The sequence below is a fragment of the Macrotis lagotis genome, chromosome 5 (genome assembly GCF_037893015.1).
Source record: "Macrotis lagotis isolate mMagLag1 chromosome 5, bilby.v1.9.chrom.fasta, whole genome shotgun sequence".
NCBI lineage: Eukaryota > Metazoa > Chordata > Mammalia > Peramelemorphia > Peramelidae > Macrotis > Macrotis lagotis.
Window position 1 is genome coordinate 118,862,049 of NC_133662.1, and position 144,179 is coordinate 119,006,227.

General features: G+C 33.6%; 1 pseudogene; it reads right to left on the minus strand.

Annotated features, from left to right (window-relative positions):
• Window positions 1-43,293: 43,293 nt before the first annotated feature.
• Window positions 43,294-108,233, minus strand: LOC141489357 (epsin-1 pseudogene; annotated as a pseudogene).
• Window positions 108,234-144,179: the final 35,946 nt, after the last annotated feature.

Here is a 144,179-nt window from a genome sequence, read left to right on the forward strand (position 1 = left end):
GAAAGGCACCGATCATAGTGCTGGATACATTACCTGACTTCAAAATGCTTATATTTTAGCAGACGTAGGGAGGAAATTCCTCAAAAGTTTTTAAAAGGGAGTAGAAAAGGTAAAAAAAAAAAACATGGAAGATACTTAAAAAAGGTCAAGGAGAAGAAATAAATTGTGCATCAATGGTTGGTGCAAGATTGAAGAGAGCAGGATGGTTTGCATGGGTGCTTTCTTAAAAGGCAGCTAGTTAGTACAGTGGATAGAGCACTGGTCCTGGAGTCAGGAAGACCTGAGTTCAAATCCAGCCTCAGACACTTAATAATCACGTAGTTGTGTGACCTTGGGCAAGTCACTCAACCCTATTGCCTTCAATAAGTAATTTTTTTTAAAAAAAGAGAAATGAGGACACAGATGTTTGCAGTCAGTAGAAGTGGAGCTATTGCCAATGTGATAAGAAGGTCAAAGGGGCAATCATAGAAGCATTCTTTATAAATGCTCTGCTTCAAAAAAGACTCTTTTCTAGATTTTTTGACATTCTGTGAATGCCAGAGAAGCACTGCAGGAATTATCAAATAAATTGACAAGAAAAAGCAATATTCTGTTTTTAAATGGAATTAAGATGGATATCCGTATGTATTATATATTTCTATAACTAATAATTTTCTTTTTCACCACATACACTTCAAAGTAATGCTCAAAAGAGTGCAAAAGATAAAAGGTACCAAATGCATTAATATTTTTGAATTTATCATTATATGTATTTTTTCAGAGGAAATAAAAGATTATTAGTACTTTATAGTTATACTAGTATGTGTAAAGAAATTATATTTTTGAAGGAAGCTAAATTTTGCTAAAGAAAATAAGTTCAATTTCTATGAACTGTTTAGGGTAGTTCTTTTAGTACATATCTTTAATTCTGTTTCCTCTCTATTTCAAATGATATCTGTTCTATGTAATATTTACAGCATTTATTGATCATTTTTATTTGCTTGGCCATCCAGGATATTCATCTATGAAACAGTTACTGAATTAGAATTGTTTTAGGAACATCAAATAGCCTTATCCTTATTTCTATGAATAGATACTTATTGAATGTCTATGGAAATGTTATTCTGTTAACTTAAGGGAATTAAATAACAAGGTTTAAATGTTTAGATGGTTACATTAAAAAAAATCTGATACAAACCTTTTTTTTTAAAAAAAAATTATCAATTCTTTCAGTTGAAGGGAGGAAAAGACTCCCAAACATCAAGGCAACTAATTTGGGAATATTAATTAAAGGAGCTTTTATTATCAATTAAATGAGCAACTCCTATAAAAGAAGATCTTAAATTAACTTTGCAATAAGCAGACTAAGTCCTGGTAGAACAGAGTTAAATTAAGATTCCATTAATGAATAGTTCTTTTAATTCTTAATTGAGCCAAGGAAGATATTTGTTGTCTGAAAAATAGTTTTTTTTTCCCTCAACTTTTTCCTACTCTCTGGATTGTTCTCAAAAGGTACATTCTTAGCTAAACAAGACTTGATGTTAGGCATTTAAGAAAAAAAATTGTGTATGAGCTTATTTGATTCTTATTTTTGAACTTGTTTTATGACTTACAATTTAAAAGTAGTATTTTCCTAGTCAGTATTTCATAAGCATCACAAAAACAAACAAACAAAAAGTACATCAAAACCTATACACAGAATAATGGTTTTATAAATAAAAAATGAAAATAACAAGTTTTAGGCTCTACTTAGTATGTCTCCAGGTGATCGAAAATCTGATTTTTCCTTCCCAATTTAAAATTAAATCTCCAACCTTCTGTCAAACTGAACTTAATCTTTAGAGTGCCGTTCAGAGCTGCAGGATAGTCTTTGTAAATGAATTTCCTTGTTACATGATAAAAATTACACTGCAATTCTGAAACCTAATTTGGGATCTATGTACTTTCAGCTTCATAAATCATCAGTGTAGCCTTCAACAAAACTGCTCTCACCACCTCTCATAGATTGTAATATAGTGTATAACTGTATAAAATAAAGAAACAATAACAGTTTTAAAATCCAAATTTAGGGCACTACTTATAGGAGAAGGAGATCTATCCTGTCAGGATAATACTCTGATATAAAATGTGAAATTCTGATAGAGTGACTAATAGTTTGTGCATTTTTGAAACATATGGGAAAGATTGCAAAGAAAGAGATGCTATAACCAGGGTCTGTGTGTTTGTGTGTGTGTGTGTGTGTGTGTGTGTGTGTGTGTGTGTGTGTGTGTAATTTCTCTTTTAGTCTTTAGGAACTTTATATTTTTAACTAATTGTTTTAAATCCAATTCCTTCATAGTTTCTTTCAGTTATTCTATAGTTTTAGATTTTTATGGTTAACACATCTCTTAATTAATGAATTATTTTATTTTGTAAAGTACAGAAGCTTGTATATATATATATATGTACATATATATATATATATATATATACATGTATGTATGTTATTTATGTGCGTGTAGAGTTGCCAGGATCTGAAATTTTTCTATATATACAAGTTGGTTGATACTGAGAAGTTAAGGGACCTGCCTAGAATTGTAGAAGCAATATATCAAAATAGTAGCATACAAATTCATGTCTCCATAGTTTATAGATTATCATTTTATCCACCAGACACTTCATAAGATTGTTGTGGGGATCAAATGTACAACTCTTTGCAAAAGTAAAAATTCTATATACATTCTATAGTTGTAGTTGCTATTTATTTTTCATTATTTTCATTGAAAGACTTCCCTCACAGGAAACTCAAATTCTGGAACAACAATAATAAAAATATTGTCTTAATGAGGCTCAATTCTTTCTTTCTTTCTTTCTTTCTTTCTTTCTTTCTTTCTTTCTTTCTTTCTTTCTTTCTTTCTTTCTTTAAAATCAATAGTGTTAAGAGACTTGCGCAAAGTCACACAGCTAGGCAATTATTAAGTATTTGAGGCCATATTTGAACTCATGTCTTCCTGACTCCAGGGCTGATGCTCTATCCACCATGCCACCTAGCTGCCCCCAGGCTCACTTCTTAATATTGTTTATATTTGAAAATCTAAAGCTACCTATGTCTATATGAAAGTATATGAAATTAATTCTATGTCTTCATGGTCTTAAATGTACAGACAAACTAGCTAGACATCAACTATAAGATGCTAAGATGTCAAGCATTATGAATTCATAAAGTTTGTATAAAAGTTAGCAGTTATAGGTGGTTGAACATGGAAAGTCAGGATGAGAATTTGAATCTCTGCTCTGCTACTTACTAATTAGATAACCTTATGTAAGTCAATTAACCTATACATTTCTTGACTTGCAAAATTTAATTTGTTAAATTTCCTTATTTGTCAGACTAGGTTACTTTTAAGATTATTCCTAGCTCTAAATTTATGATTTTATAAGTTACATAAGCAGAGAAAATCCACATATAAATAAATAGAATATTTAAATAAAGATGTCTTCTTTTTATTTGTGAATATGATGGTTACTGTACATGCCAATATCCTTTTTGTAAGGAATCATCATATGTGTATATTCACTTAAACATTAACAAGTTTGGAACCATATCTAAGAGATAGGATGATGTAGTAGACAGAGGGACTTGGAGTCAAGAACAGATAGATTTGAATTCCACATCAAATATCTCATATCAGAATTACCTTAGACAAAATATGATCTCTTTAAGGTTTTAATTTTCTCATCTGTAGGTTGTGTATATTACTTACTTTTCAGGAGTGAATGAACATCAAGTAAGTATAAGAACATAAAGCCTAGGAAATGTTAGTTTATAGTCATTGGAGCAGGCTAGATTATTCATGCAAATACACTTTATGAAAAAGGAGAAGGGTAGGAAGAGCCAATATTCCTGAAGAAAATCCTTCAGAAGCTGCCATCTCTGATTTACAGGTTTGGTTCATTTTTCAAACTTGCAGAATCCACCACTGTTAGGGCTTTTCTATTATATGATTCCATGAATAAATGGATAGACCAAGGTGGAAGATTGTACATTATTCAAGACATGAATCTGTGAATTGTATTCCTATGATGATATTACCTCATGTCATAATGCCTTAGAATTCACAAACCTCTTTCAGCTTAAAAAATATGAGGTACTTCATAAAATTACTACTATCTCATTTTAGAGAAAAAGGTCAAAGAGAAGTGACTTGCCAAAAGTCACATAGCTCAGATCAGAATTAGGGCTTGAACATATCAAAGAATTCCATGTCACTTTCATATGTTAAGAATAATGGGGGGTTATTACTGGTGATGATAAAAGAGGTCAGAAGGTCAGCATAAACCTAAAGTTGATTCAGAGGAAAAATTTTTCCTGTAACACTAGGATCAGCTGCCTTTACAAGAAATGCAGTGGTAGGACATTTTTTATTATCTTAATAATGGGGTTTAATATCTCCCTCAAGAACTTTGTTTATAATTGATTAAACCAATCATTATCATGTCATTAAAAAATTAAGTACAGAATTTGGGAGTGTTCTAGGGCTGGATAAAATTGTCATAGTGTTTTCTTCAACAATGACCATTTGGAAACCATCATAATCAGAGGATATCTACATATCTATATCTATATATATGCATCTTTGTCTCTCTATATAATTAATAAGTATGTATGTATACATATATATATATATACTATATATATATATATATATATATATATACATATATATATACATATACATTATTTATGTATAACCCTGGTAAATTCCTAAATATTTTCTAATTGATTAATTGAAATGAAAATTTGTTTTCCTTTTTTTACATTTCATTTGATTTCAGCATTCATTTTAGTAAGAGGTAGTTGAGTTTCTGGGCTCTTTGGGCCTTCTCATGTTGCCAACTATTTTATCTTAGATAAACATTTTAGGAAGTGAAGATACCCTATGTTAATGGTATTGTTTGTTCACTACTTATTTTTTAGCAAAATAATGGCTTATTCAAACATATAAAACTGAAATTCATAAAAATACATATAGTCCAATGCCTCATGTTAATCCTTTCTTCTAATTCATCATTTTCTTTCATTTTTCATATGGACAGTCAATAATCAGATTGCACAAAGATAGCTGATTCTGAAATGATGGCTCCAATGAAATGAAAATCAAAAATCAAATTAAGTAGAAATTATTTCTCTCATGTTTAGTTTTTAATTTTTTCAGTTGATAATTGGCTTTCTAATGTGAATTTGTAAGCTTCAGTGAGATTTAGCAAATATATCACACATGTTTCCTTTGAAATATTATCTATTGTCATTTTATATATATATATATATATATATATATATATATATATATATATATATATATAGTCTGTTTCCTAGAAATATAACAAATATATTTTTTATGGGAAACTTTCTTTAATTCTGTGCCTTAACATTGTACTCAAAAGGACAGCTAGTGGTCCAGTGGACCAGCCCTGGAGTCTGTAGGACCTGAGTTTAAATCTTACTCTAGATATGCAATAATTAGCTATTTGTGTGACCATGGGCATGTCACTTAACCCCATTGCCTTGCAAAACCTCCCCCCCCAAAAAAAATGGTTATAGGCAAATAAGATGTTGCTAAACTAAATAACAACTAATTTTTGATTCACAATATGATGTATTTTGAAATTTTGATTTTATCATATGAATTAAATTATTAAAAGAATAAAAATAATGCTTTTATGCTCTGTGTCTGAACTGTCCAGTGTATTTACTCTGGATTTTTAAAACTGTCATTCTCTGTGTTAGTATTTCATCCCTTTTTAAGGATTTTAAGCTTTTAGAAATAAAGGAAGACTAATCTTTTACCTTTGTCTTTCTTCAGCAACTATAAGGAATAGCAATGCCTATTCACATGAATGATAAATAAATATTTATTTATATTACATTTCAATTTGCCTACTTTTGGTGCTAGAATTTAGCATCTTTTTTAGTATTCAATCTTAATTGTGATATTTTATAGAGGAGAATCATGATAAGAATTTATTAAAAATGTATGAATGAATTTTCTTTTAGGTAATGGCTAGCTAAATTGGGAGAACAACAAGCCCATTGGTAGCTTCTGGCTATGTTGGAAATAAAGTGCTTTATTTATTGACAAATTAGTGGCTGTTCTCATTTGATAGCACATTAAAAATAAATTGCTTTTGGGAATTGTGTTATGTTATTTACCATTCTTTTCAGGTATAAACAGCCCTTAATGAGAACTAAACCCCATTAAATGAGTTTTATTACTTAATGTAGATATATAAGCCATCATTTTATAAATATTCAATGGCTAAATAGCTTATTTATATTAGCTTTTATATTCAATTAACTACTCACCATCCTAAGATCCAATGCTATTCAAGAGACCCTGTATAAAAATACCAAAGAATATGATAAAAGTAAAATCTATGATAATAATATATTGTCTATTACACCATATCTACATTTCCAAAAATTCCCAGAAATAGAAAATTTAAGTAGAATTGTAAAATATATGGACTGAGAGACAACCTGGGTGTCAGGAATAGTTCATTTCAAGTCCTGTTTCTTACATATTTGACCATGAGCAAATTGCTCAGTGGCTCCAGGCAACTTATACTTTCAATTATAGTTAAATTGTTGATTTGCATCAAAGATGAAATTTTTGTTCTGGGTGTTTAATACACTAAGAAAATCACAAATCTTAGCTGGGAAAGCTAAAAATGATGGAATAGAAACTCCCCCCAAAAAAACAGCTGTTTTCTTATGATATTTTTTCACACAATGAACAAACCACAAACTGAACTCTTTCCTTTTTTTTTGTTGTATGCCACTAAGGTGGCCATTATAACATTTTAGATTTTATAGATTTCTGTTGCTAGGATTTGGAGAAGATTGAATATTCTATTTTTATAATAAGAATTAAAATGATAGAAATTAAAAGAAAGAATTGAAAAAAGAAGGAATGATGAAAAGAAGGAAGGAAAGAAGGGATGAAGGAACCTGTATCTTACCTTCATTATCATTTTGACATTAGAGAAATATTAAATTATTAATTAAAATATTACTTGTATAAATGACCCTAAGTAACATGATTTTCATTACTTCAGGAAAAACGTAGTAAATTTCCTAGAAACGACTACTTAACAACTTGATCAGAGAGATAGAATAAAGGCTTATTAAATGTTCAGCAACATACTACCAGGGATTGCTAATAAGCTGGATAGCAGAATCATAATCCAAACTAATCATGAAAATTGGAATGATAAATCAAATGTAACATGATAAAATGTGATAGGAATAATATTTAATTATAGTGTTAAAGAATACTAGAGTTTAAAGGGATCTTACTTGTGGTTAAAAAAATCAAACATTAATGTACTTGATGATTCTTTGCATTTCATGTGAATATATGAAAAGAAGGATCCCATTACATTGATCATGTCAGAATGCATCTGCAGTACTGTGTTTCAATCAAGGTTCTACAATGCAAAAATTATCATTGATAAACTCTACATTGACAAGAATAGTAAAAATATTTAATATGAAAAATGGAAAAAATAGTTTTGTTTGAAAGATATAAGATTCAGATGTATGCTATTTTCATATTTATTTGAAGGGCTTCCATATTCTACGAGATTAGTACTAAGAGCAATGGGTAGAATTTACAAATGGGAACATGATTTTGAATTTCTATTTTCTGAAAAGGTCTTCACTATAATGATTTATGAACTATATTGTAAAATACAGTATATGTTTCTAACAATTCAAGCTGTCCAAAATGTAATCAGCTGCTTTAGCAGGTAATGAATTCCCTGTAATTCAGATAATTTAGAAAGAGTTTAGAGTTCCTGCTATGGATGTGGTAAAAGTAGCACCTAAATGGTATCAAGGATTGGACAAAGCAGTTTTCAAAGACCTCTTCTAATTCTAAGATTCTGTGATTCCTTTAATGTGGTTCTTTGATGTAACAGATAATTTTGATTTTTAAGAAGATGATTGGTTGGGAAAATAATTCTTTATTAATTGGAAGACCTGTTGAGAGAATACTCTGTAGTCTCCAATGGATTGATGGAGAATCTGTAAATACATTAATTTCTTTAATGTGAAAATTTTCCAGATTAATTATTTTATCAATTAGTACCCAACAGAGAACTTAATTGCCTCCAGAATATGCAACCACATTCAAAGAAAACAAATGAAGCAAGGTTATCTCAGGATCTTTATAGGAAATTTCTTACATTGAAGATAGCAAAGAAAGACTGATATTGCATACCACGTAAAGCAACTGCAGTTACTAATAGGTACATGATGTGTCTCTCCCAACTAACAATGTTCTTTGCTCCCAGCTACAAATCCGTTTTTGTGTGTGTGTGTGTGTGTGTGTGCGTGTGTGTGTGTGTATTGGGATGACACTGTGTAACTTTTGAATATTTCCTCCTGTTCCACTTAGCAATGAAAATCCAGGAACAATAAATGAATGAATGAGTGAGTGAATGAGCTGATTCACTGTTGAGTAGCACAGTCATGGAAAAGTGATGATGCATCAGAGTAGTTCCTGTATTATTTTTTATTCCTCAGTTTATAACTGAGAACAATTTAGAATAACAAAAACACCTAATAATCCATGAAAGCAAACTGCTAGGGCTACTGTTATTTGATTACAGGCATTTTTGTCTATGAGATGTTTTATTCTGGGTAATAAGGATTTCTCTTGCTTCCTCTCTCATTGTAAATCCAGATGTGGCACTATTCCAACAGAGTTTAAAAGCCCTTTCTAACTATTGGCAGGAGACTGTTGATTTGCTTTGATTTTTATTCATGGTTAATTTCCCCCCTTATTCTTTTATCTTTTATACCTTATTCTCCATGGAAGAACAGAGATGTTAAATCCAACACCTGATCTTGATCACTATCTTATGTTTTGGTATGTCTCAAAATTTCATTTAATTTTAATGGGGAATTGTTTATGATTAGGTGGTTTATATTTGGGGTAGATTGAAGGCTATAATTAGAAGGAGAGAGATTTATCTCCCTGCAGCAGGTTCCTTCCTTCCTCTGAGCAAAGCCCAAGAGTTGGGAAATAGCAGATGTAATTGCCTTTCTCCAAGCTGGCAAAGATGTACCTGGTTTGATTGAGTATAGGTAAATGGTGCCAAGGAACAACAGTTGGCTCAGGCTTGGCTGGAAGAAGCAAACTTGGAGATTTTTATCTTCTCCAGTTACGTCTACATCTGGTTTAGAAAACATTTTGTCTTTCACATCTGTTCCTTCATATCCTGCTTGGTTTTCTATAAATCTCAATTTTGACTCAATTTGTGTGATTTAATAATTATTTAAAGGATCATAGTCTCAATATTGATAGGTTTCTTACAAATCATCTTGTCAAACCTTCTTTTTTTAAGCATCATGAAACTGAAGTTCAGAGAGTTTAAATAACTTGTATGAAATAATAAAAAGAGCTATTAAGGGTCATTTAGTATAAATCCTTCATATTATATAGGAGAAAACTGAGTTCCATAGATGGCTTGTCCAAGTCACATGGAAAATCTGGGATTTGAACCTAGGTTCTTTGACTCTAGTTAGTGGTATCTGGATACCAACATAAGGCATATCTTTAAGAATGATGATATGTTAATAGGGATAAGAGTAATATACAGTTTTGGTGGGAAATGGAAGAATTTGATGAGGGATATAGCAAAGTAATGGCAGATAGCTAGAAATGCTTGACTTGGAGTCTTTCTAATATATTAAAAATCCATTAAGAGAAATTTGCGTTTTTCTTCCTTTTATCTTATATCATATCAAAATCCTAGAAAGCTGCCAACCAAGAAAATAGGGTAGGCACGCATTTCCTTTATAATCCCTTCAATGTTTTCTACTACTTGTCTGAGAGATGACAACTGAATCTTTGTGCTTTATGTCAGTTATGAAAAAATTTCTGAGTTTTACACTTTCAGAAATTTTTTTATCATTTCTACATCAAGATTTCCTGTCAAAATTTCTCCACTTCTTGAAACTCTCCATGACCATCCACAAACCAACCTGACCCTTCCATATTTAGTCTGATAGAATTGGAATTGAATATGAATTGCATCACTTTGATCTAATAATAAACTTTCTCAGTGTTCTTACAATGATGGAACCACTAGTTTTTTTGCAATGTTTTCTAGCAATTTTCATAAAGATCTAAGAAATACTTATTTGGCAATGCAATCTCTATTGAAATAAATTAAGGAACAATAGCACACTAAATGCATTAACTTTCTTTTTTTAGTTTTGGATTAGATGACATTTTTTCCAACCTTTATTCGCATTCATATATATATATTTTTAAGTTACAAAATTTACTTACACCCTCCCTTCCAATGCCCCTCCCCTCCTTGGCAAACATTCAGGTAAACATTGTACATTCATATTTTTGATAAACATATTTACAGATTAGTCATTTTTAGTGTTAGGATTTAAGTGAAAGAGATACACAAGAAATACTTTTTATAAAATGTTCATCAGTTCTGAAGGGTTGTTTTTGTTTTCTGGGGTTTTTTTTTTGTTTGTTTTTCTTCCTTTGGATGGCGATAACTTTGTCCATAGTCAGTCTAATCAGGTTGTCCTAGCTCTCTGAGAGGAGAGAGCTCAGCTCAGCTGAGAAGATCTGCTTCCATCAAGGTTGATCATCCCACAATGTAGTTGCTAAGGTGTACATTGTTCTCTTCGTTCTGCCCCCCTCACTCAGCATCAGATTCTGTAACTCATTCCATGGTTCTCTAGAGTCCATCTATTTATGGTTTCTCATAGAACATAAATATTTCATAATATCATATACCATGACTTGGTTAGCTAGCTATTCACCAAATGATGGTCATCACCTCAATTTCCAATTCTTTGCCACTACAATAAGAGCTGCTATGAATATTTTGGAGCATGTGGGACTTTTCCTATTTTTTTAGGATTTCTTCTTGATATAGGCCTAGAATTGGAATTGCTGGGGTCAAAGGGAATGAGAAATTTTTAATTTCTCTTTGGGCATAGTTCCATACAACTCTCCAGAATGATTGGTTCAGTTCACAACTCCACCAGCAATGCATTCATATGCTTCCACAACCTTTCAAACATTGATCATTTGACCTTTTTCTCATCCTAGCCAATTTGATAGGTATGAGGTGAAACTTCAAAGTTATTTTAATTTGCATCTCTCTAATCAATAATGATTTGGAGCATTTTTCCCTATGATTATATATAGCTTTAATTTCTTCATTTGAAAAGTATCTGTTCATATCCTTTGACAATTTGTCAATTGGGGAATGACTTGTGACCTTCTAAATTCAATACAATTCTCCATGTATTTTAGAAATGAGACCTTTAATAGAACTCCTAGTTATGAAGATTGTTTTCCAGCTTTCCACTTTTCTTCTAATTTTGGCACCCTTGATTTTATTAGTGCAAAACCTTTTTAATTTCATATAGTCAAAATCATTCATTTTGCAGTTTTTAATGTACTATAATTCTTGTTTGACCATAAATTTGTCCTCTTTCCATAGAGCTGATAGAGTAGTTTTTGTTTTATTAATTTATCTATATTGTCACCATTTATGTCTAAATTCTGTACCCATTTTTACCCTATTTTTGTATAGTGGGTGAGATTCAGGTCTATGCCTAGTTTTTGCCATACTGTTTTCCAGTTTTCCCAACAATTTTTGTCATATAGTGAATTCTTATACCAGAAACAGATGTCTTTGTTTTTGTCAAACAGTAGATTGCCGTAGTCATTTACTGAAGTTTCTTTTGAACCTATCCTAATCCAATGTTCCATTACTCTATTTCTTAACCAGTATCAGGCAGTTTTGATGATTGATGCTTATAGTATAGTTTTAGATTTGGTAGAGCTAGGCCAACTTCCTTTACATTTTTTTTTCATCAGTTCCCTTGCTATTCTTGACCTTTTGTAGTTCCAGATGAGTTTTGTTACTATTTTTTCTAGCTGGGTAAAATAGTTATTTGGTAGTTTGAGTGATATGGCACTGAATAAGTAATTTAATTTGGGTAGAACTGATATTTTAACTATATTCATGTGACCTAACCATGAGCAATTGACATTTTGCCAATTCTTTAGATTTGACTTTATTTTGGGGAGAAGTGCTTTATAATTGTGTCCATACAGTTTCTGCGTCTGTCTTGGGAGGTAGATTCCCAAATATTTAATGTTGTCTATAGTTACTTTAAATGGAATTTATCTTTTTATTTCTTGCTCTTGGATTTTGTTATTCACATATAGAAATGTTAGTGATTTAGATGGGTTTATTTATCCTGCTGCTTTGTTGAATTTGTTAATTGTGTCATGGAATTTTTTTAGAAGATTTTCATAGTTCCTCTAAATAGACCATCATAACATCTGCAAAGAAAGCTTTGTTTCCTCCTTTCCAATTCTGATTCACTCATTTTTTTTCTTCTCTTACCGCTAATGCTAGCATTTCTAATACTACATTGAATAGTAATGGTAATGATGAGCATCTTTATTTCACCCCTGATTTTGTTGGAAATGCTCCCAGTATATTCCCATTTTATATAAAATTGTTGATAATTTTAGATAGACACTACATATGATGTTAAGGAAAATTCCATTTGTTCTTAAAATTTCTAGTGTTTTAAATCAGAATAGATGTTATATTTTACCAAAGGTAAATCACAATTTCTGCTGATTTTGTTATTGATATATTCAATTATGTTGAGTGTTTTTCTAATATTCAACCACTCCTACCTACCTGCTATAAATGCTACCTGATCATAGTGAATTATCCTAGTAATAACATGCTGTAGTCTCATTGCTAAAATTTTATTTAAGATTCTTGCATCAATATTCATTAGGAAGATTGGTCTACAATTTTCTTTTTCTGTTTTTATTCCTCCTGGTTCATGTATCAGGACCATGTTGGTGTCATGAAAGGAATTTGGCAGAACTCCTTCTTATTGTATTTTTAAGAATAAGTTATGTAGAATAGGAATTAATTGTTCTTTACTTCTTTGGTAGAATTCACTTGCAAATCCATCCTGGACCTGGAGACTTTTTCATTTCAATTTCTTTTTCTGAGATGGGGCTATTTAAGTATCTTTCCCTGTTCTGTTAATCTGAGCAGTTTGTATTGTAAATATTCATCCATTTTACTCAGGTTATCAAATTTATTGTCATACAATTCAGCAAAGCTCTGAATTTTCTCTTTAATTTCCTCCTCATTGTTGGTTAGTTCACCCCTTTTGTTTATTGATATTGGTAATTTGGGTATCTTCTTTCTTTTTTTTAAATCATATTTACCAAAGGATTTTCTAGTTTATTGTCTTTTTCATAAAACCAATTCTTAGTATTATTTATGAGATCAATGGTTTTCTTGCTTACATTTTTATTAATCTCTTCCTTGATTTTCAGAATACCTAAGTTGGTATTTAATTGGGGATATTTAATTTGTTCTTTTTCTAGCTGTTTAGGTGCATATCCAATTTCTTGAACTCCTTTTTCTCTATTTTTTGTCATATAAAGTTTCCCCTTAAAATTGCCTTGATTGACTCACCTGAATTTGGTATTATGATTCATTATTATCATTTTATTGGATATAATTATTGATTTTTATATTATTTGCTATATGATTGACCCATTATTTAAGATTAGGTTACCCAATTTCCAATTAGTTTTTGATTTATTTGTCAATGACTGTTTATTACATGTAGTTTTTATTACATCGTGGTCTGAGAAGTGCGTATTTATTACTTCTGCCTTTCTGCATTTGATCATAAGGTTTTTGTGCCATAAAATAATTAGCTTTCACCATAGCTTTATTAAGATATACAAAACAAAAGGACATATAGACCCAGAACAAATTGGAAACTGAATAACCTCTTTTTAAAAAATGAGTGGACCAAAAAACAAATTATAGAAAGAATTAACCATTTTATCCTAGATAATGATAATAATGAAACAACATACCAAAACCTATGGGATTCATTCAAAGCAAATCTCAGGGGATATATTATAGCTCTAAATGCTTATATGAATAAATTGGAGAAAGAGGAAATCAATGAACTAAACATGCAACTAAAAAATTAGAGAAAGAGCAAAATTCCCCAATTAAATACCAAATTAGAAATTCTAAAAATTAAAGGAGAAATTAATACAATTGAAAGCAAAAAAGCTATTTAATTAATAAATAAAACCAAAAGTTGGTATTATGAAAAAACCAATAAAATTGATAAAACTCTGGTCAATTTGATTAAAAAAAGAAAGAAGAAAACTAAATTGCTAGTATCATAAATGAAAAAGGTGAACTCACCACCAATGAGGAGGAAATTAAAGTAATAATTCAAAATTATTTTGCCCAATAAATTTGATAATCTATTTGAAATGGACAAATATTTACAAAATATAAGTTGCCTAGGTTAAATGAAGAAGAGGTTAAATGACTAGACAACCCTATCTCAGAAAAATAAATTCAGGAAGCCATTATTGAACTCCCTAAAAAAGAAATCTCCAGGGCCTGATGGATTCACAAGTGAATTCTACCAAACATTTAAGGAACAATTGGTTCCAATCCTATATAAATCCTTTGGAAAAATAGGAAAAGATGGAACTCTGCCTAATTCTTTCTATGAAACAAATATGGTACTGTTACCTAAACCAGCAAGAGTTAGAGAAAGAGAATTATAGACCTATCTCCCTGATGAATATAGATGCAAAAAATCTTAAATAAAATACTAGCAAAGCAATTACAACATGTTATAACTAGGATAATAAATTATGATCAAGTAGGATTTATTCCAGGAATGCAGGGATGGTTCAATATTAGGAAAATTGTTAGTATACTCAATTATATCAACAACAAACCTATCAGAAATCATACGATCATATAAATAGATGCTGAAAAAGCTTTTGAAAAAATACAGCATCCATTCCTATTAAAACACTAGAGATTGTAGGAATAAAAGGACAGTTCCTTAAAATAATTAGCAATATCTATCTGAAACCATCAACAAACATAATATTCAATGAGGAGAGGCTAGAGGCATTCCCAATAAGATCAGGGGTGAAACAAGGGTGTCCATTATCACCACTAATATTCAATATTGTATTAGAAATGTTAGCATCAGCAATTAGAGAAGAAAAATAAATTGAAGGAATTAGAATTGGGAAGGAAGAGACAAAATTCTCACTCTTTGCAGATGAAATGATGGTCTACCTAGAGAATCCCAAGAAATCATCTAAAAAACTACTGGAAACAATTAGCAATTTTAGCAAAGTTGCAGGTTATAAAATAAACTGTCATAAATCCTAGATTTTTCTATATATGTCTAGCAAGAAACAGCAGGAAGAGCTAGAAAGAGAAATCCCATTCAAAGTAACCTCAGACAATATAAAATATTTGGGAGTCTATTTGCCAAGACAGACTCAGAATCTTTTTGAAAACAATTATAAAACACTTCTGACACAAATTAAATTAGATTTAAATAACTTGGAAAATATCAACTGCTCATGGAAAGGTAGAACTAATATAATAAAAATGACAATTCTACCAAAACTAAACTGTTTATTGCCCTACCAATCAAAATTCCAAAAAAATTTACTTTAACAAGTGAGAAAAAATTGTAAGTAAATTCATATGGAGAAATAAAACGTCAAGAATAGCCAGGAGCTTAATGAAAAAAAAAAGTGCAAAAGAAGGTGGCTTAGCCCTACCTGATCTAAAATTATATTACAAAGCATCAGTCATCAAAACTGTTTATTATTGGCTAAGAAATAGAGTGGTGGACCAGTGGAATAGACTAGGTTTAAAAGCAGGAGATATTATAGTAATCTGCTGTTTGATAAACCCAAAGAGTCTGGCCATTGGGATAAAAACTCCCTCTTTGATAAAAATTACTGGGATAATTGGAAGTTGGAATGGAAGTAACTTAGATTAGCCCAACACCTCACACCCTTTACCAAGATAAGATCCAAATGGTTACAGGACATAGACATAAAAAAACAATACTATAAGCAAATTAGAATATCAAGGACTAGTCTACCTGTCAGATTTTTGGAAAAGGGAACCGTTTATGACTAAGGAAGAGCTGAAGAACACCAAAAAACAATTAGATCATTTAGATTACATTAAATTAAAAGGCTTTTGCACAGATAAAACCAATGTAACCAAGAGCAAAAGAAATATAGTAAATTGGGAAACAATCTTTACAACTAATGATTCTGACAAAGGACTCATTTCTAAAATATACAGTGAACTGAGTCATATTTTTAAAACAAAAATCCATTCCCCAATTGACAAATGGTCAAAGGATATGCAAAGGCAATTTAGAGATGAGGAGATCAAAGTAATCCACAGCCATATAAAAAATGCTCTAAATCATTAATTATTACAGAAATGCAAATTAAAGCTTATCTGAGGTACCACCTCACACCTCTCAGATTAGCCAGTATGACCAGGAAGGATAATGATTATTGTTGGAAGGGATGTGGGAAATCTGGGACACTATTACACTGTTGGTGGAGCTGTGAACTCATCCAACCCTTCTGGAGAGCTACTTGGAACTACTCCCAAAGGGCAACAAAAATGTGTATACTCTTTGACCCAGCAATACCACTACTGCGTTTATACCCTGAAGAGATGAGGAAAAAGGGTAAAAACATTACTTGTACAAAAATATTTATAGCAGCCCTGTTTGTGGTGGCAAAGAATTAGAAATCCAGTAAATGTCCTTCAATTGGGGAACGGCTTAGCAAACTATGGTTTATGTATGTCATGGAACACTGCTGTTCTATTAGAAACCATGAGGGATGGGATTTCAGGGAAACTTGGAGGGATTTGCATGAACTGATGCTGAGTGAGATGAGCAGAACCAGAAAAATACTGTACACCCTAACAGCAACATGGGAGTGATGTTCAACCTTGAAGGACTTGCTCATTCCATCAGTGCAACAATCGGGAACAATTTGGGGCTGTCTGCAAAGGAGAGTACCATCTGTATCCTGATAAGGAGCTGTGGAGTTTGAACAAAGTGCAAGGACTATTCCCTTTCATTTAGAAAAAACAGATATGTTATTGTCTGATCTTCTTACCTCTTAGACTTCTCTTCTCTTTAAGGATATAATTTCTCTCTCATCACACCCAATTTGGATCAAGGTACAACATGGAAACTGAGAGAGTGCTTTCTGTGTGGGGGGGAGGGAAGCAAGACTGGGGGAAAATTGTAAAAGTAGAATAATATCTTTCATAAAAATAAATTTAAAAAAGATATATAAAACAAAGCACCAAGTTTTCTCTGAAATTTTAAGATATAAAAGTTTGGGAGCCTATTTTCTTATATTTTTCCACTTTGGTGAATGAAGCTTTTAATTTGATATATTTCAGAATTTCAGGCATAAAAATAAGCTTACCCTGAAAATGCAAATTTAAGGAACTGCTAAATTGTATTTAAATTACGTTGTATTTACAAACTCCACCTACTTTCCTACAATACTTTCCTTTCTCACCTCTACTTCCTGATTCCCTTGTCTTTTTCAAGATTCAAATCTGTCTTTTGAAAGAAGCTTTTGTTGATACCCCATGAACATGAATTGTTAACCCCTTCCCTCTGAGATTCCCTCTGTATATAAATACATATGTATATATAAACAGACTTACAAGCAAGCATGCATGCATACATGCATAAAATGATCATTATCAAGATACATAGATGTATATACACATAGATAAATTCTGTACATGATAGGTTTTATGTTGTTTTATTATTAGAATATGAATTTTTGAGCTAAGGTTTTTCTTTTAACCTTTGTATCCTCAGTACTTGGCATAGCAAGTGACACACAGTAACTACTTCATAAAGGCTTACTAAGTTACTTACTATTTAAATTGTACTTAAAGTACTTATATTTAATATATTGAGAATGTTTTACCAGTCACAAAATACTTAACATATATATATTCATATTTGACTATCATAATCATTCTGTGGTATAGTATCAATATTATTAATTAAAATAAATATTGAAGTTTTATAGATTTGAAAGTGGAGGATTAGAGAAGTGAAGGAAGCTCACATGGCCAGGAAGTGAAAGAAGTTCACTGATACTACCTATACTCCAGTTGAGGCTCTCATCAGCTCATGCCTTTATTTTTGTAATAACTTGCTGGAGGGTCTGTTTGCCTGAAGTCTTGCCCAGTTCTAATCCATCCTCTTTACAGGCACTGAAGATTTCCTAAACTATAGACATGATTATGGAAGCCTCCCCCCCCCCCCCATCACACACAAACCCAATAAATTCCTGTTGCCTTCAGGAGCAAATACAAAATATTCTGGCATTCACAGTCCTTCATATACTATCATATACCTTTCTTTCCAGTTTTTTCACACCTTACTCTATGCCACATACTCTTTGATTAAATGACAATAGCTACCTGACTATTCTAAGAGCAAAACACTCCATCTCTCAGGTCCTGACATTTTCTCTGTCAGGAAACATTATCTTTTCTCTTCTTCCTCTATTCTGATCTCTTACCTCCCTGGTTTCCTTTTTGTTCCAATCACAATCCTTCCTTTTAAAGGGGGCTTTACCTAGTTCTTCTTTGATTCTTCCATCTGTTTATTATTTCCTATTACATATATGTAAATATGCTTATGTAATATATGAATATATGTAATATGTATATATATATATTAAGTCCCCAATAATTTATTGAATAAATTTTGCTTTTCTTGTTCTATTATTTTCTTCTGTTATTTTTTCATTGCTCATTTAAAAAAAAAATCTCATTGCTCCTTGCTATTCTTTGAAGTTCTACATTCACTTGGGTATGTCTTTCCCTTTACCCTTTCCCATTCTCTTTCCTTCTTTTTTTTCAGGCATTTGAAAAGTCATTTTGCTTTCTTACTCTTCTTTGTCTTTGTTTTTTTGTTGATGGCCCCTGGGACATATTGCAAATCTCTATCCACAGATGTTCAGTCATGCTATACCAAATCAAATCCCATAAATTTATTCGTCACTTTAACTCCACATTCATAAGAGATATTACTTAGTTTATACCTCTACAGCCTTATAATTTCCCCAATTTTATTCAATTTAAATTTAAATTTTACAATTGGAAGTTCATGATCTGAGCACAAAGTTATTTCAAATTTATTTTAAAATCCCAGTTTAATATTCCAATAGTCTATGATGGAAGTTACATCTTATTTGGGTGTTATTTCTAGATTTTGTAGATTTTATGGAACTGATCAAATTTGACCTCTTTGGAGTCAGTAGTTATGTTCTAACAGTGAAGTTAAGAGTTTGCCTTGAATTTGACTAGATAGCATTTAGTCATTTTTAAGATTATACCCCAGGATTTTTTTTACACTTTTACACCTTTACTGATTATAAGAGCCACTCCATTATTTTCCAAAGGGATTTGGATTTTTTTTGTTAATTGAAGATTTTATTTATTTTGAGTTTTATAATTTTTACCCCAATCTAATTTCCCTCACCCCAAAACCCCCCACAGAAAACAAATTGTCGGTTGTAAAGGGTGAAAGTTAGGAATGCTGGCTATGAATTCTCTTGAGAAAACATGAGACCCAGATGTTTGCACAAGGTCAGAACACTCTGATAACAGCAACTATCTGAGTGTGCTCTGTACTCAGGGAGGAGCTCTGGTCTTTCTTTACTTAACCATTATCTTACTCCTTTGACATTGATAGAAAAGAGAACATCTAGTGTGAAAGAGGAAGCCTGGGAATGATGTTTGAGTTATACTGTTTTGCATACCCAAAAGAGGCCAATAAGGTTCAAGGAGTCGTCTCATGTGCATAAAAAAGGACTGTCTGCTTGCAAAGGCAGAGAGGTAATGGCCTATTAATAAAACTTGTTACTCCTCTCTCCTGGTTTGAACTCTCATTATTGAACATGCTGGTCATCTCTGGTGGCACCCCGAAGGTAAAAGTTTGGACCCATCTGCCCAAAAGGAAACATCAAAGGACTTTTCAAGTAGCAAACTGAACAGGGACAGGAATAGGGCAGGATAGGAACCGGGACCCTGTTGAAACAGAAAGACAGGAAGTAGTGAGAGCACCCCGAAAAAGGTCAGGAAGATTGGAAATTCATTAACCATAATTAAACCAGAAGAACACAACAATTATATAAAACTGTAAAAAAAAAAAAGCAAGGATTAACTATAAATCTTCCAGATTTAAAGTTTCATAGAAAGATTTCAGACTGTTTCATCATGGCTTTGAGATATGGAATTAACCCCTGAAAAATGGAAAATAGTAGGAGAGCAGATGACTAGCTACAAAAAAGAATGCCCTGATTATCTTAAAGAACTAGATTTGTTGATATTTAGTATAGTGAAAAATGCTTCTGGGGGAATGGAGCGAACTAAAAGACATTTCTCTATAGAAAGCCAAACAGACAATAAAACAGTACAAGATAAAAAGGAAATAGAAAAAAGAAATAAAGTTATACAGGAGGATGAAATTTGGCCTACCCCTCCCCCATCATCTCCTTCTTGTTCATTATATCCAGATCTTACTAGTTTAAGAGAGAATCTCCCCTCATGGCATTCCTGAGACAACAGGAATTTGCCATTGGCCTGTGTTTGTGGATATGTGTTGAGATTGTCAGTTTGGAAAATTCTGTTGCATTTGTGTGATCTGTGCACGTGCCTCATCTGTCTTTATGTGTTTAGATTTCTATTTACTTGTGTGTTCAGGTTCTTCTATTGATTTGCTAGATGGGGAGAAAAGTTCCCCTAAAACTGTCCTTGGGTTGCCTCATTTAAATTGCTGCTCTGTGTTATTTTGGGCAGCTAGGTTTTTAGGCATCTAATGCCCTCACTGGCTCTCCCCTTGAGCCTGCTTTCTGCCTGTGTTACAGTGAGTAATGTGATCCCTCCCTCATCACCCCTGTGTTGTCTCTTGAGCACTTCCAAGAGGGAATTTTTTATTTTTATTGAAAAAAAAAAAAAGAATGGATTTTGTTGTTAAATTAACTGAGGCCAAACTACTCACCCTATTATTTTACTATGATGAGAAGCCCCCCCCCCCCCAATTCCTTGTTTATTTTCCCTTCTCCTTCCTGTTCTCCTTGATTCTGTGCTGCCAGAGTGTTTCTCCCTCCCTCCCCCTTTCAGGAGGGAGAGCTACTTCAGGAAGAATTAGTAAAGTGTTAAAAGGGATGTTATTTTGATGTTAAAGAAACAGCAAGTATTACCAAATATGTTAAACAAAGAAATCATAGAAAGAAATGCTATTTTAACTTGAAAATAGGGAAAATAAATTTCAGAAAGATAAAGAGAGTCAGGTTAATCCTAAAGTGTATAATGTGGTTACCAAAATGCCCGTATAGAGAAAAAGAAATAATTAATCTTTTTTTCCAGAATGATATGGCATCATTAGAGCTTCAGGAGTTTATCAATATAGATTCAGATATTGTTAGTTATTACAGAAAATTATGGGACATGTAAGGGTTGAAGAACAGAAGACCAACCCTCCCCCCAGAAAGAATCTAGGATGGTCTCTCTCTATAAAAGCTATTCAGTTTACTCTATTTGAAGAAGTGGGGCAAGGAATATCCTAATCAGGCTAAGGGATTTTTGAATGATTGCCTTCTGCAAGATTTTAGCAGTTGTTATCAAGAAATGTTAAATATTAAAACCTTGGAATGAAAAATGCATTGTGAAAAGTGGAATCACATCTGTAGTAATAAAGCTGTATAAGCCATATGACTCTACTTTGGAATAGTATGAATTAAAGTCAAGAAGAGCTAATGAAAAGCAATGGTGGAAAATGTGAGTTGGATAGTTTGAGTAAGAGATTTTGAAAGTACTCGAAAGAAAATCCAGATTAGAGACCATTGTGGTTTCTTTTGTACCATTTCTTAAGTATGGAATGTGGTAAAAGTATGTAGACAGAAGGTTTGAGCCGGGTTGACTTTGTACACCAAAGATGGATTTTGGGAAGTTTGCAAAATGGTGTACAAATCATTATAAGAAAAGAGGCAAGTATAGAACTGTAAGTCTATAAGGAGATATGTGTTTATATGAGGTTGGGGTGATTTAAAATTGCATTAAATTGGTACTTTTTGCAATGTTTGGCAATGAATTGATTAGAAAAATAATAAACCCCATAAACTGAAAAGTTTGATATGAAAGCAATTGCTAGGTAAATGTTGATTTTATCATGTAATTATTGATCCTATATGCTTATCTAAAGATACATGTAAATTGAATTAAGGGATTTGTAAAGAATATGTTTGAGTTTGGATTCTGATGTTTTATGGCCCCTTCAGATATATGGGAGTCAGGACAGACTTGTGAGTAATGTGTTCTTAAGCTTTAGAATAACTAAACAAGGGGAATTTTACACTGATTGGGATGTAGTTCATGTCTTTGGGAAAAATATGGAATGAGTGAGTAATGATAAACAGTAAAGGTAAAACATGTAGAAAATCATCTTTATCACTGTTTTTCTGTGTCTGGGACACCAATTGAAATAAAAACTGACAATGGTCCTGCATATAGCTCTTCATCTTTTAAAACTTGTCTGGTGGAAATGGGCATTTCCCATGTCACTGGAATTCCTTACAATCCTACAGGTCAGGCTATAGTGGAACATGCCAACAGAACTATTAAGGTGATCCTCGCTAAACAAGAAAGAGGAAGAGGATGTCTATCACAAAGAAAACTAGACAAAGCAATATATACGTATAATTTTTTACAAATTTATAAATTGGACAATTTGTCTACAGCCATGAGACATTTTATACAAATTAAGAAACAATTGAAAAGAAAACACTTTAAAAATAATTCTGAAAAATAAATCTATGGTATTGGTAAAAGAGCTCGATGGCTCATGGTCTGGACCTTATAGCATATTAAAATGGGGACCAGGGTTTCTTTGTGTTTCCACAGATCATGGAGACAAATGGGGTCCTGCAAAAAGAACAAGAAATGTGGAAATTGAGGAAGAATTGACGAAAGAGAAGGCAAGGCAAGAGAGGAAGAAAGAATCATGCTCATGAAAGACAAAGATACTCATAAGAACATTTATTATGATGCACTTGTTAACTGGAGGAAAGGCTGATATGACTGACTGTTGCTGGGCTTTCATTCCATCTCCACCGTGGTTGAAAGCACTATACTGGACAGATACTATGTCAGAATTTATTTTACATGGAAATCTTTCTTACATGTACAATGAATGGGGTGTTGAAGAAATAACAAGTAGTGAATTCATACAGAACTTGCACAAAACAATGACTTTCATGGGATTAATTAAAGGATTTCCTTGTGCTTCCAGAAACAAATGGGAGGAATCTGGTTGGGCACTGAATGGAATAACACTAAAAGTATTGTACCTAATGAAAGATGGTGTACTCAGATTGTGGATGGAAGGATGTATTTGTGGGATATTGTTGTAAAAATAAATGAGACCTGATCAGATAGCAGACAGGTTAATTTCCTTCTTTCATTTACCCCATGATGTGCTATTGCATTTTATGTTACCTTATGTTTTGTTTGGAACTGGACTTTTATTGTTCTATATCTGTTTGCCATTGTTGATAAAGGCATTAATGTTTTTTTTTGTCAAAACTGTAATAACTGATCTATATGTCAATCCACCAAGGCAACTCTTTCCACGAGATCTGTGAGAACTTTGCGCTTAAACAAGAAAAGGGAAATGTAAAGGGTTAAAGTTAAGAATGCTGGCCATGAAGTTCTCTTGAGAAAACATGAGACCCAGATGTTTGCACAAGGTCAGAACACTCTGATAACAGCAAATATCTGAGTGTGTTCTGTACTCAGGGAGGAGCTCTGGTCCTTCTTTACTTAACCATTATCTTACTCCTTTGAAGTTGATAGAAAAGAGAACATCTAGTATGAAAGAGGAAGCCTGGGAAGGATGTTTGAGTTATACTGTTTTGCATACCTAAAAGAGGCCAATAAGGTTCAAGGAGTGGTCTCACGTGCATAAAAAAGGACTGTCTGCTTGCAAAGACAGAGAGGTAGTGGCCTATTAATAAAATTGTTACTCCTCTCTCCTGGTTTGAACTCTCATTATTGAACATGCTGGTTGTCTCTGGTGGCGCCCTGAAGACCTTGGAAAAAGGTTGCACCTAGCTCCCCAAAAGGAAAAGTCAAAGGACTTTTCAGTCAGTCTTTACATTGTGTCCATGTTGTACATTGATTCAAACTGAGTGTGATGAGAGAGAAATCATATCCTAAAGGAAGAAACTTAAAGCATAAGAGATAACAAGATCAGTCAACAAGATATCGGTTTTTTTCCTAAATTGAAGGGAGCAGTCCTTGAACTTTGTTCAAACTCCACTGTTCTTTATCTGGATACAGATGGTATTCTCCATTGCAAACAGCACAAAATTGTCCCTGATTTTTGCACTGATGGATCGAGTAAGTCCATCAAGACTAATCATCACTCCCATGTTGCTGTTAGGGTGTACAGTGTTTTTCTTGTTCTGCTCATCTCACTCAGTATCAGTTCATGCAAATCCCTCCAGGCTTCCTTGAATTCCCATCCCTCCTGGTTTCTAATAGAACAATAGTGTTCCATGAGATACATATACCACAGGGTTTTTTGGGGAGGGGGGTTATTTATTTTTATTAAAGCAATTATTTGAGTTTTTACAATTTTCCCCCAATCTTACTTCACTCCCCACACAGCCCCACATAAAGCACTCTGTCAGTCTTTAATTTGTTTCCATGTTGTACCTTGATCCAAATTGAGTGTGATGAGGGAGAAATCATATCCTTACAGATGAGACAAGAAGTCTAAGAGGTAAGAAGATCAGACAATAAGATATCTGTTTTTTTCTAAATTAAAGGGAATAGTCCTGGAACTTTATTCAAAATCTACATCTCCTTATCTGGATACAGATGGTACTCTCCTTTTCAGACACTGCAAAATTGTTCCCGATTGTTTCACTGATGGAATGAGCAAGTCCTTCAAGGTTGATCATCACTCCCATGTTGCTGTTAGGGTATACAATGTTTTTCTGGTTCTGCTCATATCACCCAGCGTCAGTTCATGAAAATCCCTCCAGGCTTCCCTGAAATCCCATCCCTCCTGGTTTCTAATAGAATAATAGTGTTCCTTGACATACATATATCACAATTTGCTAAGCCATTCCCTAACTGAAATACATTTACTTGATTTCCAATACTTTGACACCACAAATAGGGCTACTATAAATATTTTTGTACAAGTGATATTTTTACCAGTTTTCATCATCTCTTCAGGATATAGACCCAGTAGTGGTATTGCTGTGTCAAAGGGTATGCACATTTTTGTTGCTTTTTGGGAGTAGTTCCAAATAGCTCTCCAGAAAGGTTGGATGAGTTTACAGCTCCACCAACAGTGTAATAGTGTCCCAGATTTCCCACAAACCTCCCAACAATGATCATTATCCTTTCTGGTCATATTGGCCAATTTGAGGTGTGAGGTGGTACCTCAGAGAAGTTTAATTTGCATTTCTGTAATAATTAATAATTTAGAGCATTTTTTCATATAACTATTAATTGCTTTGATCTCCTCAACTGTAAATTGCCTTTGCATATCCTTTGACCATTTGTCAATTGAGGAATGTTTTTTTGTTTTAAAAACTATGACTCAGTTCTCTGTATGTTTTAAAAATAAGTCCTTTCTCAGAATCATTAGTTGAAAAGATTGTTTCCCAATTTATTACATTTCTTTTGATCTTGGTTACAGTGGTTTTATCTGTGTAAAAACTTTTTTAATTTAATGTAATCACAATCACATAATTGGTTTTTGGTGGTGTTCTGCAATTCTTCCTTAGTCATAAACTGCTTCCCTTTCCATGGATATGACAGGTAAACTAATCCTTGAACTTCTAATTTGCTTATAGTATTGTTTTTAATGTCTCAGTCCTGTAACCATTTGGATTTTATCTTGGAAAAGGATGTTAGGTGTTGGCCTAATCTAAGTTTCTTCCATACTAACTTACAATTATTCCAGCAGTTTTTATCAAAGAGGGAGTTTTTATCCCAATGGCCGGACTCTTTCGGTTTATTAAACAGCAGATTACTATAATCATCTCCTGCTTTTACAGCAAGTCTATTCCACTGGTCCACCACTCTATTTCATAGCCAAAACCAAATAATTTTGATGACTGACGCTTTATAATATAATTTTAGATCAGGTAGGGCTAAGCCACCTTCTTTTGCACTTTTTTCATTATGCTCCTGGCAATTCTTGACTTTTTATTTCTCCGTATGAATTTACTTACAATTTTTTCTAACTCGTTAAAGTAATTTTTTGGAATTTTGACTGGTAGGGCACTAAACAGACAGTTTAGTTTTGGTAGAATTGTCATTTTTATTATATTAGCTCTACCTATCCATGAGCAATTGATATTTGCCAAGTTATTTAAATCTAATTTAATTTGTGTGAGAAGTGTTTTATAATTGGTTTCAAAAAAGATTCTGAGTCTGTCTTGGCAAATAGACTCCCAAGTATTTTATACTGTTTGAGGTTACTTTGAATGGTATTTATCTTTCTAGCACTTCCTCCTGTATCTTGCTAGACACATATAGAAAACTGAGGATTTATGAGGGTTTATTTTATAACTTGCAACTTTGCTAACATTTCTAATTGTTTCCAGTAGTTTTTTGGATGATTTCTTGGGATTCACTAGGTAGGCCATAATGTCATCTGCAAAGAGTGGGAATTTTGTCTCTTCCTTCCAAATTCTGATTCCTTCAATTTCTTTTTCTTCTTTAATTGCTGAAGCTAATATTTCTAATACAATATTAAATAGTAGTTGTGATAATGGGCACCCTTGTTTCACCGTGATCTTATTGGGAATGCCTCTAGCCTCTCCCCATTGAATATAATGCTTGTTGATGGTTTCAGATAGATACTGCTAATTATCTTAAGGAACAGTCCATTTTTTCCTACACTCTCTAGTGTTTTTAGTAGGAATGGATGCTGTATTTTGTCAAAAGCTTTTTCAGCATCTATTGATATGATCATATAATTTCTGATGGTTTTGTTGCCGATATAATTGAGTACACTAACAGTTTTCCTAATATTGAACCAACCCTGCATTCCTGGAATAAATACTACTTGATCATACTGTATTATCCTAGTGATAACTTGTAATCCTTTTGCTAAGATTTTAAGATTTTTGCATCTATATTCATTAGGGAAATAGGTCTATAATTTTCTTTCTCTGTTTTAACTCTACCTGGTTTATGTGACAGCACCATATTCATTTCATAGAAACAGTTAGGCAGAGTTCCATCTTTCCCTGTTTTTCCAAAGAGTTCTTATGGAACTGGAACGAATTTTTCCTTAAATGTTTCTTAGAATTTGCTTGTGAATCCATCAGGCCCTGGATATCTTTTCTTAGGTTTTTCAATGATGGCTCGTTGAATTTGTTTTTCTGAGATAGGGTTGTTTAGGTATTTAATCTCTTCTGCGTTTAACCTGGGCAACTTATGTTTTTGTAAATATTCATCCATTTCATTTAGGTTATCAAATTTATTGGCATGGAGTTGGGCAAAATTATTTCAAATTATTACTTTAATTTCCTCCTCATTGGTGGTGTGCTCACCATTTTCATTTATGATAGTGGCAATTTGGTTTTCTTCTTTCTTTCTTTCAATCAAATTGACAAGAGGTTTAACAATTTTATTGGTTTTTCATAATACCAAATTTGGTTTTATTTATTAATTCAATATTTTTGCTTTTGGTTTTATTAATTTCTCCTTTAATTTTTAGAATTCATAATTTGTTATTTAATTGGGGAATTTTGATTTGTTCTTTCTATAATTTTTTTAGTTGCATATTTAGTTCATTGATTTCCTCTTTCTCCAATTTATTCATGTAATCTTTTAAAGCTATAATATATCCCCTGAGACTCACTTTGAATGAATCCCATAGGTTTTGGTATGTTGTTTCATTATTATCATTATCTAGGAAAAAAAGGTTAATTCTTTTTTATAATTTGTTTTTCGGTCCACTAGTCTTTTAAAATGAGGTTATTCAGTTTCTAATTTGTTCTGGGTCTATATCTCCTCGGTCCAATATTGAATATGACTTTTATTGCATTGTGATCTGAGGAAGATGTATTCACTATTTCTGCCTTTCTGCTGTTCATCATTAGGTTTTTATGTCCTAGTACATGGTCAATTTTTGTATAAGTTCCATGTAATACAGAGAAAAAGGTATATTCCTTTCTATCCCCATTCACTTTCCTCCATAAGTCTACTATATCTAAATTTTCCAATAATCTATTTACCTCCTTAACTTCTTTCTTGTTTATTTTATGATTCGATTTATCTAGATTTGAGAGTGGGAGGCTGAGGTCTCCCACTAGTAGGCTTTTGCTGTCTGTGTCTTCCTTTAGTTCTTTCAGTTTCTCCTCTAAGAAGTTGGATGCTGTCCCACTTGATGCATGTATATTTAGTATTGAAATAACTTTATTGTCTATGATACCTTTTAGGAGAATAAAGTTTCCTTCCTTATCACTTTTAATGTTATCTCTTTTTGCTGCTGCTTTGTCTGAGATAAGGATTGCTACCCTTGCTTTTTTAACTTCAGCTGAAGCAAAATATATTTTGCTCCAACCTTTTACCTTTAATCTATATGCATCTCTCTGTTTCAAATGAGTTTTTTGTAAGCAGCATATTGTACGATTCTGGTTTTTAATCCACTCTGCTCTTTTCTTACATTTTAAGGGAGAGTTCATTCCGCACATTAAAGTTATGATTACTAATTCTTTATTGCCCTCTGTGCTATCTTCCCTCTGTTTGTATTTTCCCCCTTCCCCCCTTTATTCATATTCCCTAGTATTTTGTTTCTGAATACCATGCCCTTCAGTGTGTTTGCCCTTCTATATCAGCCCCCTCACCTTTCCTTACCCTTTCCCTTTTTCCCTTTTCCCTTCCCTTCCTTTTGTTAGTTCCCCCTTTTCCCCCACTTCCCTTCCATTTCTCAATCCCCCCCTACCCTTTCCCCCTTTTAATCCTTGAAAGGTTTGATGTTTTATATGTTAACTGAATATGTGTAGGTTGACTTGAAGTCAAGTCTGATGAGACGTAGATTCAGGTATTTCTCATCTGCTCCCTTCTTCCCCCTCTATTACCTTAGGTATTTTGTACCTCTTAGTGAAATGAGATTTACCCCATTCAATCCCCTCCCTCCTCTCATCTCTTTCCTGCCCCCCTTTTTAAGGAAGGAGTGTTTTTTAGATCATTCTATCTGAGTCATAGAAAATTCTGAATGTCTGTTAACTTCTAGTTAAGTATGTTCTATCTAATAGAGTTAAAATTCTTGAGAGTTATTAGTGTCTTTCTCCCAAGTGGTGGTTTTTTTTTAGATTTTTGCAAGGGAACTGGGGTTAAGTGGCTTGCCCAAGGGCACACAGCTAGGCAATTATTAAGTGTCTGAGGCTGGATTTGAACCCAGGTACTCCTGACTCCAAGGCTGGTGCTTTATCTACTACATCACCTAGCTGCCCCTCCCAAGTGGTGTTAAAGCCAGTTACATCACATTAGATAGCAGTCTCATGGATAGATCATGAATGTCCATCATTCCTGGCTAGGTATATTTTCTTTGTAAGAGTTACAAATGAGAATCTTTTTCCCTGTGCTGGGATATAGCCCGTTTTAACTTACTGGATAGCAGTTATTTTCCTTTTACCGCCCCCCCCCTTTTTTTTACCTTTTCATGTGTCTCTTGAACCTCCTGTTTGATGTCCAAATTTTCCATTAAGCTCTGGTATTTTCATCAGGAATTTTTGGAATTCTAACATTTTGTTAAATGTCCACCTTTGTCCCTGGAAGAGAAGGCTCAGCTTTGCCAGATAGTAGATTCTTGGCTGAATTCCAAGCTCTCTCGCTCTTCCAAATATCTCATTCCAGGCCCTTCAATCCCTTATTGTTGATGCAGGCAGGTCCTGCATGATCCTTACTGTGGCTCCTTGATATTTAAATTGTTTCTTTCTGGCTGCTTGCAGTATTTTCTCTTTTATCTGATGGTTCTGGAATTTGGCCACAACATTTGTTGGTGTTTTCATTTTAGGATCTTTTTCTGGAGGGGATCGCTGTATTCTTTCAATAACTACTTTGGCCCCTGCTTCCATGATATCAGGGCAGTTTTCCATCACTAGATCCTGTAATATGAATTCCAGGCTATTTTTCTCTTCAATGTTTTCAGGAAGTGCTATAATTCTCCAGTTGCCCCTCCTCGATCTATTCTCGAAGTCAGTGGTTTTGTTGATGAGGTATTTTACATTTTCTTCTACTTTTTTATGTTTTTTGATTTTGTCTACCTGGCATTTGCTGTCTCATGGAGTCATTAGTTTCTGCAGACTCCATTCTTTTTTTTTAGGGAGGAATTTTCTTCATTAACGTTTTGCAACTCCTTTTCCAATTGGTCAATTCTACTTTTGAAAGAGCCTTCCATTTGACTAACTGAGGTTTTGAGAGAATTATTTTCTTTTTGACTTTACTCAATTGAGGATATGAGGGAATTATTCTCATTTTTTTTGTCCAATTGATGATGTGAGAGATGTATTCTCATTTTGCAATTGTCCAATTGATGATCTGAGGTTTCTATTTGTCCAATTAAGGATCTGAGAGATTTATCCTCCTTTTGTATTTGTCCAATTGTATTTTCAAAGGATTTGTTTTCTTGTTGCAAGGTATTAATTGTCTCTACCAAATTTTCCAGTTGATTTTTACCCTCCTTCCCTACTTCTTCAAGGAAGACTTTCTGTGCTGAAGACCAGATAATATTCTGCTCAGAGTTTCTAGGTCTTTCTGAGTTAGGGTCTTTCCCTTCCAAGAATTTTTCTATGGATCCACCTTACTGCTCATCTTTCTTCATTTTGCTAAGACCTTGAGTTGGCGAGGGGCTGGTTCACAGGGGCTTGGGATAGCTAAAGGCTTTACTCACTGAATGCAATTTCTCTGATTTGCCAGTAGGAGGTGCTTGCTGTTTTCTCTGGAGTGTCTGTGACCTTGATTGAGGCCTTCTCCCTTTGCTTGAAGGGAGGAGTTGGAGCTATTGAATTATTTTGCCTTGAATCAATGATGCTCTTTACCCATGCCTGAGGTCATTTCTCTCTGGATTGTCAGCTGGGTTTGTTCTTCTGGTCAAACACCTGGGCCTGAGGCAGAAGTAGTCTGCAATTCTTTGCCCCAGGAAGAGGCCTCAGCTTTAACAGAATGTGGACTCTTAGTTCCTCAGACCAGAGGAGCCCAGGGATGGTGTCCACAGCCCTCCTGCTCCAGAACTCTCCTGCCAGCCCTGTTGGCAAGCTCCAGAGGGATAGCCCCAGCATCAGTGCTTCCACTCCCTAGTTGACTCAAGCCCCTGCCATTTAGGCCCACCTCTGATCCAGCAGGTCCAGCTCTGTCGCTTGGGCCCTCAGACTCCAGGCTCCAATTCAGCTGCTAATCTGGCTGATCCGGGGCTTATCCTCCCTCTGAGCCCAGACTCACCCATCTGAATTAGTCCAATGCTGCTGCTGGAGACAATTCCTGAGGTAGATGTTCTTTCTCCTAGCTTTTCCTTCTGGGTTTTGCGGGTCAGATTTCCGTTAAGAGGTTTATTTCATGTGATAGATGGGGAAAGATCAGGAGACTTTAGAACTGTGCCTGTCTTCTCTCTGCCATCTTGGCTGGAAGATATATCATAGTTTTTTAAGCCATTTCCAATTCAAAGCCATTTACTTGATTTCTAATTCTTTACCACCACAAACAGGGCTGCTATGAATATTTTTGTACAAGTAAAGTTTTTACCCTTTTTCATCATCTCTTCAGGGTATAGACTCAGTAGTGTCATTGCTGGATCAAAGGGTATGCACATTTTTCTGGCCCTTTGGCCATAGTTCCAACTTTCTCTCCAGATAGGTTGGATAACTTCACAGCTCCAAAAACAGTCTAATAGTGTCCCAAATTTCCAACAAGCCTTCCAACAATGATCATTATCCTTTCTGGTGATATTGGCCTGTCTGAAACGTGTGAGGTTGGACCCCAGAGAAGCTTTAATTTGCATTTCTCCAATAATTAGTGATTTAGAGAAAATTTCCATATGGCTATGGATCACATTAATCTCTTCATCCTTAAATTGCCTTTGCATATCCTTTGACCATTTATTGATTGGAGAATTTCTTTTTTTTTTAAGAATGACTCAGTTCTCTGTATATTTTAGAAATGATTTGTCAGAATCATAAGTTGTAAAGATTGTTTCACAATTTACTACATTTCTTTTGATCTTGGTTACAGTGGTTTTATCTGTGCAAAAGCTTTTTAATTTAATGTAATTAAAATCATCTATTTTGTTTTTTCTTTAATAAGTAATGATTTAGAGCAATTTTTCATATGACTATGGATTGCTTTGATCTCCTCATCTTTAAATTATCTTTGCATATTCTTTGACCATTTATCAACTAGGGAAAGGCTATTTTTAAATATGACTCAGTTCACTGTTTTAGAAATGAGTCTTTTCTCAGAAACATTAGTTGTAATGATTGTTTCCCAGTTTACTACATATTTTTAATCTTGGTTATAATGTTTTTTTCCGTGCAAAAAATTTTAATTTAATTTAATTGAAATCATCTAGTTTGATTTTAATAATTTTCTCCATCTCTTCCTTACTCAAAAAATTCTCCCCTTTCCATAAATATGACAGGTAAACTAGTCCTTGATCTTCTAATTTGATTATAATATTGTTTTTTATGTCTAAATCCTGCATCCATTTGGATCTTATCTTGTGGTAGAGTATGAGATGTTGATCTAATCTAAGTTTCTTCCACAATATCTTCCAATTTTCACAGCAGTTTCTATCAAAGAGAGAGTATTTAATCCCAATAGCTTGACTCTTTGTTTTATGAAACAGCAGATTACTATAATCATTTCCTGCTATTGCACTTAGTCTATTCCACTGGTCCATCACTCTATTTCATAGCCAATATCAGACAGTTTTGATGACTGATGCTTTATAATATAATTTTATATTAGGTAGGCCTAAGCCACCTTTATTTGCACTTTTTTCTTTAAATTGCTGGAAATTCATGACTTTTTATTTCTCCATCTATATTTACATACAACTTTTTCTAACTCATTAAAGCAATTTTTTGGAATATTGATTGGTAGGGCACAAAACAGGTAGTTTAGTTTTGGTAGAATTGTCATTTTATTATATGAGCTCTATCTATCCATAAGCAGTTGATATTTGCCCAGCTCCTTAAATTTGATTTAATTTGTGGGATAAGTGTTTTATAATTGTTTTCAAAAAAGTTTCTGAATCTGCCTTTGCAAATAGACTCCCAGGTATTTTATATTGTCTGAGGTTACATTGAATGGGAGTTCTCTTTTTATCTCTTCCTGCTGTATCTTGCTAAACACATATAGAAAAGTTGAGGATTTATGAGGGTTTATTTTATAACCTGCAACTTTGCTAAAATTGCTAATTGTTTCCAGTAGTTTTTTGGATGATTTCTTGGGATTCTCTAGGTATACCATCACATCATCTGCAAAGAGTGAGAGTTTTATCTCTTCCTTCCCAATTCTAATTCCTTTCATTTTCTTTTTCTTCTCTAATTGCTGAAGGTAACAGTTCTAATACGAAACTGAATAGTAGTGGTGATAATGTGCATCTTTGCTTTACCCCTGATCTTATTGGGAATGCCTCTAGCCTCTCCCCATTGAATATAATGCTTTGTTGATAGTTTCATATAGATATTGCTAATTATTCTAAGGAACAGTCCATTTATTCCTACACTCTCTAGTGTTTTTAGTAGGAATGGATGCTGTATTTTGTCAAAAGCTTTTTCAGCATCTATTGATATGATTGTTGTTTATATAATTGAGTATACTAACAGTTTTCCTAATATTGAACCAACTCTATATTCCAGGGATGAATCCTACTTGGTCAAAATGTATTATCCCAGGGGCGGCTAGGTGGTGCAGTGGATAGAGCACCAGCCCTGGTGTCAGGAGCACCCGAGTTCAAATCCAACATCAGACACTTAATAATTACCTAGTTGGATGGTCTTAGACAAGCCATTTAACCCCATTGTCTTGCAAAACCCTAAAAAAATATTATCCCAGTGATAATTTGTTGTAATTGTTTTCCTGAGATTTTATTTAAGATTTTCCCATCTATATTCATGATAGAGAAAGATCTATAATTTTCTTTCTCTGTCTTAACTCTTCCTGCTTTAGATATCAGCACCATATTGGTTTCATAGAAAGAGTTAGGCAGATTTCCATCTTCCCTATTTTTCCAATGAGTTTATGTAGAATTAGACCCAATTGTTCCTTAAATGTTTTGTAGAATTCACTTGTGAATCCATCAGGCCCTGGAGATTTTTTCTTAGGGAGTTCAATGATGGCTTGTTGAATTTCGTTTTGGGGGATTGGGTTATTTAGATTTTTAATTTCCTCTTCATTTAATCTGGGCACTTTATATTTTAGTAAATATTCATCCATTTCACTTAGATTGTCAAATTTATTGGCATAGAGTTGGACAAAATAATTTTGAATTATTACATTAATTTCCTCCTCACTGATGGTGAGTTCACCTTTTTCATTTATGATACTAACAATTTCATTTTTTTCTTTATTTTTAATCAAATTGACCCAAGGTTTATCAATTTTATTGGCTTTTTCATAATACCAGCTTTTAGTTTTATTTATTAATTCAACAATTTTTTTGCTTTCAATTTTATTAATTTCTCCTTTAATTGTTAGAATTTCTAATTTGTTATTTAATTGGGGATTTTTGATTTTTTCTTTCTCTAAATTTTTTAGCTGTAAATTTAGTTCATTGAAATCTGCTTTCTCTAATTTATTCATATAAGCATTTAAAGATATAATATATCCACTGACAGCCACGTTGAGTGATAGGTGTTGTTATGTTGTTTCATTATTGTCATTATCTAGCATAAAACAATTAATTTTTTCTATAATTTGTTTTTGATCCACTCATATTTTAAAATTAGGTTATTCAGTTTCCAATTGGTTTTGGGTCTATATCTCCCTGGCCCAATATTGTACATGATTGTTATTGCATTGTGATCTGAGAAAGATGTTTTCACCATTTCTGACTTTCTGCAGTTGATCGTTAGCTTTTTATGCCTTAGTACGTGTTCAGTTTTTGTATAAGTGCTATGTGTTGCAGAGAAAAAAGGTATATTCCTTTCTATTCCCCATTCAATTTCCTCCATAAGTCTATCATATCTAATTTTCTATTTATCTATTTATCTCCTTATCTTCTTTCTTGTTTATTTTACTATTTTATTTATCTAGATCTGAGAGTGGGAGGTTGAGGTCTCCCACTAGTAGAGTTTTGCTGTCTATGTCTTCCTGTGGTTCTTTCAGTTTCTCTTCTAAGAATTTGGATGCTATCCGATTGGGTGCATATATTCAGTATTGAAATGATTTTGTTGTCTATGGTACCTTTTAGCAGGATATAGATTCCTTCCTTATCTCTGTTAATGCTATTTTTGCAGCTGTTTTTCTGAGATAAAGATTGCTGCCCCTGCTTTTTTCACTTCAGCTGAATCAAAAGATATTTTGCTCCAACCATTTGCCTTTACTCCATATGTATCTCTCTGCTTGAAATGAGATTCTTGTAATCAGACTATTGTAGGATTCTCGTTTTTAATGCACTCTGCTATTCGCTTATGTTTTAAGGGAGAGTTCATCACCATTCACATTCACAGTTGTAATTACTAATTATTTATTGCCTTCCATGTTATCTTCCCTCTGCTTGTATTATTCCCTTCCCCCCTTATCCTTATTCCCCTGTATTTTGTTTCTGAATACCACCCCTTTCACTGTGTTTGCCCTCTTATATCAACCCCCTCCCCTTTCTTTCCCCTTTTCCATTTTTCCTTTTCCCTTCCTTTTGTTAGTTCCTCTTTTTTTACCTCCCCCTCCCTTTCTCTGCCCCCCCTCTCCTTTTCTCCTTTTAATTCTTGAGAGGTTTGATGTTTTATAAGTTAATTGAGTATGTGTATAAGTTAAATTTAAGCCAAGTCTGATGAGAAGAAGAGTCAGGTGTTTCTCATCTCCTCTCTTCTTCCCCTATATTATCATAGCTATTTTGTACTTCTTAGTGTAAAGAGATTGACCCCAATCAATCCCCTCCCTCCTCCTGTCTCCTTCCTGTCCCCCTTTTTAAGAAGGAGGTGTTTTTAAATCATTCTATCTGAGTCATAGAAAATTCTGATTATCCATCATGTCTACCTAAGTACATTCTACCTAATAGAGTTACAATTCTTGAGAGTTATTAGAGCCTTTCTCCCAAGTAGGGTTATGGCCAGTTTCATCCCATTGGATATCTGTCTCATGGATAAGTCATGGGTGTGTATCACTTCTGGCTAGGTTTATTCTCTCTGTTAGAGTTACAATTCTCAAGAGTTATGGGAATCTTTTTTCCATGCTGGGACAACTTATTGAATTTTTTTTTCTTTGCCTCTTTTTTTCTTACCTTTTCATGTGACTCTTGAATATTTTGTTTGATGTCCCAATTTTCTATTTAGCCCTGGTATTTCCATCAGGAAATTTTGGAATTCTTACATTTCTTTAAATGTCCATCTTTTCCCCTGAAAAAGAAAGCTCAGCTTTGCAGAATAGTGGATTTTTGGCTGAATTCTAAGCTCCTTTGCTCTTAGGAATATTTCATTCCAGGCCCTTTGATCCCTTAAAGTTAATCCAGCTATGTTCTGTGTAATCCTTACTGTGGAGCCTTTGTATTTACATTGTTTCTTTCTGCCTGCTTACAGGATTTTCTCTTTTATCTGATACTTCTGAAATTTGGCCACAACATTCTTTGGTGTTTTCATTTTAGAAGCTCTTTCTGTAGGGGATTGATGTATTCTTTCAATAACTACTCTGCCATCTTGTTCCATGATATCAGGGCAATTTTCCATCACTACATCCTGTAATATTAAGTGCAGGTTTTTTTATTCTTCTATGTTTTCAGGAAGTCCAATAATTCTCAGGTTGCCCCTCCTCGATCTATTCTGTATGTCAGTGGTTTTGCTGGTGAGTTATTTTACATTTTTTTCTATTTTTCTTTTTTTTAAATTTGTTTAACAGGCTATTGCTGTCTCATGAAGTCATTAGTTTCTGAAGACTCCATTCATTTTTTTAGAGGAAGAGATGTCTTCATTTACTCCTTTTCGAATTGGTCAATTCTACTTTTGAAAGAGCTTTCCATTTAACCAATTGAGGTTTTGAGAGAATTATTTTCTTTTTGCATTTTCCCAATTGAGGATCTGAGAGAATTATTCTAATTTTAGATTTGTCCAATTGAGGATCTGAGAGAATTATTCTCATTTTGCCTTTTTCCAGTTGTATTTTCTAATGATTTGGTTTCTTGTTGCAAGGTGTTAATTGCCTCTCCCAAATTTTCCAATTGCTTTTTAAACTCCTTCCTTAATTTTTTAAAGAAAAGTCTCTCTGTGCTGGCAACCAGATCATATTCTCCTCAGAGGTTCTAGGTCTCTCTGAGTTAGGTTGTTTTCCTTGCAAGAATTTTTGTATGAATCCACCCTTCTGCTGATCTTTCTTCATTTTACCAAGACTTGAGTTGGGGAGGGGCTTGTTCACAGCAGTTTGGTGTTGGGATCCCTAGAGACTTTATTCACTGAGTACAATATCTCCAACTGACTGGTAGGCGAGTGCTAGAGGATTTGCTCACTGAGTCCAATTTCTATGGCTGGCCAGTAGGAGGTGCTAGTTGCTTTGTCTGGAGTATCTGTGACCTTGATTGAGGCGTTCTCCCTTAGTCTGTAGGGCATGACTGAACCTGTTAAATCCTTTTGTCTTCAATCAGTGGTGAACTCTACCCTCCTGTGAGGTCATCCCTCTCCCTATTGTCATTTGGGCTGGTTCTTCTGCTCACACACCTGTGTCTGGGGCAGAAGTAGTCTGTAATTGTGTTTGTTCTGGGAAAGGCCTCTGCTGTAATGGAGGCTTGGGCTTCTTCAGACCAGAGGAGCCCAGGGGTGATGTCTGCAGCTCTCTTGCAATGGAACTCTCCCCCCAGCCCTGTCAGCACCCACACCAATGCCTCTGCTCCATTTTTGATCCAAGCCCCCACAGTCTAGCCCTGATTCTGATCATGCAGGTCCTGTTCTCAGGCCCCCAGGTGACCTGGATCCAGCCATGCTGCTAATCAGGCAGGCTGATCTGTGGCTGATCTACCCTCTGTGGCCAAACTTTCCCAGGACTGTAGAAAAAAAATCCTGAGGTAGATGTTCTTTCTCCTGGCTTTTCTTTCTGGGTTTTGTGGATCAGGTTTCTCTTAAGAGGTTTGTTTCATATCATAGTTGGGGAAAGATTGAGACTTTAGAACTGTGCCTGTCTAATCTCTGCCATCTTGGCCAGAAGTCCTCCCAAGTTCTTTTTCAATATTGATCTTTACAACATTTCACCTTACTTTCATCAACAAATGCATTTATAGTTGAACTTAATTTTGATTTTGACTCAACTACTTCAACAATACTGAATAGTTATTCTACTTATGTTTGTATTTTCCAGTAGTACATCAGACAATTTATGACCTGACATCTGCCAGTATTACCTCTTCTATTGTTTTAGTACTATCTCTGGGATTTTCTTGGCAAATATACTGGAAAGGTTTCAATAAAATTAGAGATGTCAGAGGAATGTTTCCTGCAAAAATGAACATGATAAAAAAAACAAATATGGTAGGAATTTACAAAAGTAGAAAGGTAACAAGACTTCACTAATGATCTCTATAAGAAATTTCTCTTCACTGGTAAACAAAATGATGTGATTACTGATCTAGAGAAAAGTTAAGTGGGTCTTAGGAAGCATTGTTTACAGTAAGATTATTGAGGATGATGAAATTCCAGTTTAACTATTTAAAATATTAAAATTTGATGCTATTCATGTGCTACACTTGACATGGCAGCAAATTTAGAAAACTCAAGTGGCCCTGGATTGGAAAAGGTAAATTTACATCCCAGTCATAAAGAAGGGAAATACCAATGAATGAATGACTAAATAATTGCATTCATTTCATATACCAGAAAGATTTTACATAAATTTTGCAAACAAACCTTTATCACTATATGAGAAGAATTACCAGAAAAGTAGACTGGTTTTAGAGGTGACAGAAAAGGTAGAAACCTAATTGTAATTATATATTGGATATGGAGAAATCAAGGGAGTCACAGGGGAAGAAAATTATTTCTGCTTTATTGATTACACTAAAGTCTTTAATTGTGTAGATCATAAAATGTGATAAATTTTCAAAGATATGAGAGTGTCAGATCATCATACTAATCTCCAAGAAACTATATGTATGCCAAGAAGAAGCAGAATCAAACTTGGAACAAATGAATGGTAATTTAAGATTGGAAAAGGAGTATGACAAAGGTACATATTGTAATCTTATTTATTCAATTTAAATGGAGAGTACACTATGTCAAATGTTAGACTGCTTGGATCAAAAGCTGAAAATAATGTTGTTGGGAGAATCATTAACAGTTTCAGATATAATTGTAATATAATTCTGTTGGTAAAAAGTGAAGAGGAATTAAGGAGCCTCTATGATGAAGGTGAAGGAGGAGAGTATAAAAGCCAATTTAAAGCTGAACATAAAAACAAAACAAAACAAAACTATGATCTTGGTAACTAGTTCCATAACTCTCTGCCAGTTAGAGGAATAAGAAATGAAAGCAGTATCAGTTTTTATGATCTTGGACCCAAAGATGATAGCAGTCATTGTGGTCACAAAATTAAAAATTTTCCTTGGAATGAAAGCTTTGAGAAATCTGGATAGCACACAACAAAGCAGAGACATCACCATATAAAATGACTATATATATATATGTATGTATATATATATATATATACATACATATATATATATATATATTCCACTGAATTAGTTGTGGTATATATTATGTTAGAATAATACTAAGGTATAAGAAATTATGAACTCAATCATTGATTCTAGAAAAACATATATTATATAACTTTTTATTATTGATATAGATATAGATAGATGCACATATATAGGTGTATACACATACATACACAAATATTTGAAAAAATTATTCTATACATATTTATATTTATTACTTTTTTCTAGCAAAAAGAAGGCATCTTTCTTCATACATCCTTTATATTTAGTTAGCATTTGTAAGTCTAAATGACTTATTCACCCCAAATTAGTCTTAAAACAATATTGCTGTTACTGTATACAGTGTTTTCTTGGTTGTGCTCATGTTCCTGTATAATGTTTTCTTGGTTCTATGCATGTTGCTTTCCATTATCTCATGTAAGTTTTTCTATGTTTTTCTAGAATCATTGATTGAGTTCATAACTTGTTATACCTTAGTATTATTCTAACACAATCATATACCACAACTAATTCAGCCATTTCCAATTGATGGACATACCTGAAATTTTCAGTACTTTGGCACTACTAAAGAAGAACTTTGGTAAACAGTTTAGAAATATTGGTTATTTTTCTTTATTCCCCTAATTGTATTTGGAAAGAGAGATGAATTATTGGTATTTATGAGTGAAATATTATATATACTTTAATAAGTATGTGGGCATAATTCTCAATTATAAAACAAAACTATTAAATCAGTTCACAATTCCACCAATAATGAATTAGTGTTCTAATTTTCCACCTGTCCTCTAATATTTGTCACATTCTCTTTCAAACATTTTAATCAATATGCTTGGTGTGAAATGGTATCTCAAGATTTTGTTAATTTGTATTTCTCTAATCAATATGATTTAGAGGATTTTTTCATATTACTATATAATTTGTTTTGATTGCTTTATGGGAAACCTGACTCAAACATCTCAAGCTGAATGTACTCTAGTTACAAATTTTCTTGCTCCCTGACCACTCCATTTGAAAAGGCAGGCTATTTCATATATGTTAGATAGATAGATAGATAGATAGATAGATAGATAGATAGATAGATCTATATCTATCTATCTATCTATCTATATATATATATGTGTGTGTGTGTGTGTGTGTGTGTGTGTGTGTGTACAGTCATAAAAAATACAGATGAAAAAACTCATGAAAAATAAACAGTTTTCTTCTATATTCATTCAGACTCTATCAGTTCTTTTTTTTTTAGGATTTTGCAAGGTAATGGGGTTAAGTGACTTGCCCAAGGTCACACAGCTAGGTAATTAGTAAGCATCTGAAGTGAGATTTGAACTCAGGTCCTCCTGACTCTAGGGCTGGTGCTCTATCCACTGTACCAACTAGCTTCCCCACCCCATCAGTTTTTTTTTTTTAATGGAGATATATACAATTTTTCAACATAAGGCCTTCACAATGGTTTTGGATCATTGTATTTCTGAAGATAGTTAAGTCATTCATGGTTCACCATCATAAATATTGCTGTTACTTTGTACAAATCTTTCCTAGTGCTACTTATTTGATTTTGTATCAGTTCATGTAAGCCTTTCTAGAATTTTATGAGGGCATCCTGCTCATCATTTATTATAAAACAATAATTTTCCATCATTATTATATAATTTGTTCAGCCAATTTCCAATTGATGGATATCCCCTCAATTTTCAATCTTTGCTCACCACTCAAAAAATGTTTTATAAATATTTTTACACATGTAATTCCTTTTTAATTTTTTAAAATTTATCTTAGTTACAAAACTAGTAATAGAATTGCTTAATTAATATTTATGTGTAATTCTATAGCCATTTGGGTGCATTTTTTCAATGTACTACTGTTCAACTAAGCACCTTCCTCAATAGTGAAGTAGTGTCTCAGTTTTCCTACATTCCGTCTAACATTTGTCATTCTTCCTTCTCCATCATAGTTGGGTTAACTGTGGGACAGCAGTTCAGAGCTGTTTTTAATTTCATCTCTCTAATCAATAGTGACTTAGAGTAATTTTTAATATGATTACACACATACACACACACACAAACATACATACATACATATATATATATATATATATATATATATGTATATATGCTGTGCACCCTATCAGCAACAACATGGGGGTGAAGTTCAACCTTGATGGAGTTGGATGTGGGCTGTCTGCAATGGTGAATACCATCTGTATCCAGATAAAGAGCCATGGAATTTGAACAAAGTTCAAGGACTATTCCCTTTCATTTAGGGGGAAAAAAACATTTTATTGTGTGATCTTGTTATCTCTTACATTTTTGTTTCTTCCTTAAGAATGTGATTTCTCTCTCATCACACTCAATTTGGATCAATGAACAATATGGAAACAAAATAAAGACTGACAGATTGTTTTCTATGGTGTGGGGGGGGAAGTAAGATTGGGAGAAAAATTGTAAAACTCAAAACTCCAATAAAATCTTTAAAAAATTTTAAAAAAAGACAGCCATTTTTAACAATTATGATCCCATTTTCTCCCTATTTATTCTACTTCCTCCTTTCAATTATTCTTATTCTACAATCTCCTGTCAATTCTCAAAAGTGTTATACTTTGGATTTTTTTATCTCCCCCAACCTGTCCTTCCTCCTATAAGTTCTCCTTCCTCCCCCTTCTCCCTTTCCCTCCTATATTGTAAAATAGATTTCTATCCCAATTAAGTGTTTGTTATTTTCTCTTTAAACCAATTTCAATGCGACATCATAATCTCTTCCCTTTACCTCCCTCATCTATTATTCCATGGAAAATCTTCTTTGTACCTCTTTTATGTCAAATAATTTACTGATTTCTTTCTCTCCTTTCCTTCTACATTTCTTTTTATCAATTGTTAATTTTTTTAGATAATCATCCCATTATAATTCATATTTGTGTGTGTTGTCTATGCATATTCCTTCTTACTGCCCTAATAATGACACAGATTTTATGAGTTACAATTGTCATTTTCTTATGTAGGATATAGGAGTAAAATTAGTTTATCCTTGTTTTTTTTGTTTTTTTTTTCCTTCAGAAATGTCATTTATTACAGAGGTCAGAAGAGTGATCACCAGGGACAGTCACTGGAGGGGAGGGGGAGATCAGGGCTCCAACGATGATTGGAGGAGAGGGATTCAAGGATGGAGGAAAATGGGGAGGGGGGGCCCAAGTGCCCCAGCCCCTCTAATGCCTCCAGATAGAGGGGTCCCCCGTCTGCCCAGCCTCCCTTCTGTTTCCAGCTTTAAGAGGGGGCTGGGGAAAGGGTGTAGTATGACTGGGTCAAGTTGGGGTTGAGGCTGGGTGGGGGGGGGAGGGGAGAAAGGGCCCCCCCCTTTCACATGCCCTCACAATACTGATCTCCTGGTGGGTGACAGGAGACGGGCACCCCCCTCCACCCCCCGCCCAGTTATAGGAGGAAAGGATTAATGTTAGGGGCTGGGGATCCTGTGGGCATCATGGGAGGCAGGCCAGGGCCCCCCGCAACGGTAAGATGAAGGCCGGTGGGGCCCCAGGACCAGGGGGCACAGGACTAAGATGCAGCTGGCTCAGAGTGAGTGTGGCTGGAGGCGGAGGCTGGAAGAGGTTGGTGAGGGACGGGCCAGTGGTCGTGCCAGGGGCTCCGGTTGGCAGGAAGGGATTAGAGGCCTTGGGTCCTGGAGGGGCTGGCCCTGGTCGAGTCACCAAAGAGTCCAGGTCCACGAGGGCGGCGTTGGGCCCCAGAAACGACTCCGGCGTCTTTTGTGTTGGCGGCATAGGGGCGGGTGGTACTGTCGGTGGGGGATTCACCACGGCCTCCGCCAGGGAGCCCCCCAATCCACTGAGGTCGAATGCCCCGGGGCTCTGCGCCGGGACCTCTCCAGCCAGAAGCTCCAGCTCCCCTGTGCTGCTACCTGAGGTGGGCAGTGCTGTCCGAAGGCAGTCAAAGTGAGAAAATTCATCCGGCTCTGCGTCGAAGCCCCCATCACTGGGGTGCCGTTGGTGCTGGGCTTTGCTGGGGAGCCTCCCCAGAGGTCTGAGAAAGCCGGTGCTGGTGCCCACGGGTCAGGAGACACAGCATGGCGGGACCGAGACAACCAGAGACACCCGGGGAGACTGCCGGGGGGCGGGGCAGGGCCCCGGGTGGGTAGGTGGGGGGCCGGGGCTGGGGACAGGGGCCGAGGAAGGGCCAGGCGGCCAGACAGGGGGAGGGGGCCCCGAGCTGGACACCCTGGGGAGCCGCGAGGGGTCCGGGGAAGGGGAAGCCCAGCCCCGCCCTCCCGCCCTGCTCACCCCGGGGCTCCTGGGGCTCCGGCTCCCGGGAGGGGGGGGGGGGGGGGGGCTACCACCGAGCACAGGGGAAGCGACCAGAGTTTATCCTTATTTTTTTTTCAGAAATAGATCTGAGTTATTGTAAGTTTTTAAGTTCTTTCAAGAGGGTATGACCTAGGGAGAAATGTGTTTAATAATCTCTAGACCTGTCCTCTGGTTTGTGAATTACCACAATAACTGTTTTGTGTCCTGAAACTGTGTCCAGAGTCCCAGTTGTCCTGTGATCAAAAGCCCTGGTGTTCTACTACTTCTCTTCACTCTGGATCTAAGATCCAGGATTGTGACACAGATCCAGTGATGGACCACGCATCAGATTCTGTCCCTGGTTACAACAAAGGGACCCCCATAACTTCCTTCTGGCAGGGTCTGATTCTCTTACCAGGCTGAGAGTTTTGAAAATTACCATTACTGTCACTGACTCAGTTGCCTTCAAGGGCTACTGCTGACTTTTTGGGGGGAAGGCCTGCAAAGGATTTCACTCCATTTTTATTGTGATACAAAAGCTTTCTGGCTGATTCTCTAAGATTTCTTGTACTGAAAAATTGTTTCAGCTTGTGTTTTGGGGGGAATTTACCACTTTAGAAAAATTTTTTTGAGGTATTAAAGGTGTTTGTTTTGGAAATTTGGGAGAATTTATGGAAGTATCTGACTTTTCTGCACCATCTTGGTGTTGCTCTCTTTGTTTACAGTTAATGTAAACAATTATATGCCAGTACAATTGATATTCTAAATGAAATGGATGAATATATACAAAAATGAAAATTGTTCAAATTAATGGAAAAGGGAAAACTGTTTAAGGCATTATTCAATTTTTGGAAGGGTTTTGTGGGGAGCTCAGGCAAATTCCTGGCTTTTCTTTGCAATCTTGACTTTTCAATTGCTCTTCTCCCTACTCATTTCTTCCACTTCAATTCATATTGCACTCAACTGCCCAAGTGGTTTCTCAAAGACATGGTCTGACCAGGTCACTACCTTGTTCAAAGACTCCCAGTTTTTCCATATTACCTCCAGGGTCAAATATGAAATTCATTATTTGACATATATAAACTGTTCGCAACTAAGCTACTTCCCAGCTTTCTAGCCTTTATGTACTATGTACTAATCTACTTTCAGCTCCTAAAACATGAGCTTCCATCTCCTTTATGTTAGTTCCATCATGTCTGGGAGTTTCTGCTCCCCCTCATTCACCAAAAAGGTTTATTTCTCCAGCTTCCTTAAAGATTACACTCAAAACCTACCTTTTGTAGGAGTACATTCCCAATTTCCTCAGCTGTTAATGCCTCTCATTCAAATTACCATCTAAACATTTATATACATAGTAACATACATATCTAATACCTCATTATTTCAATAATGTTTCTTCTATTAGAATGCAGACTTCTTGAAAATATGGAATGCATTTTGTTTTTATTCACATTTTTAGAACTTCACATATTGTCTTACACATTGTAGGGTTCTAGTCTACAGAGCTTTGGGATCTTCTCCCAGTCATATAGACCTTGCAGAGGTGAAAAATGTCAACTTTGAGGCAATCCAAAGAGAGAAAATTGAGTTCAAACCTTCAATTAAGAGGTTAGGCATCTGTAGTACCAAAGTACATGCCCAAGTCAAGGGTATGGAAGTGCCTTATGGAAAAGATAGTGCAGCAATGTTTTATCTGTTGTGTTTGCAAATGTTTCCTTAATTTACAATGTTATCTAATCTCATTTTTTTCATTTTAACTCTTGAATTCTGTATGCTTGTTTTATGTTTGGATGAGAAAATAACTTTTTTTTAAAAAAATTATATAACTTTTATTTGTTTTCCAAAAAAATTAGAAAAGAGGTTCCGGCCAAGATGGCGGAGAGAAGACAGGCACAGGCTTAAAGTCTCCTGATATCTTCCCCATCTATCACATGAAACAAACCTCTTACAAGAAAGCCGAACCAGGAAACCCAGAAAGAAAAGCCAGGAGAGGAAGATCTACCTCAGGATTTGTCTCCCACAGCAGCCTTGGCTGAGTACCGGCAGGTGAGTCTGGGCTCCAAGGGAGACGCAGCCTGGGATCAGCCAGATTAACAGCTGAATTGGAACCCAGAGTCTGAGGGCCCAAGAGCTGGACCTGCTGGAGCAGCTGTGCAGCTGGACTAAAGGGGCTTCGGTCCGCGGGGAAGCAGAGGCGCTGGTGTTGGTGCTGTGCCTCTGGAGCTTGGGGACCGGGCTGGGGGAAGAGTTCTGGTGCAGGAGAATAGCAGACACCATGCCTAGGCTTCTCAGGTCTGAAAAACTCTGAGGGCACGCCTCCATTGCACAGAGGCCTCTCCTCAAACAAAGGCAAATTACTTCTGCCTCAGGCCCAGGTTTTTGAGCAGAACCAGCCCAGCTGAGGAATCACCTCAGGCCAGGGTAAAGCCCATCATTGATTGAAGGCAAAGGAATTCAATAGATCCAAGTCCTGCCTTTGGGCAAAGGGAGAAGGCCTCCCAACCAAGGTCACAGACACCCCAGAAAGGGCAACCAGCACCTCCTACTGGCCAGCCAGAGAAACTGCACTCAGTAAAGCCTTCAGCAATCTCTAGCCCAGGTGAACCAGCACCCCTCCAAACTCAAGGTCTTAGTATAATGAAGAAGGGTCAGCAGAAAGGCGGATCCATAGAAAAATTTCTGGAAGGGAAAGACGCCAACTCAGAGAGACCTGGAACCTCTGAGGAGAATACAATCTGGTCTCCAGCACAGAAAAACTTCCTTGAAGAAATAAGGAAGGAACTTAAAAATTTGGGAGAGACAATACCTTAGAAAGTACAATTGGACAAACACAAAAGAAGAATAAATCTCTCAGATCATCAATTGGACAATTACAAAATGAGAATAATTCTCTCAGATCCTCAAACGAGCAAATGCAAAATGAAATTAATTCTCTCAAAACCTCAATTGGTCAAATGGAAAGCTCTTTCAAAAGTAGAATTGACCAACTGCAAAAGGAGTTACAAAAGGTTAATGAAGAAAACTCCTCCCCAAAAAAAATAATGGAGTCTACAGAAACTAATAACTCCATGAGACAGCAAGAGTCAGTTAAACAAAATCAAAAAAAAGAAAAAATAGAAGCAAATGCAAAATACCTCATCAACAAAACCACTGACCTCGAGAATATATCGAGGAGGGGCAACCTGAAAATTATAGGACTTCCTGAAAACATTGAAGAGAAAAAAAGCATGGACTTAATATTGCAGGATCTAGTGATGGAAAACTGCCTTGATATCATGGAATCAGAGGGCAAAGTAGTTATTGAAAGAGTACATCGATCCCCACCAGAAAAAAGATCCTAAAAATGAAAACACCAAGGAATGTTGTGGCCAAACTGCAGAACTATCAGATAAAAGAGAAAATCCTGCAAGCAGCCAGAAAGAAACAAGTTAAATATCAAGGAGCCACAGTAAGGATCACACAGGACCTGGCTGCATCAACTTTAAGGGATCAAAGGGCCTGGAATGAGATATTTCGAAGAGCATGGGAGCTTGGTCTGCAGCCAAGAATCTACTTTCCTGCAAAGCTGAGCCTTCTCTTCCAGGGAAAAAGATGTACATTTAATGAAATGGAAGAATTCCAAAAATTTCGGATGAAAAGACCAGAGCTAAACAGAAAATTTGGACATCAAACAGGAGGTTCAAGAGACACATGAAAAGGCAAAAAAAAGGGGGGAGGTGGTAAAAGGAAAAAAAATGCAATCCAGTAAGTTGAAACTGACTATATCCCAGCATGGTGAGGGGGGGAGAGACTCTCATAAATCCTGAGAAATGTAACTCTAACAGAGAGAATATACCTAGCCAGAAATGATGGACATCCATGACCTATCCATGAGACTGCTATCTAATGGGATGTAACTGGTTTTAACCCCACTTGGGAGAAAGACTCTAATAACCCTCAGGAATTTTGACTCTATTCAATAGAATATACTGAACTAGAAGGGACAGACAGAATTTTCTATGACCTAGATAGAATGATCTAAAAAAAATATACTACCTCCCTAAAAAGGGAGACAGGAAAGAGACAGGAGGAGGGAGGGGATTGAATGGGACAAATCTCATTACACTAAGAGGTACAAAAAACCTATGGTAATAGAGGGGAAGAAGGGAGCAGAGGAGAAACACCTGAATCCTCTTCTCATCAGACTTGGCTAAAAGTCAACCTACACATACTCAGTTAACTCATAAAACATCTAACCTTTCAAGTATTAAAAGGGGAAAAGGGGAGGGGTGACAGATAAAGGGAAGGGGAGTGGGGGAAATAACAAAAGGAAGGGAAGGGAAAAGGGAAAAAGGGAAAGGGGAAAGAAAGGGGAGGGTGTGATATAGGAGGGCAAATACACTGAAGGGGGTGGTATTCAAAAACAAAATGCTGGGGAATATGGATAAAAGGGGGGAAAGGGGGAAAAATACAAACAGAGGGAAGATAGCACAGAGGGCAATAAAGAATTAGTAATCATAACCTTGAATGTGAATGGGATGAACTCTACCTTAAAACATAAGCAAATAGCAGAGTGTATTAAAAACCAGGATCCTACAATATGCTGTTTACAAGAAACTCATTTGAAGTAGAGAGATACATATAGAGTAAAGGTAAAAGGTTGGAACAAAATATATGTTGCCTCAGCTGAAGTAAAAAAAAGCAGGGGTAGCAATCCTTATCTCAGACAAAGCAGCAGCAAAAATAGATAGTGTTAAAAGAGATAAGGAAGGAAACTTTATTCTCCTAAAAGGTACCATAGACAATAAAGTCATTTCAATATTGAATATATATGCACCCAGTGGGACAGCACCCAAATTCTTAGAGGAGAAGCTGAAAGAATTACAGGAAGACATAGACAGCAAAACTCTACTAGTGGGAGACGTCAACCTCCTGCTATCAGATCTAGATAAATCAAATCATAAAACAAACAAGAAAGAAATTACAGAGGTTAATAGATTGCTAGAAAAATTAGATATGGTAGATTTATGGAGGAAACTGAATGGGGATAGAAAGGAATATACCTTTTTCTCATGGAACTTATACAAAAATTGACAATGTACAAGGACATAAAAACCTAATGATCAACAGCAGAAAGGCAGAAATAGTGAATATATCTTCCTCAGATCACAATGCAATAAAAGTCATATGCAATACTGGGCCAAGGAGATATAGACCCAGAACAAATTGGAAAATGAATAACTGCATGTTAAAAAATGAGTGGACCAAAAAAAATTATAGAAAGAATTAAGCATTTTATCCTAGATAATGATAATGATGAAACAACATACCAAAACCTACCGGATTCATTCAAAGCAACTCTCAGGGGATATATTATAGCTCTAAATGCTTATATGAATAAATTGGAGAAAGAGGAAATCAATGAACTAAACATGCAACTAAAAAAATTAGAGAAAGAACAAATCAAAAATCCCCAATGAAATACCAAATTAGAAATTCTAAAAATTAAAGGTGAAATTAATAAAATCAAAAGCAAAAAAAAAAACCTATTGAATTAATAAATAAAACCCAAAGTTGGTATTATGAAAAAACCAATAAAATTGATAAACCTCTGGTCAATTTGATTTAAAAAAAGAAAGAAGAAAACCAAATTACTAGTATTATAAATGAAAAAGGTGAACTCACCACCAATGATGAGGAAATTAAAGCAATAATTCAAAATTATTTTGCCCAACTCTATGCCAATAAATTTGATAATCTAAGTGAAATGGATGAATATTTACAAAAACATAAATTGCCCAGGTTAAATGAAGAAGAGTTTAAATACCTTAACAAGCCTATCTCAGAAAAAGAAATTCAACAAGCCATTATTGAACTCCCTAAAAAAAAAAATCTCCAGGGCCAGATGGATTCACAAGTGAATTCTACCAAACATTTAAGGAACAATTGGTTCCAATCCTATATAAACTCTTTGGAAAAATAGGGAAAGATGGAACTCTGCCTAACTCTTTCTATGAGACCAAAATGGTACTGTTACCTAAACCAGGAAGAGTTAAAACAGACAAAGAAAATTATAGACCTATTTCCCTGATGAATATATGTGCAAAAATCCTAAATAAAATCTTAGCAAAACGACTACAACAAGTCATCACTAGGATAATACATTATGATCAAGTAGGTTTTATTCCAGGAATGCAGGGCTGGTTCAATATTAGGAAAACTGTTAGTATACTCCATTAAATCAACAGCAAACCTATCAGAAATCATATGATCATATCAATAGATACTGAAAAAGCTTTTGAGAAAATACAGCATCCATTCCTATAAAAAACACTAGAGAGTGTAGGAATAAATGGACTGTTCCTTAAAATAATTAGCAGTATCTATCTGAAACCATCAACAAGCATTATATTCAATGGGGAGAGGCTAGAGGCATTCCCAATAAGATCAGGGGTCAAACAAGGGTGCCCATTATCACCACTACTATTCAATATTGTATTAGAAATGTTAGCATCAGCGATTAGAGAAGAAAAATAAATTGAAGGAATTAGAATTGTGAAGGAAGAGACAAAACTCTCACTCTTTGCAGATGACATGATGGTCTACCTAGAGAATCCAAAGAAATCATCTAAATAACTACTGGAAACAATTAGCCATTTTAGCAAAGTTGCACGTTATAAAATAAACCCTCATAAATCCTCAATTTTTCTATATATGTCTAGCAAGAAACAGCAGGAAGAGCTAGAAAGAAAAATCCCATTCAAAGTAACCTCAGACAATATAAAATATTTGGGAGTCTATTTGTCAAGACAGACTCAGAATCTTTTTGAAAACAATTATAAAACACTTCTGACACAAATTAAATTAGATTTAAATAACTTGGCAAATATCAACTGCTCATGGATAGGTAGAGCTAATATAATAAAAATGACAATTCTATCCAAACCAAACTATCTGTTTAGTGCCCTACCAATCAAAATTCCAAAAAATTACTTTAATGAGTTAGAAAAAAATGTAAGTAAATTCATATGGAGAAATAAAACGTCAAGAATTGCCAGGAGCTTAATGAAAAAAATGCAAAAAAAGGTGGCTTAGCACTACCCGATCTAAAATTATATTATAAACCATCAGTCATCAAAACTGTTTGGTATTGGCTAAGAAATAGAGTGGTGGACCAGTGGAATAGACTAGGTGTAAAAGCAGGAGAGGATTATAGTAATCTGCTGTTTGATAAACCCAAAGAGCCTGACCATTGGATTAAAAACTCCCTCTTTTATAAAAACTGCTGGGATAATTGGAAGTTAGTATGGAAGAAACTTAGATTAGACCAACACCTCACACCCTTTACCAAGATAAGATCCAAATGGTTACAGGACATAGACATAAAAAACAATACTATAAGCAAATTAGAAGATCAAGGACTAGTCTGCCTCTCAGATCTATGGAAAGGGCAACAGTTTATGACTAGGGAAGAGTTGGAGAACATCACTAAAAACCAATTAGATGATTTCGATTACATTAAATTAAAAAGCTTTTGCACAGACAAAACCAATGTAATCAAGATTAAAAGAAATATAGTAAATTGGGAAACAATCTTTACAACTAATGATTCTGACAAAGGATTCATTTCTAAAATACATAGAGAACTCAGTCATATTTTTAAAACAAAAAGCCATTCCCCAATTTACAAATGGTCAAAGGATATGCAAAGGCAATTTAGAGATGAGGAGATCAAAGTAATCCCTAGCCATATGAAAAAAAGCTCTAAATCACTAATTATTAGAGAAATGCAAATTAAAGCTTCTCTGAGGTACCACCTCACACCTGTCAGATTGGCCAGTATGATCATTGTTGGAAGGGATGTGGGAAATCTGGGACACTATTACACTGTTGGTGGAGCTGTGAACTCATCCAACCCTTCTGGAGAGCTATTTGGAACTATGCCCAAAGGGCAACAAAAATGTGCATACCTTTTAACCTAGCAATACCACTACTGGGTCTATACCCTGAAGAGATGAGGGAAAAGGGTAAAAACATTACTTGTACAAAAATATTTAAAGCAGCCCTCTTTGTGGTGGCAAAGAATTGTAAATCAAGTAAATGTCCTTCAATTGGGGAATGGCTTAGCAAACTGTGGTATATGTATGTCATGGAACACTGCTGTTCTATTAGAAACCAGGAGGGATGGGATTTCAGGGAAACCTGGAGGGATTTGCATGAACTGATGCTGAGTGAGATGAGCAGAATCAGAATATCACTGTACACCCTAACAGCAACATGGGAGTGATGTTCAACCTTGAAGGACTTGCTCATTCCATCAGTGCAACAATTGGGAACAATTTTTGGCTGTCTGCAAAGGAGAGTACCATCTGTATCCAGATAAGGTACCGTGGAGTTTGAAAAAAGTACGAGGACTATTCCCTTTAATTTGGAATAAAAACATATCTTATTGTCTGATCTTGTTACCTCTCAGAATTCTGTTCTCTTTAAGGATATGATTTCTCTCTCATCACACCCAAATTGGATCAAGGTAAAACATGGAAACAAAGTAAAGACTAACGGAGTGCTGTCTGTGGGGTGGGGGTGGGGGAGGGAAGCAAGATTGGGGGAAAATTGTAAAACTCAAATAATATCTTTAATAAAAAAAGATTCATAAATAAGACTAGAAAAGAGACTCACTGGGTTAGTTTTGGGTTGTTTGGTAATGCAGATACTAGAGGACATTTTTGATTGCACCTCAAGTAGAATTGTTTTATGTGTTAAAGTTATAATTAAAGATCCTTCTATCTGTGTAATTAGTTAAAGCACCCTAAGAATTAATGAGTGTCATTGAATAATTTCCCATAAGAAATTTTGGATATTCATTGAGTATGTTCTTACAAAAATCATAGAATTTGAATGTTAGAAAATGAAATCTCACTAACCCATAATAAAAATATATTCATCCAGCTACTATTTATAGATCTCAAAGGAAGAGGAATCTATCACTTAATTAATTTAATTTTAGAACATATCTAATCATTAGAAATATTTTTTGTAACATCAATTTCAACTTGACTTCTTGAGAATTCAAAGCTATTATTAGTCTTATGAAAAAATGCTCTAAAACACTACTGCTTAGAAAAATTCAAGTGAAAATAACTGATGTACTGCTCACACCTATCAGATTGACTAAAATTCCAGAAGAAGAAAATGGCAATCTTGAGGAGATGTGGAAAAATAAGTACATTTTTGCCATTGTACTTTTAGTGGAATCGTAAACTGGCATATCCATTCCAGGGAACTATTTGTAAGATTGTCCAAAAGACTATCATTCTGGCAAACCCTTTGACCCAACAATACCACTACTAGGCCATACCAGAAAGAAATAAAAGCAAAAGGAAAAAGACCAATATGTACAAAAATATTTATATCAGCTTTGTTTGTGGTGCTAATTGGAATTCTTCACGAATTGGGGAATTGTTGAACAAGTTGTTATCTATGAGTGTGATGGAATACTATTGTGTTGTAAGAAATGATGAAGGCAATGATTTCTAAAAATCTAGAAAAACACATGAATATTATAAAGTTAAGTGAGTAAAACCAGGAGAACATTCTATTATAGATAATTGTGAAAGACTCAGTTACACTGATTAATAAAATGATCCATAATAATTCTAATGTATTCATGATTAAAAGTGATGAACTCAGTACACATTAAATAATATTTTATTATTTTCTTTAGTTTTCTTGCTTTTTTTGCAACATGGCCTACCTATCTAAAAATGTTTTGCATAGATTCACATGTATAATAGCTATCTTAATGCTTGTCTTCTCAATAAGAGAGGGAGCGAGATGGTAAGGAGAGAAAGAATTTGAAAATCAAAATTTAAAGATGAATGCTGAAAAAATCAAAACTACAAAAAATAATTAAAGCAGCATCAACTTGACTTATTTGCAACTTCTAATCCTTGCTCTTGGTTCCGTCCTCTGTGAATTACCTCTCTATCTGAAAGTCTTTTAAATGCTGGGGAATAGTTATCATGTTGATTCTTTTTTTCCCTTTAGGTTACACAAGCTTTTTCATCTGATGCAGAGATTCCTTCATCTGATCCTCATATACTACACAAGGTCAGGTGCTATTGAAGTTATCTTACTATGGACATTCTCCATCTTAACAGTATTCTCCTTAAACTGCTTTACCTAGAACTTCACACAGCACTTTAGATGTGGTCTGATGAAGGAGCATTATAATGGAACTATCACCTATCTAGTAGTAGCTAAGTGGTGCAGTGGATAGAGCACCAGACCTGGACCCAATAAGAAAGATATGAGGTTTAATTCAGTCTCAGATATTTATTATGTGACTGACTATGAACAAATCATCGAATTACTGTTTGTCTGAGTTGCTTCACCTTTTAATATGGATAATAACAGCACATGTCAGAGTTGTTGTGAGGATCAAATGAGGTATAATTGTAAAGGATTTAAAACAGTGTTTGGGAAATAGTGAACATTATACAAATGGTAGTCATCATTATTCTTAATTGTTAATAATTTCTAGACCCTCTGCCCTGTTAATGTAGCCCACAGTCATATTCAAATACGTTTGCTGTCTTGTTACACTGTTAATACATTTGGAACTTACACTCTACTGACACTTCCATCTTTTTCAGAATAGCAGGGATTTAGCTACAATTCCAATTCTTACACTTGGAAAGATGATTTGTTTTATTACAGAGTAAGATTTTATATTTCTAATTAATCAGTTTAATCTTAATACACATAGACCTGTTCTAAAGTTTGTCAAAGTTATTTTGGATCCTGATTTTTCATTTGGTGAGTTAGTAATTGCTCCAAGCATTCTGTTATCTGAAAATGAGTGCTCCAGTAGTGAGGGTGAAGACGGTATACTGTATCTTATTTTAAGCAAGGAGTTTGTCAGAAAAGTACATATTAATACTGGGATATTAAGACATATCAAGATGCAAGATATATGGTGTAGTGTGGGGAATCTATGTCTTACTTAACTTTTTTTCCTCATGGATTTGTGATTATCTGCTCATTCCCCATGTGCTGACTTGGTGCTGAATTACCTCTTTAAATCTCTTCAAGGCTTCTAATCATATTATTCAGTTTGTCTGCAGGTCTCTGTTTCCTCTCAGATACTGGCAGTAAATGACTTCTGAGGAATTATTTGACCTCTGTTGTTGTGATATTTGGCCTTAGCTACAAGATGTTTGAACACATGGGAGAAGTATAAAGAAAGTAGATTCAGTTTTCTAAGTTAGAGCTTTTCTTTTAAGAGTGTAAATGTGTTGTTAAGTTTTTTGAAAGTATTATTATATTTTCAGTATGTTGACATTGTATTTACTACAAATGTAACTTGCATGTATTAAATCAAAACATTAAAACTAAATTATTCAAATATTACAAAATATAACTAATCCATTTAATTGTAAACACATAATTTGGTGAGATAAAGGTATTTCTAAAAAAAATCTATGAAAATTCACAAGAGATTAATAATTGAAAATAGATCTCCTTAGTCCAAAAGTACATTAACATATAACTCTCAGGAATGTAGCATTTTCCCAATATTATCTCAGTTGTTCTGATAACAACCTATAAGGTAAGCAAGAATTATTATAATTTTCCTATTTAATTTTAGGGAATTTAATTTTGGAAATTAAAAATCAGTGGTGGTAATTGAATTTCTCATGGTCAATGACAGTATAATGTCTGTGACCTGAATCCATTTGCTCATGATGATAAAATCAGTGGTTTTTTAACTCCCTTAAATTGCCATCAAAAATGTGCCTCACAAGACATTTTACTTTGTTTTTCATTCTAACTTTTATAGTAATGATTCATGAAACAATTTACCATCATAAAGTCTAAATTTTGAATAGGGATTAGAACTATATTTGCTAACATTTTATTTTACAGATGAGGAAAGATGTCCAGAGATACTAGATTATTTTCCTATGATTATCTACTTAGTAGAAATTATTTAATTAGTAGAAAAATCATTCTTAAGACAGGGTTCTTTTTCTTTTGTTACATGACCCCTATATTTATTGCCCAATATTTATCTCAACCCAGGTCCACAATAAGATGAGAAAGCATGGAAAGACAGAGACCTCAGAGCATTATAATTTATTCCAGATCTACCAGAACTCTTCTTTAATTGAATAAAATCAGTGACCTTAGTTCTAGTTCACTTAAGTAAATAATTCTTAGCTTGCCTTTTCCCCTTAAATTAATTTAATTTAATTTAACATGATTTTAAGTGACCCCTCACTGCACCAGAACAATAATTTTACTCCTCATTAATCTATTCATTTTCACACCTATGACAGCAGATATTCTAAGTCTTTTCATTATTTTATAAACCTACAAGTTCTCAACTGAGAACCTTGCCTTATATTTCATTGAAAAAACAATTGAAGCCATTCTGTAGAACTCCTCTACTCCCATATATTTCATATCATATTACTCAATTGTCTTCTGCAAACATCTCCTTCATCTTTTCTTACATTAAAAACTGGCCCTTCTCCTTACCATGACAAACCACTCTATCTGCCCATGTAACCTCATTCTATTCTATCCTCTTGAGCTCTTTCTCTTCTCCCAATTACCTCATTTATCTTCACTCTTTTCCTGTCTACTGTCTAGTTTTCTACTAACTACAAAAACACTCATATATTTCCCATCCTCAAAACAAAGCTCATTTGAGGCATCCATCCCCACTACCTAACAACTCATTTTCTTTTTTCTTTTTATTGATATTTTATTATTATTATTATGAAAATTTATCAACATTCATCCATATGCATATATATTTTTTATACTACATAATTTCCTTCCACCTTCCCTTCCCAACCCCATCCCTTCAGCAATGCTCAGACGAATTTTGTACATAGACATTTCTGTTAAACATATTTACAGGTTAGTAATTTTCTATATGATGAATTAGGAATGGGATAGGAAAGAAAATAGTAGTGTAATTTTTTTTAAGTGAATGTAGTGTTTGCCACATTCTGAGGGGTTGTTTTGTTTTGTTTTGCTTTGTTTTCTTTTGATTTTCTTCCCCTGGAGATAGCATGGTCCATAGTCAATCTAAGGGCTCTTCTAGCTTTCTGAACTGCTAAGAGGATCTACATCTATCAAGCTACATTCAACTCACAATGCTTTTATTAAAGTGCAGAACATTCACTTTGTTCTGCTCCCTTTGCTCAGCATTAGATCTTATAATTCTTTTCGTACTTCTCTAGACTCTGATCATTCATGGTTTCTTATAGAACAATAGTAGTCCATTATATTCACATACCATAATTTGTTCAGCCATTCCTTTTGTTTAATTTCTAGAGAAAGCAGTACAATCTATATATCAAAAAAGTACCAATTACTCTTTTCTTTTTTAAATAGTTTGCAATCTGACTTCCAAACTCAACCCTCAACCTTTTAATTCTCTCTAAAGTGATCAATGATCTTTTAATATTATACCTTTTCACAATCATCTGAATTCTTGACATCTTTGAAGTCTTTGACACTGTCAGTTAGCATTTTCTATTGGATACTGTTAATTCTCTAGGGTTTCATAACATTGCTTTCTCCTAATTCTCCCTCAACCTGCCTGATTAGTCATGCTGCTTCTTTTGGTTAAGTGTGGTTTGAGCATGATTCAGGTTAGATTGTTGAAATTTCAAGTTACTTCTTGGAAGAAAAAGGAAATTCACACAGCTATAGCAGGAAAATAATATTAAAATATAAAATAAACTGAGGATTTCTTGAATTGCTTTAGATTATTACATATCCATTTCCAAAATTGTCATAGCAGCCAAGTATCAGAGTATTCCTGGAAGTCAGTATTACACATTATAAACTCAGGTAAAAAGAAAATGACACTAGACTGAGTTTGTACCTCCCTTCATACAAACTAGTCACAATGTAGATCTTGAGATAAAATGTTTTGATTGATGTCTTTTTAAAAAAAATTGCAATAATTTTACTAATATTCCTCTTCCACCCTTCCAGGAAGTTAATCCATATAGCAAATTGTATATGTTAATGACCAAAAATACTAAAAGGAAAAAGGGGGCTTTTTATAACTCTTGGTAGATTTCGCTTTTCTTCAAAGTGGTAAGGAGACGGTGGTTTTCCACATCTCTAATTTTAAGTCATTTTTCCTCTTGATACAATTCCTCCCTCATTCAACCACTTTCTTTTTTATTCTAGGGAAATTCATTTTTGTTTCTATGAAACTTTTTAGTTTTATAGTTCAGTAAATAATTTTTTTCTATTTTATTTTTTTTAAATGCCTCTATCATTTTTTTATTACAAGTACATCGTTTTTAGGTTTTTGCAAGGCAGTGAGGTTAAGTGGCTTGCTCACGGCCACACAGCTAGGTAATTATTAAGTGTCTGAGGCCGATTTGTACTCAGGTACTCCTGACTCCAGGGTTAGTGATCTATCCACTGAGCCACCTAGATATCCCTATAAATACATCTTTTACTTATAGTTTTGAAAATTATGTGTGCTGTTTTTCTTCTGATTGTTTTGTTTCATTCTTCAATGTAAATTAAGGTAACATCCATTTAATATATATATTGGTCTAAGCCTATTTTCTGCCTGATGGTTTTCCAGTTTTTAACAGCAGTTTTCATCTATTTGTGACTTCTTTCCTAAGCAATTTATGTTCAATGTTTTATTTTTTCTTTTTTTCCATTGAAGATGTTATTTATTTTAAGTTTTACAATTTTCCCCCTGATCTTACTTCCCTCTCCCCACCACCCACAGAAGACAGTCAATCTTTACATTGTTTCTATGTTATACATTGATCCAAATTGAGTGTGATGAGAGAGAAATCATATCCTTAAGGAAGAAACAAAGTCTTAGAGATAAAAAGATCAGACAATAAGATATCTGTTTTTTTTCTAAATTAAAGGGAATAATCCTTGAAATTTCTTCAAACTCCATGGATCTTTATCAGGATACAGATGGTATCCTCCATTGCAGACAGTCCAAAATTGTCCCTGATTATTGCACTGATGAAATGAGTGAGTCCATTGAGGTTGATCATCTACTCCATGTTGCTGTTAGGGTGTACACTGTCTTTTTGGTTCTGTTCATTTTATTCAGGATCAGTTTGCGCAAATCCCTACAGGCTTCCCATCCCTTCTATTTTCTAATAGAACAATAGTGTTCCATGACATACACAGACCAAAGTTTGCTAAGCCATTCCCCAATTGAAGGACATTTACTTGCTTTCCAAATCTTCACCACCACAAACAGGGCTGCTATGAATAATTTTGTACAAGTGACGTTTTTACCTTTTTCATCATCTCTTCTGGATATATACCCAGGAGTGGTATTGCTGGGTCAAAGGGTATGCATATTTTTGTTGCCCTCTTGGCATAGTTCCAAATTTCTCTCCAGAAAGTTTGGATGAGTTCACAGCTCCACCAACAATGTTATAATGTCCTAGATTTCCCACAACCCTTCACAAAATGATCATTATCATTTCTGGTCATATTGGCCAGTCTGAGAGGTATGAGGTATTTCAGACAAGCTTTAATTTGCATTTCTCTAATAAGCAATGATTTAGAGCAATTTTTTTTATATGACTATGGATTGCTTTGATCTCCACATCTGTAAATTGCCTTTGCGTATCCTTTGACCATTTGTCAATTGGGGAATGGCTTTTTTTTTTTAAAAATATGACTCAATTCTCTGTATATTTTAGAAATGAATCCTTTGTCATAAACATTAGTTGTAAGCATTGTTTCACAGTTTACTACATTTCTTTTGAGCTTGTTTACAGTGGTTTTATCTGTGCAAAAGTTTTTTTTAAATTTAATGTAATCGAAATCATCTGGTTTGTTTTAATGATGTTCTCCATCTCTTTGTTATTCTTAAACTGCTTCCCATTTCACAGATCTGACAGGTAAATTAGTCCTTTATCTTCTAATTTGGTTATAGTATTGGTTTTTATGTCTAAATCCTCTATCCATTTGTATCTTATCTTGGTATAGATTGTGAGGTGTTGGTCTAATCTAAGTTTCTTCCACACTAATTTCCAGTTTTCCAGGCAGTTTTTATTGAAGAGAGAGTTTTTATCCCACTAACTGGACTCTTTGCCTTTATCAAACAGCAGATTACTATAAACATTTTCTGCTATTGTACCTAGTCTATTTGACTGATACACCACTCTATTTCTTAGCCAGTAGAGAGTTGTGATGACTGCTGCTTTATAATGTAATTTTAGATCAGGTACGGCTAAGCCCACTTCTTTTGCACTTTATTTCATTGAATACCTGGAAATTCTTGAATTTATGAATTTATGAATTTACTTTCAACTTTTTCTTAATCATTAAAGTCATGTTTTTTGAATTTTGATTGGTAGGGCACTTAACAGGTAATTTAGTTTTTGTAGAACTGTCATTTTTTTATATGAGCTCTACCTATCCATGAGCAATTAATGTTTACCCAGTTATTTAAATATGATTTAATTTGTTGAGAAGTGTTTTATAATTGTTTTTCAAAAGTTTTTGAGTCTGCCTTGGCAAATAGACTCCCAGGTGTTTTATATTTTCTGAGGTTACTTTAAATGGGATTTCTCTTTTTAACTCTTCTTACTGTATCTTGCTAGTCATATGTATATATATGTTGAGGATGAATGAGGGTTTACTTATATCTTGCAACTTTGCTAAAATTGCTAATTGTTTCCAGTTGTTGTTCGAATGACTTCTTGGATTCTCTAGTTATACTGTCATGTCATCTGCAAACATTGAGAGTTTTGGTTCTTCCTTTCCAATTCTAATTCCTTCAATTTCTTTTTCTTCTCTAATTGCTGAAACTAACATTTCTAATATGATATTGAATAGTAGTGGTGATAATGGGCATTCTTGTTTCACCCCTAATCTTATTGGGAATGTCTCTAGCCTCTCCCCAGTGAATATAATGCTTGTTGATGGTTTCAGATAGATACTACTTATTATTCTAAGAAACAGACCATTTATTCCTACACCCTCTAGTGTCTTTAGTAGGATTGGGTGCTGTATTTTTTTCAAAAGTTTTTTCAGAATCTGTTGATAGGATCATATAATGTCTGATGGGTTTGTTGTGGATATAATTGACTAGGCTAATAGTTTTCCTAATATTAAACCAACCCTACATTCCTGGGATGAATCCTACTTGGTCAAACTGTTTTATCCTAGTGATAAATTGCTATAATCATTTTTCTAAGATTTTTAAGATTTTTTGCATCTATATTCATCAGAGATATAGGTCTGTAATTTTCTTTCTCTGTTTTAACTCTTCTTGTTTCAGGTATCAGCACCATATTGGTTTCATAGAAAGAGTTAGGCAGAGTTCTGTCTTCTATTTTTTTCAAAGCATTTATATAGAATTGGAACCAATTATTCCTTAAATGTTTGGTAGAATTCACTTGTGAATCCATCGGTCCCTGGAGATTTCATTGATGGCTTGTTGAATTTCTTTTTCTGAGATAGGGTTGTTTATGTATTTAATCTCCTCTTCCTTTAACCTGGGAAATTTATACTTTTGTAAATCTTCATCAATTTTACTTAGATTGCAAAATTATTGGCTTAGAGTTGGGCAAAATAATTCTGAATTATTACTTTAATTTTCTCCTCTTTGGTGGTGAGTTCACCTTTTTCATTTATGATATTAGCAATTTGGTTTTCTTCTTTCGTTTTTTTAATCAAATCGATCAGAGGTTTATAAGTTTCATTGGCTTTTTCATAAAGCCAACTTCTGGTTTTATTTATTAATTCAATAGTCTTTTGCTTTAGATTTTATTAATTTTGCCTTTAATTTTTAGAATTTCTAATTTTGTATTTTAATTGGTGATTTTTAATTTGTTCTTTCTCTAATCTTTTAGTTGCATTTTTAGTTCATTGATTTCCTGTCTCTAATTTTTTCATGTAAGCATTTAAAGATATATAATATATCCCCTGATAGCCACTTTGCGTGAATCCCATAGGTTTTAGTATGTTGTTTCATTATTGTCATTATCTAGGATAAAATAATTAATTCTTTCCATAATTTGTTTTTTTTTTTATCCACTTATTCTTTAAAATGAGGTTATTCAGTTTCCAATTAGTTCTGGGTCTATATCTCCCTGGTCCAATATTGCACATGATTTTTATTGCATTGTGATCCGAGAAAGATGTATTCATCATTTCTTCCTTTCTACAGTTGATCATTAGGTTTTTATGCCCTAGTACATGATCAGTTTTTGTATAAGCTCTATATACTGCAGAGAAAAAAGTATATTCCTTTCTATCCCCATTCAGTTTCCTCCATAAGTCTATCATATCTAGGTTTTCTAATAATCTGTTTTCCTCATTAACTTCTTTCTTATTTATCATTCAATTTCTCTAGATCTGGGAGTTTGATGTCTCCCACTAGGACAGTTTTCCTGTGTATGTCTTCCTGTAGTTCTTTCTGCTTCTCCTCTAAGAATTTGGATGCTTTTTGTTTGGGTGCATATATATATATATATATGTATATATACATATATATATATATATATTCAGTATTGAAATCACTTTATTGTCTATGGTACCTTTTAGAAGGATATAGTTTCCTTATTTATCTCTTTTAATGCTATCTATTTTTTGAGGCTACTTTGTCTGAAATCAGGATTGCTACCCTTGCTTTTTTTCACTTCAGCTAAAGTAAAATATATTTTGATCCAACCTTTTCCCTTTACTCTATATGTATCTCTCTGCTTCAAATAAGTTTCTTTGTAAGCAGCATATTGAAGGGTTCTGGTTTTTAATCCACTCATGTATTCAGTTTTAAGGGAGAGTTCACCCCATTCACATTTAAAGTTATAATTACTAACTCTTTATTGCCCTTCATGCTATCTACCCTATGCTTGTATTTTTTGCCTTTCCCCCCCTTATGCATAATTCCCCAGTATTTTGTTTCTGAATACCACCCCCTTCAGTGTGTTTGTCCTCCTATATCCTTCCCCTCCCCTTTCCTTCCCCTTTCCCTTTATTTCCCCTTCCCTTCTGTTAGTTTCCCTTTTTTCTCCTTCTCTCTTTCTCTGCCTCCCTCCTCTTTTCCCCTTTTAATTCTTGAAAGGTTAGATGTTTTTTTTTAAGTTAACTGAGTTAACTATAAACCACCTTTAAGCCAAGTCTTGTGAGAAAAAGATTCAGGTGTTTCTCATCGCCTCCCTTCTTCCTATCTAATTGGTCAATTCTACTTTTGAAAGAGCTTTCCATTGACCAATTGAGGTTTTGAGAGAGTTATTTTCTTTTTGCATTTCCCCAATTGAGGATTGGAGAAAATTATTCTCATTTTGTATTTGTCCAATTGAGGATCTGAAAGAATTATTCTCATTTTGTATTTGTCCAATTGTATTTTCCAACAATTTGTTTTCTTGTTGCAAGGTGTTAATTGACTCTCCCAGATTTTCCAATTGATTTTTAAACTCCTTCCTTATTTTGTCAAGGAAGTCTTTCTGTGCTGGAGATCAGATCATATTGTCCTCAAAGGTTCTGGTTCTCTCTGAGTTAGGTTCTTTTCCTTCCAAGAATTTTTGTATGGGTCCACCTTTCTGCTGACCTTTCTTCATTTTGCTCAGACCTTGAGTTGGGCAGAGGTTGGTTCACAGAGCTTTGGTGTTGGGATCCCTAGAGGTTTACTCCCTGAGCACAATACCTCCAGCCAGCTAGTAGGCAGTGCTGCTTGCTTTCTTTGAAGTGTCTGTGACCTTGATTGAGGCCTATTCCCTTAGCCAAGAGGGAGTGATTTGAAGCTGTTAAATATTTTGTCTTCAATCAATGGTGGGTTCTACCCTAGGATGAGGTCATCCTTCTCCCTATTGTCAACTGAGTTGGTTCTTCTGCTCAAACACCTGTGCCTGGGGAGAAGTAGTCTGTAATTGTGTTTGTTCTGGGAAGAGCCTTCAGTGGCAATGAAGGTTGTGTACTTGGAGTTCCTCAGACCAGAGGAATCCAGGGATCATGTCAGCATTTCTCATACAATAGAATCCTTTCCCCAGCCCTGTTGGCAAGTTCCCAAGGTTCAGAGACAACACCAATGCCTCTGCTCCCTAGTTGACCCAAGCCCTCAGCAGTCTACCAGGCTCTAGCCCTGCTAATCAAGCAGGTCCAGCTCTCTGGCCTTCAGGCTCCTGGGGCTCCAACCCAGCCACTAATCAGGCTGATCCAAGGCTGATCTGCCCTCTGCAACTGTATTCACCCAGGACCACAGAAAACAAATCCTGAGGTAGATGTTCTTTCTCCTTGCTTTTCTTTCTGTGTTTTGTGGATCAGATTTCTGTTAAGAGGTTTGATTCATATTATAGATGGGGAAAGATCAGGAGACTTTAAAACTGTGCCTGTCTTCTATCCACCATCTTGGATGGAAGTCCCTTTTCTGTTTTATTTAACACTGAATTATTGACATTCATTGTTACTACCTGGTCTCTTCAGTTGACCAGCCTCTCTATAGTTTAACCAAGAGAAGACATTTTTGGCAGTTACTGTTTTATTAAATAGTTTGACGGCTGGAAATTCTATTCTCTTTACAACCATAACTCTTTTTATCATTTCCCTTAATTGATGGTCTAGAACTTTGTTCAACTATATGAATTTGGTATTATTTTTATCATGTTCTCTAAAATTTCTAAATGTTAATTAGTAAATTTAGCATTAAAATTTGAAGTTACAGTGATCATGGGACCATTATATCATATAAGAGTAGTTCAGTAATTAGTACAGAATATTCATCCAGGAATGTAAGTTGTTATTTCTTTAAGGAATACTTGGTATTTGAATCTATTAAGGTATTGGGTGTGTTTTGAATGACTGATTCCCATTTTATATATTGCGCAGTTAAATTAAGTAGGATTTATCTTTCTATTATTACTTCATGGATTTTTCTTTATCCATGAAAGCAGTTAATTTCTGAGGGTTTATTTTGTCACCTGGTACTACTTGGTAGAAGGTATTTTGTCAGTAATATATTTGTTGATTCTTTATGGTATTCTAAACAAACCAACATATAATCAGCATACAAGGGAGAGTCATATCTTTTTTTTATATATCTTTTTTTGCTATTTTTTGCAAGACACGGGATTAAGTGACTTGCCTATGATCACAGAGCTAAGTAATTTTTAAGGTACTTGAGGTACTGAGGTACTTGAACTCAGGTCCTCCTGACTCCAGGACTGAGCTCTATCCACTGCACCACCTAGCAGCTCCTTTGTTTTATATATCTTAATACTTTTAAGGTGCCACAATTGAAAGACTGCTAGGACTGAAGTCAGAAAGCTTTAGCTTTTGAGTTCAAATCTGGCCTCAGAATGTACTAGCTGTGTGAGCCTGGGCAAATCACTAAAGTTTGTTTGCTTCAGTTACTCATCTGAATAATAAGTGAATGAAAGTTAAACCACTCCAAGAAAATCCCAAATGTGGTCATTGTTGGACATGAGAGAAATAACTGAACAACAGCATAATTTTAATTTCTTCCTATGTCTTATTGAGATATCAATCATTTCCAAAAAATGTCAAATAATAGTGGGGATGCCTACACCAAAACCAACCATGTACTAGGCAACAAAAGCCTTATAATCAAATGCAGAAAGGCAGAAATAATAAATACAGAATTCTGAGACCATGATTCAACAAAAATTATATTTAATAAAGGTCATAGAAAGATAAAACATGAACTAATTGAAATTAAATAACTTTATCTTGAGTAATGTATAGAACAAACTGCAAATAATAGAAATAATCAATAATTATATCCAAGAAATGATAATATGAGACATCATATCAAAACTCATGGGATGCAGCCAAGGCAGTTTTTAGGGGAAACTTTAAATCTCTAAATGTCTATATGAATAAAATAGAGGGAAAAAAGAGAACAATGAATTGGGTATGCAATTAAAATTTTAGAAAAAGAACAAATTAAAGATCACTAATTAAATACCAAATTAGAAATTCTGAAAATCAAGGGAGAGATTTATAAAGCTGAAAACAAGAAAACCATTGTCACATAAATAAAACTGTTTGGGTTTTATGAAAAAGTCAAGGAAATAGACAAAGCTTTGGTTAATTTGATTAAATAATAGAGAAGATAACTAAATTATCAGTATCAAAAATGAAAAGGGTAAACTAACCACCAATGAGGAGAAAATTAAAGAGGTAATTCAGAGGTACTTTGCCCAAGTATGCCAATATATTGGATAACCTGAGTGAAATGGATGAATATTTATAAGATTACAAACTACCCAGATCAACAGAAGAGGAAATAAATTATTTAAATAACCCCATTTCAGGAAAAAATGAATTGAAGAAATCATCAATAAACTCCCTAAGCAAAAGCCTCCAGGTCCAGATGTATTTATAAGTGAATTCTACCAAACTTTTAAGGAACAATTAATTCTTATTCTACATAAACTATTTTTTTAGTTTTGTTGCAAGGCAGATGGGGTTAAGTGGCTTGCCCAAGGCCACACAGCTATGTAATTACTAAGTGTCTGAGGCCGGATTTGAACTCAGGTACTCCAGATTCCAGGGCCGGTGCTCTATCCACTGCACCACCTAGCCACCCCTACATAAACTATTTTTATAAAAGGAGAGGAAGGAATTCTACCAAACTCCTTTAATGACATTAACATGGTGCTAATACCTAAACCAGGAAGAACCAAAACAGACAAAGAAAATTATAGACCAATCTCTCCAATGAATATTGATGCAAAAATCTTTAATAAAATTTTAGCAGTGACACTACAGCAAGTTATTACTAGGATAACACATCATGATCAGGTAGGATTTATACAAGATAGTCAGTGATGGTTCAGCATCCAAAATAATGAAACATACCAATAGCAAAACCAAAAAAAATTATATGATTATCTCAATAGATGCTAAGCTAAAAAAGTCTTTGATAAAATATGACATCCATGCCTATTAAAATACTAGAGAGTTTAGGAATCAGTGGAGTTTTCCTTAAAATAATAACTAGTATCTATCCATCCATCAACAAATATGAAATTTGAGTAAACTGTGAGCATTTCCAGTAAAATCAGGGTTGAAACAAGGATGCCCATTAGCACCATTACAATCCAGTATTAGAAATGCTAGCAGTAGGAAGAAGAGAAGAAAAAGGAATTGAAGGAATCAGAATTGGCAATGAGAAAACAAAACTTTCACTCTTTGCAGATAATGTGATGATATTTCTAGAGAATCCAATAAAATCATTTAAAAAACTCCTTGAAACAATTAACAAATTCAGCAAAATAGCAGGATATAAAATAAACCCACATAAATCATCATCATTTCTCTATATATGAACAGCAAAACCCAAGAGCAAGAGATAGGAAGATGAATTCCATTTAAAATCACTATACACAACATTAAATACTTGGGAATCTTTCTCCCAAGACAAACCCTGAAACTGTATGAACACAATTATAAGCACTTCTCACCCAAATAAATTGTTGGAAAAATTGATAAATAATATGCAAAAACCAGACATAGATCTACATCTCACATTCTGTACCAAAATAAGGTCAAAATGAGTACAGAATTTAGCCATAAAGAGCAATACCATAGAGAAATTTATATATCAAGAAATACTCTATTTATCAGATCTATGGAAAGGGGTAAATTTATGACCAAAATGAATTAAAGCACATTATAACTGAAAAATGAATGATTTTGACTATATGAAACTTAAAAGTTTTGCACTAATTAAATCAATGCTGCCAAAATTAGAAGGAAAACAGGAAGCTGGGAAACAATCTTCACAACTAGGAGTTCTGGTAAAGGTCTCATTTCTAAAATATATAGAGATTTTCTTCAAATTTATAAGGTCACAGTCATTTCCTAATTGATAAATGGTCAAAGGATATGAACAGATGGTTTTCAAATTAAGAAATTAAAGTCATATATATAATCATATAAAAATACTCTATATCATTATTGATTAGAGAAATATGAGAAAAAAGGTAAAATGATCCATCTTGTAAAGGTTGTGGGAGGATTGGGACATTGATGCATTGCTGGTGGAGTTGTGAATACATCCAGCCTTTCTGGAGATCATTATGGAACTATGCCCAAAGAGCAATAAAACTATCAATACTCTTTTGACACAGAAATTCCAAATTTAGGTTTATATCCAGAAGTAATTTTTAAAACGCAAAAATTCCTATATGTTTCAAAATAGTCATAGCAACTCTTTTGGTAGTGTCAAAGAATTTTAAATTGAGGGGATGGCTAAGCAATTGGGAAATGGCTAAATAAGCTATGGTACATGAATACTATGAAATACTATTGTTTGAAAAGAAACCATAAATGGTTGGATTCCAGAGAATCATGGAATGAATTAAGGATCTGATGCTGAGTGAAGAGAGTAGAACCAAGAGAACAATGTATACATCAACATTATCAGATGACCATCCTTGAGGGAAGAAGCTCCTCTCAGTTGTCCAGAAAGCTAGAGCAGCTGTTTTAGACTGACTATGGATTATATTATCTCAATCCAGGGCAAGAAAAACAAAACAAAACACCCCCCCCCCAAAACAGCCCTTAGAATCTGATGAACACTTTATAAAAACATATCTCTTATGTATCTCTTTCCCTATTTCCTCACACTAAAATTTACTAGTATGTAAGCATGTTTATCAAAATATGTATGTACAATGCTAACCCAACTGTTTGCTGCTGAGGGGAAGGGGGTGGGAGGGGAGGGTTGAAGGAAATTTTGTAACTTAAAAATATACATGTGCATATGGATGAAAATAAATAAATAAATTTAAAGAAATAATAGTGGGAACAGTGGGCATCCATAGTTTGTTCCCATATCCTTTTAAAAATTTCAGTGTGTCTTCATTACATATGATGTTTCTTTTTGATTTTGGATGAAGGCTTTTTTACAATAATCAAGAAAAATTTCATTATATCTAATCATCCCTTTTCATTCTTAAATGTTTAATGTCTTTTCTTAAAGGCTTTTCCCACATCTATTGAGATAATCAAAAGGCCTTCGCTGTTTTTATTTTAAATATTATTATATTGATTATTTTCCTAATGTTGAATCTTATTTCTTTACCTGGTATATGTCTAACATTGTTATAATGATTTATTTGAGGGATTGCTGTAGTGTTTTTGACAGGATATTATTTACAATTTTAGACCAATATTCATTAATAAAATGATTCTATCATTTTGGTTCTTAATTGGTTTAGAAATTAAGAATTCTTTTTGTCAGGGTAGCTAGGTGATGCAGTGGATAAAGCACCACCTCCTGGAGTCAAGAGGACCCAAGTTCAAATATGACCTCAGGCACTTCATACTTACTAGCTAAGTGACCTTGGGCAAGTCACTTAGCCCTATTGACCTTCAAAAACCAAACCATGTTGGAAATTCCAACATGATTTTTCATCACTTAGAATTTTTTCACTGTTTTTTAAACTTTTTTAAGATTTGTTTTTTTAAATTATTCATCATTTAGGATTTTCCTTGTAAATCTTTTCAATCACTGTATTTTGCTTGTGCTCTCTGAAATGAGTATTATGTTTATTGAATTGTTATTTATAAGGGATTTGTTTACTACGTTTGCTTTTTATGTTTGTTTGCAATCCTTCTTTGGTCATCACAAATTTATATAAAAGTTTCATGCTGGACAGAGAAATATGCATATTTTAGCAGTCCCATAAAGAAGAATGCATGTTTTGTTTTACTTTTTAGAGCTTGTTCCCCAATATATTCACTTCCATATTTTCTCTTTTGTTTAACTTTATGTTAGATTTATCAACAGATAGAGATACATTACAACTGTTCATACTACTTTATTTCTGCTATGCTTTATTGTTGATTGGCTAGTTTTTTTTATAAATTTAGATTTTTATGGAATGTAATGTTTATGTTTAATATCACATTTTGTTACAGTAAATATAGCTTTCTAGTTTAAATCTTTTTTATGTTTGAAGCTTTGTTCTTGCTTTATCTTATATATGATGTTTAAATTTGGATTTTTTATTTTTAAAGGAAAATATTTTAGTCTTTCATTTTTATTGCCTTTTATATTTTATTGTGTTTCTTGTGGAGCTGTGTTTTCTCAACCAATATTTCACATATTTATCATTGTATTGTATTATTTAATCCACTCACCTTTCAAGTTCTGAGTTGGAAAGATTTTTTTCTACATTTTTCTCTAATATTACTTTCATTTTTCAAATTAGTATTTTTTCACTCTTCCTCTGCAGGCATAGTATTTTATGTGCAGTTACTTTAGCTGATTCTACTGTAAGGTAAAACTATTTACATTGCCTCCATTCCCCTTATCCTTAAAATCTGGTCATTAGCCCTTTCCCTAATTGTAGAGTTTTACTTAACTTATTGCTTCCCTTTTCAAATTTCCTTTTATCTAGTTATTGAATCTACCTTTTTTTTCCCCACAGATGAGTCAGAATTAAATTTCCTTTCTTATACTACTTTTGTCCCCCTAATCATTGGTAAAATTTGCTATTTATTGCTGGAATTATTGATGAAAACACTCTGTCTCTTATAATTTGATTTCATATTTTTATTTTCTGTAGGGGATCAGTGGATTTATTTTCTGTATTCAGTTTTGAATATGCTTTTTAATGTTGTTCTCAAAAAATCTATAATCCTTACTTTGTCTCTTTGAATCCATTCTTCAAGATCAATATGTTTTTATTAGATGGATATCATGTTTTCTTTTAATGTTATTGTTAATTGTTTTTATTCTTCTGTATTGTTCTTCAGTTTTGGTTATCTGCTTTTCCCTCTTCTTTCTTGGGTGACACTTGCCACTGTGGATTCAAGCTTTTTTTCCCCCTATCTTGTTAACTTTTTTTAGATGTGCAAGTCAAAAACTTTATTTTGCACAGTATTGATATCTTCATTTTACTATTTGAGAGTATTTTGAATATTTGCATGTCCTATAGCAAATTCATAATATTCTCTACTTTATCAGGATTTTATTTATTCCCCTTTGTCTCGTGATATTTATTCACAGATCCCTGTAATCTTTTAATTGATCCAGAGGTTATATTCCCTTATTAATAATCTCTTTTAGTTTATTTGATTAGTCTCAAGTACTTTAACTGTATTTTCTTCCTTCTTAGAATTTTGGCATTTCCCCCTTACTTTTCCCCTAGTGTTCATGTTTTTAATTTATTTCCTCTTTTAAGTTGGGGGGGGTAAAATCTAGATGGGTGGTTTTGAATTTTATGCGTATGGGTATATCTAAGTCTATTGCTGCACCCCTTAATAAGAGACAATGATTAGGGAAGGAAGAATTTTTTAAATCTTTTTTTTGGCCTTCCTGGAGTTTTTTTTTTGGGGGGGAGAGAATGGGTAAAGATGATGGGTTTAGATGTGAACTTGAAGAGTTTGATGTGCCAATGGGAGATGCAGAGAAGATGTCTCTGTGAAAGTGAAAGATAAGGGAAGATACAAGTGGATGTACTGCTTAAATATATATATATATATATATATATATATATATATATACATATACATATACATATATATTTTTGTATATGTACATATAGATCTATCTAGCTATAGGTAGATATAGTTACATACAACTATAATAAAGATATATAGATAGATAAAGAGAGAACTATGTAGAAATTGACATATGCATAAGTTTATGGGATGAAACAAAAGACAGTAGAGTTTCCGAGTTGTAGACATAAACGTATGTCAGCAAAAAATGACAATGATTTTAAAAATTAAATACTAACACTATTCATTTTAATCAAAGTGGTGAATTATTTAGGTCTTTTTTTCATGAGTCAATGGGTTAAGCAAATTGCCCAAAGTCAAATAACCAGTAAGTATCAAATGTCTGAGTCTAGGTTTGAACTGAGTTTCTCCTAACTGCAGGACTGATGCTCTATCTACAGCACCACACCTACCTGCCCCATTGATTTAATTTTTAGTAAAATTGCTTTTATTATTCCAGAATTCTGGATATTTCTGGAATTTCCCTTCTTTAATTAGTTCTTCCTATGTAAAGGAAACTCATTTATGATTTCTTTTTGTCCCATAGATTCCTTATGTGAAAATAAATTATGCATCACTAATCATCTTCTTTAAACCTGTTACATAATTGACAACCTATAAAAAGTACATCAATTTAACCATTCTATTTGGTAATGCCATCATAAGATCATACATTTGGAGCTAGAGAGAAATTTAGAGACCATCTAGTCCAATTCTCTAAGTTTATAACTGAGGAAACTAAGGCACAGAGGAAATTTAATTGACTAAGGTCACACAGATTGTAAGTGGTACACATAGGTTCTCTAACTGTAAAGTCAGCATACTTTCCATTATGCAACCCAACTTCAGGTTGAATGTGTCATTTGATTTAGACTTGAAGGAAACAAAATTGCTCAACTGTTTCCACAGATGTTGCCAAAAATAATAGTCTGAATTTTTTTGTTTGTTTTAAAACTTCTCAATCCATATTTTATGATTTTTTTAAAATGGAGAAAATTAAATTTTAAAAGTAAAAAAGGCATAATTTCCTATTTGGGAGTTAGAGGGATTTTTAAAAATCTCTTTAATGTGTTATGCAATAATTGAAAGTCAGAAAATTTATTGAATCATCAAAGGTTAGTTGTGGGCTGTTTTACTGAAAGAAAGGAACCTTTGTGTTTCTCTCTTTCTCTTTCTCTCTCCTCTCTCTCTCTCTCTCTCTCTCTCTCTCTCTCTCTCTCTCTCTCTCTCTCTCTACTATAACTACCCCAGCCCACTCATAGACATGGGTAACTAAATTTCTTTTTCTCAGTAGTGATAGTAGCACAAGGAAAATAAGATCATCTTTGGAACCTCGGACTGATTCACTCTACGCCAAACAGCAGTGATCCTTCTAATGAACTTAAAGCAAATATAGTGATTTTCCAGACTCTGAATTCTTTTCTTGGAAAACAGACTCCAATTGTGGGTATTTATGGAGATGGCATTTATGTATGTAACATCTTAATATTTCAAACTTATTTTTCCCTGCACTTAGGAGAGGCCAGGAACTGATTATTGAAAATTTGGGCATAAAAGCAAGAAGATGTCAATGTTCTTCCTCCACAGTGTTCTTCAGCCATATGGCTCTCAGAGTGCTCCAGAATAAAAAAAACACACACTTTTCCATTGGGTCTCATTATTTTGCAGGGTGAAACTTTTTTTAATTTATTTGTATTTACAAAATCAGCACTTGCACATTTTGTAAACTCCTCAAAATAGAAAGATGATATTCTTTTTTATCTGGATAGCCATAAAGTCCAGCTATAGAAATTAATCTGTTTAATAGAGACAAGGAGATGAAGAGAAAAGATCCAAGCAAGTGAGAGATGAAGGAATTAGGAAGACTAGTTGATAGAATTCCATTCCAAGAGTCAGGAAGATGAGATCAGATCTGGAATCAAACACTTACTAGCTGTTGGACCTTTGGCAAGTTACTTAAACTCTCATTTCCTTGGTTTCCCCAACTGTAGAATAGAAATAATAATAATGATAATGATAATAATGATAATAATAATAATAATAATAATACCTACCTTCCAGGGTTGTTGTGAGAATCAAATGAGATGTTAGATATTTAGCATATTGTCTACAGATAGTAGGTCCTATATAAATATTATTATTATTACTGTCATTGCAATTAATCTTGAAGATGACCAGATTAACAACATAAAAGTTTGTCAGACATGGAAGGATGTCAGATTTTTAAGTTCAAGCATCTCATTTTACAGAATAAGAAAGCAAAGTAAAGTGAATTTATGCATGACTAGTTACTAATAGAATTTATACAATGACTCATAGCTCTTAATCAGGTGTTCTGTCACATAAATTATATCATGTTTAGGAAAAAGTGGGATCTATTTCATGAAAAACTGAGGAAATACACTAAATAAATTCAGAGAGATATATATGACAGATAATTTTCTTTTAGTGTCCTAAAATATGAAACATAAGAGTGGATCAAGGAGAAGTGAGGGAAACTAAGAGGAAGAGGGATGTATTCAATTTAAACACAATGTATGCATGATCACTTTGCATTCTATGAACACTGTGATTAGTTAAGAGGTGGTATGGTTTTATCAAAAATAATTCTGGGTAAAAGTCTCTTCTTTTTCTTGGCTACAGGTTACTGAAATCCATATCAAGAAAATGCTGCAGCTATCACTTACTTGGGTCTGATCAAAGTGTCAACAAATTGCTTGATTTTTTGAGGGCAAAATGGAAAGATGGGGGCTCGACAATATCACATTTAGATGAACAGAAACTGGCAAACAAGAACTCAAAATAATTCATTAATTGAAGTCTTTAAAGAAAGACTCTGATCAAATACAACAGGAATCAGAGTTATTGCATCTCAAATGCAAGAGACTGCATAGTCCAACTTATTTCTGAAACATAATTGCCTCTACCAAATGCCACAGAAGTGGTCATCTATCCTTTTCTTGAAGACTTGAATCCCACCAAGGCCCAAGACAAAAGGTGGTTTTAACCATGCAATTTAAGGATTTTTCCCTTACAGCAAGCCTAACATTGCATTTCTCCATTCTCCACTCTTTGCTTCTAGTTCTTCCCTCTAGGGCCAAGCAGATCAAGTATAAACCAAGTCAACATTCAATTCTTCAAATATTTGAAGGAAACTTCATCTCCTAATTCTTTTATTCTTTAGGTTAACTCTAGACATTTTGTGAACTGACCAGTTCTGCATTTGCTAACTATGATATTTATTCAAGCATTCTGCAAATGTCATGATTTCAAGGCATTTCATATCATTCTTTCTCTCAGAATGATCTCCAACATATCAATACTCTTCACATGATGGTAGAATTGAAGACAAAATTTCAGAAGTTGGTATATCTAGGTGGTACAGTGGATAGTATTTTTAATTCCCAAACAATGTAATTCAATGCACCTTATGAAGTCTTAGTATACACTTTTACATTCTTTCGAATAAAGCTATTCAAGAATGTTTCAAATTAAACAAGGACCAAGAGGAGCTCTGTTGATTATTCCTCCGATTAAGAATAAAAGTAACTAATGAATGCATTGAATTCTTTCTTGTATCCTTTCTGTAACTTCCCATCTAGTTCCCTTTTTTCTATTCTCTTTCGATATATTTTATCTTCTCCTTAGGTATCAAATCAATATTTTATATATCTATATGTATCTTTCTTCTATTAGATGTTCTAATGACCTACATGTTTGATATGAGTGAGCAGTGTGATATGATGAAAAAAAGTTAATATTTTTTCATAATAGAAAAAATAGTACTTATTATTGAGAAATTATAGACCTTAATAAGTTGATTTTTTTTTGTATTCTTGGCTGGACCTGAGAATTACTGGCCCTCCTTCAGGTATATTAGTTTCAAAACAAAGGATAACATTATTAGAAACAGAAAGTCATCTCTTCTGTACAGCCTTAGAAATCACCATTTCCACACATCTGGAAGTTTTGTTACTTTTTTATTAAATATTTTATGTATTTTGAATTTTACATTTTCCCCCCAATCTTATTTACCTCCCTCCACCCCCCACAGAAGGCGATCTTTACTTTGTTTCCAGGGTATACATTGATCCAAATTGAATGTGATGAGAGAGAAATCATATCCTTAAGGAAGAAGCATAAAGTTTAAGAGATAGCAAGATCAGACAATAAGATATCAATTTCATTCCCCTAAATTAAATTTAATAGTCCTTGTTCTTTGTTCAAACTCCACAGTTCTTTCTCTGGATACAGATGGTATTCTCCATTGCAGACAGCCCCAAATTGTCCCTGATTGTTGCACTGATGGAATGAGCAAGTCCATCAAGTTTGATTATCACCCCAGTGTTGCTATTAGGGTGTATAATGTTTATCTGGTTCTGTTCACCTCACTCAGCATCAGTTCATGCAAATCCCTCCAGGCTCCCCTGAATTCCCCATTCCTCCTGGTTCCTAATAGAACAATAGTGTTACATGACATACATACACCACAGTTTGGTAGTGGGAGAAGGACATACTTTTATGCCATCATTCCAAATAGTTAGAGTGAGAGGATGCCCATCACTGATTAAGAACTTTTCAAGGATAACTTAGTAGATGGGTTACTAATAGAATACAGTGGAAACATTGATATATCTTGTTTTAGACATTATTAATATACAACTGACCTCATAGTCCCTTAATTAAGGGATGCTAAAGTAACTAAAATGGAGTCACAGAGCTAGTGCTGGAAGAAAATTCAAAGTTCATCTTTTCTAACTCAGTCTTTTTTAAACATTAAGGAAAATTGAGGGTCCAGAGAAGGGTCACAAGAAATTGAGGGTCAAAGGAAAGGAATCTCTATCATTTTCAAAATCACTGATTAAAATGTTGACCAGAACAGGTCCAAGGATGTTCACCAGAGTCCTTACACTTGACATTAGTTAATTAAATATCACTTTAGGGGACTATTAAATGAGCTTAATCGGAATTCAACCCTGGTATCATCTCTCTTAACTCTTTTCATGTTATCTTGGGACATTGTGAAAGAATTTGTCAACTATCTGAAGATAAGCTATTTGTAAATAGTACCCTAAAATATTCAGGAGAAAGTTTAGGGAGAATAATACTGACTGTCATTTACTACCTCTGGAGAAAGATTTAATATACTTTATTTGGTTGTATTAGTTTTCTTTACCTATACTTACAAGAAGCCTCATAACCCCCAAATGATAGATATACTCATATGCAACAAAGAGGAGAGAGATTTTAAAATTTTGAAGTCCACAATTCTCTGACTGAAAAATGTTGAAAATGAATACATTGAGATGATATATCTGATTTTTGAACTCAGCTTGGCATCCAAAATTCTCTTGTAAGGACCTCATCTATATATATATTTTTTTCAATAGAATGTAGCAGCACACTAGTTCAAGTGTCCAGCCTGTAGAATCCCTGATGTTATTAGAATAAGAACTATAGACAAAGCTCAGAGCTTCATAGTTGGCATTATGATTTTCAAGTTTCTATTTATGTTAAGCAGTATAACAAATTGGGAATGAATTACCTTTTACTTTTAATTTTTTTATTTCTAAAACTGGAAAACTTCAAAACATCTGATCTTTAGTAGAAAATCTGAAATCTTAAATACGGTTGTTAAATTTAGCATTCCAAATAAAATTATATATTAACTAAGGCAAATATATTTTAATTACTTTGCATTCATAACTAGGTACTGGACAATTAGAGCATTGTTACTTTCTCTGTTGTCTCCTAACCGTGTGTGTGTATGTGTGTGTGTGTGTGTGTGTGTGTGTGTGTGTGTGTGTGCCACATGTCACTAAAAATACTACTTAAGTATATTCATTTGATTAAAAATTAGGTGCATGCCTTTGCACTTTAAAACTACAAAGTCCTGACTAAAGAAATGTGACTACCATATTTTAAGGGTCTTGATTAAAAATAGACAAAATTAAGATGTTTGAGCAAAACTTTTTCTTAAAAATTAAGATTAGGAAAATATACCACCAGAGATCATTCTTTCAGATTTGCTAAGAGGATCCCTTAGGATTGGTTTTGAACTGTTATTCTATCACATCTCCATTTTTTTGCAAATTTCGTTTGATAAACTGTGAATAAGCAGTTTTAGGGCAGAAATTATGGAACACTTTTATTTTTGTATTTGAAATCTTCTGCTTGGCATAATAAGTGTTCAAAAAATTCCTGTTCATTTATTCTTCACACTTTCTAAATAACCTTCAGGTTAGGCTGGATTGGCCACCAGAAAGGGGGCCTAGGTCACTAAATATTCTGGAAATGGTATCGCTTTCCAATGTGGGAAGAGAAGAAGCTAACTGGAGAAGAGATCCAAGGATAGAGGTTTTCCCTAGAACAGAAGATTTTGGAAGATCTCTGGGAAGAAGGGAAATAACACACATTTACATACACACACATACATACACAAAAAGGAGGTAGTATGATCTTATAATACTCTCCCTAAACATGAAACAATATTGTCACCTTAGTTACAAATATCAGTGGTATAAACAATTTCCTCCTTCAAATGAAACTTCCAAGTGAAACTACTAGTGAAAGTTGAGGGTAGAAGTAGGAGGTATATAGACACACACACACACACACACACACACACACACACACACACACAAACACACAGATGCATATACATATATTATTTAACTATTTATCTATGTTTAATCTATCACTAGATAGAGAAAGAGATATATGTGGATTATAGACTGTGTTTCTATTGGAGGTGCTCACTCCAAGACTGGAAAAAGGAATTGATTTTTTTATTACCTTTGCCCCATTTAATTTGCTTTACTTCACTGTGGTGCCACACATACTCATTTCTAAATTTTATCCTGTAAAAGCCATCATCTGACTGATCTGTTCTTATTCATGAACTTTTTCCATGAGTTTCAGAGCTTTTTTTCTGCCAAGGGACATTTGAATATTTACGACAAAATTCATGGGCTATATATATTCAATCAAATATTTAATTAAATCACCCCCTAAAATCATCTAGATTTATTGAATTTTGAGTCCCACCTGTAGTTGTCTTGGCAATGCTTGACCAATACAATCCATAAGTCAGAAGTTAAGGGAATGAAGTTTTGGAATAGCTCTGCAAGCTACACAGGAGAGAATACCATTTTCGATGAGCTTTTGTATTTGAGTCCAATTTGTAGACTGTTTTAATACTTCCCCTGTGAGTGATTTTTCACTGCTTTCATTGAGAATAACATTTTCAAAAGCAATGCAGGGATTCAAAACCCCAATCCATTGTTAGAAAGTATTCACTCTCTAACTGGGGACACAATCGGAGATGTTCATATGTTTCTTATCAACACTTCAAAGCCTGGAATTATTATTGAGACTTTTTAATCTGTCTCATCAAGCATGAATCTCACAGTCCTCTTCCACTTTCACTTGATTTGTCAGCTAGCATGGATTAATTATCATTTCAATTCTATTTCCAAATATATCTATCCATTCCTAGACAGCTGACCTCCAATTTCACATCATCAAATTCCCTCTAGACATCTAGAATTAAATAGCTAGTAGATATATTAAACTAACAAACTAACATACCTAAAATAGAATTCATTATCTTCTTTTGTATACCTTTCACCCTTTTAACTTTCCTATGACTCTACAGGGCAACCCATCTTCCCAGTTTCTCACATTTGCTATGTGTGACCCCTCATTCCTCATTTCATCTCACCACATATCTATCCAGTCTGTTGCCAAAGCCTTTCAATTTCACCTTTTTCACATCTGTCTAATATCTTCTCTCCTCTGACATTGTCAAAACTTTGGTACAACTAGAAAATTGGCAATAGTCTGCTGGTAAGTTTGCTTTGCTTAACTCTCTCTCCACTCTAATTCATGATCTATTTAGCCATAAAAGTGATTCTCCTATACAACAGAGCAGAGCATATTACTCACTATTCAATAAACTCCAATGGCTTCCTACCACCTCCAGGATCAAATAAAAGTCCTCAGTTTGGTATCCTAAGATCTTCATAACCTAACCCCCTCCTTCCTACTTCTTCAATCTTCTTACACTTTACTCTCCCCCACATACTCTTCAGTCCAGGATACACACACACACACACACACACACACACACACACACACACACACAAACATATATATATATATTGTATATGTATATATATATGTATATATATATATATATATATATATATATATATAGATCACTATGGTGAGAGATATCATTTCTCAACTCAGTAGACTTATAACATAATAAATTGCTTCATAAAGAGTAGATAAATACATTTTTGCTGACTTTTTATGTTTAAAAGTGAACACTTAATTGGATGAAAGCCATTTACATGTAATTCCAAACCTTCTAATGGTGTGAACTTTTTTTCTGTAACTGAACTCCAAAGACCATAAAATAAAACTCTTTTCTAAGAGTGGGATAGAACACAGGTAGGCATGTCATTAGATTTTCAGTTTTTACTTTAGCAAAAAAGCAATTATTTTTCTTTGACTTGTAGGTTAACACTGAAAATCCTCAAGTAAAAGTCAATCTAAATTATATTTTTTTCATGGAATTTCAAGATAAATAACATGAATGGCCAAATCTCTGTAATACTGTTATCCCAAACTTTAAATTGTGTCTGCATGTAGATGAAATCCTGGTCCCATAACCTGCTTGCTAAGCTGTAAAACTTTCATTGAGCAAAATTTACATCCAATTTAAAGGTGTCAAAACAAAGATAACATTATCAATTATTCAAACTTTTTTTCTTTTAAAATGAAGAATAGTTTGTGACCATGTAATAGTTAGAGGAATTCCTAGGTAAGACTATGTTTCTAACAGTATATTATATATGACAACATCTTACATGTAATTATCTACTATATACAACATATTTTTTAAGGAAATGGAGATACATATTTGAAGTTAAAGCCACAGTTAGTATCCTTAGGACATGACAATCCCAAAGAAATACTATAAAAAATATATATGATATAATCTATTGTGAAAAAATTCTAAGAGAGCTAGACAAAATGTCTAACTAAAGGGAGGAGACAAGATATGGAGAGAAGTCAGTTTATCTCAGAAAAAAAACCCATAAAATTAAGCCTCTAAAGAGATTTTGGAATGACAAATCCCACAAAAAGGCAGAGTGAAACAATTTTACAATCCAAGATATCTTAGAAGGACTTGAGGAATGATTTGTCTCGTTTGGAAAGGCGGAGAACATCTCAACATAGGCAGAGCAGGTTTTTAGATGCAACACAGCAAGCCAACTGTGAGTCTCCAGCTCCAGTGAAGAAGGCATATTGTGAGTCCCATAATTCTGGCAGAACAGAAGTGTCTAAACCAAACAACTCCAGGTCAGTGGACAAGCTGCCAGGTACATATTATTCCAGCATAAAAAGTCATTGACCAAACCCGTGGATCCTAAGATAAGAAACTTGTAACAGTATCTCCTGTGATGTAGGAACAGAGCTCAAGTATAAAAAATGAGCAAAAAACTCTAAAAAGAGCTCAAAAAGGACTTTAAAAATCAAATAAACAAAGTAGAAGGAATACTAGGAAAAGAGATGTGAATTATGTAGGACAGTTATGAAAGAAGAGTCAATTGCTTGGAAAAGGAAGCTCAAAAATTGACTAAAGAAGACAGCTTCTGGGGGGTGGCTAGGTGGCACAGTGGATAAAACACTGGCCCTGGAGTCAGGAGAACCTGAGTTCATATCCAGCCTCAGACAATTAATAATTACCTAGCTGTGTGGCTTTGGGCAAATCACTTAACCCCATTTGCCTTGCAAAAACTAAAAAAAAGAGATGAAGACAGCTTCTTAAAAAAATAGAATTGGTCAAATTTAAAATTAAAAAAAATCCCCTAATAAAAAGTGTTGGCTAAACAAAGAACTCTACATATTTTTATTTAAATTTTATTTTTCCAACAATCTGAGAGACTTTTCCAAGTGCAGAGAGGGAAATCTTCACATCTGGACTGTTAAAAGAATCAAATTTCTTTCCTGAGCTACCCTGAGGGCAGCAACCAATTGGTGTTCTAAGCTTATAGTGTTCCCAGGAGAAGCTGAGAAAGAATCACAGATGTGTAATTCACAGTGTTTAGAAAGGCTAGAAATATGAATGAGGATTTAGATATGCAGAGAGATTGTGAAAATGAGAGGTGTCATAGCTATGTCTTCAAATATTCTGTCCTTAGAACCCAAGAGTATAGAAAATGACATGTTCAGTTGTGCAATTGTCTAATACAAAGTATTTTCCCCTTCATGTGACTTGAAAAACCTTTTTGGTGAGATTGCACCTTCAAAGAAATGGTATGCAGTGTCTCATTAGAGTCAAGCCTGGTGCACAGGAGTGAAAGGCATGATTCAAGATTACAGAGGTGTAGAAGTTGAAACAACTGTTACTCACAGTTCTTCCTATTCACAGGTACATACTCAAAAGACATCAGACAATACCCATTTTTGACATGCTGAGTGACAAGCTCTTTATGCTACTGTACCTGTGAAATCTGGGGTCAGGTGTTTGGTGTTTTAATTAATTAGATGCAAAAAAAATACAAAGAGGTGTAAAGTAAAAAGTGGGGAAAGGGGAAATGATATGGTATTTGGAAATTTTATAAAGCCTAAACACCTGATGTTTGACTTAATTATTTTAAATGGGGATTGGCGCAAAATATAGGGAAAAGAAAGTCTAAAATTATGTATTAGTATGTATCTTAAAGCCTTTTAATCGGCTGTGGAGATTAGCTATTCTTAAAAGATCAAGTTTCAGCAACTGAACGTTTAGCAGGACCAGTCTTCTAAAAAAATTACATTTGAGATTGAAACACTCCTAAAATGCCTGACACACTAATCTAAAAATATGACTAATATAATTTCAACTTTTCTTTATGACTCCTAGTCATTTTCAGGAATATTTATTATCGCCCTTTACTATAACATAATACTGACTCCTCTTGAAGTGTGTGTGGATATGCTATATCATCATCAGATAATACATATTGCCAATGTCCTTTTCCTTCAAGACTAAACTTAGGCAGTCAATAGTTAATAAATATGATTACTTTGACTCAAGTTGTCAAAAACTTTAAAACATTAAAAAAATGGTGTGAGTTGATTCAGTTAAAACGATCTTAAAAATTAAGGGCTGAGGAAAAGGAATACACTGAAAGAAAGGGGAAAGAATAAGAAAAATGAGGAAAGTTATCTCACACAAAAGAAACATGAAAGGAAGAGTTTTTATAGTGGAGGGGAAAATGTGAGGGAAAACGAATCTCAGTCTCATCTAAATTGGTTCAAAGAAGGAAGAGTGTGCACACTCAAATGAATATAAAAATTTGACTTTTTTCTAAAAAAAAGGAAGGGGGATAAATAGATTAGAGATTAAAAGAGGTAAGAGTAAGAAGCAAAACATATTTCTGAGGATGGACAGAGTAAAAAAAATAGAAAGGAAATATAGAAGAAAATTCATAGAGGGAAGTATCCTGTTAGCAATCATAACTATGAATGTGGATGGGAGATATATATATATATATATATATATATATATATATATATACATATATATATATATATACAAGAAATAATCAAGGAAAGTACATTTTGATAAAAGAATCACAGATAATGAATATTAAAAATATAGACACTTTCTCTGATAAAGACCTCTTTTCTCAGATATGTAAAGTGCTGAATCAAATTTGTAAAAACAAGAGCTGTTCCCCAATTGAGAAATGGTCAAATGAAATGCATTTTTTAGAGGGAAAAAATTAATGTTATCTATACTTACATGAAAAAATACTGAAAATAACTATTCCTTAGAGAAATGAAACTTAAAACAATTCTATTACTTGTTCAAATATATCAGAAAAGACAAAAAATGAAAGGATGTGGAACAATAATTGGAGGGATGGGGGAAAACTAATAGATGTAGGTGCACTAGTGAACTATTCCAATCATTATGGAGAGCAATTTGGAATTGTACCTCTTGACCCAATATACAACTGCCCTATCTCAAAGAAATCAAATAAAAAAGTATACAAAAATATTTATAACAGGTCTTTTGTAGTGGCAAATACTTAGAAATGCAGCAATGTCCATTAATTGGGGAATTCTTGAACAAGTTATAGTATAGAACAGAATACTTCTATGCTATAAGAAATGGAAAGGAGAATGGTTTTAGGAAAATGAGAGAAGTCCTATATGAACTGAGGCAAAGTAAATTGACTAGAACAAAAAATTCACTGTATTCAGTGACAGCAATTTTGTAATAATGATTAGTTGTGAATGATTTAACTACTCTGATCAATAGATAATCTGACAACAGATTAAAATCAAAAGCAATTCCAAAGGACTCTATAGAAAACAAGCTATTTATGTCCACAGAGAGGAAAAAATGAAGTATAATTTTCTTACTCTATTTTTCTTACTTTTTAAGACATTATGCATAAATAATAATAATCATCATCATCATCTTTATCAGTTAGAATGAATTCCCCTCAGTCTCCTCTCTTACTGTTCATAAAAGAGCAATTAATCAAGGAAAGTTCAAAGGAAGTGTACAGTGGGTATATGAATTCATTTGATTCATGTGGATTTCCTAGAATTTTTTGTTCAATGATTGTGTTTATTTTAGACCATAATTTAAATTGTTTCTCTATTGATCACACATCACTGAGTTCCTATCAGCGTGGGAAATGATTTAGTGTATACTTTTTTCCTGTACACAACTGTTATGTGATAAATTTAACTGAGCTAATAAATCATAATGCATTGATTCTCTACTTGCTTAAGGTTAGGAATTATTTCAAAACATTCAGTTGTGCAATAGTCCTAACTTTGCACTGTTATAAACTATTATGTAGATTGCATGGTTAAGGGAAAGATATGTTGGACCAAGAAAAAAGTAACATGGAATCCCATCAAAAGGGACACATTTTCTAGACATAAAGTATATATATATATATATATATATATATATGTATATATATATATATATATATATATATACATATACATATATATATAGATATAGATATACATCTATATAAAATGTACAACCCACATCTATGCTTAATGGAAGTAGACTCAGAAAGCCAGACATTGAGGAATACTTGGAAGGTTGTGATATTTGCAAGACTGAATAAATGGGATACAAAAGAAAATTTTAAACCACATATTAAAATTACTGCAGAAAAGGAAAAGTGACCAAGAGATTCAAAAATGACAGACAGACAAGTATATTGGCAGGAGAGTGTAAATTTTAAAGATGGTTGCTTGGTAAATGGGACCAGATGGGTTTAATGAAAATGGAAGTAGCAAGCACTGAATATGCCATCTCCTTTTCTTGGACCAATTTTTCATGTATCATGATAGAAAGTGTAGTCAGCCTTTGAGAGAGTATGAAGAGATATGGTGACTGGGGAAGAAAGTTTTGTTTCAATGAGCACTATACTATGAAATGAATGCATAAGCAAAAGATTTAGGATCATAGAGTTATTGAATACGGACTAACAGGTTTGTGAGATTGTGTAGTTCAAGTATTTCATTTTGAAGATAAAGAAACCGAAATTTAAGGAAAGTGACATATCCAAGGTTACAGAATTAGCATTTGGTAATATTAGGGTTTGAACTCAGATTCTCTTAACTCTATTTCTAGTTACCTTTAGTCAAATTTACATTAGGAGTCCCAAACAAAGTTTAAATAAAAAGACCTATAGAGGATAGGGGATAAGCTTGTATTTGCTATGGAGTGGCAGAAGTGCCTGTTTTAGGCTGCCTAATTAATATGTGAATGCCTGGGCTATGTCTATGTAATAAGTAGGTTATGTTTTATTACCACTTATAAAACGAAGGAATTTTTAATAACTCTTGGAGCCTAAAGAGCATGGGGAAACATTCCAATATTAGTGTTTCATGGAGTAGGGAAGGGATAGGATGGGTATTGTTGGTATTGCTATAGGAACAATTGCACCCCAAAAGAGTGACATCTATATTAAATCCCCATTAGCTTGCACTGTTCTCATTGCAAGATCAGGTTTTGGAAGTTAAAGGCAAGATATCTGATTTAAAATCCTTTTTCTTCCATAAACCTGCAATTTTCCTACAATTGATTTAGCCCATCTAGTGCAGTAGGTGAACACAACATCCTCAACAGACCATCAACAGATGTTGAAGCTATCAAATGTATACCTCAGATTGCAGTCACTCCTTCTCTAGCTGAACTTTCCACTAAACAAAAGGGATTGAATTAGAATAATTTTATCTCATAATAAAAGTCCCTAGTATTGATTCAATTCTAGCAAAGATCTTTATGGCATGGGGTCGACTTTTCATATGGAAGTTGACTGAAATCTTCTGGGTCCTATGGCAAGAGGAGATTATTTCCCAAGAGATCAAGGATACCTCTATAAAGGAAAAGAAAACAAGTAGTACTGTGGCAATCATAGGGGAATCTCTTAATCATTGCTGGTAAGATTCTTGCCAGTCATCCTTAATTGACTAATCCTTCACCTGGAAGATAGTTATCTATTCAAGAGCCAATGCCGATGAATGGTTGATACTAGTTTTTACTATCTGAGAAATAGCAAAAGTGCCTAGGTGGAGGCAGTGGTTAGAGCACTGGCCCTGGAGTCAGGAATCCCTGAGTTCAAATCCAGCCTCAGACACTTAATAATTACCTAGGTGTGTGGCCTTTGGCAAGTCACTTAACCCCATTTGCCTTGTAAAAAAAACCTAAAAAAACGAAATGCTAGAAGCAGAACAGATATCTGTATACAGAATTCATTTATCTGACCAAGAATCTTGATATAGTCAATTATAAGTGCTTGTGAAAAATTATGACAAAATTTGTTTATCCAGAGTAGTTCATCACTATCCTACTTCCACAACAGCATGCTCTCACAGGTTCTGTATAATGAATGATGCTCTCACACCTTACCAGTACCAATGGAATGGGGTAAGGTAGTTTGCTACTTCTAGGCTTTTTAGCTTGATGTTTTCATTGATGGTGTTGGACTCTTTTAATGAGGATAAAAATAGCAACAAAGTCAGCTATGCACTGATGGTAAATTATTTAAATTAGAAAGGCTACAAGCCAAGACTAAAGTGGAGATAGAATTGATGCATTTTTTTTAGGTTTGCAGATGATTATGTACTTAATATAGCTTCTGAGGTCAAGATACAGGAATGTATGCATCAATTCTCTGCTGCTTGTGCTTTTTGCTTAACAAAATACCAAGAAAATAAAAGTTCTCTACCAGCCAGCACCACACTATCCATATGTGGAACTATCTTTTACAACAGATAGAGAGACAGTGAAATCTGTGGATAAGTTTACTGACCTTGGAAGTATAATTTCCAGGGATATACACATATGTGATAAGTTGGATACACACATTGCAAGATCTAGCTCAAAATTTGGGTCGAGAAGAAGTATTACACTGACTACCAAGCTGAAGGTTTACAAAGTCATTGTTCTGAACCCATTGTTGTATGCCCATGAAATCTGAATAGTCTACCAGTATAATACCAGGGAATTTGATTGCTTCTATTTGAATTGTTTTAGGAAGATTCTGAAGATAAGGTAAGATAAGGTACCATATGTAGAGGTTCTTTCTTGAATGACAGACGTACATTTGCCTAAAAACTATTTTAGAACATAGAACTCATATAGGCCAAGTATTCACATGAAGGTGTGAAGAAGCAGTACAGGAACATTCCCAATGTCTCTCTAAAGAACTCTGGAATTGATTATATGACATGGGAGACTCTGGAAAAGAACTTTCCAATATGACATGCTCTGTGAAGTTGAATTGCAATAGCACAAAATATACAGGACATATGCAGATTTAGAGACATTTCCACTCCAAATGTTCATGTAGATTATTTTATGCCCAACCTGTGGTACAGTGTTCCAAACTCATTTTGCTCTCATCAGGAACAGTAGGACACATTGTACTTTGATTCCATCATAGTGATGTGATTTTGATCCATTTGTAGAATTAAGTACAATAACCAACCTACCAGTCCCTTATCTATAAGTGTAAGATTGAACTGGATGGCTTTTAAGACCCCCTCCAGCTCAAAATTTGTAATTCCCTCCATTTCTCTCTCTTTTGAGTTCTTACAGTAGCATTTTCAGAACTGTTCTACTATTTGATATTGTTTCCTGTGATTTTTCTTTTCTCTCATACAAATAAGATATTTAGAGAAGATGTGTTATATTTTTTGTAATTGCAAATATGTCACATTTATAGTAGATTTTAAATTATTTTACTGATTTATACTTAATATTTGTTAGGGTGGTTAGTTTATTAAAATAAGGAAAGGAAACAAGCAATTATTAAGGACTTTCTATGAACTGGGTACTTTGCTAATCTCTGTAGATATTATTTAAAACTGATCCTCATAATAACAGTTGGAGGCAGGTGCTGTTATTATTCACATTTTACAATTGAGAAAACTAAGCCCAAATAGGTTTTGACTTGCCAAGGAACATATAGGTAGTAAATGTCTGAGGTAGATCTGAATTCAAATCTTCCTGATCCTAGATTCAGTCCTTTGCTTGTGCTATTTAGCTACCTTTGGAACTTTATAAAGTAAAAACCACTTTTAAGATGTGAATATTTGTCTTCCTTCCTATATCTAATTTACATGTTTTATGCAGTTGGACTGTTATTTAGTAGTCAATCAAAAGAGAGAGAAGAGAAGAGAAAGAGGGATCATAGGATACCTCACAGGTATGTGAGTTCAAGGACTCAAGACCAACAGGTTCATCTATTGAAATGATTCTGAGCTTATTTCTTTGCATATGTTACTTTTTCAAATACATCCAATTACAGAAATTAAGAAAAAAAATATTATGGACCTACTATATATATATATATACATATATATATGTATATATATATATATATATGTGTGTGTGTGTGTGTGTGTGTGTGTGTGTGTGTGTGTGTGATCCTTTGAATATAAAGACAAATATAACAAAGACCCTGCTTTCATGTAACTTGGCATTTAATAGGGGGAGCAAAATGGAAACATAAACATGTGTGTCTCTGATTGCTGTCCTATATTACTAGTGCTATTTTTCTTTGATCAGGAAACTAGGGATTATCTTAGTTCAAAACAAAAGGCCTTTAATTGAATAGTCTAGAAAGATGAATGACAAGAAGTATGTCCCCCAAGGTACTTTCTCTAACAGGTTGCTTTCATTCTAGTGGGTGTAGATAATAAAGAGAATACGCATTACCAAGTAACATTGAAAGGAAGGAATGTATACACCTAAGACAAATATGTAAGGAGAGCAACTCATAGTTCGGATATTAAAGAATCATTGATATCTTCTTATTTTCAGCGTAAAAATTGCAATCTATACTAGAATAAAAGAAAATTTTAAATCAATTGCTTTCATTATTTCTGGTTCTGTTCCAGTTAGGAATCAGGAAGACCTGAGTACAAATCTGGTCTCAGACACTTACTAGCTTTGTGTCCCTGGACAAGTCCCTTAACCCTCTTTACCTCATCTGTAAAATGAGATGAAGAAGGAAATGGCAAGCTACTCCAATATCTTTGCCAAGAAAATACCAAATTTAGTCATGAAGTTTCAGACACAAATAAAAGACCAAATAACAACACTGCTTTATGCTAGATATCTCTGGTGGTGCTTCTTCTAATATTGCTACTATTGCTACTATCTGTAATTATTTGCCTCTTAGGTAGTCTGAGGGATGGGTTATGTCAGTCTTTTAGCTTGATAACCTAAATAACCATCATTACCTCTTTTGTGATATGAACCTGCACTTAGACAGTTAAGGATATTCTTAGCCATTGTAAAATCTGCTTCATCACCTCCTTTACAATTGCTGTTGCTCAGGATATTCAGTATAAACTCTACAAATTATAGGCAAAAGATCTGTCAGTCAGTCAATTGGAATTTATTAAGTCTACTATGAGCCAAAAATATGCTAAACATGTGTTTTTGTAAACTCATATCATACCCCTAGGACACTATTCTTGTAAACTCATATCATGCCCCTGGGTCACTTTCAAGTCATTTTGGGAACTCTGTTTAGGAAAACTGAAAAAGGCTCTGGTTAGAGGGAAGAGAAAAGAAAATTCTTTAATCTCCATACCCCCTGCAAAAATGACTCGATTGCTCTGCAATTTAGCTTGGATCCAGAAGGAAAGGGCATTACAGACTTGGCAATCTCCACCCCAGTTCTTTTGTTTTACATTACTCCCTTTGTTATGAATTCCTATGAACAAAATAATCATAGATCTTCCCACAGAGTGAAAAAAGTACATAAATTATTGTGACACTATAAAGAATGAACTGGAGAGTTCATGAGAATCTGTCAAGAAAAAAATTATGTAGGGAAAGCTCACTGTCACCTGGTAGGGGAGAAGGGTAAAGTGCTTCATCAAGAAGTCATTGGAATTGGTCCAGGAAGGAAGGATGGATTAAAAAAAAGATAAGGAATGAGGGAACTTAAAGGATAGACATTGTCAAAAGGGAAGAAAACATTGAATAGTTCAATTATATTGGAACAATATAAATAAAAAAGGTGAAACAAGTATAGGAAAGGTAAAAAGTAAAACTATTATATTATCTCTTTAACTGTAGCATAAGTAAGAAGTTTAAGGCATAGCTTAATTCACTTGATTCTATCTTGTAAATTTTAGGAAATAAATTGAAAAACTCAATGATATTTAGGTCCATTACAAAAGAAATAAGAGTAACAAGTATTTATCTTATGTCTCAAGCACATAAAATGAAATATTAATATTTGAAAGAAGATATTCTTTTCACTACAAACCTTGAGTCAAGTAAAATGCCCATTTTGGGATAAAGAAGGAAGAAAGAAAGGAAAAAAGTCAGAGAAAAAGAAATGAAGATAATGTTGTTTATATTTTAGCCACCATCACCTTAAAGAGAAAGTAGGTTGCTTTTATTTTTTCTTCAATAAATTTACCTAGAGATATCACCATTGCTGAGTTATAAGAATACTCTATTCATATGAATATTTATGCATGCATAATGATATATCTATATATAGATAAGGTTCCAAAATTTTTTTATTAAGCAGTAAAACTTTAAGGGATATCTTGTAACTGTGTTCGTATATGGATTATATATATATATATATATATATATATATATATATATGTATATATATATATACATATATATATGTGTGTGTGTGAATATGTATTTTATATGCATGTATACATATGTATATATATGATTATAAATCTAATGCCTAAATATATATAGTGTATGTATATATGCACTTATAAATAAATAAACACACACACATATATATACGTGTATATATATATATATATATATATATATATATATATATATATACAACTTATGTCTACCTAAAGTTGGATGGCCTTAATAGACAACCCAACATATTTAGTAATAATAAAGAGAAAAGTTGTACAATACTCTATACACCCTGGGTTTAGGTTGAGAGAAATTCCCTTGTCTTCTCTTATGTCAAGACCAACAGGCAAGGGATGTGAGGGAACAAGCAAAGGGGGAAAATGGAATGTGACAAATATACAATGATCAAACCCAGAAAAACTGAGGCTTTCAGTCCATTGGGCTTGTCATCATAAACCACTCCATGCTATCATCAGGTCATGTAAGCCATTGCCATCTTTAAAAGCCATTGTACTTTATTAGGCAACTAGCACCAATTCCTTGTCCTTATTCTACCAACTCACAGTGAGCCATTTATCATTATGGTGCTCTGAGTACTATAATGCTCCACTTAGCCTTCATTCCAAATCTGAATGTACTTTAGCACCTTAACACTGTTAAATGTCATTGGGCAATGGGGCACATTTTGTCTTCATGTTCTATGTGAAGTACTATAGGAAAATGATGGATAATTCCATGGTGATAGGTAAGAAGCAGATGGTGGACTTCTGCAGGATGGAACCCAGCATTAAACTTGCTGAGAGGAATCTTTATGCTCTCTAAATCTAAATATCTTAATTTCCAAGTATGGTATATAAAATTCACACTATTTCAGTGTTCCTATAAGAAATGAGTAGGAAAGGGGGAAGCTAGGTGATGCAGTGGATAGAGCACCAGCCCTGGAATCAGGAATCCTTTAGTTAAAATCTGACCTCAGGCATTTAATAATTGCCTAGCTGTGTGATCTTGGGCAAGTCACTTATCCTCATTGCCTTAAATAAAAAAAATAAGAAATGAGTACAGAAAAGGGAATTTCTAAGCACATATAGGTATTATGTATCAAGCACTGTGTTGAAGAATTAACAAATATTACCTTATATGATTCGTGAGAGGTAGGTGCCACATTATAATCGCTCTTTTAAATTGAGTATGTTGAGGCAGAATTTAAATAATTTATCCAGGGTTAAATAACTAGTGACTGAGACAGGATTTGAATTCAGGTCTTTCTGACTTTGGGTCAGTCATCTAAAAACTCAGCTAGTTGGTATGTCAACAATATCCTGGCAATGATGTTGAAGGCAAAAGGAAAACATATTATTTTCAGCCCCCATTTCTCATATCATGTTTATGTGTGTGTTTGTGCATGTGTAAAACTAGCATGAACTTTGAAAGCCAACTTATTAACCAGCTGTGGGAGTCCTCAAAGCATTGGGGCCAGGGAAAAATTACTCTGTTCTGGATAGATTTGCCCATTGGATCCCCTCCAGAAGCAAATCTGATTCTTTAATGAATAGAATTCTGCCTCAGATTGAGGATGCTGCAGGGAAACCCATGGCAGTGGAAAATGTCCTCTCAGAGTATATGTTCTCTTTCAGCATGAATGAGTGCCTGCTGTGTGGGTACAGAAATAGATTATGAGTCTCTTTTAAGCTGAGTAGCTTTCTTAGTTTGGAATCCAAATGTGCTCCAAATAAAGGTTTTCTGAATCAAAGAAACAATGTTCAAAATAACACCAGGTCTATCAGAATATCACAGTATATCACTATAGGGATACATGTCCCTATGTAGTCTAAAGAAACATTTGTATAATTTTATCCTAATATATGTAATTCAATTTCTTCTCACAAGTTTTCCAGAGTTCTATCCATAATGGTCAAGTCTTTGCATTATCTGCTCAGTCTTTGCTTCTTCACTATTTATTTTCAGGATTTAGTTAATGGGATAGAATTGTAAATACACTATTTCAACATCTTTTTAGGAAGTCTATCCATCTATTATCAATAGATAGATGGAGATAAAGATAGAGATGCATAATGTGCTATATATTTATATATACATATTCAGGCATGAACACACAAACACACACACAACCACACACACATATATATTTTATATATTACATATATATTATATATATTTTATATATAATGTATATGTAGATCCATATATACATCTACACACACACATATAGTTGCTCCAAGGCCTATCTCTGACTTTTTTTTGCACTGAACCACACTAGAGTTTATTCCTTATCTTTTGACAATATGTGTAAGCTTCATTGCTGTTAACATAATTTCTTCTTGGAAAAATTAGTAAGTTCATCTGAATTTGATTATTTTGTCAATTATTTGCTCCATGCACTTTCTGATTATACATATTATCATAATATCATCAGAACCAGGTTTTAGTGTGATTGTGAAATAAGATAAGTTGAATTTCAGTTCCCATATACTTCTCTAATTCTTATCCCTCTTCCACTCCCATCCTTTCTCTCAGCCTTTCTCTCCATGGAGAAGAGATCAATGTCTATCCCTTTCATCAATTTAGATCCCAAAACTTTTATTTCTTTAAAAAAAGGAAAAATCAACATGTGTCCTATTCTACCAGGACTGTTGACATAATCACTTTTCTCATTTCTACTAGCAAAAACTGTAGATCAGTGGTCACCAATAATCAGATGAGCAAAGGGGAGACCTAGATTTCACAGTACCTCCCAGATCACCAACAAAAATAGTCTTCACAACCATCTTCTGGGTAGGAAAGTGCTCTGGAGATAAGGTTAGTTTCCCACCACAGTTCACCAACTTCCACATACAGGGCAGACAAGTAAGTTTAACTGAATAGTCAAGATACCTTGGAGGAGAGATATGAGGCAACATGTGTCAGACAAGTCAAGACACATTTACCATGCTGTGTGGGTGTCTAACCCTGTCTAACCCTGTCTCCTATCTAACCCCGATGAAGGAAAGCCTAGGACACTAAAATCTAGAGCTTTGGGAATAGCAATACCATTACCTACAATGATAATCCTGGAAAATAAGCCCTATGGAAATGAAGCTTGACATCTGTTCCTACAGGTGCTACAGTCATTTGTACTGAAGACCAAACTAAGAAATTTCCTGCCAACAAACTCCTTGACAGTGTCAAGTGATTCAGCTTCAGAAATGTATATTTTTGTCAGTGGAAAAGACTTTAAAGAAGATGCATTATCATCTGCTTTTGTTCTGTACTCCAAGGACCATGATACCATTCTGACTAGTTTTCAGGTGAAAACTTCAATATAAAACTAAAAATTATAAAACTAGAAAGTAATCTGGTAGAAACTAAATATAGAACAACATCTCTCACAATTTATCAAGATAAGTTCAAGTTGGTTAAATGATCTAAACATAAGGAGTGATATCATAAACAAGTTAGTGGAGCATGAAAGAAATTACCTGTCAGATCTATGAATAGAAGAAGAGTTCATGAACAAACACAATATAGAGAAGCTCAAAGGAGGCAAAATGAATGCCTTAAATTAAAAATTTAACAAACAAACAAAAGTAATGCAGGTAAAAATAGAAGAAAAACTGAAAATGGGGCAAAATATTTTGAAGTAGGTTTCTCTGACAATGATCTTTTCTAAAATACATAGGGAACTAACCCAAAATTATAAGAATAAGAATTAACCCTCAACTGATAATGAAAAAAATAAAATATTTTCAGAGAAAGAAATTAAACATTCAATAGCCCCATAAAAATGCTTTATATCCTTAAGAATTAGAGAATTGTTAATTAAAGGCAATTGAGGTATCACCTTACCCTCATTAGATTGACTAAGATGACAAATGTAGGAGGGGATGGGGCAATATAAGTACACTAATTCACTGTTGGTAGAATTCTGAACTATTTCAACCATTTTGGAGAATGATCTAGAACTCTTATCTCCAACCTACTAAACTTTATTTGTGTCTTTGACACAGTATTATTGCTACTAGATCTATAGTCCAAGATCAAAGAAAGAAGAAAGGAATCCATATACAGGGACAAAATATTTATAGCAACTGTTTTTGATATTAAAGAATTGGAAACTAATGGAATGTTCATTAGTTGGGTAATGGCTGAACATGTTATTTGTGAATTTTTTAAAAAAAAATATTGTATCTGAGGTTATATTTGAACTCAGGTCCTTCTTATTCCAGGGCTGATGATCTATCTATTGTGCCATCTAACTGACCCTTTTGTGGAATCTTTTGCTCCAAAATCTATTTAAGAAACTGATAAATGTCATCTCTGATGAAAACTGATATGAGTTGAACAAAATTCCAGCCTTCTTTCTTGACTGATAGTTGGAAGAACACGAACAAGCTATTTATGATTGTGATGGTATACTATTATGCTAGAAGCAAGGATGAATAGGAAGATTTCAGAAAAATCTGGGAAAATTTATATGAACTAATTCAAAGTGAATATCACCAGAAGAACCATTTATCCACTAATAGCAAGATTATAAAAATTTTCAACTTGAAAGACTCAGTAATTATAATCAATACAATGACCTTCTGTAAATCCAAAGGTATCATAGTGAAAGATGCTATTCACCATCACATAAAAAATGATGTACTCGAAGAAGATTGAGGCATATTTTCTTCTCTCTCTCTCTTTTTTTGAAGGCCAAACTTCTTTTCACAATTCTGTATGATTTCTAATGAGGCAATTTGATTGCTTGGTTCATAGAGCACTAGGCCTAGAGTCAGGAAGGTTGCTGTTGTTTAGTCATTTCAGTGATGTCTGACTTTTTGTAATTTTACTGGTAAAAATACTAGAGAGGACTATCATTTCTTTTCCAGTTCATTTTACAGATAACAAAACACAAGCAAACAGGATCGAGTGACTTGACCAGGGTCACATAAATGGTAAGTATCTGAAAGCAGATTTTAACTCTTGATTCTTCTTGATTTCAAGCCCGACACTCTATTACACAATTTAGCTAGAACTTCTGAGTTCCAATCTGGCATCTAAAACTTAAGAGCTATTCAATCATAGACAAGTCACTTAATCTGTGTTTTTGGAGAAGGAAATGGAAAATCATTTCAGCATCCTTGCCAAAAAAATTTCATAGACAATATTGACAAAATTTGGTTTATGGGATCAAAAGAATCATACACAAGCAAATGATTCAACAACAATAACAACTAGTATTGGATTTTGTTTTTCTTGCCTTCTCAAAGTGTGGAGAGAGAATTTATAGCTGAAAATAAAATGAAATAAAAATATAACCTTCATATGTTTTTTCTGCGATTAGTTTGTGAGTGTTTCAAGAATAGAATCTGTTTAACTTTTCTATTTGTATCATAGAATTTACCACAGTGCTTCACACATAAAAAGCCCTTATTACTTTATTCACTCCTTCAGAGGAATCAAGTGATTAATGTAACTTTCTATATCTATAACATATTTGTATTTTTCATGGTTTTTTTGTTTATTTGTTTAGTTTTTCTTTAACAAGACAATGTCTGACTTACAGAAATGAGGTTAATGTTAGGATTATCAAGGGAGAATTTCAAGTCAGCAGTGGAAATATTTGAAAGTAGTCCATCAGATACCATTATTAATATACTATGCAGACGTATATGGAACACTTTTTTTAATCAAGCCTATTCTGCTCCTCAGTCACCTTTACTGAGTAATAATTTATGTCACACCCCTACCTATAGATGTTTCTCCCTTAGTAAACACATCATGTCTCAAGAATTTATCTGTCATGTCTATGCAGATGCCTTCCAGATTTATATAAAAATTACCAATATGCTCTCATCTTCAGTTCTTCATTGTCAGTTGTCTATTAAATATTCCAAAATAGATGTCAAAGAGCTTTTAAAGTCCACCTATCTGAATGAATTCATAAATTGAACTCCTTATATTTTCCCTAAAACTACAAGGGCAAGTAGGTGGTACAGTGGACAGAACACTGACCCTAGAATCAAGAAGACCTGAGTTCAAATCCAGTCTCAGACATTTGACATTCACTAGGTATGTGATATTGGGCAAGTCACTTAAAAATGACTGCCTCACATCCAGGGTTATCTCCAGTTGTCCTAATTCATATCTGGCCAATGAACCCAGATGACTTTGTAAAAGAGCTCCAATTTACGTGTATGTCTTCTTTGAAAATGAAGGACAAAAAGGAACTCCTTTTTCAAAGGTTCACATTTGTGTCAAAAGCACTAACAACTTTGCAATTTTGCAGGTTCATCATCTCAATATTATCCTTATTCTTTCACACACCATAATTCAAACAGTTGCCAAATTTGGATATTTCTGCTTTGTCAGCACTATGAAAACATCCTCTCTCCATTTCCTGATTTACCAACTTAGTTCAATCTTTCATCATCTCTAACCGAGATCATTCCACCATCCTTATTCTCCCTTTCTCAAGTCTTCACCATTCCACTCCATCTTAAAATTTTCATTAAGTCCAAATCTAATCATTCATCCCATCCAATTCTAGTAGATTCCTTTTGCCTTGAGATAGATTTAAATTATTCATGCTTCAATGAGTAACTACATGGACAAAACTCACTAATTCTTGAAGCATTTATACAATATATTACATGTTTAAACAATATTTATATTTCACTTAGTAATAACCTTAGAAATATTTTCTATCAAACTTAGCCATCTCCTTCATAATAGTACTACAAAAGAAACTCATTTTGGAGTGGGTTTGCTCTGTGCAAGCCCATCAAAGTAGCGCAGCACTAATTATTGCCTCTAATTATAGCTAAGAGTCAAGGACAAATAAGGAACAGAAGAAAAGGTGCATTGATCACCCAGTGGTTTAGCAACATAGGTATAAGGAAAATAATTTTCATATACTTACCATTAATTTTTTTGCCTTTGATTTAGGTCCTAATTCATAACAGATAAGGCATTTAATTGTTGAATTGAATTGATTTAAGCTGAATTGAAATTGAAATCATAGAGGAATATGCACTAGATGGAAGAAAGTAGTCAGGTCAGGACAAAATCGAAGAAAGAGAGAAGACCCATAAGAAGGAAAAAAGATGGTTAAGGAGGCATCAAGACACAGTAACTTTGAATATTTAAAATGATCAGTTTCTGGAATTAAACCAGAAGTCATCATTTTATCAGTCAAGGTTAGAATCAAGAAAATCTAGGGTGTACATAACCTCATATTTGAATTCTATTATACCTCAGTCTGGTTTATCAAACAGAGAGATACATAGATGGTCAATAGCTTTATTTCATTTAAGTTGGATCTTATTCTTCTTCCTTCTTTGAAATCTCAGAAATCCAGTGAATGAGCAGTTATTATATTAAAAGGCTCTTCTTTCAGGTCTTTCCTGTTGGACATTAACTTTTCTTCAATCTTTAGTCCTAAAGTATACTCTAAAAATAATTCAGTAGCTAATGCTTTCTGGTGTTTATTATAGAGGAGGAGAGGACAAAGATGGATAAAGCATATGGTATATGTTTAACAAATGTTTCATGACTGATTGATTGAATGTGATAAATGGAAAGGGAACCTATCCAAAAATCATTTCACATACCTCAATGCAAATATATTGATTGTTCATCTTTAATTTATTTGAAAGTACTTGCAAAGAATGCTTGAGAGCTAACTCAGTCAAAATCTGATCATTGTCGCATATAAATTACAGTGGATTTCTAAAGTAGATGCATTCTAATTTTCACTGAAATCACCAAATTGATTTGTCCTATTTTTCCTTCTTTATTCCTCTCTAGTACTAGAGTAGAAGGAAAATTCTATTACTTCATATTTTTCATGTCACAAAAATCATAAATCCAATATTTTGGATCTTTTATAAATAAGCTGTTCACACTTTCTTTACAGGAATAAAAAAGATGATATCGTGGAATTAAGAAGATATGTCACTGCTTATTTGTCTTGGAACATACTACTTTCAAGGCAATTAGCAAAATACAAAAAGAAAGCTCTGGAGGAGATGGAAAAAAAATCAATAGCTCTATTTAGGAAATAAATGTCTAAACCAGACTCAGAGAGATGAAATGGACTACATTGTTCAAAAATTAAAATATAAACCAACCCAATAGACAGGAAAAAAGAGTTTTATATGATAAAAGTAAATGTAATTTAATTTCTAGAGCTCTCTTCATTATTATCCCTCCCCCAAAGAAACATATATAACATTATAGCAAAGTAGTTTAATGTGACATTTCAAATTGGATACTTCTATTCACACAGATAGGCATAGAGAGAAGTTTTAAAAAATGATAGGAACAAGGAGGAAAAATGTAGACATGAACAGTATTTGTCTAAACCACATGAATATATATATATATATATATATATATATATATATATATATATATATATATACATATACACACACACAAACAAACATATATATATATGTGAGTATATATAATATACCCAAGGACAAAAGGCATTCATATGACTAATGCATAATTTTAGTAGAAACATTATTGATTATTCAAAATGCCATTCTGAATGATAGCATAATGAATTATTTTCCTTTTTTCATCATCATCTTAGTTTTTCAACTGATAAATATTGAATTATAGCTTTCTTTTAAGATTAATTTGATTCATTTAGGCATCTGTGGAATAATCCCCATACTGGTGTCTAGATATTCAACTTTAGCTTCAATTCTTTGAGCAGAGGGGTTCTAAGAAATTCTGGAACTTTTCTAATCTGGTTTCTGTTCTATGTTCTCATGCATTCTAATTTGAATATAGCTTCTATGTTTCTTTGGGCAACTTATTTGGACTAAATAATGACTGAAATGACTTAAAATTCTATTTTCCTTCTTCCCCCAGGAAGGAATGATGCCTTAGCTCCAATGACTGACCTAATAACAGGGGTATGTTAACCCCTTGAAGGAGAATCAATATTCTTCTCCAACTAAGTTTTGCAGCAGTATTCTCTCCTGCTAAGTATGTTTCCCAAGGTTCAAGGAATGCATGTGTGAGAGAGAACATGGAATAGAGTCTCAATTGAATTTAATTAAAACAAATCAAATCAAACTAACTTGAATTTAATCAATGTGAGCAATAAACAAGTAAATCAGCAGATCTAGATTCAAGTCTTTGATCAGCACATTAACTTTGCCATCTTAGGATAAATAATTTATTCCTACAAACCTCAGATTCCCCAGGTTATAAATTAAGATTATAATATATATATATATATATTTATCTAATAATGATAATATTATTTTAGTAATATTTTAATTAATAGATTTACTTTTTAAAGATTACTTCCTACTTTGACATAAATTATTTTCTCATTTAAACCTGTCAACACTATGTGTAAGAAGTAGGGAAATGATTACCTTCCCAACTTAAGTTTAAACAAAACATGTTCAGGACTTGAAATAACTTCTGAGGTCATAAGCTAGCAAATAAAATTTGGGGATTTGTTTATTTGTTTTTATTTTTTATTTTTATTTTTTATTTATTTTTTCCCAACAAAATGGAACAATAGATTTCAGTAATCAGTTATTGCAAGATTTTGAGTTTCACATTTCTCTACCTTCCTCCCTTCCCTCCCCCTCCCCTGACAAATCAATCTAATATAGGTTATTATTGTATAACTGCTAAGCATAAATCTATATTAATCATTTTGTAAATGAAAAATCAAGTGAAAATGTGAAAAATGTGAGAGAAAATATATAAAAACAACTTTTAAAAATTGAAGATAATAAGCTGTAGTCTTCATTTAAACCACAGATCTTCTCTGGTCAAGGATGGTATTTTCCATTACAAGTTTTTTAGAATTCTCTTTGATTATTGTACTGCTAAAATGAATATCATTGGTGATCCTTATTGATCATCACCCAGTGTTGCTATTAGTATATACAATGTTCTTCGAATTCTGCTCCCTTCACTCAGAATCAGTTTGTGCAAGTTTTTCCAGTATATTCTAATTCTAATTCCAAGATTTCTCATAGAACCATAGTGTTCCATCACATTCATATACCACAATTTGTTCAGTCATTCCCCAATTGATGACATCCCTTCAATTTCCAATTCTTTGCCACTACAAAATGAATGAAAATGAATATATTTGTACAAAATTTTTGTGGTCTTTTATACTTTTTTGTGATCTCTTTGGGAATTGACCTAGTACTACTATTGCTGGATCAAAGTGTATACAACACTTTTGCCCTTTGGGGCACCAATAATTTGGGATTTAAACTGAAATCATCTGAATATGAAGCTTGGACTCTTTCTTCAATTGTTCTCATATAAAAAAACACAATGCATGTGAAAATGCTTTGAAATGTATAAAAAAGAAAGCAAAGGTAAAGTATTAAGACTCTTATCATTAAGGTAAAAGGCAAGATTCACTAGTCCATAACTCTCAGAGGCCACTTATGGAATTTTATGAATAGATTGCACATTGGCTCTTCACCAGAAATCCAACAGTAGCTGCTAGCAATGCCCATTATACGTTTTAACCAAGGATTCTATAATTTCATCCTTCAGCTGTGGTATAACTTTTGGATATATGCCATCCATTCCTGAACATTTATCTACATTGGGTTTGTCAATTAAGTCTAGAACATTTTTTGCATTTGCCACTATCTGATCTATTACTGGTTACTTGTCTACTTCCTAAAGCAATTTGGAAGTAGAAATGTCCTGAATATAATCTTCAATTGAAAAAATAATCAATGTTGGCCTTAGTCCAGTGGCAATATAGAGTTGAAATCATTAGTTGCATTAATAGTCTCTCAGTGCTGCGGTCTTGAATACTTCTCTATGTTTTTTAATAGCAATTAATGTTGTTTGGGAGAGATCTATTATTAAATTTTAAACTCTGCACCCTACTGATCACCCCACTTTTTTGTATAACATTTGAATCTATAACAGTATATTGGAAAATAGAAATATTCTGGTCTTGATTTTATTATAATTAACTTCGTGATGTGCCCAACTTTGTGATTTTGGATAATTTATGGGAGTTGGGCAAAATTTGGTTAGCTAGATTATATAGTGGATAGAACACTGGGAGAGGTGATATGAAGACCTGAGTTGAAATCTGACCTCAGGCACTTACTAAATGTGGGACCCTGGGCAAGGCATATCACCCTGTTTGCCTCATTTTTCTCATCCATAAAATGAGCTGGAGAAGAAAATAATAATTTGCCAGAAAATTCCAAATGGTGTCACAAAGAATGGGACACAACTGACTAAAATATACATATATATGTATATTTTAGTTAATTAGTATATATATATGTGTGTGTGTATTTCCTTCATATATAAATATATATGTCTACATATAAATGCACATATAATATATATACATACATGCATATATATATATATGTATATATATACATATATGTAGAGAAGGAAATTGCAAATCACTCCAGTATCCTTAACAAGATAATTCCAAATAAGGTTTTGAAGAGTCAAATACAAATGCAAAAAACCCAAAACTGAACAACAAAATTCTAACATATTTTGAATAAAAATTTCTAAAAACTTCTAAAGTTTCTTAACTCTCCTAATATATTTAGTTTCTTTTTTGTTTTTTTTCATTTATTTATTTTCATCCATATGCACATGTATATTTTTAAGTTACAAAATTTCCTTCCACCCTGCCTTCCCACCCCCTCCCTTCATAGGCCAGCAGTCAGGTTAGCATTGTACATACATATTTTGATAAACATGTTTACAGATTAGTAATTTTCAGTATGAGGAATTAGAATTAAGGGAAATAGTTACATAAGAGATAATTTTTTATAAAGTGTTCATCAAATTCTAAAGGGTTATTTGTTTTTTTTTTTGTTTACATTTTGTGTTGTTTTGTTTTTCTTCCTCTGGATGGGGATAATAGCTGGTCTAATAGAGTTGTCCTAGCTCTTTGTACTGCTGAGAGGAGCCACTTCCATCAAGATTGTTCATCTCACAATGTTGTTGTTGATGTGCACATTGTTTTCTTGGCTCTGCTTCCTTCATTCAGTATCGGATCCCATAAGTCATTACATGCTTCTCTAGAATCTAACCATTTATGATTTCTTACAGAACAATAATATTCCACAGTATCCATGTACCATAACTTGTTTAACCATTCCCCAATTAATGAACATCCCCTCAATTTCATATTCTTTGCCACTACTAAAAGAGCTGCTATGAATATTTTAAAAATACACTTAGTTCTTAAAGAATGTTCAAGTTCAATGAATCAAACAAGCAACTATACAAGACCCAGTGAATCAGGAATATCTATCTACTAGGACAGGCAGTGGAGATGAACAATGATCTGGGTCACCATATTCCTAGTAGAAAGAAAATAGATACATTTGCAATGAAGAAATTATTAAATTATGAACTCTTATTCATTATAAAATCACTATTTTTTGTTTCTTTTTTTTAACCATTGTAAGTGATCTCCTATTGATGCTTTATTTTTCTTTATTTTGAAACTGGTAAAATTAAACTGCAAATTCCATAAAATTAAATTGCAAATTTTCATTAAAGCATTTTAGTAATTTGGAGCTACATAAAATAAATATATGTCTTAAGTCATCTGTGTATAAGAAATGAGGTAAGGGATAGCAATCAGTCTATAAGAACATATTAAGTACCTTCTAAGTGCTAGGAATTCTAAATGCTATATAATAGAGGTGAGAAACTTAAATGAAATAGTCCCTATCTTCATTGAATTTTTATTCTTGATTTGACCATCTCCACTACCATGATATACAATTCCAATTGGAGTTATCATTAATTTCCATGGGTTCAATTATCATTGCTTTATAGATTTATCCAAGACATCTTGTACCTTTTCAGAATGACTACTCATAGATTGTTCTCTTTTGAAAATCTCAAATTGCATGTTCCAGTCTTACTTTAAGAATTTCCTTCTTCTGTGTCTTCATTAATTGTGACTACTGGGGAGATGAATTACAGTACCAGTCAATCAGTAGAAATCAATCAACAGTTGACAGTGGATTAAATGACTAGCTTATAAAATATAACGATGTATCTCTTGATGATGTACATGTGACAAGTAGAAAGCAAGACCTGAGATTTTGTAAGTACTTCAGTTTCTAGAGATCTAGACAAACTTGCTCTTTGAGTGTAATTTAAAAACCATCTAAATGGCACCATTTTAAAACTGTTTGATGAATGAATATTATTTTTTATGAATTTAAATCTGTTCCTGATATATCTTGAGAATTTTACCAAGAAAAACTTACAGTTTTTTGAGAAATATATTCAGTAGTTCAGATAAAAGATAATGAAGGCTTGAAGTAAAATATCAACCTTGTTAGTGAAGAGAAGGGGAAATATGCAAGAAATGATTCAGAGGGAGACTGGAAAATATTTGGGAAGAGAATAATAGAGGATGAGGGAGAATTTAGGTATGACTCTAATGCTGTGAATCTGAGTGACAGATAGCACAATGATATCCCCAAACAAAAATATGAAAGTCATGAAGTAGCTTATGTCAGGAGAAAATCCAATAAATTTAATAGTTACAGAAGTTGAGTTTGAGATGAATATAAGAGTATCCTTTGAAAATGTGGACTTTGAGCTGAGTCTTGAAGAAAGCTAAGGAAGCCATAAGATGGAGATGAGGATGGAGAAAATTTTAGGAATGTAGAACAATTAATAAAAAATGGAATGTCCTGTGTGAAGAATAGCAAATAAGTTCATATTACTAGATTTGAAAATGAATGGAGGATGGAGTGTCTAGATGGTGCAGTGGAAAGAGCACTGGCCCTGGAGTCAGGAGTACCTGAGTTCAAATCCAGCCTCAGACACTTTTAATAATTACCTATCTGTGTGATCTTGGGCAAGCCGCTTAACCCCATTGCCTAGAAAAATTTTAAAAAAATTAAATGGAGGAGAATAAAGTTCATGAAAGGCTGGAAAGAGAAAAAGAAAGTTATGAGAGACTTTAAATGACAAACAATGTTTCATTATATCCCCAATTAGGCATTCCAAAAGTATAAATTGTATGACAATGCATAAGCCACAAAATCCTATATTCTTATCTTTCTCAATTTTACCATTCCATTCTGATTACATTCAAAACCTCAGCACAGAGATTTGACCACTGCATGGCACCATGGTTTATAATTACTTGCTTACAACTCAGATCAACTATATCATGGATTGTGATTGTCACCATCTAAAATATCAAACCCAATGTATATTTCAATTTAAATGGTCATTCTTATATTTGTTTCATGCCTCTAGCTTCTTTTACAAAGTCCATACCTGGGTTTCTGTAATGAAGATTAAAAATTCTTTGACAATTTTACATCTCATTCTCTCTATCCCCAGCTTCCTAGAGAGAATTATTTTGTCTGTTTCTCTCTCTGTCTCTGTCTCTGTCTCTCCAGCTCTCTCTCCCTATCTCCATCTGTCTTTCTGTCTCTGTCTCCCTGACTGTCATTTTATCTCTCTCTGTCTCTGTGTCTCCCTCTCCCTCTGTCTATCTGTCTCTCTCTCACTTTGTCCCTGTCTCTGTCTGTGGGTGTGGGTGTGTCACTCTCCCTTTATTCCAATTTTCTGAATCTGCAATAACTTGCACATGTTTGCAATACAGACTCTGTTATTACTGTACTTTTCATGAAAGTCTTGTAATTATTTTTACCATCTTCCAGTTGATTTCTAAAACTTGAATTGTTCTGCTTCTAAATGCTTTATGATTCAATTGCTTTGGTTTTCCTAATTTTCTTCTTCCTACTCCCTTTGTCTTTTGATTTAGTGAATTTTCTACATATTTGATATTTTAATACTTTCAAAATATGTCCATTTCTTCCTTCTCTCTAAAATAAATGATATTAAAGCTACACAAAATTACTTTGATTTGCTGAACAATTTGATCCATCCAATTCATTTAATTAGGTTGATTCCTGAAGACAATCAAAATCTCTCTCGTGAAAAATGAAGTATTGATCTATAAAGTTTCCTTTTTAAGCAGCAATAGCTATTTAAAAAGTGAGGAAGGAATTAAAAAACTTTCAGTATTAAATAAAGCTGGTAAAACATTTTTGAGAAATCCTGTATATTAAAATTTCATGAGGAAAAATAAAGAATTAATAGTTTACAAATATTTGGAATTTCTAATTACTTATTTAAAGTCAGAAGTAAATCCAGAGATATGCAGTTCACTATGAAATTTAGTTTTAGTTCTGATTATCATTTAAATGAACATCATCTGAATCTTCATTCTTCAAATCAAATAGAATCTCTGCTCAAATTGGGAAATTGCATTTTCTTTTTGAATTGTATCTAAATTCCATCCTTTCTAATTTAAAGGTTAATCATATATATCTAAAAGAGGAAAAAAATAAGCATTATGTAATACTGATTAGTCTTTTTTGGGATAGATTCCAAATTTTACTTTAACAAGTTCTTAGAACTAATTTTTTAGGTTCAACTTTTTTTCTTTCCTTTTTTGTAAGCCATAGAAATTTAACTTTTCCATCTGGTTATTTCCCCCTTTTGCAAAAAATGAAACTATGGTGGATAATTTTCAGTTCTTAAACCTAATCTAAAGAAATCCCCTCGGGGCGGCTAGGTGGCATAGTGGATAAAGCACCAGCCCTGGAGTAAGGAGTACCTGGGTTCAAATCGAGTCTCAGACACTTAATAATGACCTAGCTGTGTGGCCTTGGGCAAGCCACTTAACCCCATTTGCCTTGCAAAAACCTAAAAAAAAAAATCCCCTTTTTCATAACTACCAAGAAAAGGGAATTAGCATGATAGTAATTCAAATACTAAAAAAAGTTTTAATTCATAAATCATTAAAATATATTTTCTTCCCTAAAGCCGATCAAGCAGTAGAAAATAAATAACTTTTTTATTCTGGAAATAAGTTCCACAAGAGACAAAGTTTAGATATGTGTCATTCACATAGGATGATATATATACAATACAAAGCAGAACATAATGAATTTGTTAAAAAGCAAGATGAACTAGCAGTAGACTTGTCAAGTAAACAAACCAATAGATACTGGTGATTATAGGTCCAGAAAGAAAGAAGTGGATGGGAAAATTCTGCAAAATAATGAAACCAAATTTGTTCTTCTTAGGTTTGGAATTGTCAGAGAGAATCTTCCCATTCAGAGCCAGATCACTTGGAGATATTTAATAAAACTTCCTCACAACAAGAGTTGGGTAGGACCGGGTGTGAAGGTACAGAAATGAAAAATCAAGAGTCAAAACTTTTTCAAGTTTTTACTGGTAGATTATTGTCACCAGGCAAAGAAACAGAAAAATTAGAATGAGAAATGCACACAACTGAAAATTGAGAACTTCATTTCTGGACAAGTCCAATAGGGAAATGTAAATCTAGATTTGGCTGCTCAGCAAAGAAATTCAAACCAGAGATAGACTTGGGAGTATTGACAAAGAATCAATAGTCAAAGTTGTGGGAAGAGATGCAAGCAAAGGAGAAGGGATAGACAGCAATGACAGAATCAATAATAGAACACTGGAAAATGACTACATCAAGGGAATAGAAAAATTTAATCAAATTAAGCAAAAATTTATCTATTTTATTATTTTTTCACAAAACCAACTCAGTTTTATTTATTACTTCAATAGTTTGTAACTTTCATTTTTTTAAATTTCACTTTCTATTTTCAGGATATCTAATTTGGTATTTTAATTTTTTCTTTTTTTAGCAATTTTTTTAGCATTTTAGTTGCATGACTAATTCATTGTTCTCCTCTTTCTCTATTTTATTCCTGTAGGCATTTAGAGATATATTTCCTCTAATAAATGCTTTGCCTGTCTCCCTCAAGTTGTGGAATGTTTTCTCATTGTCATTGTCTTGAATGAAATTATTAATTATTTATATGATTTCTATAATATTAACAGTTTCTATGATTTTTACTTTACCCACTCATTCTTTAAAATAAGATTATTTAGTTTCCAATTAATTTTAGGTATATCCCTCCATGACCCTTTATTGCAAGTGATTTTTGTTGCTTCATGATCTGAAAAGGATGCATTCAATATTTCTGCCTTTCCACATCTGATTATGAGGTTTTTGTGCCCTAATACATATGGTTAATTTTTGGATAAGTGCCATGTACCACAGGAAAAAAAAAACTATATTCCTTTCTCTCCCCATTCAGTTTTCTCCAGAAGTCTATCATATCTAACTTTTCTAATATTCTATTCATCTCCTTACCTTCCTTGTTTATTTTTTGGTTAGATTTATCTAATTCTATAGGGGGACATTGAGGTTGCCCCACCAGTATAGTTTTGCTGTCCATACCTTCCTGTAATTTATTTAGCTTCGCCTCTAAGAATTTAGATGTTGTACCACTTGATGCAATCTTCTTCAGTATTGAAATTTTCATTATCTCTAGTACCTTTTAGAGGAATGTTGGTTCCTTCTTTATCACTTTTAATGCGACCTAAATTTGTAATTGCTTTGTCTGAGGAAAGGATTGTTATGCCTGCTTTTTTTTCTACTTTATCTGAAAGAAAATATTTTCTGCTTCAGGCTATTACCTTTACTCCCTGAGTATCTCTCTGCTTCAAATATGTTTCTTGTAACTATTGCAATAGGTCCTTTGTGCCTCTTTTTGTGATATAATTTACCCCATTCTGCTTCCCCTTTCCTTTTTCATTACAATCTTCCCCTTCCCTTTTTAATGTCTTTATTTTTAAAAACATTCCATCAAAATCAACTTATGTCAATACCTTCAGCTTAAGTATACTCTCTAAGAGTTACAGTTCTCAAGAATTATGAGAATCTTCTTTCCACCAAAAGATGTAATCAGTTTAATCTTATTGAACAACAATTTTTTTCTTTTCTCCTCTTTTACTTTTCATTGTATCTCTTGAGTCTCCTGTTGAAGATCAATTTTTCTGTTCATCTCTAGTCTTTTTCATCAAGAAACTCTGGGAGTCTACTATTATTTTTAATATCTATCTTTTCCCCAAATGAGTATGTTCATATTTGCTGGATAGTTGATTCTTAGCTGCAATATAAACTCTCCTGCCCTCTAGAATACCATATTCGAAGCCCTTGGATCCTTTACTCCTGATACATCCAGGTCCTATGTAATCCTGACTATACCACCTCAGTGTTTAAGTTGCTTCTTTCTGTCCACTTGTTGGATTTTCTCCTTGACCTGATAATTCTGCAGTTTGACTACAATATTTCTTGATATTTTCATTTTGGAATTCATTTTAGGGTATCTTTGATGGATTCATTCAATAACTACGCTGTCCTCTGATTCCAGAATATCAGGGCAGTTCTCCTTATCAGATGAGTTGTTTTACCAATGAAGTATTTTAAATTTTTGCCTATTTTTTCATTGTTTAAAAAAATTGTTTAATATATTCTTGGTGTTTCATGGAATATTTGATTCCCAATCTATTTTTCAAGGAGCCATTTTCTTCACCTGGGTTTTGTATCTTCTTTTACATTTGTTCAATTCTATCTTTAAAGAACCTGTAATCTTTTTCCTTTTGGCTAATTGTATTTATGAAGGAATTATTTTCTTTTTGCATTTGCCTAATTGTATTTTTAAAGGATTTGTTTCTTCTGTCACTTTTTGTTGCAAGATGTTAATTTTCTCTTGCATTTCTCTTTCCAATTTTTTCATTTGATTTATAAAATCCTTTCTGAGCTCTTCTAAGAAATATTTCTGGTCTGGAGACCAATTCATATTCTCAAAAGCCTCACATGTAGCCTCCTTTCTCCCCTCCATTTCAGTGCTAATGTTTGTCCATCCTTATACCAAAGGTAACTTTCATTAGACCCAGTTTTCCTTTTAGCTTTCTTATTCACTTTGGGATTTGTTATTTATCCCAAGGGTCTTGTGTTGGGGAAGGGACTCCCTCATAGGCTTTTGATGTTGAGAACCCTAGGGGCTTCCTTACTAGTCCAGGTTCATCTATATTAGGAACTATATGGGGTTACTTAATGGACTGATTGGTAAGGAACACTTGAGGTTTTCTCTTTGGACCTTTTGTGCTGGGGGTGTCAGCTGCCCACACCCTGGTCACTGGGAATACTGGGAATGTCTGGAGCTGTCTCTGGGTTGTTTGCACAGGAATGTCAGGCCCTCTGGGCTAGCAACACAAACCCCTACCTGCTAGGAAGGCCTGGGGCTCTCTGTGTGAGTCTGGCCAGACCAGCTGGGATCAGCTGAATATGGTGGTCCTGGGCACCAACAATGGAGTTTGCCCAGCATGCTGGAGCCTTCCCAGCCAGGTCACCTTGCACTACAAACTGCAAAAGCCTACACTTCCACAGAAGAAGATTTTAGGTTAGTTCTTTCCTTGCCCTGCCACCAATGTTCTGGGTCTCTAGTCTCTGCCCTAGACATGCCCATGCTCCCCGCCCCCCAATAACAGACCTTGCTGGAAGATGTTTCATTCTTTTCTTTTATGTGTGTTTTTTTATGATTTGTTTTCAAGGCAATGGGGTTAAATGACTTGCCCAAGTTCACATAGCTATATAATTATCAAGTGCCTGAGGCCAGATTGAACTCAGTTCTTCCAGGGCCATCCACTCTGCTATCTAGCTGCCCCTTTTGTGGAATGTTTTGCTCCAAAATCTGTTGAGACTTTTTAAACCTCATTTCTGAAGAAAAGTGGGAAGAGCTTAACAAATTTCCTGACTTCTCTCTACCATCTTGACTAGTAGTCAGAAGAATAACTCTTGAAGGAGACAGAGGAGTGATCAGGCTTTTAAGTGGAGAATCCATTAATTGATAAGTCACAAAAGAAAAATCAAATACTACTTTATATTATATTTATTTCCACAACTATAACCGTGCACCTTACTTTAGCATAGATGTGACTACAGTTTTAAAGGCTATATCTGCTGTCCTAGGCTGTATAGCCCAAGCTTTGAAAAGTGTGAATAATTAATATGGGTTTAGCAACAGAGAATACGAATGTCTAATGACAGATTAGTTAGTTCTAGAGAAGCTCATCACTAATATTTTAGCAATAAGGTATTCATTTCCTTGGGTCCATTAAATTACTAAAACATGGAGATACTCCAACCTATATTAATAAAAAGAGTATCCTTACCAATAAAATCACAGATTTCTTTTGAAGTAATATTGTTTTTGTTTATATTTTATCTTTTAGGACATCTAGGTTGTAGAGTGGAAAGAGCATTGACTCAAAAGTCAGGAAGTTCAAAATCAGCCTTAGACATTTACTTTCTGTGTAATGCTGGGAAAGTCACTTAACCTCTGTCTATCTCAATTTCCATAACTGGATGATGACAATAATAATAGTACCTAATTCAAAAGGATGCTCTGAGGATCAAGTGATACGATATTTGTAAATACTTAGTATAGTGACTGCCACTTAAGTGGTGCCAAATAAATGGTTGTTCCTGAGCTCAATGAGCTTAGAAAAACTTAGAAAGGTTTGCAAAAAGTAATGAAGAGTGAAATGGGAAGAATTAAGAGCATATTATATACAGTAACAGCAATATTTTTTTAAGAATGACTTAAGGGGAAATAAGTCATTTTGACTATTATAAATATCCAAATTAACTACAAAAGATATATGAAAGAAGACACTATCTGCATGCAGAGAAAGAATTGATGAATAGATTATTCAGAGAAATGTCCTGCAAATCTATGTATCAAACTATCTAGCTAATCATCTATCTATCTATGCATATATTTGTCTATTAGTAGCAATCTTTAGGATAGGAGAGTATAAAAAAGGGGAAGGGAAGGAAAAAATAGGAACAAAATTTACATGATAAGCTGCTTACATATTTTGAAGTTGTAGGTAATAGATTTTCAGTTTCCAAAACAATCTTGTTTTATTATATGGTACTATGGACATGTGTGATGTTTTTCCACAAATTAAAAATAAAAGAAATAATATTTTTTAAAATGGTTATTTTCTTTTTAAAAAGACTATAAATTGTTCATTTTTACATCTCCCATAATACTTACATAAGGCTTTTCACAGAGTTGGTACCCAATATTTTTCTAAATTATCAAATAAAGATATGACTAGGGATGTCAACAAAATATTCAAAATGAGTGTGATTACATTGTTATGGACATTGAAGTCTATTCTATTAGCATAGGGAACTAACTCCCTCTATCAATGTAGTTCAATATATATACTCTCTAACATTATTGTAGAGAAGTAGCTGGAACAATATTAAGTTATGTAACTCATCCAGGTATCAAAAAATTCAATATGTATTATAAGGAAGACTCGAACTCGATTTTTCCTGTTTTTAAAGTCAGTATTATATCCACTATAGCAAACTACTTCTGATAATGCACTGTCAAAAATGTCTTCCATCATTCTATAAATGGTTTCTATACTGAAGTCTAACAGAATAGACCATTCTCTGAAAGCTAAAATAGTAGGCAAATTTGATTTTCTTGAGGAAATCATATAAGAATTTTGAGTGACTAGCTAGGGTTAGAGGTTGTACAGCTTCCTACAATATAATTATTCACTGAGAACTTAATTTAATGAATGAAATTATAGAGCATACTTCACTTTGGTTTATTCTGTCCTTTGTATAGATCTCAGTTAAATCCCTTGGGCTTGTTCTGAGTGAATGCTTGATATAATGATGTTCCTGAAACATATTAAATGAATACATCTATTATCTTTCTTCTTTTCTGATTTTTATTTTCCTTATTTCCTTACTGTGCAAAATTATCTCAATTTAATCCCTCTTATTCTGATACAACATTGACCCTTGCTGGTATAGGACTTGACAATTCAAAGAAAGATGGATATTATTTAGTTATACATCTTCATTTTATAAAGGAAAAATGAGGAAAATTAAGCACCATGTTACCCATGATGTTTAAATCACTTTCCCAGGATTACATTTGTAGGAAGTAGCAGAGCTGGGTTTGTTACATGCTTCCTCTGATTCCAAGTTCAAAACTTTTTCTATTCTGCTGTGAAACCTATGGCAAGCCTGGAGTCAGGAATATTCAAATAAATGAATTCAAATCTTGCCTTAGGCAATTTTACTAGCTATGTGAGCTTCAGAAAGTCGCTTAAACCTTGTTTTCTTCAATTTCTTATTTATAAACTGAGCTAGAAAAGGAAATGACAAATCACTCCAATATCTTTTCCAGGATAACCTCAAATGAGGTTATGACAGTTACTATACCAATATAATTATGCAAAATGCAAAAACATAACAATAGAAACTATAAATAATAATATTGTATATAGTATATAAATATGAAAGGGGTAGAATGGAGGGGCATTAGGAAATGAGGAGGAATTGTTGTGTTGAAGAGAAGTCCTATGGCTGACTATATCAACAAAAGTAGGAGAAAACTTATCTTCCTACCCGACTTGGTTGGAGACATTCCAAATCCCCATTAACATCTGACTATGATGTTTGGTAGGGTCTGTCTCCAGTTTTAGAAGTAATTGCTCTAAATATTCAAGCCAGATAGTTATCAATCATAAAATATGTGCGAAGCACTGGAATTACAAATATTAAAAAGAAAAACCTTCCTATCAAAGAACTCACAATCTAATTGGGGGGGGCACATAAAATAGTTGTGTAAAAATAAATCATATACAGGATAAATTAGAAATATTCAAGAGAATTGAGGAGTTAGAATGAAAAGGGACTTAGGTTTACTATAGAAGGGGGAATTTTAGATTAAATGAAATGAAAAGATAGAGCTAAGGAGGTAGGGCATTTCAGGCATGAGAAATGGCCATCAAAAATTCCCAGTGTAAAGAGTTAGAGAACTTTGTTCAAGAAATAATGAGGAGGGACATAACCCACAATAAAATAGAGTAAAACAAATTGCCAGCTAAAGATATTGTGGAGGAACCTCAATAAAGGTCCATATCACATGGGTAAAAAGTGAGCATAGCCCAGAATAGGTAGGAGAGTTGGAAAGTCAATGGAGGTTCTTAGCCACAGAGAAACTCACATCCAGGCTCAGCAAGTCAACATTGTGGGTGGGCCAGCAGTAAGGGTCCTAACCGTATTTTGGAAGAGAGAGAGTTTGAGCCCAGGAATGTTGGGGCAAAAGCAGGACTCGGTTACATTACCCTAATGCACAGATCAAACTGCTAGCACCTTAAACACTGTAGGAAATGCCATAGAAAAGTGATAAGTCAGGAAGCAGACTCCCAGCTTCAGCACAAGAAATGAGACTGTGCCCCCTTTGCCCCAGGAGCAGAACTCAACTATCAAAATGAGCACAAAAAAGTGAGAACTATAAAATCTAATCTTCTGAAATAATAAAAACTTCATCTCAGAAGAGGAAAGCAGGGACAAAATGTCTTCATGTTGAAGCCTCAAGGGGTATTTTTTTTAAATTGGTCTCAAATCAAAAGAGCTTTTTTGGAAGAATTTAAGAGAGATTTTAAAACTAACAAAGAGAGAAAGAATGGAGAAGAGAAATGACAGTCATGCAGGAGAATTATGAAAAATGACTAAAGAAAAATGCCTTTATAAGTAAAATTGGCCAAATAGAAAAAAGAAATCAACTCCTTTAAAAGTAAAAATGGCCAACTGGAAAAGGAATGAACTCATCAAAAAGGAAAATTAACCAACTGTAAAAGGAAATCAAAAAGCTATTTGAAGAAAATAAAACCCTAAAAATTAGAATTGGACAAATGGAAAGTAATGACACTATGAGCCACCAGGATTCCATCAAATGAAATCAAAAGACTGAAAAAATAGAGAAAAAGTAAAGTACCTATTAGGAAAAATTATTGAGTTGCACAATACATCAAGGAAAGACAATTTGAAAATTATTGATCTTCTTGGAAGTCATGATCAGAAAAAAGAGCCTGTATAATATCATGCAGGAAATTATCACTAATAATATATCCTAATATTATAGATCAAGAAGATAGAAAGAGTCCTTGAAAGAATTCATTGGTTACCTCCCAGAAAGAGATCCTAAAATAAAACTCCAAGGAATATTGTACCCAAGTTTCAGAATTCTTAGCTAAAGGACTGCAAGCAATCAAAAAGAAGCAATTTAAAGGTAGGGAGTCACAGTCAAGATTTACACAGGACTTATCAGCTTCAACATTAAAGAATGGCAGGGCCTGGAATATGATTTTCCAAAATGCAAAGGAGCTTGAATTACCACCAGGATTCTACAACTCTGCAAAATTCAGCAAAAATAAATGGATTTCCAGTGAAATAGAGGACTTTCCAACTTACTTGATACAAAGACTGAAAAGAAATGAGTAGTAAAAATGTGGAACACAAAAGCTTGCAAAAGGATGAATATTGAAATCTATGTTTACATGTAATTGTAGAAAAACAAAGAAGGGAGAAAATAACTAGGAAAGTTTCACTGAATCACAATGTGCGTATGTTTGGAGGGAGGTGGTAGGTAATTAGGTATAAGGAGACTACAAAGATGATTTGGGCATAAGTTATGAAGGACTTTGAATGAGAACCAGAGGATTTTAAATTTGATCCTAAAGGTGACAGTTGTCACCAGAGTTTACTGATTAGAGAGTATGATATGGTCAGAACTAAAGTTTGCGAATATCCAACAGAAAGCTAGTTTTGAATAAGTAGATTTTAAAATAATCACCATTGAGATATAATTAAATTTGTGAATGATGAGACCTTCAAGTAAAATAATATAGATTGAGGAGAGAAGAGGGCTCAGGATAGAAGACTTTAGGTTAGTAGACATGACTTGGATGAAATTTCATCAAAAAAGACTTAGAAGCAATAATCTTATAGGAATGAAGAGAATATGGAGAAGTATTCTGAAAAATATAATGAAAAGCGAGTATCAAGGATCAGAGGGTGATCAAAAGTAGCAAATGCTACAGAGTTCAAGAAGGATAAAGACTGAAAAAAGACCATTAAATTTGATAATTAAAGGATCATTATTATTATTGGAGAGAAAAGTTTGGTTGCAATTATGGTATAAATATATTTAGTCGGTTGGTTAGTTGGTTCTTGTCCTTCATTACCTAAGAAGTTCTAAATGACCTCACTATGTTTGAGACAAGTTCCAATGTATCTGACTTTAACTGAGCAGACCAATGTGCTCTTCCACAGATCAAGCATAATTAGTCCATATGAACACATGATATGGTTACTCTAAATTTAAGCATCTCATGTTTTCTTTGAGTTGCTTTAATTTTGTGCTCATAGAACACAACACCCCCTCTGATGAGAGCACTTAATGCTGGGCAGTCTTGTGCCTGTGTCTCCCATGCTGCACAATTAATTCCAAAGTTCTTAAGAGAAACCTTCAGAGTGCTTCTGTATTGTTTCTTCTAACCTCTCTTTGAGTGCTTGCCCTGTGTGAGTTCTCTATAAAACAGTTTTTTTTTGGAAATCATAGCTTTGACATTTGAACAATGTAACCAGCCTATCGAAGTTGTACTCTCTGTGGTAAGGTTTGAATCCTTGGCAGTTTAACTTAACAAAGGACCTCAGTATCTCGTATCTTCTCCTGCCAAGTGATCTTCAGAATTTTCCTAAGACAATTTAAATGGAAGCAATTCAATTTCCTGACATAGCTCTGGTAGACTGTCCAGGTTTCACAATGACACAACAATAAGGTCAGCAAAACAGTTCCGTAGACCTTCACTTTGGCAGCTATACACCAGTTAAAGGGGTATCAACAAATTAAAACATTTAAGTGCTTACTATGGAGCAGGCATTGTGTTAAACCATGATGTTATAAATCCAATGGATGAAGCATCATTACTTGTGAAGATCTTAAGTTCTTCCATTCTACAAGGATATGTGCATATGCAGAATAGAGAGAATAAACACAAATTACTTAATACAAGATAGTCTGAGAAAGAATATATTTAGCAATCAAACAGAATAAGGAAGTGTTTCCTATAGATATAGAAGATGGGGTTTGAGCTGCATAAATGAAGAAGGAAATGATTCTATAAGGCTGAAATAAAGAAGATATATTCAGGCAGGTGAAAAACCAATGAAAAGTCATGAAGATGAAATATGGACTGTGTAATGGGAGTTACAGAGAGAAAACCATTAATATGGTGTCACAGAATGTGGGAGGGAGGGCAATGTTCAATGCTAATGGAAATGTAGGAATCAGATAATTTTTAAAGATTTTGTAATCTGAATAGAAGTTTAAAATGTAGGGGCAGCTAGGTGGCACAGTGGATAGATCACTGGCCCTGGAGTCAGGAGGACCTGAATTCAAATTCAGCCTCAGACCATAATTACCTAGTTGTGTGACTTTGGGCAAGTCACTTAACCCCATTGCCTTGCAAAAATGAAACAAAATGAAACAAAAAACCAAAGTTTAAAATGTATTCTTGAGGCATTAAAAGCATACATTATGCAAAGACATGCATTACATTTCTATTCATTTAAATATTTATTATAATAATCATATACTAATTGAAATCATACTTTATGCCAGTAGCATAGTTGTTTTCATTTTTTTAAATGAAAAACTTTAGACATATAGGGTGACACCATAGAGAAATTAATCGACCAAGAAATACTCTACCTATCAGATCTATGGAAAAGGGACAAATTTATGACCAAACAAGAATTAAAGTATATTGCAAACTGCAAAATCAATGATTTTTACTGTATTATATAAAAAAGGTTTTTCACTAATAAAATCAATGCTGCTGAAATTAGAAGGAAAGAAGAAATCTAGGAAACAATCTTCACAACTAGGTGTTCTGATAAAGGTCTCATTTCTAAAATATATAGAAATTGCATTTATTTATAAGGTTACAAGTCATTCCCCAATTGATAAATGGTCAAAGGATATGAATAGACAGTTTTCAAATGAGGAAATTAAAGCTATATATATTCATATGAAAAAAATGCTCCAAATCATTATTGATTAGAGAAATGAAAATTTTAAAAACTGTGAATAACACCTCATGCCTATCATATTGGCTAAGATGAGATAAAGAGAAAGTGATCAATGTTGGAGAGGTTGTGGGAGGTTTGGGATATTAATGCATTGCTGTGAAGTGATCCAACCATTCTGGAAAGCAATATGGAGCTATGCCTAAATAGGAACAAACCTTTGACCAAGCAATTCCAATTCTAGACTTATATCCAGAAGAAATCATAAAAGTGGGAAAAGTGTCACATGTTTCAAAATATTCATAACAATTCTTTTTGTAGTGGCAAAGAATTGGAAATTAAAGGGTTATCTATCAATTGGGGAAATGGCAAAACAAGTTATGGTACATGAATACTATGGAATAGTATTGTTCTGTAAGAAGTCATAAATGGTTAGACTATAGAGAAGCATGGAATGAGTTAGAGCATCTGAAATTGAGTGAAGAGAGCAGAACCAAGAGAATGTAAACATAAACAACATTGTGAGATGACCAACCTTGATGGAAGCACCAACTCTCAGCAGTTCAGAGATCTAGGATAACTGTATTAGATGGACTATGGACAATGCAATCCCCTCCAGAGGGAGAAAAACAAAACAAACAGAAAAAAATCAACCATCAAAATCTGGTGAACACTTTATAAAAAATATCTCACATATCTCTTTCCCTTAATCCTAATTCCTCATATTGAAAAATGACTAATCTGTAAACATGTTTATCAAAAATATATATGATGTTAACCCAACTATTCATATCACTGAGGAGAGCAGTGTTTGAAGGGAGGATGGAAGGAAATTTTGTAACTTAAAAATATACATATACATATGGATAGATGTTGAAAAATAAAAGGAAAAGAGATGATAAACTTGTGTACTTGAAAAAAAACAAAATTGAGAATTATTCATGTTATTAATGTATTTTAGCAGTAAAATATTTTAAAATCAGGATTATAACTTTATAATCAGAAGGTAATTACCTTCTTTTGAAATTTAAGTAGAGAGTAATTAGTTAAACTCTTAATTGCTCTTTCTTATCGAAATTGACTTGCATCTCATATAATTCCTTAAAGTTAGTATGGTGACTACTGTCTATTAATGATAAGGAAATTTATAGTTATATTCTGTGGACATTTCTGTTCCCAAAATAATCACTTATTTATTTAACGGGTGGATGTTGTACTCTTGTTATTATCATTTGCAACAGAAAATGATCCTTTCTAAGCCTAGAAAATAGTTCTAGTTTGTGTTTGTTTGCATGTTTTTCCTGGGCTAATGATTTTTTAAGTTTTTAAATATTGACATATTAGCATTGCTAAGTCAAAGGAGTTTTAAATAAACAAATTAAAAAATTAATAAAAAATGAAGCTCCTAATTTTCTGAGCATTGATTAATATTATGAAGTATGTATTAACGTGCTCATAAATAAACTTATGGTATTATAAAATAGATTAGATAGATAATTACCAATAATTATGTTTCCATTGATTTAATCCATAATATCATAGATTTAGAGTTTAAAAAAATTTGAGAAGGCTGTCTAGTCCAATTCTTTCATATTATATATTGGGAAACAAAAGCCCAAAAAGATTAGGTTTTTTACCCTAAGACACAGAACTAATATATATTAGATGAGATTTGAATATAGATTCTCTGACTAAATCCATTATACTTTGCACTGTATGATACTAGCTTTTGGAAATACTTCCTTTGAAGATAAAGATTATAACCCTCATTTATTTAGCATAAACTTTCAAGATTTTATTTATTCATTCCATCTCTCACCACACCAAAAGAAAAAAAAAACATCCACTTGTGACTAATTCTCAGGTGATAAATCTATCTGACTTTGAATAGGTCCAGGATAATAGACAAAACATGAAGCTGGTCCCCTAGTCAAGTCTTTCTATTTTGGTAAGATGTACCAGTATTTGTATTTTATTGAAAAAACACCTTAAGTTCCCAGAATCATCTCTGATGAATTATAAGAATAGATACTTCTAGGGGGAGTTGGGGTTGGTTGGATGCAGATCTAAGATTTGAGACCTTATTACCAGTGAGAAAACTACTTCTATTAATACAAATAAGCAACTGTTTCAAAACTTATAGAATTGTTATTGTTGTTTGTCCTTCATTCTCAAAGGCCATGACATCAGGGAGGTAAGGCCATGACAAGCACATTAATTAGATTTGATGCAGGGGGGTGGGAGGCAGGGCTGTGCTAAGTCATGAGCTTTATTTTCTCCTCCAGAGTTATATGTGTCCAGTGGCCAGATAAGAATCAAAACAAATGGAGATGGGTCTGGATGCTAGGCAATCAAGGTTAAGAGATGTGCCCAAGGTCACAAAGTTGGTAAGTGACAAGTGTCTGAGGCTGGATTTGAACTCCCGTCCTCCTGACATGAAGACCAGTGCTAAATCAACTGTGCCACTTAATTCTATTTCTATTACTTACAGGAATAGAAAAGTAATCAAGCTACTTCCTAGGTAAATGATTTTCAGAAGATCACACAGTAAGTGTCAGATGCAGAACCTTAGGCCAGATCTTTGTGAATCTGAGGCCCTGTGTACCACATTCTTTCTTACTATTCTAACTCATACAACTATTCAAAGATTTATATGCTACAAAAGCAATATATTGTATATTAAAATGCACAATATAATATTATTATTTTCTCATTCACTGGGTATTTTAGTGATACAAAGTCAACTGCTGATTTAACACCTTTTAGTAGTTATTCTATTCAAGAAAATAAAAAAAACAAAAATGATTCCTACTTTCAGAAAATTTAACATTATATAAAATAACTCATAATTTTAGGGAAGAGAGAGAGAGAAGGAGGGAGAGAGAGAGAACACAAATCCATTTGTTGTAACAAGGACCACCAACTCTTCCTCTGAAGCTGGAACATAAAAGACATGGAGAAATGAGGAAAATGAGAATAGAGAGAAAAGGAATAATATATATATATATATATATATACATATATATATATATATGTATGTATACACACACACACAATATGTAAAAGAATAGGTATGGAAAGATTTAATGAGAATAGAGAGAATAGAGAGAAAAGGAATAATATATATTATATATATATAGATATATATTATATATATCTATATATATAATATATATCTATATCTATATATATATATATATACACAATATGTAAAAGAATAGGTATGGAAAGATTTAAGAGGAGAGTTAGAAAGAATTAAAATTGAGTTAAGAGAAGGGGTGGAGCCAAAAAGGCATCAGGAGAACAGCCTCTCTTAGGTACTCTTTCCAAAATATTTCAAAAACCTTCAAATTATGGCTCTAAATTTTTGAGAGATAGAATTCACAGAAAGATCCAGTGAGGCAATTCTACAGCCCAAGGTAACCTGGAAAATAGTGGGAAGGCTCTGTACCATGGGGTTGGAGGGGGTAGCGTGTGTGTGCCTGAGTCAATGAACTCCATTCTTTCGAGAACAGCCCCAGGGTGCCTGGGTCCCTAGGCACCCCAGCTCCTGGCAGAAGAAGCAGTTTCCTGACCTGCCAACCCAGGGAGAACCAAGCACAACTTTGAAGAACAGCAGGGAGACCTCTGCTAGAGCAAGCTCAAAGTCCAGGCCAGTGTGACTCTCCTTAGTGCAGCCCTGGCCCTCCTCGCAGCCCAGATCTCAGAAAACTGAAGCAGGCCCATGGAGCCACCCAGCAGGAGGTCTCTGGCAGCAGCTCCCTGAGCTCTCAGCCCACAGAAGGTAAGGAAGAGGAGGGAGACTGTGAAGGTCTGTCCTTTGACCCTGGGACAAGACTCTGGGGCTTTGACCATATTCAGACCCTGGTCACAGTCTGGGGCCCTATAGAGCAAGGACCTTTCTCACAGCCCCAGGGCAGAGGGGGCATGCTTGTGGTCATCAAAGACCAGGAGAGTAGTTGGAGACACTCATAAGACCTTGAAGGAACTGAGCTCTTTGTGGGGTATCCCAATAAAACTCAAAAGCTCAGGAAGCACCCCCAAACCAGGCACAGGCTGGGGAAATGAGTAAACAGAAAAAAAAAGGAACCTGACCATAGCCAATTATTTTGGTCCCATGGAGGATCAATACACATACTCAGAAGATGAGAAAGTCCAAGCTTCTCCATGTAAAGTATCCAATAAATACAGAATTTGGGCTCAGGCTATGACAGAGCCCAAAAAAGATAATGAAAATCAAGTAAGGGAGATAGAAGAAAAATGGTGAGGAGAAATAAGAAAGATGCAGGAAGAACATGAAAATGAAGTCAGCTGCTTAGTCAACGTGATCCAAAAAATGCTGAAGAATATAACATATTAAAAACCAGTTTAGGTCAAATGGATAAAAGAGTTCAAAAGTTAATGAGGAGAAGAATGCTTTAAAAATGAGGACTGCCCAGATGGAAAAGGAGATGAGAAAACTCTCTGAGGAAAATAGATCCTTCAAATGTAGAGTGGAGCTAAAGGAAGCTGATGATTTTTCAAGAAATCAAAACACAATAAAACAGTGACAAAAGAATGAAAAACTAGAAGAAAATATGAAATATCTTGCTGAAAAAACAATTGAGCTGGAAAAGAGATACAGAAGAGAAATTTTAAAAATTCCTGGGCTACCTGAAAGTCATGATTAAGAAAAGAGCCTTGATCTCATTTTTAAAGAATTTCTAAAGGAAAATTGCCCTGATATCCTAGAAGCAGAGGGAAAATTAGAAATTGAGAGAATCCACTGATGTCCTCTGGAAAGAGATGCCCCAGGAAAAAAGAAACTCCCAGGAATATAATAGCCAAATTCCAGAACTCCCAAGTCAAAGTGAAAATATTACAAGCAGACAGAACGACACAATTAAATTACTGTGGAGCTGCAGTCAGGATTACACAGGACTTAGCAGCATCCACCTTAAGGGCTCGTAGGACTCAGAAATATACTATTCCAGAAAGCAATAGCTTGGAATGCAACCGAGAATCAACTACCCAGCAAAACTGAACATCCTCGTCCAGGGGAAAAGATGGACTTTCAACGAAACCAGGGAATTTCAAATGTTCTTATTGAAACAACCAGAACTGAACAGAAAATTTGATCTTCAGCTGGATGAAAAGAATAAATTATGAGGGACATAATGATGATGAACTGTGTGTATTCCTGCATGGGAAGATGATACTGGTAATACTCACATGAACCTTCTCATTCAATAGAGCAGCTAGAAGGAACATATATAGACAAGGCACAGGAGAGAGCTGAATTTGAAGGTATAATATATTATAAAATGGAGTCAATGGGTGAAAGGGAAATGTTTTGGGAGAAAGAGAAAGGAGAGGTAGAATAGTCTAAGATATTTCATGTGAAAGTCAGGAAATAGCTTTTGCAAAGGTATGGAAGAGGGGAAGGTAAGGGGGAATGATGGAACCTTCATTCTCATTGTAAATGGCTCAGAAAGGAAAAAACACATACTTAATAGGGTATAAACATCTAGAAGAAGAAGGAGAGAAGGGGGACAGGCGGAGGGAAGGAGGGATGTGGGTGATAGGGGAGAGAATCACAGGAGAGGATAGTCAAATATAACACATTTTCTTTTTAACTATCTGCAAGGTAGTGGGATTGGGTGGCTTGTCCTGGACCATGGGGCTGGGTGGTTGCTGGGTCTCTGGGGTGAGATGTAGGCTTGGGAACTCCTGGCCCCAGGGCTGGTGTTCTGTCCATTGTACCTCTCAGTTGCCCCACAGCACATTTTAGAAGATGGACAGAGTGAAAGGAGAGAGACTATATGATAGATGGTATTGGGGAAGAATGGATAGAGTGAATTACAATAGCAACAGCAACTGTGGAAAAAATGTATTTAAGAAAGAGAGCTTATATTGGGGCAGCCATATGGCACAGTGAATAGGGTACTGTTTGTAGAATCAAGAGTACCTGAGTTAAAATCTGGCCTCTGACTCTTAACACCTAGTAGCTGTGTGACATCGGACAAGTCAATTAGCCCCATTGTCCAAAACAAACAAAGAGAAAAACAAACAAAAAATAAATAAACAGATAAACAAACAAACAAACAAACAAACAAATAAATAAATAAATAAATAAATGAAGATGGGAGAATTGAAGTTCAGTTAGAAGAGAATGTCAGGAGCCATCTAATCAATCATTTAATAAGAACTTAATATATAGAGAGTTGAACTGAGCATCAAAAAGTAAGATCAGTTTGAATCAGTTTGAATTCAACATGAATCCATTTGTCCTGCAATTAAAAAAAAATCCAAAATTTTCTTTGCTTGTTTTAATAGAAGTATATGGTTTAAAGCAAACAATATTTTAATCCCAGTGCATTCTGCCCCTATCTCTACCCTCCTGAATTAATTTGGTCATTTCTAACTGCCTGGTTTTAGAAGATTAAGTAAAAAACATCCAGTTGAGAATCAGCATGATAAAGAAATGATTTGGAAGAACTTAAACTAGAAAAGATAAGACAAATGGAGGCTCTCATAAAGCTCCTTCAAAGATTTAATATTTATATAGTGGATTTTATATAGTGGAAGTTTTTACAGAGTAGAAAAAGCCTTAGGCTCATTTTGTTTGGCAAAAGTCAGAACCTGAGGACAAATTTAGGATTAATAAGTTAAAGAAGCAAGAAATCAGATTTTCATTAAATATAAAGAAAAAAATTCTTAACAAATGCGATTGCATAAAAAATTTCATTTATATGACCATCTCTGAGTAATCTTTCATCTTTTACAAAAAAAGGAATGTTGATTTACTTTTTAGTGAATTTTCTAACAATAAAGATCCTCACTATTGAAAATTGAATAATTTTTTGAGTGGTTAATTAGGTAGCTGATATGGAGGCAGGTGAGTGGCACCATGGAGCATTTTTTTCTCAATAAATTCAGATCCTGGAATGTAGTCTTTCTAGCCTCTCAAAATCCTAACTATATATTGGAGAATTACAATAATCATATTAATACTCCTTCAAAAACCTTAAATGCCTAGTCCTTTGATTTTATGATCCATGACATATTCCTCCATACCACCTTAATTCAGAAATAGCTATATTCTTGACCTTGCTAAGAGTCCTTTGCATGTTCTTGAACTTAGAAATGCCTTTTTTTACCTTTTATATTTTGTTATTCCTTGTTTCTCTGTTTTATAGATCATAACCATGGTTTTTGTTTTCACTGTGATAACTCATTCACTTCACCTTATAGTTTTCTTTCAGGTCATCAATCTTATACCAGCTATACTATCTTGATTTTTAGTAAATTAATTAATCTCTACAATATTTTCTACCACTAATTCTCTGTCACTGATCTTGCTCTGCCAAACCCCAATCCTGTGTTACTTCCACTCTATCATTGTTTCACTTCTATTCATATGAGTGTGGAGAAAATCACAAAACCATTCCTGCTGAATGGTTAAACTAAAATTTTATTTTCATAAAAATAAATTCAGCTGGGTCCTCACTACAGTTAGACAATCCTTCTATATCTCTCTAATTCACTTTCCCACTCAGTAGATTGCTCTTTTTTAATTTAATTTTTTTGTAATTTTGAACAAATACAAAATAAGAAGAAAAAGAAATTGTCATTTGCTCAGCAAAACATGAAAGAATTCAAAATGAAAAGCAATCATTTCTCATTTCTAGAAAGTCTATATAAGAAATACTATATATTGTTTTCAAAATTGTCCATCTTTTCCTTGGTTCAGTGTAGGATTTTCTTGTACTCTATTGTGCATTATTTACTTTTTTCCCTCCCTCCTCATGAAGACTGCAATTAACCCTGGATATATATTCATACACACATACATATGCATACTCATACATAAATGCATATATACATATATATGCACATAGATACATTTACACATTCATAAATAGTTATAATCATACACATATATAGCAATATATATTTAAAGACAAATAGGTAAGATCATATACTTATTTCCAGTTATCCTCTGTTTGCTTGAAGATAGTACATAATAAGTAAAAATCTTTTCATATTTTTTAAATCCATTAGCTCATCATTTCCTCCATCCCAGTAATATTTTATCTCTTAGCATCTAGTAATTTTAAGTAAAATAAAATACTATTAATTAATATTGCTAACATAAAGTATAATTTCCCTATTTTTTTCTCCTTTGATTAAATCTATTTTGAAATTACCTTTATTTAAGATCATGATTACTATTCCTGCTTTTTTGACCTTTTATATTATTATCTCACCATCTAACTCAGTACCCTTCCTCTCCCCTCCTTTAAGTATTTCAGAATATAAAAGGCTTTGCTACATATATATATATGTATATATTCATGCAAATACATGTGTATGTATGTATGCATATGTATCATTCCTGATGAAAGTAGGTTTCCATAACTACCAACTCTCATTCCCCATCTAATCCTTCTGTATCAATTCTTCCTCACATTTCATTTGAAAAAGAGAAGATTTTAAATCTTCTATATCATTTTACATTTTAGAATTTCATCCTATTCAGTTCTACACCAATCTTTCCTTTGACCTACCCAATCACTAATAATAATCTTGGACAAATGCTTAACATTCTCACGTATAAATCAAAAACAATATATGCTTATTAAATCTGTTCTAAACTTTTCTGGGATTTTTAATTTATTTTTCTCATGGGACTTACATGCAAAATTTTCATTTAAGTGCAGGTCTTTTTACAACAAAAATCCTGAAAGTCTGACAATTCATTTAAGTGATTTTTTTCATTCAATACTATGCCTAACTTTGCTATGCTTGATATGCTTATTCAGAACACCAGGTCTTCAATATGCCATATACCAAGACCTCCAGCCTTTTAATGAAACTATTGCTAGGTCTTGTGTAATTCTAATTATAGTTCCACCATATTTGAATTGCTTGTGTTTTTTTATAGTTGCTCTTAATATTTTCTTCTTAATCTGGGATTTTGTGAATTTGGCTATGATATTTCCTGAAAGTTTTACCCCAAGAGATCATTATATCTTTCAGGTGGTGATAAGTGAACAAAGAAATTTTTCCAAATGTTAGCATTACTCCTAAAAATCAACCATGGCTCTACTTTTCTCCTCCTCTCCAAAGAGAACGTTGTCTATATTTGCCCAAAAAAAGGTCTTCTCTTCTACTTATTTTTTTACTAAGGATTTTATTTGAGTTTTAAAATTTTTCCCTGAATCTTATCCCCCCCCCATGGAAAGCAATCTGTCAGTCTTTACCTTGGTTCCATGTTGTACATTGATCTAAATTGAGTGTGATGAGAGAGTAATCATATCCATAAGGAAGAAAGAAAAATTCTTAGAGATAACAAGATCAGATAATAAGATATCTGTTTTTTCACCTTAAATTAAAAGGAATAGTCCTTGAAATTTGTTCAGACTCCACGGCTCTTTATCTGGATACAGATGGTATTCTCCATGTCAGACAGCCCAAAATTGTCCCTGATTGTTGCACTAATGGAATGAGCAAGTCCTTCAAGGTTGAACATCACCCCCATGTTGCTGCTAGAGGGTACGGTGTTTTTGTGGTTCTGCTCATCTCACTCAGCATCAGTTCATGCAAATCCCTCCAGGCTTCCCTGAATTCCTGTCCCATCTGGTTTCTAATATAACAATAGTGTTCCATGGCATACATATACCACAGGTTGCTAAACCATTCCCCAATTGAGGGACATTTAATTGATTTCCAATTCTTTGCCACTACAAACAGGGCTCCTATGAATATTTTTGTACAAGTGACATTTTTACCCTTTTTCATCATCTCTTCAGGATATAGACCCAGTAGTGTTATTGCTGGATAAAAGGGTATGCTCATTTTTATTGCCCTTTGGGCACAATTCCAAATTTCTCTCCAGAAAGGTTGGATGAATTCACAGCTCCACCAACAGTTTAATAGTGTCCCAGATTTCCCTCAACCATTCCAACACTGATTATTACCCTTTCTGGTCATATTGGCCAGTCTGAGAGGTGTGAGGTGGTACCCCAGAGATGCTTTAATTTGCATTTCTCCAATAATTAATGATTTAGAGCAATTTTTCATATGGCTATGGATCACGTTAATCTCCTCATTCATAAATTGCCTTTGCATATCATTTGACCATTTGTCGATTGGAGAATGTCTTTTTGTTTTAAGAATATGACTCAGTTCTCTGTATATTTTAGAAATAATTCATTTTTCAGAATCATTAGTTGTAAATATTGTTTACCAATTTACTACATTTCTTTTTATCTTGGTTACAGTGGTTTTATCTGTGCAAAAGCTTTTTAATTTAATGTAATCGAAATCATTTAGTTTGTTTTTGGTGACGTTCTCCATCTCTTCTTTAGTCATAAACTGCTCCCCTTCCATAGATTTGACAGGTAAACTAGTCCTTGATCTTCTAATTTGCTTATAATATTTTTTTTTATTTCTAAATCCTGTAACCATTTGAATCTTATCTTGGTAAAATTGCTAATTGTTTCCAGTAGTTTTTTGGATGATTCCTTGGGATTCTCTAGGTAGACCATCATGTTATCGGCAAAGAGTGTGAGTTTTGTCTCTTCCTTCATTATTCTATTTCCTTCAATTACTTTTTCTTCTCTTATTGCTGAAGATAACATTTCTAATACAATATTGAAAAGTAGTGGTGAAAATGGGCACTCTAGTTTCACCCCTGATCTTACTGGGAATGCCTCTAGCCTCTCCCCATTGAATATAATGCTTGTTGATGGTTTCAGATAGATACTGCTAATTATTCTCAGGAAAGGTCCATTTATTCCTACACTCACTAGTGTTTTTAAAAGGAATGGATGCTGTATTTTGTCAAAAGCTTTTTCAGCATCTATTGATATGATCATATAATTTCTGATGGTTTTGTTGCCGATATAATTGAGTATACTAACAGTTTTCCTAATATTGAACCAACCCTGCTTTCCTGGTATAAATCCTACTTGATCATAATCTATTATCCCAGTGATAATTTGTTGTAATCATTTTTCTAGGATTTTATTTAAGATTTTTGCATCTATGTTCATTAGGCAGATAGGTCTGTAATTTTCTTTCTGTGTTTTAACTCTTCCTGGTTTAGGTATCAGCACCATATTGATTTCATATAGTTAGGTATAGTTCCATCTTTCTCTATTTTTCTGAAGAGTTTATATAGAATTGGAACCAAGTGTTCTTTAAATGTTTGGTAGAATTCACTTGTGAATCCATCAGGCCCTGGAGATTTTTTTCTTAGGGAGTTCAATGATGGCTTGTTGATTTTTTTTTCTGAGATAGAGTAGTTTAGGTATTTAATCTCTACTTCATTTAACATGGGCAATTTATGCTTTTGTAAATATTCATCCATTTCACTTACATTATCAAATTTATTGATATAGAGTTGGGCAAAATAATTTTGAATTATTACTTTAAATTCCTCCTCATTGGTGGTGATTTCACTTTTTTTCATTGATGATATTAGCAATTTGGTTTTCTTCTTTCTTTTTTTTAATCAATTTGACCAGAGTTTTATCAATTTTATTGCTTTTTTTCATAAAACCAATTTTTGGTTTTATTTATTAATTCAATAGTTTTTGCTTTCAATTTTAGTCATTTCTGCTTTAATTTTTAGAATTTCTAATTTGTCATTTAATTGGGGATTTTTAATTTGTTCTTTCTTTAAGTTTTTTGTTGCATATTTAGTTCATTGATTTCCTCTTTCTCTAATTTATTTGTGTAAACATTTAAAGATATAATATATCCCCCTGAGAGCTGCTTTGAGTGAATCCCATAGGTTTGGGTATGTTGTTTCATTATTGTGATTATCTAGGATAAAAGGATTAATTCTTTCTATAACTTTTTTTGGTCCACTCATTCTTTAAAATGAGGTTATTCAATTTATTATTGGTCCTGGGTCTATATCTTCTTGACCCAATATTGCATATGACTTTTATTGCATTGTGATCTGAGAAAGATGTATTTACTATTTCTGCCTTTCTGCAGTTGTTCATTAGGTTTTTATGTCCTAGTGCATGGTCAATTTTTGCATAAGTTCCATTTACTACAGAGAAAATGGTATATTCCTTTCTATGCCTATTCAGTTTCCTCCATAAGTCTACCATATCTAGTTTTTCTAACAATCTATTTACCTCCTTAACTTCTTTCTTGTTGGTTTTTAAATACAACTTATGTAGATCTGATAACAGGAGGTTGAGGTCACCCACTAGTAGAGTTTTGCTTTTTCTGTCTTCCTGTAGTTCTTTCAACTTCTCTTCTTAAGTATTTGGATGCTATCCTATTGGGTATATATATATATATGCAGTATTGAAATAACTTTATTGTCTATGGTACCTTTTAGGAGGATAAATTTTCCTTCCTTATCTCTTTTAACATTATCTATTTTTGCAGCTGCTTTGTCTGAGATAAGAATTGCTACCCCTGCTTTTTTCACTTCAGCTGAAGCAAAATATATTTTTCTCCAACCTTCAACTTTATTCTATATGTATCTCTCTGCTTCAAATGAGTTTCTTGTAAGCAGCTTATTGTAGGATTCTGTTTTTTTAATCTACTCTGCTATTAGCTTGTGTTTTAATGGAGAGTTCACCCCATTCTCATTCAAATGTATGATGACTAATTCTTTATTGCCCTACATGCTATTGTCCCACTATTTGTATTTTTCCCCATTCCTCCCCTTATCTGTATTTTCCAATATATGGTTTCTGAATATCACCCCCTTGTGGGGCAGCTAGGTGGCGTAGTGGATAAATCACCCGCCTTGGAGTCAGGAGTACCTGGGTTCAAATCCAGTCTCAGGCACTTAATAATTACCTAGCTGTGTGGCCTTGGGCAAGCCACTTAACCCCATTTGCCTTGCCAAAAACCTAAAAAAAATAAATAAATATCACCCCCTTCAGTCTATTTGCCCTCCTATATCACCCTCCCCTTTCTTTCCCCTTTCCCTTTTTCCCTTCCCTTCCTTTTTTTGGGTTCCCCTTTCCCCCCTCCCACTCCCATTCTCTGTCCCTCCTCCACTTTTACCCTTTTAATACTTGAAAGGTTAGATGTTTTTTAAAGTTAACTAAGTATATATAAGTGGACTTTAAACCAAGTCTGAAGAGAAGAAAATTCAGGTATTTCTTATCTCCTCCCTTCTACTCTATTACCATAGGTATTTTGTACCTCTTAGTTTAATGGTATTTACCCCCATTCAGTCCCCTCCCTCTTCCCATCTCCTTCTTGTCCCCTTTTTAAGGAGGTAGTGGTTTTAAAATCATTCTATCTGAGTCATAGAAAATTCTGAGTATCCGTCACTTCTAGCTATGTACATTCTATCTAACAGAGTTACAGTTCTTGAGAGCTATTAGAGTATTCCTCCCAAGTGGGGTTAAAGTCAGTTACATCCCATTGGATAGCAGTCTCATGGATAGGTCATGAATGTCCATCACTTTTGGCGAGGTATATTCTCTCTGTTAGAGTTACAGTTATCATAATTTAAGAGAATCTATTTCCCCATGTTGGGATATAGCCAGTTTCACCTTATTGGATGGCAGTTTTATTTCTTTTACAGCCCCCTCTTTTTTTTAACCTTTTCATGTGTCTCTTGAACCTCCTGTATGATGTCCAAATTTTCTATTTAGCTCTGGTCTTTTCATCAGGAATTTTTGGAATTCTTCTATTTTGTTAAAGGTCCATCTTTTTTCCCTGGAAGAGAAGGCTCAGCTTTGCTGGATAATGGATTCTTGGCTGCATTCCAGTCTCCCTGGATCTTTAAAATATCTCATTCCAGGACCTTTGATCCTTTAATCTTGATGCAGCCAGGTCCTGCATATTCTTTATTATGGCTCCGTGATACTTAAATTATTTCTTTCTGGCTGCTTACAAGATTTTCTCTTTTATCTGATAGTTCTGTAATTTGGCCACAACATTTGTTGGTGTTTTCATTTTAGTATCTCTTTCTGGAGGGGATCCACATATTCTTTCAATAACTACTTTGCCCTCTGGTTCCATGATATCAGGGCAGTTTTCAATCACTAGATCCTGTAATATTAAGTTCAGGCTTTTTTTTTTTCTCTTCAATGTTTTCAGGAAGTCCAATAATTCTCAGGTTGCCCCTCCTTGACCTATTCTCAAGGTCAGTGGTTTTGCTGATGAGGTATTTTACATTTTCTTCAATTTTTTTTCTATTTTTTGATTTTGTTTAACATTTTCTTCCTGTCTAATGAAGTCATTAGTTTCTGCAGACTACATTCTTTTTTTTTTTTAGGGAGGAGTTTTCTTCATTAACCTTTTGCAACTCCTTTTCCAATTGGTCAGTTCTACTTTTGAAAGAGCTCTCCATTTGCCCAATTGAGGATCTGAGAGATTTATTCTCATTTTGTATTTGTTCAATTGCATTTTCTAAGGATTTGCTTTCTTGTTGCAAGGTATTTATGGTCTCTACCAAATTTTGCAGTTGATTTTAAAACTACTTCCTTATTTCTTCAATGAAGTCTTTCTATATTGGAGACCAGATCATATTCTCCTCAAGGGCTCTAAGTCTCTCTGAGTTAGGGTATTTTCCTTCCAAGAATTTTTCTATGGGTCTACATTTTCACTGACCCTTCTTCATTTTGCTAATTCCTTGAGTTGGGGAGGGGCTGTTCACAGGTGTTGTGATCACTAGAGGCTTTACTCACTGAGTGCAATTTTTCTGGCTGGCCAGTAGGAGGTGCTTACTGCTTTCTCTGGAGTGTCTGTGACCCTGATTGGGGCCTTCTCCCTTAGTTTGAAGGTTGGGGTTGAAGCTATTGTATCCTTTTGCCTTCAATCAATGGTGGGCTTTACCATGGGGTGAGGTCATCCCTCTCTCTCTATTGTCAGTTGGCTGGTTCTTCTGCTCACACACCTGTGCCTGAGGCAGAAATAGTCTGCAATTGTTTGTTCTGGGAAGAGGCCTCAGCTGCAATGGATGTGCAGATTCAGTGTTCCTCAGACTGAAGGAACCCAGAGATGATGTCTGCAGCTCTCCTGCACCAAAACTCTCCCACCAGCCCTGTCTGCAAGCTCCAGAGGGTCAGTGCCAACACCAGTGCCTCTGCTCCCTATTATACCGAAGCCCCCATGGTCTAGCCCTGCAGCTGTTCAAACAGGTCCTGCTTTTGGGTCCTCAGGCTCCCTAGCTCCAATTCAGCTGCTAATCTGGCTGATTCTGGACTGATCTGTGGTCTGCACCAGAAGTCACCTTCCAGGACTCACAACAAGACAAATCCTGATGTAGATGTTCTTTCTCCTGGCTTTTCTTTCTGGGTTTTCTGGGTTGGATTTCTATTAAGAGGTTTGTTGCATATGATAGATGGGGAAAGATCAGGAGACTTTAGAACTGTGCCTGTCTTCTCTCCTCTATCTTGGATGGAAGTCAAGAGGCCATTTTAAAAAGAGATTCCAGTTCCTTCTCAATCATCTTTTGCCAGTCAGATATCTTCCATTATCTCCATTTTACACTGTCTCACAGTAGAAGGTAGCCATTCCCCTTGTGAAGATAAACTCTTCCACATTCATAATTATATTCTGTTCCATCTGCTCTTATTGATTGCTTCTCTCTCATCCCCACTGTCTGATCTTCATTTCTCTATATACTTACTACATCCATGTTGGTATAAAAAACATATATTTTCATTCTTCTCCCTTTTGTGGCTAAACACATTGAGAAACACCCGTACAATATGTGTCTTCACATACTATATAATCCAATGATACTGAGTAATTCTTATTATTGTTCCATTCATAAAACGCTCACCTCCGGATTCTGTAAGTATGTGGTAGCTGAACTCTCTCTCTATGGAATTCTGTTCCTCCTTTTCTATCTCCTAATCTTCTTGTTTCCTTTAAGTCTCAGCTCAAAGCTGTGTATTTTAGAGAAAATCATTTCCAACTAATCGCTGTCAATTTTAATGCCTTCCGAGATTACTTCCAATTTTGTATGCATGTATGTAAGTATATATGTGTATTTATGCATGCATGTGCATGGGATTATATATGATAAGTATGTGAGTTTTGTGTGGACAGAGAGAGAGAGAGAGAGGGAGAGAGAGAGAGAGAGAGAGAGAGAGAGAGAGAGAGAGATTTTGTGTATAATTGTTTTTATCTCGTCTATTTAGAGTATGAGCCTTTTGAGGAAGAAAATTGAACTGTTTTTGAATTTCTTTTCATTTATATTAATTGGTATAGCACCTGTCATCTAGTAATCAGTTAATCAATGCTTAGTGACTGTACAATTGGTTAGAGCACTTCTTAGAAACAGAATTACCTGAGTTCAAATTCGACTTCATACATTTAATAAATTTGTGACCCTGAGAAATTTATTTCCTGCCACTCAACTTATTTCAATTATCTCACCTATAAAAGGAAGGTGTTGAATTTTATGACCTCTAAATTCCTTTCCATTGTGATGTAGGCTATAGTATATTCCTGTCAGTTCTTGAAAAGAAATTCTTAAATTTTCATTGTGGGCATTACAGCCTGGAAATTGATTTAAACTAACAATCTGGTCTTATTTATTTTTTTCTGATTGTCTAGGATTTGAAAGAAAAAGCTAGCTGGTACAGTGAATAGAAGCCCAGTCAGTGAGATCAGTATTCCATAGTATTCATGTACCATAACTTGTTTAGCCATTCCCCAATTTATGGGCATACCCCCAATTTCCAATTCTTTGTCACTACAAAAAAGGCTGCTATGAATAATTTGGAACACATAGACTCTTTCCATTTTTCACATTTTCTTCTGGATGTAGTCCTAGAATTGGAATTGATGGGTCAAAGGGTATCAACAGTTTTATTGCTCTTTAGGCATAGTTCCATATTGCTCTCCAAAGGGTTGGATCTGTTCACAACTCTACTAGCAATACATCAATGTCCCAATTCTCCCACAATCTCTCCAACATTGATCATCTTTCCTTTTTTTTACATCTGGTCTAATCTAATAGGTGTGAGATACCACATTGGTTTTTTTGGGGGGCGGGCTGTTTTTTTTAGGTTTTTACAAGGCAATGGGGTTAAGTGACTTGCCCAAAGCCACACAGCTGGGTAATTATTAAGTGTCTGAGGCCGAATTTGAACAGTCCTCCTGATTTAAGGGCTGGTGCTCTATCTACAGTGCCACCCCTCATTGCTGTTTTCATTTGCATTTCTCTAATCAATAATAATTTGGAGCATTTTTCATACATTTTTATGTAGGTTAATTTACTCATTTGAAAACTATCTGTTCATATACTTTTACATTTATCAATTGGGGAATGACTTGTGACTGTATAAATTTGATGCAAATCTCTATGTATTTTAGAAATGAGCTTTTTATCAGAACTTCTGGTTGTGAAGATTATTTCCCAGCTTTCCTCTTTTCTTCTAAAAATCATTGATTTTGTAATTTACAATATACTTTAATTCTTGTTTGGTCATAATTTATCCCTTTTCCAAAGATTAGATAGGTAGAATATTTTTGTCTTTTAATTTATTTATGGTATCACTCTTTATGTCTAAATCCTGTACCCATTTTGACATTATTTTGCTATAGGGTGTGAGATGTGGATCTATGCCTAGTTTTTGCCACACTATTTTCCAGTTTTCCCCAACAATTTTTGTCAAATGGTGAGTTCTTATCCAAGAGTCTTTGAGTTTGTCAAATAGTATATTGCTGTAGTCATTTACTGTGTTTTCTTTTGAACCTATCCTCATCCACTGATTCACTATTCTATTTTTTTAAACAGTATCAGTCAGTTTTAATGACTGCTGCTTTATAGTATAGTTTAAAATCTATTAGAGCTAGGCCACCTTCCTTTACATTTTTTTATCAGTTCCTTTGCTATTCTTGACCTTTTGTTTCTCCAGATGAATTTTGTTACTATTTTTTTTCCTAGCCTGGTAAAGTGTTTATTTGATAGTTTGATTGGTATGACACTGAATAAATAATTTAATTTTGGTAGAATTATTATTTTTATTATTTTAGCTTGACCTAACATGAGCATTTGACATTTTTTTCAATTATTTAGAGCTGACTTTATTTGGGTGAGGAGAGCTTTATTTATAATTGTGTTCGTACAATTTCTGGGTTTGTCTTGGGAGGTATATTCCCAAGTATTATAGAATGCTGATGATTTATATAGAAATGCTGATGATTTATTTGAGTTTATTTTATATCCTCCTACTTTGCTGAATTTGTTAATTGTTTCAAGGAGCTTTTTTAGAGAATTTTCTTGGGTTCTCTAGGTATACCCTCATGTCATCTGCAAAGAATGAAAGTTTTGGCTATTTTGATTACTTACTTCAATGTCTTTTCTTCTCTTATTGCTACTGCTAGTGTTTCTAATTCTATATTGAATAGAAATGTGATAGTGGGCATCCTTGCTTCATGAATTGTTCTGAGTTTATTCCAATTAAATATAATATTTGTTGATGGTTGTAGATAGATGCTATTTATTATTTGAAGGAAAACTCCTCTTATTCCAATACTTTCTAGTGTTTTTAATAGGAATGAATGTTGTATTTTATCAAAGCCTTTTTCAGCATCTATGGAGATAATCATGTGATTTCTAGTAGCTTTCCTGTTTATATGTTTAATTATGCTGAGTGTTTTGCTAATGTTGAACCATCACTGCCTGCCTGGATAAATCCAATTGGATTATGGTATATTAACCTAGTAATAATTTGTTTTAGTCTCATTGCTAAAATTTCATTTAAAATTTTTGCATCAATATTCAGTAGGGAGAGTGATCTTTAATTTTCTTTGCCTGTTTTTGTTCTTCCTGGTTTAGGTATCAGCACCAAATTGGTCTCATAAAAGGAGTTTGGCGTAACTCCTTCCTCTCCTATTTTTTTAAATAGTTTATGTAGAATAGGAATTAATTGTTCCTTAAATGTTTAGTAGAATTCATTTGTAAATCCATCTGGCCCTGGAGACTTTTTCTTATAGAGTTTATTAATGGGTTCTTCAATTTCTTTTCCTGAAATGGGTTTTGTTAAGTAGTTTATTTCCTCTTCTGTTAACCTGGGCAGTTTGTATTTTTGTAAATATTCATCCATTTCATTCAAGTTGTCCAATTTATTGGCATACAGTTTGGCAAAGTAGGTCTAAATTATCTCTTTAATTTCCTCCTCACTGGTGGTTGGTTCACCCTTTTCATTTTTGATACTGGCTATTTGGTTATCTTCTCTCTTTTTCAAATCAGATTAATCAGAGTTTTGTCTTTTTTATTGGCTTTTTCATAAAACCAACTCTTAGATTTATTTATGAGAACTATGTTTTTTCTTTCTATTTTATTAATCTTTCCCTTGATTTTCAGAATTTCTAGTTTGCTAATTGGGGATGTTTAATTTGTTCTTTTTATAGATTTTTTTTATATGCATACCAAATTCATTGATCTCTTTCTCTATTCATATAGGCAGTTCTATATATAAAGTTTCTCCTCAAAACTGCCTTGGCTGTATCCCGTAAATTTTAGTATGATGTCTCATTATTATCATTTTCTTGGATATAATTATTGATTATTTCTATTATTTACTGTTTTATCCACCTATTATTTAAGATAAATTATTAAATTTCCAATTATTTCTTGGTTTATCTTTTCCTGATCCTTTATAAAATGTAATTTTTATTGTATCATGATCTGAGAAGTGTGTATTTATTATTTCTGCCTTTCTGAATTCAATATTTAGGTTTTTGTTCCTTACTACATGGTCAGTATTGGTGAATGTGCCATGTACTGCCAAGAAAAAGGTATGTTTTTTTCTCTTCCCATTAAGTTTTCTTCAGAGGTCTACCATAACTAAGTTTTCTAAGACTATTCAATTTCTTAATTTCCTTTGTTTATCTTGTTGTTATATTTATCTAGTTCTGAGAGAGAGGTTGAGGTGTCCCATTATTAAAGTTTTGCTCTATTTCTTCTTATAACTCATTCAACTTTTCCTCTAGGAATTTGGAAGTCATCCCACTAGGTGCATATATGTTTAGTAATGTTTTAGCTTTGTTTCCAATGTGCCTTTTAAGATGTAGTTTCCTTCCTTATCCCTTTCAATGAGATTGCTTTTACTTTGATGAGATTAGAATCAGGGCCCCAGATTTTTTTACTTCAGTTGAGGCATAATATATTTTGATGTTACCTTTTACCTTTACCCTGTGTATATCTTTCTGCTTCAAATATGTTTCTTGTAAACAACATATTGTAGGATTCTTGTTTTTAATCCATTCTGCTATCCATTTCCATTTTATGGGACAGTTCATCCCATTCACATTTACAGTTAAGGTTACTAATTCTGTATTTCCCTCTATGCTATCTTTCTCCATTTATATTTCTGTCTTTCCTTTTCTCTTCTCATCACCAAAATTTGACCTTTGATTTATGTTTCAAGAATTTAAATTTCAGTTTATTTTCACTTATACTTCCCATTCTTCAGACCCTTCTTCCCTTATTTTACCTTTTCCCCAGAGCCCCCCCCCCCACTTCCCTGTACATTAAGTTAGATTTTTAAACCCAAGTAGGAATTCATCTTATTCCCTCACTGGACTAAATCTATTGAATAGAATTTACTTAACATTCATATTCTCCCTTTTTTCCCTCTAAAAATATTAATCTTTGTGCCTCTTCCCTTGGTGCTCTTATATTGTTAGTTAAGTATCATAAATCACAGTTCTTGATTTCTTATTAAGTTCATATTTTTATCAATATGTTGTCACAGATTGTTTACTTAGTCGTTTGAGAAGCAGCATTGACTCAAATTGACTCCCTTCAACATATTATAATTATAATCATTTTTTACCTCACCCCCTTTTCAAGTAGCTTTCAAGTACACACAATCCTTTTCACAAGCCAAAGTATCCTCCAAAGTCATATCATTTCTTTTTTTTAAGGCAATGGGGTTAAATGACTTGCCCAAGGTCACACAGCTAGGTAATTCTGAGACTGGATTTGAACTCAGGTACTCCTGCCTCCAGGGTTGGAGCTGGTCCACTGCACCACCTAACTGCTCCAGCCATATCATTTCTTGAACTATTTGTCCCTCCCTCCAGGCCTATTTTCCTAGGCACTTTACCTCCCCAGCTCCCAATCAAGGTACTCAACCCCTTGTTAAGCAAAGTATTTGATCCAATTAACTGAAAGTATCTTGAGGATCTCTAAGTACTAGGAGGCTCTGGAGGTCTCACTGAGAACTTTTACAAATGATTATAAATAATAGAGATACTGTCTCAAGTTCTTGCAGCTTATGATTCCTTCATTAGACAAGGTTCTCAGCACCTTCTGTTTAAGCCAGAGTGTAATGAAATACTTAACTTAAAATTGACACTCCTGCTTTTTTTTCCCTTGGGTCTTTTTATCTCAAACATAGTGATGTGAGATTGAATCTCTTCAATTGAGCAACAATGCAATTAAAACTATATACCTTAGGTTCATTGCCTTAAAAGTTATATTCTACCCTCTAATGATCCTTAGAAAAGAAAAATTTCTAATGAGTTAAAATTGTTATATTTTTCCTTTTAGGGACCAACATTTGTTTAAAACAGTTTTGTTTTGTCAGTCACCTTTTTCATTTACCTTTTCTATATAATTCTTCAGTCATGTATTTGGCAATTAAATTCTCTGCTCAGTTCTGGTCTTTGTGTCAGGAAATTCTGAAAGTCCTGTTTTTCATTGAACATTCATTTTCCCTTAAAATATATGTTGAATTTTTCAGGGTAATACATTCTGGGTTGTATTCCCAGGCCCTTAGCTCTCTGAAACATGCTCTTTTGAGTTCTTTTGATCCTTCAGTGTTGAGACTCATAGATCCTATGTTTGATTGTGTTCCTTTTGCATTTGAATTGCTTTCTTTTTGTTGTTTGCAATATTCTCTCTTTTATTTGAGGGTTCTGGAATTTGACTATTACAGTCCTTGTAGTTTTTATCCTTGTGTCTCTTTATGGAAGAATTCTGTGGATTCTTTCAGTTGTTATATTGTTCTTGTACTAGTAGATTGGGGAAATTTTGCCTTATAATTTTCTGCATATTTCCAGGTTCTTCTGTTGGTCCAGGCTTTCTAGTAGTCCACTGATTCATAGATTGTCTTTCCTGGATCTGTTTTCCAGGTCATTCATTTTCCTTAAAAGGTACTTTATAGTTTCAATAATTTTTTCAGTCTTTTGATTTTGTTTGAGGGAATCTTTTTTTTTTAATGTCTTTGCAAGGCAATGTGTTTAATTGGCTTGCCCTAGGACAAGCAGCTAGGTAATTATTAAATGTCCAAGACCGGAATTGAATACCTGTCCTCCTAACTCCAGGGTGGGTGCTCTATCCACTGTGCTACCTAGTTGCCTCCCCGCCACGTTTGATGGAATCTTCTAGTCTTATACATTCATTGGTTTCTAAGTGTTCAGTTCTAGTTTTTAGGAATTTATTCTCTTTAATTACTTTCTGCATTTCCTTTTAAGAGGTGTTGAATTCTCTGATTAACTTTTCCGTAATTTTCCTGCATTATTTTCATTACTTCTTTTCCAATTTTCTTCTTCCTCTCTTTTTCGGTTTATAAATTCTTTTTTGAGCTTTTTGATGAGCTTTTGTATTTAAGACCAATTTATAGACTGTTTTGATACTTCTCCTGTGAATAATGTTTCACAGCTTTCTTTTCAGACATGGCTTTGCTCTCATTTTATCTGTGAAGTATTTATTTATAGTTTATATTGCTGTATAACTTAGTAAGTTTATTAGGAATAAAATTTAAAGTCCATCATATATTTTTATATCACAGATTTAGTGTCAGCACAGTAAACAAAATTCAAATATTAAGTACAATGCAATAGAATAAGGCAATTTAAAACTAAAATGGCTTTAATGGATAAAGTGAATCTCCAAATAAAAATGGTGATGTTTCTAACTTAGCAGTGATACCAAAACTATTTTTAGAAGGATTTGGTCAGTGAAAGGCAACATGTTATTTAATCTTATAAAACAGGTGTTTTAACATTTTCATCTATAGCTGAATTGACACATCAAGCACATTTTACACACACACACACACACACACAGACACACACACACACAAACACACACACTCATATAATATCAGTTTTTATTTCTAATTTTCTATAAGATGGTACAATTAGTGTAGAAGCCCAGGTTGAAACTATTGAGGATGATAGTGAAATTCACTTTCAAAAGATGCACCAGGACTACAAGCAAGGAAAAATATGAAAGATATAAAAATCAATAATAGTAAATATTCAATAATTACAATTTATCTGAATACAGCACAAAACAAAATACGCAAACTTCTTTATGTTTATAAGCAAACAAATTTTTTTTCCTTGCTTTAAAAACCTGTAAGGTTTAAGTTCAGATTAATGGAAGACATAAATAAAACAAAAAGAAAATTATGATTACCAGAGGAACAGACTATAAATTCTTTTTAGCTTCTGCTCATCAAAAGATCCTTCAGTTTTTACCACATTTCAGCACTGCTGTGATTTTTGAAATTATTAATGATATCTCACTGCCTCATTTGATTTTCTTTTTTAAATTTTATTTAAGATGATTTTATTTTAATAAGACTAGCCCAAGGTCACACAGCTAGGCAATTATTAAGTATCTGAGGCCAGATTTGAACTCAGATTCTGCTGAATTCAGGGTCATTGCTCTATACACTGTGCCACATAGCTGCACCACTGCCTCATTTACTCAATTCTATTATGAACTGAAAGGAACCATCTGCTATTTTTATATTATTTTCAAATAACAGAAGATAAAAAATATGGCAATTCTAAAATAAAAGATATGCAATTTATGATATTATATATATATATATATATATATATATATATATATATATATATATATATCAGTACATTTGCAAATTATCCATTTGTCCTTTGTAACTTAATGGGGATAGAAAAGAATATATCTTTTTCTCAGCAGTACATGATACCCATACCAAAACTGACCATATACTAGGGCATAAAAACCTTGTAATCAAATGCAGAAAGGCAGAAATAATAAGTGTATACTTCAAAGATCATGATGCAATAAAAATTACATGTAATAAAGAGTCAAGGAAAGAGAAACCAAAAATAAATTGGAAACTAAATATTATAATTTTAAGTAATGAGAGGATCAAGCAACAAATCATAGAAATAATCAATAATTATATCCAAGAAAATGATAATAATGAGACACCATGACAGAATTTATGGGATGCAGCCAAGGCAGTTTTGAGGGGGAACTTCAAATCTATAAATACTTGTATGAATAAAATAAAGAAAGAGGAGATCAATGAATTGGGTTTACCACTAAAAAGCTAGAAAAAAACAAATAAAACATCACCAACTAAATACCAAATTAGAAATTCTAAAAATCAAGGGAGAGATTAATAAAATGGAAAGCAAGAAAACCATTAATCTAATAAATAAGACTAAGAGTTGGCTTTAGTAAAAAGTCAATAAGGTAGATAAAGCTTTGTTTAATCTGATTTAAAAAAAAAAGATAATCAAATTGCCAGTAACAAAAATTAAAAGGAGAAACTACCAATGAGGCAGAAATTAAAGAGATAATTTGGAGCTATTTTGTTCAACTGTATGACAATAAATTTGATAACTGTAAAGAAATGGATTAATAACTGTCCAGATTAACAGAAGAGGAAATAAAATGCTTAAATAATACCATTGCAGAAAAAATAAATTGAAGAAACCATCAATAAACTCCCTAAGAAAAAGGTTCCAGATTCAGATGGGTTTACAGATAAATTCTACCAAACAGTTAATTCCTATTCTACATAAACTATTTTCAAAAATAGGAGGAGTTCTACCAAATTCCTTTTATGACACCAACATAATGCTGATATTTAAACAAGGAAGAATCAAAACAGACAAAGAAAATTATAGCCCAATCTCCCTAATGAACATTGATGCAAAAATCTTAAATAAAATTTTAACAATGAGATTGCAGCAAGTTATTACTAGGATAATACACCATGATCAGGTAGGATTTATACCAGGTAGACAGAGATGTTCAATTTTGGGAAAATACTCAGCATAATGGAAAATATCAATAGTAAAACCGCAGAAATCATATGATTATCTCAATAGATGCTGAAATAGCCCTAGATAAAATATATCTATTCCTATTAAAAGCACTAGAAAGTTAAAAATAAATGAAGTTTCCCTTAAAAAATAACTGGTATCTATCTAAAACCATCTAAAACCATCTATCTAAAACCATCAAAAATTATTTTATGTAATGGGAACAAACTTGAAGCATTTTCAATAAGATCAGGGGTGAATACGCATGCCCACTATACAATCCAATATAGTTTTAGAAATGTTAGCTCTAGCAGTAAGAGAAGAAAAGGAAAGTGAAGGACTCAGAATTAGCAATGAGGAAGCAAAGATTTCACACCTTTCATATGACATGATGGTATACTTACAGAACCTGAGAATACAATCCTTGACAAATTCACAAATTGACAAATTCAGCAAAGTAGACAGATATAAAATAAACCCACATAAGTCCACATTTCTGTATATGTAAACAAAACCCAAGAGGAAGAGATAGAAAGATAAATTCCATTTAAAGAACTGTAGACAACATTAAATACTTGGGAATCTACCTCCCAAGATAAACCCAGAAACTGTATGAAGATAATTATAAAGCATTTTTCACCCAAATAAAATCATATCTAAATAATTGGAAAAAAATTTCAATTTTTCATGACTAGGTTGAACTAATATAGTAAAAATGAATACTCTGCCCAAAGTAAATTGCTTATTCAGGGCCATACCTATCAAACTGCCAAATAATTATTTTACTGAGCTAAAAATATGGTACAAAAGAAGTAAAAAAATCTGGAGCAAAAAAAGTTCGAGAATAATAAAGAAATTGATGAAAAAAATGTAAAGAAAGATGGTCTAGACATTCCAAATCTAAAATTATGTTATAAAGTGGAAGTCATCAAAACTGCTAGTATTAGTTAAAAAATAGAGTAATGGATCAGTGGATTATGATAAGGTCAAAAGAAACAGTAATAAATCACTATAGTAATCTACTGTTTTACAAACCCAAGCTCATTAACTTCTAGCAAAAGAGCTCACTATTTAACAAAAATCTCATACCATATACCAAAATAAGGTCAAAATGGGTATCAGGATTTAGACATAAAGGGCAACACCATAGATAAATTGACTGTGAAATACTCTATCTATATGATCTATGCAAAGGTAACAAATTTATGATCAAACAAGAAATAGAGTACATTATAAACTACAAATGAATGATTTTGACAATATTAATTTGGAGAGGTTTTGCAATAATAAAATCAATATTGCCAAAATTACAAGGAAATCAAAAAGCTGGTAAACAATCTTCAGAATTATGAGTTCTGATAAAGGGCTAATATCTAAACTATATAGAGGACTGCACCAATTTTAAGTTTCTAAGTCATTCCCCAATTGATAACTGTTCAAAGGATATGAATATGCAGTTTTCAAATGAAGAAATTAAAGTTATATATATATATATATATATATATATATA